At 42.6% G+C, this 144179-nt stretch overlaps 1 protein-coding gene across 1 annotated transcript; it reads right to left on the reverse strand.

Moving 5' to 3' along the window:
* Nucleotides 1-27233: 27233 nt before the first annotated feature.
* On the reverse strand, nt 27234-79818 carry SMPD3 (sphingomyelin phosphodiesterase 3). The gene is made up of 8 exons (XM_070953047.1): nt 79003-79818; nt 78475-78972; nt 56441-56516; nt 46156-46311; nt 42491-42580; nt 41290-41353; nt 29222-29384; nt 27234-27335 (listed from the first exon to the last, which is right to left on the reverse strand). The coding sequence occupies exons 1-8, from the start codon at nt 79816-79818 to the stop codon at nt 27234-27236; spliced, it is 1965 nt and encodes a 654-aa protein (XP_070809148.1).
* Nucleotides 79819-144179: the final 64361 nt, after the last annotated feature.

Raw genomic sequence — 144179 nt, forward strand, 5'->3', positions numbered from 1 at the left:
TGAAGAACAGTTTTTATCCGTGGGCTGTCAGACTCCAGAATGAGAAATAGCATCATAACTACCTAGTATGATGGACTTGCAGGGCCGGTGCAATGTGTAACATGTTCACACTGGTGCAATAGGATTGGGTGTTTTGTTAATACGATTTATTGGGTTAGGGATTTTCTGTTTCCACTGAGTTGTATTATGTTGAGGGTGTGCAAAGCTCCTCCAATCTCCTCGTACATACGTTGTGCAGTGACAATAAAGGTTATTATTATTAGTTGAAATGCAGGAAGGAGACCAAAGTATACAAAATTTCCTTGGAGCTGCCTGTTGCGGGAAGAGATCATATAGGATGGCAGGTTATTATTATTATTATTTTAATTTGATTTATATGCCGCCCTTCTCCGGAGACTCAGGGCAGCTTACAATGTGCTCAGCAATAGCCTTTATACTTTTGTATATTTTATACAAAGTCAGCTTATTGCCCCCACAAACTGGGTCCTCAATTTACCTACCTTAGAAAGGATGGAAGGCTGAGTCAACCTTGAGCCTTGGCGAGATTCGAACCTGCAGTAATTGCAGGCAGCTGGTCTTAATAACCAGCTTAATAACAGGGTGCCTTAGACCACTGTACTACCAAGGCCCCAAAACCGTTTTCCCCAAAACCGTTCCCTTCTTTCTGCTTCTAAGCCGGGACTGGAACCATACATGGACAGCTGCTAAGAGACGAGCGTTGAGCTCAAATATCCACAAGGGGGTACTGAAGTTTTTTTTCCCTTCTTCTTCTTCCTTGGCATTTGAGCAGTTTTGTAATCAGCTGGCTAAGAAATGGCCAAGAGCCAGTTTGGGGCAACATTCTGCATAGAAAAAGCACATCGACAGCACATCTGTCTGCTAAGAACGAATGCATCCCCAACGTGCATTGCAACGAGTCAGTGTAAAAAGTGCTGTGCTTAATAAAATCGACATTTGTTTTATAAAAGACTTTGTTTGTGATGCAATTTATTTGAAGACAGCCTGAAAACCTGACACCTGCTTTTAAAAGATTTTAAAAAAAGGCTCTGGCTGTCGTGTGCCACAGCTGTGATTGTCAGAGCCCTTTTTTAAAACCTTTTAAAAGCATTATTTACAACCTATTCGCCTGAATAGGTTGTAAAAAAAAATGCTTTAAAAAGTAAAAAAAAAAAAGTTGGCCACACCTACCCAGTCACATTACCACCCGCCCCCACCAACTCACGCGCACTCAACCCGTAATAACAAATTTTACATTTCACTACTGGAGAAGGCCAAATAGAAACCCTCAAAGAGGAGCCCTTGTACAGAACAAATTGGGGTCGTCTTTTCCATTTAAGAAGGCCATATACTCCTTAGTAACATCTTCCTGAACTAGTGATACGATAGCCATCTTCCAATGGTTGAGGGACTGTCACAAAGAAGACGGGATTGACCTATTCTCCAAAGCACCTGAGGGTATGTCTGTTCTGTCCCCGTCTCACACACATACACACAAACAGACAGCCGGGGGTTAAATAAACTGGCAGACAACCAATTCTTCCGATAAGACGCTTGGCAGCAACCCAGTAGCTGCTTGCCAAGAACTTTTACTCAATAAACAAAATACCCACAGTCAAGAATTGTCCAGTTGGTAAAATAAATCCAAGGCTGATAATGTTGTTTCCAAAGATGCAATGTGACTCGATAGTAGTTAGTTTTGTCCGTCACAGAGTCTGAATGGCCACCTCACCCCCTTTTATACCCTGTGGGGTGTGGTCCAGTGACTCAGCCTAATCTCTGGCACGCCTTTTCTTTTGTTGCGTGCGCTTATCTCTGCGACGCTGCCGGGGATCCAGCCAAGACTCATTACCCTCATCACTGTCTACCTGTGGCTGCATGGACGTGCTTGGCCCTGGCCCTATCTCTTGCCCTTCGGCGGACACCGAAGGCATTGCCAGAGAGGAGGGTCCTTCAGAGGGAGGCCTTGCCAACTCCTCTCCTTCATTCTCTGAGTCCTCTCCTGCCGATGACACAGGCTCAGGTAACGGAGCCACAACAATGTCTAGTTTAATGAAAAGAACCAGGGGAGACATGATAGCAGTCTTCCAATATCTCAGGGGCTGCTACAAAGAAGAGGGAGTCAAGCTATTCTCCAAAGCACTTGAGGGTAGGACAAGAAGCAACGGATAGAAACTAATCAAGGAGAGAAGCAACTTAGAACTAAGGAGAAATTTACTGACAGTGACAACAATTAATCTGTGGAACAGAAGTTGCCTTCAGAAGTTGTAGGTGCTCCATCCCTGGAGGTTTTTAAGAAGAGACTGGTCTACCATTTGCCTGAAATGGTATAGGGTCGTGATGGCGAACCTATGGCACGAGCGCTGTTGCCCAAGGTTAGATCTCTGTGGTGTTTCTTTCGTGAGCTTCTGTTTCCGTGCAAGGATCTTACCCCTTGCCACACTGCCGGTGTTGGGACGCTCCGCCTCCCGCCAGCCAGCTGGTCTGCACGCATCTGCATGTACATGCTTATTTACATGGCACCTTTCCTTTTGGGTGTGCACGAGTGCAGTTTGGGCACTCGGTGTCTAAAAAATTCGCCATCACTGGAATAGGGCAGAGGTGAGTTTCAGCAGGTTCTGACCAGTTCTGGAGAACCGGTAGCGGAAATTTTGAGTAGTTCGGAGAACCGGTAGTAAAAATTCTGACTGGCGCCGCCCCCATCTATTCTCTGCCTCCCGAGTCCCAGCTGATCGGGAGGAAATGGGGATTTTGCAGTATCCTTCCCCTGCCACGCCCACCAAGCCACGCCCACCAAGCCACACCCACAGAACCAATAGTAAAAAAATTTGAAGCCCACCACTGGTATAGGGTCTCCTGCTTGAGAAGGGGGTTGGACTAGAAGACCTCCAAGGCCCCTTCCAACTCTTGTTATTCTGTCATCCTGGCTTAGCCTACGTCGTAACTGTTTAAAACCGCTTTATTCCTGAATGACAAAAACAAACAGGATGAGACTTCAGAAGGCTGCAATCCAATCCTCACTTTAGAGAGGGCACCGTGTTGAACTCCGTAGTAGGACAGACAGAGCAAAGATAGCTAAGATTGCATGTCAGTCTCCATACATCAAAGCCAATACCTGGAAATAAAATGTGCTTCCAAGAAATTGGTAAGCTTCCTGTGCTGCTTTGCTAAACAGTTTCCAAGCCAATGTTCCCATGAGTCAGGAACGGTCGGTAAAATGGAACAGAAATGTTCCGAATGGTACCGTTGTCTTTTCCCATTATTTTGAAAGAGCGAGAGATGTAGCCCAGCCTAGGCACAAATGTGTGACCTTGTCCCTTGGCTAGTCACGCACTTAACTTCCAAACTCCTGCACCAAATGCTAGCTAAGGTTTAACGTGTATATCTGTGCCAGAAACTAAATACCATTTCAGGGGAATAGAAAAAGAGTGCTTAAGACGTCACCATTAGCTATGTTCATGAAACGGGGCTTCAGCAGATAGCAGGATATGGCTGATCTTTTCTGGGTTCAGAACAGTGGTGGTATTAAAAATTTTTTGCTACCAGTTCTGTGGGCGTGGCTTGGTGGGCGTGGCATGGCTGGGTGGGCGTGGTGCAGGGGTGAAATGCTCCGGTTCAGACCAGATCGCCTGATCCGGTAGCGATGGCGGAGGGTGGTTTGGAGAACCGGTAGCAAAAATCCCTGCCTCCTCCCTCCATGCCCAGCTGAGCCGCACGATCATCAGAGGCTTTTTTTTTACTTTTAAAAGCATTTTTTCTACAACCTTTTCAGCCGAAAAAATGCTTTTAAAAGGCTCTGATGATCGCACGGCTCAGCTGGGATCGTCAGAGGCTTTTAAAAGCATTTTTTTCTACAACCTCTAAGAGTTGTAGTCAAGTTGTTTAAAGCAGGGGTCTCCAACCTTGGCAACTTTAAGACTTGTGGACTTCAACTCCCAGAATTCCTCAGCCAGCTTTGTTCTTCGGCCGAAGAGGTTGTAGAAAAAATGCTTTTAAAAGGCTCTGCTGATCAGGCAACTCAGCTGGGAGCATCAGAGGCTTTTAAAAGCATTTTTTTTCTACAACCTCGAAAAGGATTGAGGAATTCTGGGAGTTGAAGTCCACAAGTCTTAAAGTTGCCAAGGTTGGAGACCCCTGCTTTAAACAACTTGAGCTCACCTTATTTTAAGGACCACCTAACATTAGTGAAGGGACGCGGTGGCTCAATGGCTAAGACGCTGAGATCTTTTGTAGATCGAAAGGTCGGCAGTTCAGCGATTTGAATCCCTAATGCCGCGTAACAGGATAAGCTCCCGTGACTTGTCCCAGCTTCTGCCAATCTAGCAGTTCGAAAGCACGTAAAAAATGCAAGTAGAAAAATAGGCAACCACCTTTGGTGGGAAGGTAAGAGCGTTCCGTGCGCCTTTGATGTTTAGTCATGCTGGCCACATGACCACAGAGACTTCTGACAGCGCTCACTCTTTGGCTTTGAAATGGAGATGAGCACTGCCCCCTAGAGTCGGGAACGACTAGCACATATGTGCAAGGGGAATCTTTACCTTTATCTTTAACATTAGGGAAACCACCTAAATATTATGGTCGTCTTGAGAAGCTACTGGCTGTAAAGATGGTAGACTTTAATGGCAGGATCTTCTCATCTTCTCCTGTTCGGCAGAGCCCTTTCTCAAACGATAAACAGATAGGTGTTACTTTTATAAAAAAAATGTGTTTTTTTTCCTTCCTTTGCTTTTCAGCTATATGATTCTTGGCAATTGTTCTCTCTTATTTCCTGCACAGCATTTATTCCAGTGGTGAAATCCAAATCTTTTTACTACCGGTTCTGTGGGCGTGGCTTGGTGGACTGGCAGGGGAAGGATACTGCAAAATCCCCATTCCCTCCCCACTCCTAGAGGAAGGATATTGCAAAATCTCCATTCCCACCCCGCTCTGGGGCCAGCCAGAGGTGGTATTTGCCGGTTCTCCGAACTACTTAAAATTTCGCTACCGGTTCTCCAAACTGCTCAATATTCCTGATACCGGTTCTCCAGAACCTGTCAGAACCTGCTAGATTTTGTTGTGGCTCCGACCCCCGAGCCCATCTTATCGGAGGAAGAAGGCTCCAAACATGAAGGAGAGGAGCCGGCCAGGCCTCCCTCTCCAGGCCCCTCCTCTCTGACAATACCTCAGGTGTCTGCTGAGGGAGAGGAGATTGACCAGGAGCCAGGTGTCTCCGATGACAGCGATGAGGGTGATAAGTCGTTCCTGGATCCACGCCAACAAAGGCGAGATAAACGTTTGCAGCAGTTGAGGAGGCGTGCCAGGGATTAAGCTGAGTCACTGGACCACACCCCACAGGTTATATAAGAGAGTGTGGTGGCCATTTAGACTCTGAAACGGACAAAGCTAACTTCTGGCTAGTCACTTTGTACAATGCCTGAATCTGCTGAAGGTTTCTGTTTGAGCTGGACTGTTTTTGAAAACTGTGCGTATTTGTTGGTGATTATCTGGTGGAGGAACACTCCCTCTTCTTGAAGTAAAGCAATTGGCAGACGGTTATCGTATTGCTGCCAAGTTCCTGATAACGAACCTTGTGTGTGCCAAGTAATTCTTTAACCCCCGGCTGGCTGTTTGTGTGTGTGTGGGGACGGGGACAGAACAGATTTCACCCTTGATTTATTCCCTTACCTTTTGAATTTGGCTTGTTTTTGTCAGATCTTGGATTCATTTCAGCAGATGCATTTGTTACAATGCAGGAATGCTAAATCTGTATGCAGTTTTTAGAAGAAAGCAATATGAAAATCTGGGTAAATAGTGTATCAACGTGTTCATCATCACGTTATTAAGGTTTACAGGATTTTGCAGGTCATTTGGCAATCCAGATTAGTGGCTTTCCCTGTTTTAGCAGCTCAGGGAACTCAAACGGGATATGGCCAATATACAAAATTCTTCTTCGTTGCGTCTGTTCGCCAGTTCCCTTGCTTCTCTTACAGTTTGTTTATTTTGGGAGGAATCGTTTGAAGTTCTTGGATGAATAATTTAGCTCACTCCATTTCAAGTTCTATTTTTTTTTTTCTAATTACAGCATACACCCCCTTCCTGCTCCCTTCTAACATTGCCCTGGGCACTCATTTGGAGCCAATCTATTGTGTATACTCAACAGTACCATATCTCTGTATGTGTATCACTGATGTGGCATCAAAGTGGAGCCTTGATCCTCGTAGCGCAGCCTTAATAAGCATCCCAAACTGTCGTCCGATTGGTTCCCTTACTTAAATTATGATTAAAATAGTCTTGGAAGTACCTGTTTACATTCTTTAACCATCTGTGGTCCCTGCAAAACAGACTCATGTAATCTCCATTTAAAAAACCGAGGATCAAATTTAAGATGTAAAGATAACTGGGTTGTGATCAGAAAAAAAAAAGTTTTTGGAAGAATAATAACTTTCCAGGCGCTAAAAAGAATAACAGATGGTTAACAGAGGGATTTGAAGATTAGTATAATGGAGGAGGGGAATGTATTGGTTTTTCTTTCTTTCTTTTTTTCCAGCACCAAGCCAGGGTGGATCCTACGTGTTAAATGTTAAATTTCTTTGATTCCATTTTCCTCTCTCTCTCTCTCTCTCTCTCTCTCTCTCTCTCTTTTTGTACGCTATTTTTTTCTTTTTTCTTGTTGTTGCTGGTGTTGAATGTATGCCTTTAATTCGTTTGGTTTGGTTTGGTTGTTTTTCTGTTTTTTTTACTTTTTATGATAAAACTAATATTTTTAAAAAATGTGGAGGCTTGACCCTTTGGTATAGCAGACAACTTCACCAGAATATACCAAAAATAAAATAAAATAAAAATAAAATCTACTTCTGGCCCCATTCCTGTTTTACGTGCAATTCCACCATTCATTACAAGACATGTTCATTAATCGCTCTGCTCTGTTTTTATTATTATTATTATTATTATTATTATTATTATTATTATTATTATTATTATTGTTGTTGTTGTTGTTGTTGTTGTTATTATTATTATTATTATTATTATTATTATTTTAATGTTTTCATTTTTATTCTGGTCTGTGACCAAAATAAAAAATTGAATTGAGTTTGAATCTTACATGCAACCCATTTTAAAAGGGCTTCCCATCCCACTGTTGGCCTCCTTTGTGACTTTTCATGAGTGTCTCACCCCCACAAATGTCCTTGTTTGCACCCCCATCAGGAATGCACAGTAATACAAGAAGCAATGGGTGGAAACTAATCAAGGAGAGAAGCAATTTAGAACTAAGGCGAAATTTCCTGACAGTTAGAACAATTAATCAGTGGAACAACTTGCATCCAGAAGTTGTGAATGCTCCAACACTGAAAGTTTTTAAGAAGATGTCGGATAACCATTTGTCTGAAGTGGTGTAGGGTTTCCTGCCTGGGCAGGGGGTTGGACTAGAAGACCTCCAAGGCCCCTTCCAACTCTGTTATTCTGTTCTGTTCTGTTCTGTTCTGTTCTGTTCTGTTCTGTTCCGTTCTATTCCGTTCCATTCCATTCCATTCCATTCCATTCCATTCCATTCCATTCTATTCTATTCTATTCTATTCTATTCTATTCTATTCTATTCTTTATTCTATTTTCTATTCTCTAATTCTATTCTATTTTATTCTATTCTTTATTCTACTATTTTCTATTCTCTAATTCTATTCTATTCAATTCTATTATTCTATTCTATTATTCTATTCTATTCCATTCCATTTTCCTCTCTATTATTCTATTCTATTCTATTCTATTCTATTCTATTCTATTCTATTCTATTCTATTCTATTCTATTCTATTCCATTTTCCTCTTTATTATTCTATTCTATTCTATTCTATTCTATTCTATTCTATTCTATTCTATTCTATTCTATTCTATTCTATTCCATTCCATTTTCCATTCCATTCCATTCCATTCCATTCCATTCCATTCCATTCCATTCCATTCTATTCTATTCTATTCTATTCTATTCTATTCTATTCTATTCCATTATTCCATTATTCCATTATTCCATTTTCCTCTTTATTATTCTATTCTATTCTATTCTATTCTATTCTATTCTATTCTATTCTATTCCATTCCATTCCATTCCATTCCATTCCATTCCATTATTCCATTATTCCATTTTCCTCTTTATTATTCTATTCTATTCTATTCTATTCTATTCTATTCTACTCTACTCTACTCTACTCTACTCTACTCTACTCTACTCTACTCTACTCTACTCTATTCTATTCTATTCTATTCTATTCTATTCTATTCTATTCGTTTCTTGCCCAGCATTTCCAATCACGCAAGAACAATAATTGTGAATATAAGCGAAAGAAACTTTTAAGAGACTGGTACCCTGTGTGAGCTCATTAAAAGTAAAGTAGATTTTCCCCCCCTTTTGGTTCAATTAGCCCGGGTTGTATTGATTTCTTCCTCATTTTAAAAAAATCGGGGCTGTTGAGAATGGGTCAACCTATTTCCAGTGGCCTGTGAAAAATAGAGGCATAAGGGCGAAAATCGTAAAAACAGGATCGTTGGTTTGGGTGGCTGTTTTCCCATTGATCAAAACGGTCTGCCTGCCAGCTTTTGGGAGATTCAATTAATCTCCACTGTCTCGGCTGCTTGTAGCTCTTCTGAATCTATGCTAACTGGTTCTCTAAACCACAGAGCGGCCAGACTTTCATCTCTAAAGAAAGAAATGTCAGCTTAATGAGATTTTGCTGCAACGATTAGCCTCGAAAAGAGGGGCGAAGAACCCGTCTTAGAAGGTCCCGGTGGACTTCAGATGCTGGCTGTGTGGTTGATCCTTATTTGTTCCAGCATAAGTTAGATAAAATCCGCGTCCATGGGACGCATCTCAAAAAGAGGGCCATTAAATCATTTTTCTGCCTTTTATTTCAATGACCTGAACCTTTGAATCGTCAGGGTTGGATTCAAGAGCAGGGGTGGACAACTCTAGCAATTTTACAACCTGTGGACCAGTTTCAAAATTTTTTACTACCGCTTCTGTGGGCGTGGCTTGGTGGGCGTAGCATGGCTGGGTGGGTGTGGCTTGGTGGGCATAGCAGGGGAAGGATACTGCAAAATCTCCATTCCCTCTCCACTGCTGGGGGAAGGATACTACAAAATCCCCATTTCTTCCCGACCATCTGGGACTCAGGAGGCAGAGAATAGATGGGGGCGGGGCCAGTCAGAATTTTTACTACCGGTTCTCCGAACTACTCAAAATTTCCGCTACCTGTTTTCCAGAACTGGACAGAACCTGCTGAAACCCACCTCTGCTGTGCACTTCAAGTCCCAGAATTCCTGAGCTGGCCATGTTGGACTATTAAGAGAATATAGGACATATTTGTAATATAGATTACAAGACAGAACTGTATTTGTTAGGCACAATACCAGGAGCCTGGATAGCTCTGCAGACAAGGCACTGTAATTTAGCACCAGCTGTCTGCAATTAAAGTAAGTTCGAATCTCCCCAGGCTCAAGGTTGACTCAGCCTTCCATCCTTTCTAAGATAGGTAAATTGAGGACCCAATTTGCGGGGGCAATAAGCTGACTTTGTATAAAATATACAAAAGTATGAAGGCTATTGCTTAACGCACTGTAAGCCGCCCTGAATCTCCGGAGAAGGGGGGCATATAAATCAAATTTAAAAAAAAAAAAAAAACAATACCAGAAAAATAAGATAAAGGAAATGTATATTCGATATTACATGTTTTGACAAGCAGCAAGAATTTTTATTTGCACAATACTGGAAAAAAAAATGAGGAAATACCTACAGAACAAGATATAATTAAAAAAAATATTAGACTGTGCAGAAATGGACAGATTAATACTGAGGATAAAAGAAAAAGAAGACACAGAGTATTTTCAAACTTGGGAGTTGTTTTATCAATGGTTGGATAAAAGATAGAAATAGGATGTTAAAAAGTATTATTAGGTAAGCAAATTGACTATTCACCAAGCACTTATTGTATCTAAAGGGAAAATATATAAATAAATTGAGGGGGGGGGAAGAGAGAGAGAATATAGAACAGTGATGGCAAATCTTTTGAGCACTGAGTGCCAAAAGAGAGAGCACGCTTGCACGCATGCATGGCACAAGTGCCGAAAAAGGAGCACTTCGCGTCCGCTCGTCTGGGCCGAAACCAGGAATAGGAGTTGCCCGTGCCAGAGAATGTACTTGCGGTTTCTTCAGATTACTGCCGGCAAGTCTTCAGGTTACTGCTGCGCATGCACATGTGCTGATCAGCTGGTGAGCGCGTGCTGGAAAATGTATTTCCAGTGTCCGATGCGTGCCAGCCGGCAAGTCTTCAGGTTACTGCCATACATGGATACACACCGATCAGCTGGCCAGCGCCCATGCTCACGCCGGAAAATGGAAGACCAGCTCTTCCGATTTCCAGCGCTGACACAAGCACAAAGGCTGATTGTTGCGCCAGAAACCCAGAAGAGGAATGGGTGACGCCGCGCGTGTCAGGCGACATGGCTCTGCATGCCACTTCGGGCATGCGTGCCATAAGTTCGCCATCACGGATATGGAACCTAGGATAATGGGGTTGGAAGGGATCTTGACGGTCTTCTAATCCACCCCCCTACTCAAGAAAGAGACCCTATACCCGTGATGGCGAACCTATGGCACGCGTGCCACAGGTGGCACGCAGAGCCATATCTGTGGGTACGCGAGCATTGCCCTAGCTTAGCTCCAGCGCACATGCATGTGCCAGCCAGCTAATTTTTTGGCCTTCCGGGCCCACCGGAAGTCAGGAAACGGGCCATTTCCAGCCTCTAGAGGGCCTCCGGGGGGGGGCTGGGGAAGGCTGTTTTCACCCTCCCCAGGCTCCAAGAAAGCCTCTGGAGCCTGGGGAGAGCAAAAAACAGGCCTACTGGGCCCACCGTGACATCGCGTGCCAAAAACGGGGGTCGCGCGGGGGGGTCGCGCATGCAGGCCTGCGCGGGGCTGGGGCGCATTGAATTATGGGTTATTGAATTATACCCCCCCGCACTCCCCCTGCTTTTGGCACGCGATGGCAAAAAGGTTAGCCATCTCTGCCCTATACCATTCCAGTCAAATGATTGTCCAATCTCTTCTCAAAAATCTCCAGCGAGGGAGCATCCCCAACCTCCAGAGGCAAGCCATTCCACTGATTAAATGTTCTCACTGTCGAAAAATTTCTCCTTGAAATACCTGCTTGTAAATCTAGGATGGCCTTCTCAAGCTGATGTATTATAAATTTGAGTTTTGTTTTGTTTTTTGTTTTTAAATAGCTACGGTAACTGTCTCACTTAGCAACAGAAAATTGGGGATTAATTGTGGTCATAAGTCAAGGACTACTGTACTGTTTGTCAAATGCCTTGTTCTTTTTTTGCAGGAAATGGGGGAAAGAAATCAAATTATGGATTTGGTGATTGTTAAATTTTTAAAATTTAATTTTTTTGAAAATTTCTTTTTTGGGGGGGGAAATGGACACTATATTATAGTGTTAAATTAAGAGTTGAATATCAGTATTTCTCACATCCTTGGAAGAAGAAATCAGAAGTCATGGTTTGTATATATTTTTGTTTTCCTTTTTCAAAAATATTTTTCTCCTCATCTCTATTTTTTTCTTCTTTATCTTTCTTTCTGATTATTAGTTCATGCTAGTTTTCATTTGTATGTTTTGTAAAAGTCATAAAACAATACGACCAAATTTCTTGTTTTTCCTGTCATTGCAAGAACTGCGAGTTACATTCCTTTCAATACCCACAAATGGACGAAACATTTTTTTTTTCATTTGGCTTTCTTTAATATAGATATAATAATAATATAATATAATATATTAATAATAACCAAAATGCCAGAAGGTTTGTATGTGCTTACCATATAAAAACATTAATTTTTCAGAAGGATACAATACAGAAAAAATCATTGAAATTAAAAAAAAAAGGTTTTTTTTTAGGCTTTCTAAACCTATCAATACAATAGTTTAAAAGACAAAGATTTATAGTTAAAATATGTGCAGGTTATGGATGGAGGAATATGAGTTCTTCAGTAATAACCAGTTTTTATTTTAGCTGTGTTATCAATGAGAACAATTCATGTGGGCATTTTATATTACATGCTTGAAGTCGACATAATCTCCCTCCCTCCAATGGAAACCAGTTGTATGTTCGAACTTTAAACTGGACTGAGATGTGTAATCTTTGTTGGACTGAATGCCAGGCATAACCCAGATCAACATGGCCTACTTGAAGAATAGGTTTCAAGCAGTAGTGGGTTTCTACCATTTCTACCCTGTTCGGGCGAATCGGTAGCGGTGGTGGCGGGAGGCTCCGCCCACTCGCCCAGACGTCATCATGGATGCTCTACCAGTAGCAAAGGTAAGTGAATCCCACTACTGGTTTCAAGCCACAATAGAGACGGAGTTAATTTGACCATGGATCATCTGTTTCCTAATATAAAGAGGATAGAAGGTTGCCTTGTCTAATAAAAATAAAAACGGCATATCTCTAAGGTAGCTGAGAAGAAAGAGAAGGAGGAGTTGATCTTGAGGAGAGCATCTTCTAAAAGTGGTGGAATTATCTAACAAAGATAAACTCTAAACTCTGCCTTCCTTTCTCAGAATAAAGTTTCATCTCATTAGACTCTTCCCCCCTACCTCCCCCAACAATGGATAATCAGATGATTTGGGTAACTTACATACAGGCATGAAATAGTCACCCTCTCCAAACTGGCTTGCGCTGGCATTTGGTCTACCTCAAAGTAGGATGAGATATGGAGGGATGGTGGCTGGTCACTGCTAATCTAGATAATCTCCTGAGGATTTCTTGAGATAATAATCGTTCAGGGTTTTTTTTTTTTTAATATATTGGATATACTTTTAGTTGGAGTCCTCTGGACTTAGAAAGATCAGTATCAAGGTAAAGGTCACATTTTTTTTGCAGATGGGTTGACTTTTAATTTTCAGAGAAATTTCCTCAGCACGACAGTTCAGAAGTTGGGATCACGTTGTAGTATTCATGCTTTGCATGCACTTTGAAATTTGAATTTGCCTTCGTTGGTGGAATCTGAAATCTTTGGGATTGGTTGATAATGGGGAAGGGGTTTGGGGGAAATCTTAGTTGAGTGTTGGCTGAGAAGAATGCTACCTCTATTTTCATTGGCCAGGCTCATCTAAATCCTGCAAAGTGATCTAAAACTTTGCACTGAAAAAAAGTCTTATTGGAACACAAAGCACCGGCCAACATCTGCAAAAAACATGATTTTTCACTTAGTATTGACCTCTCTAAACCCAGAATACCAATTAAAAGATTGTATAATTTCTGAGATTCCTTCTAAAACAGCTTTTTCAGACTTCGTAACCTTCAGATGAGCTGCAGAAATCACTTGCTATGAAGGATCTTCCGTTGAGAGAAAGATTTGGGTTAGACAATACCAGCGCAATTTGGCTATGATAATCTCAGTCTGATAAACCATAGTTTGCCTCTGTGCCAACGAGAGTAAGGTTGTGCCATAGCCTCTCTTTCTTATTCCCTCTCATATGCTTCAAAGCACCCCACTCTGACTTGGTGTCCCCCAGTTATGTTGGCCCATTGTAATCCTTCCTGGCATGGCTGGGTTGAGTTAGAAATTTGGAGAATTGACATACAGACAAAACCTGCCAATGAGGAATAAATTTATACTGAATACACCTTTTAAGCCTGCTGGATATATACAAACACAGATCTAGAATGTACAGTAGCTCTCCTGGGAAATTTGTCACCCTACAACAGTCTACAAAGTCTTCAAATTTTACTACTTGCCATTAACCGTTTTGTAAGATATGTACTAAAGGTCTTTTGGGGGGGAGATACCAGGAGAATTTTCTTTCTACAAATCAGCTAAAAATCGAGGGGAAAAATTGTAGAGACCTACCAAAGAAATCTAGTAGTTTTGCTATTGTGGAGCAATAGGAAAACTACTAGAAATTTATGGGTTTTTTTAAAAAAAAGTCCAATTAGGATTTTAATAAACGTGGCATGAAATAGGCAGCAAGAATTAAGTGCACTTTTCTGTAACCATATGGATGGCTTTTAGTTGGGAATGTTTACAGCTCCAAAACATAGATAAATTTAGCTTAAGGGGACGAGGAAAAATGCACCACCCTCCCCTTCAGTGAGTTGTTCCGTTAACAAATGTTCCGTTTTACATCTGAAAAACAAGCTGTGATTTAAGAACTGACTGCAAAGAGAATTGCAATGCATGACCGTGATCCAAATTTATAAATCAAGTTTTGAAATCACTGCCTCCCAGTGTAAATCAAATCCAAGACTGGCTCAAATGAACACTGCCAATGTACTGTTAAGGTATGTGCAAGGTGGAGGGATAACATTTTTGTTTTCGTTTTCATAAGGTTACACGGTCCGGACTGGAAAATCCAGATGACGCTTAATATCTAGGGCCTCCCCAGAGTTTGCAACCTAGATGTAATGTAGATGAAGCGGGATCTGATAGATGACCACCGGATAACTTTCTATTCACTCTATTCTAAAAACAGGAAATGCATCCGGTTGGAAAAAGTACAAAGTCAGCCAAAATCCTTTTGATACCTTTAGGAGGCCTCTAAGTTGTCAGAAGATAGGAACATTCTAATGACATACAGCTTAAAGGTTGGTAAGGTCAAGGGGATCCACATGAGCTAGAAGTCGTTTATCAACAGAAGATAATTTGAATCTACGCTCCAGTAATTTACAGAAGAATTATGATTGTTTGGCAAGGATAATGTAAAACTTTAGTAATTAGGAAATATCAATTAAATATAACAAATGTATAGGACCATATAAACTGCTGAGTTAACAGAATCCTTTGTTTGAAAATGTATAAAACTGTGGTCTCAGAATCATAAATTGTTCAGATTTTTAGGTACGCATACCTCTCTGAACCTATTGCACAATAAACTGGCTCTGGCTGACCCAAAGGGATGTCTCTTATATCCTTTCTTCCATAACAGATGTACATTTTCAGTCTGGTAAATCCTTGCTTAATCCTTGTTAACTCTGCTCGTTAACACGTGAACCAAATCAATTGTCCTTTGGTCCTTGGTCCTGTAATTTTGTTGTGGCCCCGCCCTCTGAGCCTGTCCCATCGGAGGAAGAAAGCTCCGAGCATGAGGAAGAGGAGTCAGCCAGGCCTCCCTCTCCAGGCCCCTCCCCTCTGGCATTGTCTCAAGTGCCGGCCGAGGGAGAGGAGACAGCTGATTCGAGTCAAAGTGATAATGACACATCATTCCTGGACGCACGCCTCCGAAGGCGTGATAAACGTTTGCAGCAGCTTGGGAGGCGTGCTAGGGATTAGAACTGAGTCACTGGACCACACCCCAGAGACCACACCCCAGAGACTATATAATAGAGAGTGGTGGTCAAGGATCTTTTGTGACGAACAAAGCAAAACCTTGGAGTCACTAAAGCCTCGTCCGGAACTGCTGGGAGGAATATTATTTCTGTTTGGACTTTCTTGAACGTTCGTATCTTATCTGTCTATTTGTGAAAATAAAGTAACTTGGCAGACGGTGTGTCTATCGCTGCCAAGTTGGAGATAAGAACTGGGTGCATTCCAAAGTGTTTCCTTAACCCTCAACTGGCTGTGTGTGTGTGTGTGGGGACGGGGACAGATCAAATTTAGGGTAGATTTTGGACATTGCCATAAACACAGTGATACTCTTCTGTCTCTCTCTTTCTCGTCACACTTTTTGAGCACGGCACTCTTACATAATCCTACCACAATGTCATTCTGCTGTGTGTTTTCCTACCATCCCATCCTGCAATTGTTGCCCTGTTTGCTGGACATGCAATGCAGTTTTATTCAGAGATATTTTTTTTTTGAGGGAAGAAGAGAAGAACAGATAAAATGACGGGATATTGTTTGACGTTTCTTCTTAGAATAAGGGACTTTGGAGGTCTTTTAGTCTAAGTCCCTGCTCAGGCAGAAAACCTTATACCAGGGATCAGCAACCTGTGGCTCTGGAGCCGCATGTGGCTCTATCACCCCTCTGCTGCGGCTCCCTGTTGCTCAAAATATGTGTCACAACAGCTAATGTGTGACACCTGCCGGCAGGCAATTTATTGAGCTTTTCAACCCCTGGTAGGCCAACCATGGATCAATCCAAGAAAAAAAAAGTTTCAGAAGAAAACAGAACGTTTAATTCAACTACATATGCTAGTTTTGTGGCCGCTCAAGAAATAGGCACAGGAAGGGTTTTGTGGCTCCTGGTGTTTTCTTTTCTGTGGGAAATGGGTCCAAATGGCTCTTTGAATGTTTAAGGTTGCAGACCCCTATACCATTTCAGACAAATGGTTATCCAATCTCTTCTTAAAAACCTCCAGTTTTAGAGAATAGAATAGAATGGAATTTTTTTATTGGCCAAGTGTGATTGGACACACAAGGAATTTGTCTTTTTGGAGCGCCCACAACCTGGCTTAATTTAAGGCCTGGCTGTTCCATGTGAAAGGAAATTGAGATGCACACCGACCTTCAAAAGAGGTCTCCATACGTGACATCTTTCCAACTTGTTACTCACTCTTTTAAGTCAACCACTTAAAACTGCCTTTCAAAAATCTCCCAAGGTAAGACCCAGCAGGAGTCCGGTGAAATCAAAAGGCATTGGAGTGTTCTCTCATTTGCCACAATTCCCACGTGTTTAAGCAAGGAGACATTTTGGGGCCAATGGCACTTTGTGAGAAAGGAGCTCAGATTCCTTCAACTTTGTTATGGTATTGTGACGGGCAGCCCTTCAGGTAACACAAGTCTATTTTTTTTTTAATTTGATTTATATGCCGTCCTTCTCCGGAGACTCAGGGCGGCTTACAATGAGTTAAGCAATAGCCTTCATACTTTTGTATATTTATACAAAGTCAGCTTATTGCCCCCACAAACTGGGTCCTCATTTTACCTACCTTAGAAAGGATGGAAGGCTGAGTCAACCTATTGAGAAGCAGATGATGAGCGAGGTCAGGACATTTTAGCCTGCTAGACCTTGCAGCATGGAATAGATTTAGGGATTATTCTAAAAAAAAAAAAGGTTTGAAAAAGAAAGCCAAATACAAGGAACATAGACTTGTTTCATTTAAAAAAAGAACAAAAAACAATTCCTCAATCCTGAATAGAAGAGAGAAATAATTAGAAAAAAACCCTTCACGGGAAGAAATACCAATAAGTTTTAAGTACCTTGAAATGAACTCATTGATTCATTTGTTAGTTTTCAAACATCCTGCCTTCCTGGGATCCTGTCCAACTGTCCGTTCTTCAGTGTCCACACTGAAGGGACGTCATCGCCACAACCTCTTCAGTTGACACAGAGTTTTGTCTTCGGTGTGCATCAATCAGGGCAAAATACAATTGGGAAAAGAACTGGATCTCCCTGGCATGGATGTTGTAGGGCCATGATGGCGAACCTATGGCACAGGTGCCACAGGTGGCACACAGAGCCATATCAGTGGGCACGCGAGCGTTGCCGTAGCTCAGCTCCAGCGCGCATGTGTGCGCCGGCCAGCTGATTTTTGGGCCTTCTGGTCCCACCGGAAGTTGGGAAATGGGCTGTTTCAGGCCTCTAGAGGGCCTCCGGAGGAGTGGGTGGGGAAGGCCATTTTTGCCCTCCCATGCTTCTAGAAAGCCCCTGGAGCCCGGGGAGGGTGAAAAACGGGCCTACCGGGCCCACTATGCCATCACGTGCTAAAAGTGGGGGGGGGCATGGGGGGCGTATTGAATTATGGGTGTGGGCACGCACATGGGCGACCTCCCCGCGCACATGACAGCAAAAAGGTTAGCCATCACTGTTGTAGGGTAAAGCTTGGCTTTAGGACATGGATATAATGGGAAGTGAATTTAGGGGTCCCAGAAAGTTAGTAACTTAAGGCAGAAAGTTGACTATGGGTTCCTTTGGGAGACATGCAGTAATGTGAAGGCTAATACGCTATACTGTACAGCCAGTGGTGGGTTACTACCAGTTCGCCCCAAATCATGCAAACTGGTAGCGGCAGCAGGAGGCTTCACCCACCTGCCTGGACGCTTCTGCACATGCCAGCGCGCGCACACCCACAAGCAAACCTGTAGTGACAGGTTTTGAAACCTGCCCCTGTGTACAGTCCATCCATTCAGCTACCCAACAGTGCAATCCTATACAAGTCTAGGAAATTCAGGAGTACGCCCTAGTGAATTACTTTAGAATTATTTCTACACAAATACCTAAGGATCGCAGCCTGAGGGTCACAGAGGATCTTGTTGAAAACTTGAACAGGTTATAAACATCTAGGGAGATTCTCAGTCGTCCGGGTCATAATTGTCTCAAAGGTGCTTCTTCAAAAGGCAACTGGCCATCATTATTCTTTGAGGGAGAAGAAGAAGTTATTTTACTTCTCATCCAAGAAGCTTCATCAGTTGTGACTGCAAATCAGTCACGACTGATGAAGCTTCTTGGTTGAGAAGCAAAACGTCGACTGATTCTTCCTCAAGGGGAAAAAACACAATCCAGTTGCCTTTCAAAGAAGCACCTCTGTTGTTGTTTTCGTTTAGTAGCCCATGAGGTGACAAAAAGAGAAAGAAAGTGTGTGTCAAACCCCGTGACTCCCTCAAACCTTTACGTTCTCTTGGAAATCCTGCCTTTTTTTATCATGGGAAAGACAGGATAATTTTCCTTTCCTACCTTTGACATTCTTCACCTCAAAAGGATCGTCGCACACCTTATATACACAAGTCTCACCTGGATCTCTGGACATCTTAATTTTGGGGAATGAGCCTTCACCAGTAGACTCCAATAATAATGAAATAGACAAGGGATGAAGATGTCAAACTTGAGTGATACAAACTCTACAGCTTACTTTGATGGGTAGCCTCTTTTCCAGTCATTCAAGTTGGGATACCTGCTCTACCCTTTCATAACCTGCTAATTCCTTAATTTCCCCCAGATATTTCTCCTGAGGACCACACACAAAACCGAGCTGGAAACTTTGCCTCTGTGACATTAGATGGCAACATTAACTAGCACTTTGCCTTAACAGAAATTGCTAGCAGGGCTACTTATAGAGTATATGTATATTTTTAAGAGAAGAGCATGGCTGTGCTTATAGGTTACACACTCCACCATCCTACACGATCTCCAATAGCTGTTGAGCTTCTCAACCTTGGTTACTTGAAGATGTCTGGATTTCAACAAGAGGAATTCTGGAAGTTGAAGTCCAGACCTCTTCAAGCCACTAAGGTTGAGAAACACTGCTGTAGAGCTTTCCCTGGCTTTGATTCACATATTACATGATGCAGGCCATGGCACACCGTTGCTCTCATTCATTCAGAATGGCTTTGAGTCGAAAATGATGGCTTTTAATTGCTTGGAATTTTAGTTGAGAAACATCTCATGGAGCTTGTTCAAAAATGCCATTTTCATTGGGAGCTGCAGGGCTGGAGCCAGATTTATTTCCAGCTTCCATGAGAAATAAATAGGGGGGGCTTATACCTGCAAGCATTGATTTAATGAAACTTTCAAATTTCAACATTTTCATTTTCCTGGGTTTCATGCCTTTCTTGTGAGAAAGATCACAAGCAACAATTGGGAGAGGAGGGCCGTGTACCAAACACCAATCTATTCTGTCCTTCATAACCAATTCCCAGTACAAAATACAGAAACAATAATAATAAAATTACAGCCTTCTTCAGTTGCTCAAAAATCTGCATACCAAGGTGAGATGGGTTTCTTTGCTGCTTACCCCCAGCCTCCCCATGGAATGAGGAAGTCAACCTTACAACCGCTTGTAACTAAAAGGCTTACAAAAGGGACTTTGCCTTCACCAGATACAGGTCAAGCCAAGTGCAACTGGGGAAGTATCAGGTCCTTCCTTCATGAATCTTGAAGACCGAAACTCCACTTCGTACAAATGGGTCTCCTTCAATAAAGAACACTTTGTGTATGAGTTGATTGCTTATACATGGAGCAAAACGTGTTGCGATTCCTCTAAGTTGGCCATGCCCAGCACAATGCAATGGGCTACAGATGATCCATTGTCCTCCAAGCAGCAGTTCTACTGTAGGGCAAAGCCAACCTATTGGCCCCCATCAGGACAATCGTCTCCATGTATTGGACCAATCAAACATTCAGGTTGAATTGTCCACATTCCGGAGATGAGTGGTTGATTTTTTTTTATTTTTTTTTATTAAAAAAGCATTCTTTGTTCACCATAGTCTCATCAGCTCCAGATAGTGACTGACCAACGAAGAGAAACACAAGTCTTTTTCAGGGATATTTTGAAACAGCTTCTTCTGCGTGTCTTTTCCCCATAGAATGGAGTTGGCTACTGCTGGATTTATGCAGGATAACGCTCCAAAATCAGGTGCCCACACTTCTTTCCAACTTGGCTCTCTTTCGCCTGGCAGAAATTAAAACTGGTCCCCACGGAGGGTACGCTGCGTGCATCATGCCACAGTTGTCTGAACAGAAGGCAGACTTGCCATTCAGGGAACAGATCTGATCCCCGGGGTTATTGTTAGTAATTATTTTGGTCCTCTTCCTTCATCAAACCCCGTTCTTCGAAGTGAAAAGTATATTATTCTTCCGTTTGCCTTCTAATAGGATTCGGACTCTTTTTTTCCCCATAGGATAACAAGGCATCAGAAGGCACGATGTCAGTACACTAAAAAGGCCAGAGGTCTGTATTTTTTCCAAAAGTCTGACCCACAAGACTATTCAGTGATAACAAACGACATTAGTTATGGCTAATCCAAAAGTAATCAACATCTTGTGGTTTTTGTTTCTTTTTTACAACTAGCTAGTTTTGTACAATTAAAAAGGGGAAATACAGAATCCATGACTTATAAACCTCAAAACCAATACCCCCTCCGAATGTAAAAAGAGTTTCAGTTCATCTAAACTTGAGGGTGGGGGAAGGAAAAAAAAATACTCTTGTAATTTTAAGATGCGCAAATGCAACCAAATGGAGATTTATAGATGATGGTAGGTTTTGTTTTCTTCCTGCTTAGCCTTTTAACTGTAACTAATGTAGCACTGTTTGGCAAGATACTGTCTACCATACAGTATATTCAGCTACTCAGAGAATGCATATAAAAGTCTTGTACACTGTTAAGGAAGCTATCAAAATACTGCATCTTCTGTTAGTATTAATACCAGTGGCAGAAATTCTACATAGAGGTGGTAGACGACACGCATTGTAATTTATACTTTAAAAAAAAGAAGGAGCAGTAAAATACCAGCAAGATAGAAAATAAAACAAGCAGCAATGATCAGGAAAGCCAAAATGTTAGCATCAACTTGGGCCTAAGAGCTAGTAAACTTTGCTTCGCCTATGTAGAAGCAACATTGACCTACATGGATGACTTCATAAATTTTGTCTCCTGTTCTCGGAGTTGCTTGTTTCCTGTTTCTGGGGGTCTGGCAGACCTCATTCTAGTTTATTTGGTTCCTGATCCGGGTGACAAGCAAACATCATATTAGTCTCTCATTTTCTGCAGGCTGGGTAGGGGGTAGGTTTGCTAATATTCAAGAGGAGAGCCAAATCAAACATGAATAAGAGTCTCAAATCAGGGGAACTGGGACACACACACAAATACAAAGTCACATATGAATAATGGGATAAGAGTTAGAGTAAGGAAACAACTGATAGGATGGCTGTGTTCTTGTATCTCCTTCTTCTTTGAATGACACCAGCAGCTTCATGAGCCCACATGTGATTGTCATATATAGTAGTAGTCAAAATTGTGGAACCTTTTGGGAAAAGTGTATTTTCTAAACTAGCTAATAGCACCACTTTTTTTGGGAGGGGGGAGTAGTACCATAAAATTATATATCAATGGAAAGATAATTTAATCAAGAATGTAATGCAATAACTTTTATGAAGGATTTGCTATTAGAATAGCAGTTACAGTATAAAGAAGAAAAGTGAAACACGTAGAAAAAACGAGATATACAAAAATTATCAACCTGTCAGTTAATACTTAGTTGGGTAAACTTTAGCATGAATGACGGCCTTACAACGTCTTCCCATGGAATGAACCAAGTCTTTGAGTTCTGCAGCTGTTCTAATGTGAAACCAAGATTGAATGATGGCTTCTATTAACTGGGTTTTATTGCTGGGTCGCTTCTGACTAACAAGTTTCTTTAGTCGGCTCCATAGATTTTCCATTGGGTTAAGAAGGTTCCAGCAGTAGAATAGGATTATCTTGAAACTCCCCCCAAAAAAGTGGTGTTATTAGCCATCAAACCTCAAAAATACACTTTTCCCAAAAGGTTTCCACAATTTTGGCCACTACTGTATGGCAGAAACAATAGGCAAGGAAGGTTTTTTAAAAAAAGGGGGGGGGAATATGTTGGGATCACCTCAAGCCATCCCTTCCCTTCTCTCAAATGTACGGTCTAACTTTTTTTTTTTCAAGTGCTACAGAGATTTAACTTTTCCTGACACTTCTTATTTTTCTCACAAGCAAGATTTTATGAAGACATCTGCGCAGATTCTTAGTCATCCAAGTCATGGTTATCCCTAAGGTGCTTTTTTTTTTTTTCTTTTCAAGAGGCAACTGGACTTCCATTTGTTTTCCCTTGAAGAGATTTCGCTTCTCATCCAAAGAGCTTTGTCAGTTCAGAACGCAAGGCGCTTCTTGGATGAGAAGCGAAATGTCTTCAAAGGGAAAACAAAGGAAGTTGTTGTGGCCCGCCAGCGGCCTGCGTGGATTGTGGCTGATCCCGACAACGAGGAGGATGGTGTGGTGTTGCACCAGCAGCCTGTGCAGCCGGCGCTCGAGTCGGACAGCGAGGAGGCTGAAGAGAATGTGGTGCCAGAGGCAGAGACTCAGCCTGGGCCTTCAGAACCTCCAGAGGCTCCTTCAAGTGGAGAGAGTGAAGTGGAGGAGCCTCTTCTCAATGCTCGAGCATGCAGGGCTGCCAAAAGGCAGGAGTGGCTACTCAGGAGGAGGTTTCCTTGAGAGTAAGGCTTGGGGTTAAGTGGCCACTCCCTTAGCCTATTTAAGTTTGCACACAGATAGCAAATGTTGCTGGAAACAACGTTTGGTCCTACGCAGAGCATTTTGAGAGTGAGTTTTTTGTTACAACTTGGTTTCTGGGCTGATTGCCAACCCTTGTCGGACTTTGTTTAATTTCTGTAATTCATAGCAGGCTGATAAGGACATTTGTGGTTAAAGCCTGCATTTTGAAAGGGGTCTGTTGGTATTAAACTGAGTTTTTGGAGCTGTGTGTGTGTGCTATACTTCTTGGGACCCATAGCTGGGGCAGAACAGAAGTCCAGTTGCCTCTTGAAAAAAAAAAAAAGCAGCACCTTTGGGATAAGATTTTATGAAGTTTATTAGGATGGGGCTGCGCCAATTTTAGCAACCTCTTGAAATGGTGGCAGAATCCTAAAGAGTTTTAGGAAAACTCTTGGCTGCCATTTTGACAGATTTTTGCAGCCCTCGTTTATGAGCCTCATTTATGCAGGCTGGAGTTTTCTTGTTTTGTTTTTTTATGCGCTTGGTGGCTTCTTAGTTGAAATCCTTCATCCAACAGAGTGGAAGAGTGCCACCTGCAGAAAAACTGTCACTTTTGATTCAGGTGATTTTCCAAGCACAGCCTGAGTGAGCTTCTAACCACTTTTCCTATATTCAATAAACAAAATGTGGGGGAATGTCTGAGTTGCATTTCCTCATGTGAGTCAGAATGTCTAGATAAAGAAAGAACCTGAGAAAGGTTCTCAGTGTTGGAAGAGCTCTTGAATTGCAAACATTTTTCCCCCTCTCCTTTGCATAGTCCCTAGAAATGAGGATCTTATATGTTCTCAGTTCTAGCTTGCTTGCTTGAAGTCTGCAAAGCAATCCTATGTTATATCCATTTAGAACAGGGATCTCCAAACTTGGCAACTTTTAAGACTTGTGGACTTCAATTCCCACGAATGGTGGTGGTACAAGTTAGCATTGCCCAGTGGAAAACAGACTCACAGGGGAGAGTGATTCCTGTAACATCAGAAATCTGTTGTGCTACTACTTTACTACTGTAGGCTGCTAATTGCTTAATTAGTAGTCAGGGATTTCTACTCTGTGCTCTGCTTTCTTACTCAAAGCTCTTCAGTTATGTGTCCTCCAGAGACGGGTTTCAAAATTTTTTACTACTGGTTCTGTGGGTGTGGCTTGGTGGGTGTGGCTTGGTGGGCATGGCATGGCTTGGTAGATATGGCAGGGAAGGATACTGTAAAATCACCATTCCCACCCCACTCCAGGGCAAGGTTACTGCAAAATCCCCATTTCCTCCCGATCAGCTGGGACTTGGGAGGCAGAGAATAGATGGGGGCGGGGCCACTCAGAAATTTTACTACCGGTTCTCCGAACTATTCCAAATTTCCACTACCGGTTCTCCAGAACTGGTCAGAACCTGCTGAAACCCACCTCTGGTCTCCTCCCAAAATAGATGTCAAATCTTTGACTCAACCCTATTTCCTTATTCTTGTCTTGCAGTATAGGTAGAACTTGGTGAAGTTCCAACAGGAAAAACCTACCTGCTTTGCTTTGAAGTTTGCCTTGACTTTTGATTCTCCTCATCGGAATCAAAACTATACTCCATTTTACAGCACTTGGTCACCTTTTCTCAAGTGGGATCTCCTATTGCTCTGATAATATTGATAAAATACCAGAGGAATCAATTACTGTATCACAGCAGTACCTTAAGAGTGGTGCGGTGGCCTAGAGGTTGGAGCTCTCGCCTCACAATCAGGAGGCTGGGAGTTTGATTCTAGCTATAGAGACAGATATTTCTCTCTCTGGGCACTCTGAAAATATATGTGCTGAACAAAACTCTGCATTGGTGACAGGAAAGGCATCCGGCCATTAAAACACTCCGCTAGCTCCATTCAGTTGCCCAGACTCCACCCCGCAAGGGATTATGGGGGTCATTAAATGAAAAGATGATGATGAATGTCTCAGTTTGATGGTGTTGGCCTTATAACCTCATTCTACCTCAGGGTTTCTCCACCTTGGTGACTTGAAGATGTCTGGACTTCAACTTCCAGAATTCCCCAGCCAGTAACGCTGGGGAATTCTGGAAGTTGAAGTCCAGACTTCCTCAAGTCACCAAGGTGGTGAAACCCTGTTCTATCTTATCCAGAGCTCCTTCCTCTTGACCTTATTAGGAGCTGGATAGGAGTCTATGCTATGGATGTAGTAATCCATATCAATCTGCTTTGCAGAATCTAACAGTGTAGTTTACCCTGGAAATATTGCTTCGTACAGAAGGTGGCCATTATAATTATTATTTTTTTAAATCTCAGTTCTTTCTCACCATTTATGCCAGGGGTCAGCAACCTGTGGCTCTGGAGCCGCATGTGGCTCTTTCATCTCTCTCCTGCAGCTCCCTGTCACCGGTTGGCTCCACAATTGATAGGGCTTTCGGTTAGGACAGGTAGAGGAAAAAGGATGCCTCACTAGGAGGAGACTCTATGGTGGGGAAACGGGACTTGCGGTCAGCTCCAGAATTGAACGGGTGGCTTCCAGTTAGGACCTTTGTGGCTGTTTGAGTGTTTAAGGTTGCCGACCCCTGTCCTATGTTTAAAAAATGAACATGTCCGGGAGAAAGGCTGAGCTAGCTTTCTCCTGACCCATTGGTTCTCTGTCTTGTGAGAGCGCTATTCAGTTTTTGAGGTGAGATGTAGGAACATTGGACAATGTCCATTATTAGTGGAGCTTTTTGGTCAAGGGATGACCCCTGGAATTCCATAGATGAAGTCTCAGATCTGCTCCCCTCAATTTAAAAGGGTCTCTGGGATGAGAGTGACCTCAGGTCAGAAGTTAAGTCTATCGGTTCAGAAAGACTTCTCTCTAATCCTCTCTCTTGCAATCTTTTGGGGACCCTCTTCAAAGAAACCAGGGCCACTTCCGTGAGTCTCATGAATCAATCGGTCCTTGTTGGTATAATCTTCTTAAAAGTAGGAATGGCATGAAGACATTTAATTGGCATTCTGCATTTTTCATTCATCCGAGGCCCATACTGAACTGACCTGGTTGCCTCTTAGTGTCCATCAATGAACCCCGAATGGGGCTTTGCTCTCTCTAAAAATGCTTTCACTTGGCCTCTTTTGATTTTGAGTCATCGTTGGGGTGGTAAATTTTCCCCCACCCATCCACCCTCCAACCTCACTGGTCACCTTTACAACCATTTCATTTCAAAGGGATGCCATGCAATGTAAAAATTCCAATCCAGGCATGCTGCTACAACTTTACAAGGCTAAAAAAAAAATTGAGAGAGAGAGAGGGGGAAAGAAAGAAAGAAAGAAAGAAAGAAAGAAAGAAAGAAAGAAAGAAAGAAAGAAAGAAAGAAAGAGAGAGAATAGGGAAGGAAAGAAGGAAAGAAAGAAAAAGAAAAAGGAAGGAAGGAAGGAAAAAAGAAAGAAAGAAAGAAAGAAAGAAAGAAAGAAAGAAAGAAAGAAAGAAAGAGTTAGCATTTTAAGGATATCTAAAGAAATAAAGCAAAAACTCACTTCTGAAGCAGTACAAACACAGGCTGATTATAAACTAAATTGTGCTATATAAAGAAAAGGGAAGGAAAGACGGAAAGAAAGAAAAAGAAAAAGAAAGGAAGGAAGGAAGGAAGGAAAAAAGAAAGAAAGAAAGAAAGAAAGAGAAAGAAAGAAAGAAAGAAAGAAAGAAAGAAAGAAAGAAAGAAAGAAAGAAAGAAAGAAAGAAAGAAAGAAAAAGAGTTAGCATTTTAAGGATATCTAAAGAAATAAAGCAACAATTCACTTCTGGAGCAGCACAAACACAGGCCGATTATAAACTAAATTGTGCTATATATCCGTATATACCTATATATATTTCTATCTCTATATATAGATATATATGTGGGCGGGCATATGTGCGGATGTGGGTGTACGTAGATTAAGTAAGAATGGCACTGATTCAAAGGAATGGGGACTTCTATCTTGGTTTCTTTTAAGTCCACAGTGAAAGTATAGAAATATAGGCCTGCCTGGTTGCTGGGGCAACTTGTGACACTTGTTCAATAGAGTTGACCTTCACCTCATCCAACTCCCCACATTAGGTTCACATCCGCCTCTGTGTTTCCTTTTTTTCCCGACAGCCTCCAAAGTGGGTTTTGAACGTAGAAAAAATCAATTGGAAACCAGCCTGATCCGTCCTGAGGGGTTTAGAGGCATGGTGGGGGGTGGGGGCACCAGAAAAGACCACTCTTGCGTCTTGGTCACAAAACGTGGAAGTTCCCTCTGCTACGTTCTTGAGGAAAAAGTGACAAAACTTTTCCTTCCTTGATTAAGAATCTTCTTCTCCAGTTGACACCACGAGACGCATGGCAACAGGCAGGTGATCCGTCAGTCCTGCCAATTGGGTAATAAAACTGAATTCTTCTACTTCCTGCAAAGGGAACGACAAAAGAAACGGGGGTTTTATATTTTAGAAAGAGTAAGCAAAGGTCTTAGTAATCTTCAGGGGCTCTGAGGCTCCCTCCTGTTGAGTCTAACAAGCCATTGAATGATGTCTGGCTGAATGGGAAGCCTCCTTCTACAAATCAGCTTGGTCATTATTTCATGCGCAAGGCAATTTTTTTTTTTTAAAAAAAATTGATGCTGCAAACTGTCAAGGGGTTTAATTATATTGGATTTAGAAGAGAATATTTATAGCTCAGGGTTGAACTGTAGGGGGGTCCTCAGTGCTCTCTGAATTAAGTTTTTTTCTTGCAGACGTTTCATTACCAAAGTAAGGAATATCATCAGTGGTAGAAGGGAGTGGGGTTTGTTGGGGGGGGGAGGGGGAGGAGGAGGAGGAGGAGGTCCTTATGTTCTCTGAAATAGGTTGTTTTCTTGCAGATGTTTTGTTACCCAACTAGGTAACATCATCAGTGGTAGAAGGAAGTACCGACTCAGACAAGCATTTATATATATGTATTTCTCTTTAGCCAAGTTCTTCCTACGTAAACCAAGATTTTTCTGCAGCCCTAGTTCAGTGAAATCCCAATCCACTAGTTTCTAGGCTTTTTTTCTTCAGGCAGCCAGAAGTACCCTGCTGCCCATTGGGAGACTAAGGAGACTAAGATAGATCTATTTCGGATTTATAAGTCCTCATCAGTTAGCCCTCATCCATTATATTTATTTATTTTCTTGTCTTTTTGTAGGCCTTTATGTGTATTTTTCTCTCAGCTGAGTTTTTTCCTATGTAAATCAAGATCTTTATATAGCCATAGCTCAGTGAAATCCCATTCATTAGTTTCTAGGCTTTTTCAGACATCTGAAAAATTTGCTGTCTATTGGGAGACTAAAGGGAGACTAAGATAGATCTATTTTGGACTAATTAGTCCTCATCAGTTAGCCACACCCTTATCTCATGTCTCCTCCCCGTAAAGGTCAAATATTTATTTTCTTGTCTTTTCGTAGGCCTTTTTGTGTATTTTTCTCTCAGTCGGGTTTTTTCCAACGTAAATCAAGATCTTTATACAGCCATAGCTATAAAGACAAGAATATATATTCACACACACGCACGCACACACGCACACACACACACACACACACACACACACACTCACTTTCAGGGCAAGCTACTGTATATAAAAAGAGAGTGAGCACTGATGATATTACCTAGTTGGGTAATGAAATGCATGCAAGAAAACTACCAAAGTTAGAAAACACCAAGGACCCTACATTGCATTTGCCTTCCAAACAAAAAGCTTCAAGGACCACAAAAATATGTCCCAGCTCATCTGCACAACAACTTAGTAAAGAAGTGGAAGGGAGGTGAGTCTGAAGAGAGGAAAAAGAGAATGAAACAACATCAATTAGCTTTCTTTGTACATAAGTACGTGGATCGGTGGATGCTTCCAAAACTATTCACATTCATGTTTGTCCCCAGATTCTGGAACTCAGAATATGCTATATATACCTGCTTTATAGCAATATACTCACACACATACACACGCCCATCCATACACATGCATTTAAATGTATCACTCTTTTCAAAATGTGCTTTTCTGCACAGATTTCAATAGGGCTAGTTGTTGTTAGCTAAAATCTGTAGCAGAAACATTGGGGATGAAATAAAGCCTAATGGATAATTAAATTGAGATCTTTCCTTGAATTCAGGGCACATCGTGCAATATCTATCCGTTTGGAAAGATCAGATCCTCCCTTCCATTAGAATGCAAATTTCTTACTTGGTATTCCTGATGGGAAGGGACTTGTATCCTGAAGCACTTTTCCTTACAGCAGACCTGAAATTTTTAGCTTTAAATGTCATTAAAAGCAGCTTACTGTTTTCCACTCCAGGTAGAGTCCTTCCTTGCTGTAGAGCAGGTAGTCAATCCTCCTCCCGTTGCCTTTCAGAGCTCCCTTCCTCCCTTTCTGGCTCGAGGCCTGGCTCTTACTGGTGGGAAACACAAGGAAGGCTTTCCGTCCGTCTTCGCTTTCCATCGTCCTGGTTTGCAAAGACAACAGAGGTTTTAGGTCAGCTCAGTCCTAGCTCAGTCTCATCCATCACAGTTTGGCTCATAGAGCAAGCAGCTTCCCAGCACACGGAAGGGCAAGAAGCTTTTAAGAAGGGGAATGAAATCACCCATTGGTTGGGAAGGATGAACATGCAGCAACCCTTGTTTGGGCAAAGTCACAATGGAATCATAGAATTAGTCGTAGACTCGATCATAGAATCATAGAATCACAGACTCATAGAATAAATTATATAATCAATCATAGAATCATATAAATCATAGAATCAGTCATAGAATCATTGAATCACAGACTCGTAGAATCAATCATAGAATCAATTATAGAATCAGTCATAGAATAGTCATAGAATCACAGATTCCGAATCAATTATATAATCAATCATAGAATCATAGAATCAGTCATAGAATCAATCATAGAATCATTGAATCCCACTCATAGAATCAATCATAGAATCAATCATAGAATCAATCATAGAATCAGTCATAGAATCAATCATAGAATCATTGAATCCCACTCATAGAATCAGTCATAGAATCAATCATAGAATCAATCATAGAATCGTTGAATCCCACTCATCGAATCAATCATCGAATCAATCATCGAATCAGTCATCGAATCAATCATAGAATCATTGAATCCCACTCATAGAATCAATCATAGAATCAATCATAGAATCAGTCATAGAATCAATTATAGAATCATTGAATCCCACTCATAGAATCAATCATAGAATCAATCATAGAATCAGTCATAGAATCAATCATAGAATCACTGAATCCCACTCATAGAATCAATCATAGAATCAATCGTAGAATCAATCATAGAATCAGTCATAGAATCAATCATAGAATCATTGAATCCCACTCATAGAATCAATCATAGAATCATAGAATCAGTCATAGAATCAATCATAGAATCATTGAATCCCACTCATAGAATCAGTCATAGAATCAATCATAGAATCAGTCATAGAATCAATTATAGAATCATTGAATCCCACTCATAGAATCAATCATAGAATCAATCATAGAATCAGTCATAGAATCAATCATAGAATCATTGAATCCCACTCATAGAATCAATCATAGAATCAATCGTAGAATCAATCATAGAATCAGTCATAGAATCAATCATAGAATCATTGAATCCCACTCATAGAATCAATCATAGAATCAATCATAGAATCAGTCATAGAATCAATCATAGAATCAATCGTAGAATCAATCATAGAATCAGTCATAGAATCAATCATAGAATCATTGAATCCCACTCATAGAATCAATCATAGAATCATAGAATCAGTCATAGAATCAATCATAGAATCAATCACAGAATCAGTCATAGACTCATAGAGCTGAAAGGGACTTTGGAGGTCTTCTAGTCCAAAGCTGTGCTTCAGGCAGGAGACTTTATTATACCATCCCAGTTAAATGGTTGTCCGGTCTATTTTTGAAAACTCCAGTAATGGAGCAACCACAGCTCCAGGAAGCAAGCAGTTCTACTGATTAATTGTTCTCGCTGTCAGGGAATTTCTCCTCACTTTTAGGTTGGATTTCTTTTTAAAATGTTCTCACTCCTTCTCCCGCTCTCTGGTGCTCTGGAGAATAAGTCAACTTGTCTGTGAGAGCCCCTCAAGTGCTGGAAAACAGTTATCATGTCCCCCCCCACCCCAATCTTTCTCTTTGTTAAGCTGAACCCACCTAGCTCCCTTAACCATCATACCATGTAGCCCCAGGCCCTTTGTTCCTTTTCTCTGCACTCTTTCTAGGGTACGACATCTTTTTTTGTGTGTCATAGCAAATAGCTGCACTCTCAACAGGAACAACTTTTCCAATATTACCATTATAGCAGCTACACTTTCGCCAATGCTCCCTGCTATTTTGGAGGGTCAGGGGCCGAGAAGGGAGCAGGCAACCTCTTTTCTGAGCTGAGGACACACTGGAATAAAGAAGATGCTACTTGCTGGCCCTTGACAGCAGCTCAGCTTCCCATTTATTTTCCGCTCAATTTAGACAAAACAAAATTGAAAAGAAGACTCTAGTGGTATGTAGGGGTCATATCGCCTGGTTGTAGTACGGATAGTTAACACTTGATTGGCTAGCTGCTCTATCTTCAAGGAAAATAGGGCTGTGAAATAGGCAGCTGTATGAATTGATTTATTTTTTTTAAGAAAAAAATAAAATAAGTAAATATTTTCCTGCTAGTTTACTTGACCCAATGTCCATTGTAACTAGCAAGACTGTTAGTTGACCAATCTCATTCTATGAGAACTTTATTAGGGAGCCCCAATTTGCAGAAAGCAGAAAGCAGAGACATCACCCTGGCAACAAAAGTGTGTATAGTCAAGGCTATGGTTTTCCCAATTGCAATGGATGGCTGTGAAAAGTTGGACCATAAGAAAGGCCAAGCGCCAAAGAATGGAGGCCTTTGAACTATGGTGCTGGAGTAGACTCCTGTGAGTCCCTTGGACTGCAAGGTGATCCAACCGGTCAGTTCTAGAGGAGATCAACCTGGACTGCTCTTTAGAAGGCCAGATCCTGAAGATGAAACTCAAATACTTTGGCCACCTAATGAGAAGGAAGGACTCACTGGAGAAGAGCCTAATGCTGGGAAAGATTGAGGGCAAAAGAAGGAGGGGACAACAGAGAATGAGGTGGCTGGATGGAGTCACTGAAGCAGTCGGTGTGAGCTTAAATGGACTCCAGAAGATGGTAGAGGACAGGAAGGCCTGGAGGAACGTTGTCCATGGGGTCGCGATGGGTCGGACACGACTTCGCAACTAAGAACAATTTGCAGTGTGGTGAATACACACACACACACACACAAACACACATAGGCACAGGCACAGACACAGCTAGACAAACAGACAGACAGACAGACACACAAAGTCTGATGCCTAGATAACCATTAATTCTAATAAATACGGTTCTGGCATCATTGGGTTATAGCTAATCATATATTTAGTGGTGTCCTTTTCGAGTGTCATTGCCATTTCATTCCTTCCTATAGACTCGTGTCCTACATAGTTCTAATCCACTTCAAATCCACTTAATCCTAAAGGATCTAATTGAATGTGCTTTGTTTCCACTTTGGTGATTTCAAATTACACTCCTCACCTTGCAAATTCCCATTGCAAGCGTCCTTGTAAAATAAGAAACTTTTCTTTCAACGCAGGCCCCATCAGGGATGGGATTTTCTTGTGGCTTTTGTTCGACCGCAGCTTTCCTTTCAAAGCTATCTGTGGAAGTTTGACATTTTTCTCCCATATTTAGAGGGCAGCCTAATGTTATCACCTGTTTAGAGTTATTACTCTATTCTATTCAAAGCTGGAATAGGCAGTATGGTATTTTTTAACACGATCTTAACATGCCTTGACCTTAAAAATTGCCAATATATCTACAAGGTATAACACACTTGCCATCCAAATGGGCCCAAATAGAAGAACAATCATAAAAACTCTCCTTCCCCCCAAATTATAGATATTAAAATAAAAGCCTAATGATATAGTTGAACATCATGTAGGTTAAACCACCATCATAGTAAGGTAACCTCAGTTTGACCAAAGAAATTAGAACATTAGAATACAGAGTAACAAGTTTGGAAGAGATCTTGGAGATCTTCTAATCCAAGCCCCTGGTTTAGGAGGAGCCCCCTATACCATTCCTGACAAATGATTGTTCAAGCTCTTCTTGGAAACCTCCAGTGATGGAGCATCCACAAATTTTGGAGGCAAGACATTCCACCGATTAATTGTTCTCACGATCAGGAAATTTCTTCTTAGTTCAAGGTTGGATCCAGGGGTGAAATCCAGCAGGTTCTGATAGGTTCTGGAGAACCCGTTGCGGAAATTTTGGGTAGTTCAGAGAACCGGCAAATATCACCGCTGGCTGGCTCCAGAGTAGAGTGGGAATGGAGATTTTGCAATATCCTTTCCCCAGGAGTGGGGAGGGAATGGGGATTTTGCAGTATCCTTGCCCTGGAGTGGGGTGGGAATGGGGATTTTGCAGTATCCTTTCCCAGGAGTGGGGAGGGAATGGGGATTTTGCAGTATCCTTCCCCAGGAGTGGGGTGGGAATGGAGATTTTGCAACGCTCATCAAGCCATGCCCACAGAACCGGTAGTAAAAAAAATTGAATTTCACTACTGGTTGGATCTTTCTTTGATAAGCTTCCGCCTGTTACTCCTTGTCAGGTGCTTATAAGGTGCTTGACCCCCTCCTCTCTGTGGCAGCCCCTCGGGTACCGGAAATCAGTTATCGTGTCACTCCTAAATCTTTAATGCCTAAGCTTTTATTGGATTCACTAAATAAGGGCTCAGAATTCTTAGGTTCTGTTTTTGCCAATTCTTCATGTCATCCTGTGATTCATATTCAACTATTGTTAGTTCTGCATATTGGCTTAATGATGTTTTGAGTTGTATACATTTGGAATTTAAGATTTGTGGTGATAAAATTGTAAGGTAAATATATAGATTAATAGAATAGGTTGTTTTTGTGTTTAATGTTGTTGCTAAAAGGAGCAAGGAATAAAAAAATTAGATAAAGCGGTATTGAATTTTGATTTATAATTGAATTTATAATTGAATATAAAAATGAGCTCTGCCTTAGTAGGAGATTAGGATGTATGATGAGATAATAGAAAGATTTATTAAGATGTTGGAATGTATGTTAAAATTGTTTGTTCTCATTTGTTAAATTAATGTACCCATTTGTGACTGGACCAAGACTTTGTTTTTGAAAAAATTTTCTTTTTTATGTTTATGTTGGAAAAAATAAAGAAAATTTACAAAAAAAAAAAAAGAGTGTAAAGACAGGATTGCAATAAAGGAGGGCTGAAATCAAAAGAGGTGACTGAAACAGTCACCGTCTGCAATGTGCAGATGATACCAACCTATTAGGTGAAGATAATTGAGAAGAAACATTTAAAGAAAGTAAGAGTGGAGAGTGGAAAAACTTGAAATATTAAAAACCAAAGTGAGGTCAAATTGGCAGGCATGCTAATGAACTGACAGTTGACAGAGAGGGAGAGGGTGATGGATCATTTTGTTTTCTCAGATTCAAGAATAGAAAAAGACGTACAATGTGCTGGGGAAGAAAAGCTACACTTGAGGGAGAAAAACTTTGGAAAAGTAGAGACGATGAAGAAGGAGAAGGATATTTCAGGGACAACAGAGATCAAAATAGTTAAAGCAGGGACTCTTTCCGGTCTTAAAGCACAGCTCTTAAAACATGGATATTGCATAAGAGAGAGAGAGAGAGGGGGGGGGGGGGGAGGGAAAAAAAGAGAGAGCCCTTTGAATTTAAGATTTGGAGATTGCCACTAAGAATTCAGGGCCCTGAAAGGAGAAACCAACCCATCAATTCTAAATTGAATCAAGACGGATGGCTCTCTTGAAGTCAGGGGCATCTGCAGGGTATGGGCAAAATGTCAAATTGGTAGCTGCAACAGTGAGGTTTTGTCAGCCTTGCAAGATGGTCCAGAGAAAAAGAACACTCAGAAGGGCTAACTCTCTTCTTTAGGTTACATTTGCAGAATCTTGCAAGGCTGCAAGTCTATCCTTCCTCATTCACCTTAACAGTTCAAGACACTAGGGAGGTTTCCTTCTGAGATGTTGTGTACACTCCTGTTCCTTCTGCAGACTCAGTCGCCACTGAGCTAACTGTTGCCTACAGAGCTGCTCTACCTCCTGTCTCCCAAGGCCATTCCCTCATACCATTCCATGACTGAAGTCTTGTTTATCTTTATCTTTATTACTATGTATATCTGTATCTGTATCTAAATCTATCTATCTGTATCATCTGTCTATCTATCTATCTATCTATCTATCTATCTATCTATCTATCTATCTATCATCTATCTATCTGTTCTGACCTAGGCTTCCCCAGCAGCATGAAGCCGAATCCTTGTCCCGATAAACCGCTTTTATTTAATTTACAGTGAATTCCTCTCCAGCAAGTCTTTCCTCTCCTACAGTCTTTCAAGATAGTTCACAATTATCGACCTTTATCAGGCTTGGAGATGCCACAATACTTGGCAAGAATGCAGTAATGAACTAATTGTCTCCTGCAAACTCCACTCCCCTTTCGCTCCTCTTTTATTCCCTCTGGGAGGGGCCATTCACCAGCTACCTGTGGCCTTACTCCCAAGTCGGCCCTTGTTCTTTAGCTGTTCCTTGCATCTGGCAACTCTGTGCATGCACACACTGGGAACAGGCTCCAGCTGTTTGTCTGCCTCACTGGTGTCTGACTCCAAAGGCAGCTGATAACTGGCATACGGCTCTGGCTCCCTCTCTGCCTCTGACACAAACCCCTCATCAGAGCCTTCCCCAAACTCCAGGACTGGCCCATGTTCCTCCCCAACCTCCTCACTGTCCGAATCTGCTGCTAGATCTGCTGGCTGCTGGCAGGCCACAACTCTATCTATCTATCTATCTATCTATCTATCTATCTATCTATCTATCTATCTATCATCTATCTATCTATCTCTAGTTGTTGTTCAGCTGTGTTTGAGTCTTCACAACCCCATGAACCACAGCACTCCAAGCTGTGCCTCCACTGTCTGCCAAATTCATGTTCATTGTATCAATGACACCATCTAACTGTCTCATCCTCTGCCATCCCCTTCTTCTTTTGCCTTCCACCTTTCCCAATATAAGGGTCTTCTCTCTCTCTCTCCCTCCCCCCTCTCCTTTAAATAGCAAGAGAAGGACAGAAAAAATAGTGCAATTTTCTTGGGAAAGTTATGGCCTTTACTGGAAGCAAGCGGTTGCTTTACTGGACGCAGAGCTGGTGGGCATTTCTCTATGTGGTCATCAAGCATCAGACCTAACTTGATGGCATCTGCCTTAAGTAGGCTATACGTAGTGCTACCAATTGGGTAAGTGCATTATAGTTTTCAAGGGCTGAGATGATTTACAGCCTGGTGAAGATGTAGAGTGGATGATAAGATTATTCCTGAAGAAATATGCTTGACATGAGAATTGTTGTTAGCCAAATGATCAATTAGGCTATACTCTGAAAAATGAAATCCACCTCTTAGAAGCAAACTTCCTCCATAACATTTGAAAGTCTGCAGTTCCTTTTCTAGAAAGTTAGAAACACATGAAAATAATTGCTGCCATTTATTCCCATTACTCATCCCTTATCAGGCTTTTAAACGTAAAATCTCTTCTTAACACATTCTGACGTTTATTTCTAGAGGCCTAATATATTAATGCCTGCTTGCCATTTCTGGTTAATTTAAGTTTCGTGGAATCAATAATTTGCAATGGTTCACAGATGGGTATTTTTAATTGCCCAGTAGGAAGTTTATTTTGATACCAAGATGGTTCAGGCTAAACCGTTGTCTAATTAATTGTCTTCAGTAGTAGTCTTGGCAGACCACTCTTCAATCTGCTCAGAGGGGGGCGTGAAAGAATGAAATTTTCATTGCTTGAGTCAATGAATAATTTTGGTTTTGATGGAATTGACCTCTCCGGAAAGACCAGCCAATTATAGACACTTCATAATGGGGAAATGAAATAAAAAGCTGAGAAATAGATGGGAGTTATGCTCATTGTAGGAATTTGTCCTACAGGATATCTTACATCAGAAGACATTTTCTAAACCCCAACTTTCTAAGCACTCTTACATGTTGCGATCATTTCTCTATCATCTCTCTTTCTCTTTCTGCCTTCAGTTTATACATGTAGGAGAAGGACAGGCAGAACCTAGGGCAGAGTTAAGACAGGAATCAGGAGTGGGAGGAAAGGAAAAATGTTACTGTATAAATGTACATTTATGATGATATGTGTGAAATCAGTAAAATAGAAAAGAACTTGAAAAGAAAGTGTATATAAATAAAAAAATTGGGATTGCTCAGATACCACTTTGGAAAATATTGAATTGAGAATGAATACAACAATGGAGAGAGAATGGAAAGAGGAGTAGAGGGATAGATAGGAAGGGAGAAGAGAGGAAGGAGAGAGAGGAACAGAAGAAAGGGAAAAGGAGAGGAAGAAAGGGAGGGGAAATAAGAGTAGGAGAGAAGGTTAGAAAGGGAGGAAAAAGGGAGGGGGAAAGGAAGGGGAAGGAGAGAAGGGGAAGGAGAGGAGGAAAGAAGAAAGTAGAAGAGGATAGAAGAAGGGAGGGAAGGGAAAGAGAGGAGAAGGAGAAGAAGGATTGTTGTAAAATAAGGGAGATGGAATGGTAGAAGAGCAACCCCGAGTATATTCAAATTTTTTAGGATGAAGAATGAACTAATATGAAAGTTAAAAGAGAATATGTATGATTAATAATGGATAAGAGACTGTACATTTAAGACATGATTATGAGAAATAAAAATAAAAAAATAAAAAAAGAAGAAGACAGGAATCAACCTGGAATCCGTACGTTCCCATAAACTGTTTAAGTCCTCTTGAATTCCGCTGACAGCACTACTAATGCTGTGGACAGTCACTACTACTGACCACAACTAATGGTCAGCACAAAATTGCTGACCATTAGTTGACTAGATTCTTGTGTAAAGGCATAAGCAATAAGTTATCTGAATTGTGGTGCTGATTGTGGTGCTGATTGTCCATGCCTGACAATACATGAATTGGACTGTGGTGCTCATCCGCTACTCTGTGCTGCTTAACTTTTATCTTGTTGCTCTCTAGATGTGTAGATCTTTATCAGGAATTCTCAGCAAGCCGCCCCCCCCCCCATTTGAGGACCTGGGAGAATTGGAGTCCATATTTTGAGGACCTCTAAATATTCATAGTAGGGAAGTATCATAACAATTGACAAACAGGTAGCTCACCACCTATAATGAAAAAATAATCAAATGACCTTTCATTTCATGAGATAATTGTAGGAAATTGATACCTAGTTTAATGGAGTCTTCTGTCTCCAGCGGCAAGATTAGCCACTGATCAGTTTCATTTCTTTGTTGACTTTTGTATTGTTTGACACAAAGGATAACATAGCTCCTCCTTCCATTCTCCATGCTTGAGAGCCCAAGCTCACATCAGCCAACATCTTAATCAGATCTAATCCTTCTACTTTTAATTCCCTTTTAAATTTTCATCCTTTATTCTCAAATTTGTTTGCTTTTAAAGATTGAATACGCACACTTTGGAAGCACCAGTTTTGGGACCGTGTTAATAAAATAGATAAAGATGACTGGAATAAGTCGGGCGGACCATTGTGTTTTTCAAAGAATAGAATCATAGACAAATAGGGCTGGGAGAAACCACAGCCACTCGGTCTTGGATGGGTTGAGCCTGAGCCTGTTCCTCCCCATCCAGATCTGCATGGCCTCCAGACACCGGGACATCACTTCAAGGGCATCGTTGCCCGGGGTGAGTTTCAGCAGGTTCTGACCAGTTCTGGAGAACCGGTAGCGGAAATCTTGAGTAGTTTGGAGAACCGGTAGTAAAAATTCTGATTGGCCCCGCGCCTATCTATTCTCTGCCTCCCAAGTCCCAGCTGATAGGGAGGGAATGGGTATTTTGCAGTAACCTTCCCCTGGAGTGGGGAGAGAATGGAGATTTTACAGTATCCTTCCCCTGCCACGCCCACCAAGCCACACCCACCAAGCCATGCCATGCCCACCAAGCCACACCCACAGAACCGATACTAAAAATGTTTGAAACCCACCACTAGTCCGGGCGGGTGGGCGGAGCCTCCCACCGCCACTGCTACCGATTTGCCCGAACCAGGATGAACCGGTAACAACCCACCACTGATCCTGGTGTCATCACATGGCTTTTGGCAGACTCTTATGGACCTAAAAAGCGTCAAAGACTTTCTTAATCATTAAAGCAACGATAGAGGCACATCCTCCAGAAAAATGATGTTTATTGATCCTTTTTTTCTAAAGAAGTAAATCTAGATTATCCTCAGTGATGTCTTTTTAAAACTGCGGCCTCCTTAACTTTATTAATAGGTTTTCGTTGGAGAGCTAACAGAAGTCTAATTTACTGCGCTGTTTCCAGATGTACCCGTGCCAGTATTAACTGGGTGATAAATTAGGTTTTTATGCCTTTGCCAAATTTTATTATTGAACAATTTCCGTATGGGTCTGTTTTAAGCCTAATCTAGTTGGCCCATGACATTAGCCATTTCAGAGATGTAATTATTCCTCTCTCTGTGTGTGCGTTTTAATGATGATATAATGTCAGGGTTGCAATATGTCAGTTACTAACGCTTTTCAAAATGAGGCTGAAGTAAGATTTTGAGTGACTAAGGGCAACATCTACACGCCCACTCTTTTGTGCTCCTTCAGGACCAGTTGTGCACCGAATTTTGTGCGTGCAATTCTATCTTTTCCAGAGTTGGGTTATTTCTGACTCCACTCTGGTTTATTTCAAAGTATTAGAAGATGGATGCAAAAATGCTCCAGCTCCGTAGACATAGTGGAAGGCCTGTTTTCTCATTAGTGGAAATTTTGCACTCCACCTTCCCTCCCTGGATCTGGTCTCAAGCCAGCTGTTAATGCTTCCACCAATTCCAAGAGAGACTCAACATCCTGTTTCCAGTATCCATTGGTTAAAAAGGGGGGCACGATGGTTCAGCGGTTAAAGGCACTGAGTTTGTCAGCTGGAAAACTGGCAGTCCAGGTTCGAGACCCAAGCGCCACATGAATTCATCAAATTTGCAGATGACACCAAGCTAGCAAGAGTAGCCAACACTCCAGAAGATAGGCTGAAGATACAGCAGGATCTTGACAGATTTGAACATTGGGCGCTATCTAACAAAATGAAATTCAATGGTGAAAAATGTAAGGTTTACATTTAGGCAAGAAAAACAAAATGCACAGGTACAGTATATGTGGTAGCTTGCTCAATAGTAATAACTGTGAGAGGGATCTTGGAGTCCTAGTGGACCACCATTTAAATATGAACCAGCAATGTGCAGCAGCTGCCAAAAAAGCCAACACAGTTCTAGGCTGCATAAACAGAGTGATAGAATCAAGATCATGTGAAGTGTTAATACCACTTTATAATGCCTTGGTAAAGCCACACTTGGAATATGGCATCCAGTTTTGGTCGCCACGATGTAAAAAAGATGTGGAGACTCTAGAAAGAGTGCAGAGAAGAGCAACCAAGATGATTAGGGGACTGGAGGCTAAAACATATGAAGAACGGTTGCAGGAACTGGGCATGGCTAGTCTGATGAAAAGAAGGATTACGGATAATATAATAGCAATGTTCCAACATCTCAGGGGCTGCCCCAAAGAAGAGGGAGTCAAGCTATTCTCCAAAGCCCCTGAGGGCAGGACAAGAAGCAACGGATGGAAACTAATAAAAGAGAGAAGCAACCTAGAACTAAGGACAAATTTCCTGACAGTTAGAACAATTAATTAGTGGAGCAACTTGCTTCCAGAAGTTGTGAATGCTCCAACAGTAGGTGGGTGGGGCTACATTCGGTGTATAAGATGCACCAAAATTTTCACCCCCTTTTAGGGGGGGGGGAAAGGTGCGTTTTATACTCCGAAAAACATAGTAATTACTTCAGCTATTTACAATTTGTATTGGTTCCTTGCCCCTGACAAATTGGGGATGCATGGACAGCCATTACAAAGGCTGGATCTTTTTTTACTCAACCCTACAATAGGCTTTTACTCAACCATATAACCCTACACCCTTCACCTTTTGTCCTTTGTTTGACTTATATTTTAAGATTTTTGAGTAAGAAGCACATATTGAGGATTTATTGCTTAAATCTCCTTTTTTTTTTTGTCATGTGAGACTTAAGTCCCACCATGCAAAGCAAATACATAACATTCAAGAAATAAGTCAATAAAAGTATCTGTGAGACACAAATAAAAATATCAACAAGCGAAGTGTTTTAAGTTAGAATAGCCCATTTATACTGGTGATAGAAATAAGATGGAAAACAAAATAATACATACTTCTGTAAATTATCTGGAGTGCACACTTCTTCGTCATATAGTCCTTTCGGATCTAACAAAGTTCCTGAGAGAAAAAGGAATATATGCAGTAATCTGCTGTTATTCCAAAGCAAAGGGATCATAAAAGTTTGAATTAGATTTTTGTCTGTATTTTAAAGGGAATTATTTGGAATTCTTGAGCTTTTCCAATCCTGTGTCCCCAGATACATCCCACAATTGTTGGCTCAAACCTCTGGGAAATTATAGTCCAAGAGAACACCCTGGTGAGGAATAATGCTCCATTTTGGATGGATGGATGGATGGATGGATGGATGGATGGATGGATGGATGGATGGATGGATCAATATCATCCTGGAAAATAATTCTCCATTCTGGATGGATGGATGGATGGATGGATGGATGGATGGATGGATGGATGGATCAATATCATCCTGGAAAATAATTCTCCATTCTGGATGGATGGATGGATGGATGAATGGATGGATGGATGGATGGATGGATGGATGGATGGATCAATATCATCCTGGAAAATAATTCTCCATTCTGGATGGATGAATGGATGGATGGATGGATGGATGGATGGATGGATCAATATCATCTTGAGCAATAATTCTCCATTCTGGATGGATGGATGGATGGATGGATGTCAATTTGGGCAATAATTCTCCATTCCACATGGATGGATGGATGGATGGATGGATGGATGGATGGATGGATGGACAGAGTAATTTACTGTGGGAATGTAGTCATTGACTTAATACGTTGTGTGATGCACACTATCGTGCAAAATCATCTTATGGTTTATTGAGGGGAGCACACTGTACCTCGCAATTATGATTTGTTAATCCAGCTTTCAGGCTAAACATGTGCAAATCCTAGCCAAAGTATTGACCATATCTTTAATTTGGTATCTGTTGGGAAGGCAGGCTGCAATATCTTTAAAGACAGAGCTTGGTTTTCATGCCACTTTCTACCACAGGCTTTATGGTGCCCGTAACTGGTAACTTTTTAACTTCCCCTTCAGATCGCCTGATGACCAGGATGTGGCTGGTATCAGATGTTTATAGTTGGCAACTTACTTACCTTGGCTAAAACAAAAGCACAAGCTAGCAAAAATGGGAGAACTAGGCTCTTTAAGCAGGTTCCTCCTCCTAGCTAAGGGACATCTGTCCCACTTCTGGGCCACAGCTTTCCATCTTACCAATTGCCCACGATTTGTCCTCCCCTGGACCTTGGCGGCATGGGTCCTTGTAGCGGGTGAACAAGCAGTGCTGCTGCTCCAGCTTGTCATCTGCAACCAGAAGAAAGGCAATGAAGGGGATCCATAGCATGTCAGAGAAAGTCATGGGAGAGAGGTAGTGGAGCCAATATTTATGACAAAATTCCAGAAAAATATGGACTTTTAAGCAGTGGTGGGCTGCAACAGGTTTAACAACCGGTTCTGTGAGTGTGCGGTTTGCTTCCATGCAACGTTCAAAATACAGCAATTTGAAAAATAATTTTAAAAAAGCCTCTGATGATTGCGTGGCTCAGCTGGGCATGGGGGGGCACAGGGATTTTTGCTACCGGTTCTCTGAACCACCTGCCGCCATCGCTACCGGATCAGGTGATTTGGTCCAAACCGGAAGCGTTTCACCCCTGACTTGAACTTTCCTTTGGGTGGGGAAACCCTGGAAGTTTTCAGATTTGGGTTTCCCCAGATGTGCCAATATCTCTAATAGAATGGAACTTTGAGGAAACTCAAGCCTTGGAGATTTCTTTCGTTGGGGGTCTTACTTGGAACCCTGACAATTTCTTTCTTGGATTGCTATGAGCCATCCAGAGTTGTTAAGAGTTTGGGCAGCCTACAAGTTTAATAAATTATTACAATTATTATTAGTCCCCAGGACTGAGTGTGTCTAATTATCTTGCCAAGACAGAATTTATCACAGAAGTGTGGGGTGAGAAAACCCTTTGAGCAATCGGTCAATATTTTAATGTATTGTTTTGCAGGCTATAGAAGGGGATTGATTCCCATTTAACTTTGCCAAGCATTGTTTAGCACCATAAAACATTTAAGTCTCATCTATCTAACCCTGTGCAAATGCAGGTATCTAACAGCACCTCTTGATAATTTTTCTTTTGCGCAGATTGGCAAAAAAGTTTGCTGTGTTTCCCTGGCTTCTCTCAAGGGAAGCCCAGAAGTAGCTCTTCCAGAAGCGCTAATGATGTCATTTATCATTGTCTACTCTCAAGGCAATACAATTCATAAATGGGAGGCTTTAGGAAGGGAGGAAGGGAAAGAGAGGGGGGGGGATAGCCAACTTCGTCTGAAGCTAAAAATATACCCGTGCATTGAAGGCAATGCCAACTGGATTGTCCATAAAGGACTTGCATTTTGGACATATTCTTTGATGGGGTGGAAATCTAATTGTCTGCAGGTTATCAATGAATAGGGCAGGAAAATGCAACCTCACAAAATGACATGTCCCCTGTGTTATAAATGACAGAGTTAGTGGTCTTGATCATAGGAAAGAGGGAAATCTCCTTTATCCTGGGATGGGGGTAAAACAAGAGTACCTTGAGGGCAGGAGAAGAAGTAATGGAGGACTTATTAGAAGGACTTCACAAGAAATGAACTACATACCAGAAGAACATTGCATTCAATGGAGTTCAATTGTTACATCTTACGGCATCTAGTTCTTCAAAGAACTAGATTTAGTTCTTAAAGAGGGCAGGCCGGAGTTATAGGTGGAAGATTATCAAGGAAAAATCCAAACTAGAACTAAGGAGGAATTGTATGATGGTGAGAACTGTTAACCAGTGGAAGGACTCACCTCTGGAAGTTGTGGGTGCTCCATCACTGGAGCACCCACAGAAGTGGTGGATAGGTGGATAAGAAGAGACTGGATAGTCATTTGTCCAGAGTAGCACAAGGTCTCCTGCCTTGGGCAGGGAATTGGACTAGAAGATCTGGAAGGTCCATTTCAGGCCTATTAATCTATGTTCTAAGAATGCCCCATGGTTGACAAGTAGGAAACCATATTTGGCTTTTTGAGTTTCCTGGAATGAATGGACCATTTTAGTTTCCATTTAACCAGGGGTGAAATCCAGCAGGTTCTGACAGGTTCTGGAGAATCAGTAGCGGAAATTTTGAGTAGTTCAGAGAACCGGCAAATACCACCACTGGCTGGCCCCAGAGTGGGGTGGGAATGACCGGTCGCAGTCTGTGTTGACAGGGGGGCAGAGGTCGACCCCGAGGCCCCTTGTATGTGGGGTGCCACAAGGGTCGGTCCTCTCGCCCCTTCTGTTCAACATTTATGTGAAGCCGCTGGGTGAGATCATCCATGGTTTCGGGGTGAAGTACCACCAGTACGCTGATGATACTCAGCTGTACATCTCCACCCCGGACCACCCCAATGATGCCCTTGAAGTGATGTCCCGGTGCCTGGAGGCCGTGCGGATCTGGATGGGGAGAAACAGACTCAGGCTCAACCCATCCAAGACCGAGTGGCTGTGGTTTCCGACATCCCGATATAGTCAGTTGGTGCCATCACTGACTATTGGGGGCGAGTCACTGGCCCCTGCGGAGAGGGTTCGCAACTTGGGTGTCCTCCTGGACTCACGGCTGTCTTTAGAAGAGCACATGATGGCCGTGGCCAGGGGGACTTTTTATCAGGTCCGCCTGATTTGCCAGTTGCGTCCCTTTCTGGATCGGGACTCGTTAAATACGGTCACTCATGCTCTCGTTACTTCCCGCTTGGACTACTGCAATGCTCTCTACATGGGGCTCCCCTTGAGGAGCACCCGGAGGCTCCAGCTGGTCCAGAATGTGGCCGCGCGGGTGGTTATGGGAGCGACGTGGCGCTCCCATGTGACCCCCCTCCTGCGCGAGCTGCACTGGCTCCCGGTGGTCTTCCGGGTGCGCTTCAAGGTTTTGGTTACCACCTTTAGAGCGCTCCATGGCATCGGACCGGGATATCTACGAGACCGCCTTCTGCTACCAATAGCCTCTCACCGACCAGTACGCTCCCATAGAGAGGGGCTCCTCAGGGTGCCGTCGGCCAAACAGTGTCGACTGGCGGCCCCCAGGGGGAGAGCCTTCTCTGTTGGGGCACCTACCATCTGGAACGAGCTCCCCCCAGAGATACGGAAGATCCCGGACCTGCGCACGTTTCGCCGTGCTCTCAAAACTTTTCTATTTCAGCAAGCTGGCCTGGCCTAACTCCCATCTTTTAAATTTTTTAATTTTTTAATTCGTGATTTTACAAATTGGGTGTTTTAATCTGTGTTTCGGCCGAAATATTTAATAATTTTAAGGGATTTTTTTTAATATTTGTATTATCTGTATTTTATCTTGGCTGTTCACCACCCTGAGTCCTTCGGGAGTAGGGCGGTATAGAAATTTGATTAATAAATAAATAAATAAATAATAAATAATTAATAAATGGAAATTTTGCAATGTCCTTCCCCCAGGAGTGGGGAGGGAATGGGGATTTTGCAGTATCCTTCCCCTGGGGTGGGGTGGGAATGGAGATTTTGCAATGTCCTTCCCCCAGGAATGGGGATTTTGCAGTATCCTTCCCCTGGAGTGGGGTGGGAATGGGGATTTTGCAGTATCCTTCCCCTGCCACGCCCACCAAGCCACACTATGCCCACCAAACCACGCCCACAGAACCGGTAGTAAAAAAAATTGGATTTCACCGCTGCATTTAACCCACCAAATGAGATTCTGAGGAAAATGCCAACATGTCTTTAAAACATTTTCCCATCTGTTATATTAAAAAGCACAACTTGATGGAAACTTCTAAAGGGGGTTACATCCAATGCTCCCTGGGGTTTTGGGTGCGTCCGCTGTTTTTGAGTCTCTAGATTTAAAAGCCTCACCTGACGAGCAATTGTCAAAATTCAGGTCACCGCAGACCACATCAAATGCCACCAGCTCCTCTGGATTGGCTGTACTGGAAGAGGAGGTAGATTTTCTGAAATCAGCCAGCCAATCCTGAAGCAGATCCAGTTGTTCACATCGAACAGTGGTGTCCTCTGTAGAAAAGGACAAAGCAGGCCATTCAGATTTAAAATCATTCCTTTTTAAGATTATCTATTTATTAAATGTCTGGGCTACCCATCCTGTACAAAATGGCGGCCCATCGGCTGGATGCGTCACACATGCAGGCCACACCCACCCCAGCTTCACAAACGCAAAAAACATCACGATACGTCCAGAGGTGGGCTTCACATACTGTAGCAACCGGTTCGGTCAGCACCGGAAATGTGAGAGTGCGCGTGCACACGCTCACTTTGATTGTCATGCACGCTATCGGCGCATGGGTGCGGCATCACAAAACACGACAATTCGCTTGTGCATGCCATCCATGCATGCATGCGGCGTCAAAAACACAGCAACATAACCCCACAAGATTAACATGAATAAATAAGGGAAAATCCTCGATATGCTAGAAGTGTGGAGAGACCATTGGGAATTACTATCACATGTGGTGGGAATGCCCAAAGGTGCAAAATTTTTGAAATTTACTAAAGAACTGGCTGGAAGAAATTTTGCTAACAGATATAGAGGTCAAACTGGAATTTTTCTTATTGGAAATTATAGAAAGAAAATATAAGAAAGATACAAATTATTTATTACTGCATATAGTCACAGTGGCACGAATAGCCTTCACTCAAAAATGGAAAGAGAAAATGAAGAGGAACTGAAGAGGAACTATTACTGAAGAGGAAATATTACTGAAAATCTTTAACTGCGCAGAAATGGACAGACTCAATTTGGAATTTAAGGATAAAAGCGAAACTAAGTACTACAAAATCTGGGAACAATTTTATGATTGGATAGATAACAAGAGGGTAGCCAAGACAAATGTATATTGTTAGAACAAAAATATAGATGTTATTATAGATAAATGTACATTTAAGAGATAAATAAATATACAGAAATAAGGGGAAAAGTATTAATATCATATCATATTATGCTTAAATAGTGAACAAAGCTTAAGAACTATATGAGTACTAATATTATTGTAAAGTGACGGAAGATGTTTGGAACCAGTGATGTCATAACTATGTCCAATGTTTTTTAAATTTTGTATTATTAATAAAAAACTTTTTATAAAAAAACCCCATAGCGATATAAGACGGGACCACCGGTTCGCTGAACCAATCCAAACCAGCTGAATACCACCTCTGGATAGTCACATGACACGATCAAGTTTGACACCCATGCTCTACAAGATGCGTTTGGTTACCATTTCAGCAGCAGGTTAAATGTTAAATGGTTAACCAAATTCCAGAATCTAAACACAAGGAGTCTTCGACTTACAACCAGTTCATTCAGTGACCGTTCAAAGTTACAACATCGCTGAAAAAAAGTGACTTACGACCGTTTCTCACACTTATGACCGTTTCAGCCTCCCCAGGGTCACACGATCAAAATTCCAATGCTTGGCAACTGACTCGTATTTATGATGGCTGCAATGTCCGGGGGGGGGGGGGGGTGTGTGTCACATGATCCCCTTTTGCGATCTTCTGACAAAGAAAGTCTCAATGGGGAAGCCAGATTCACTTAACAACCCTGTTACTGTAGTGATTCACAATTGCAGCCATTCACTTAACAACTGTGGCAAGAAAGGTTGTAAAATGGGGAAGAATTCACTTAACAAATGTTTCACTTAACAACAGAAATTTTGGGCTCAGTTGTGGTTGTAAGTCGAGGATTACCTGTATTGCATATGATAAGGTTTTAGTAATAGATAGATGATCAGCTTCCTGTAGATACCTGATCCAAACTAATGGATGATCTCAAGCATCCCAGGTTTTTCCTCCCTATGCACAACTTCGTTACCAATTGGTTAAGAATTATATAAATCAACTTCATTTAATGACCCCATAATCCCTTGCAGGGTGGAGTCTGGGCCACTGAATGGAGCTGAATGTTTACTGGCCGGATGCCTTTCCTGTTGCTAATCCAGAGTTATATTCAGCAGATACATTCTCATTGTGCCCAGAGAGAGAAATATCTGCCTCTACCTAGGATCGAACTCACAGCCTCCTGATTGCGAGGTGAGAGTTCCACTTCTAGACCACCGCACCACTCATTAAGAATGACGTAAATGATCCTCTTAAAAAACATGTTTCTTTTTTTTCCGGACAAAATATTAATACGTATAATTCACAACCATATTTGAATAATGGCTGTTTTAAAAGCAGGCCGAGGATAATGGATGACATTTTTACTATTCCGAAACGACCAGCCGCAGTTCTATACCGAAACAACTTTCCGATCCCAATTCCACCATTTAAACCAAGACACCGGAGAATATTCCCACACGCCCACCCTTCACCACCCCCTACCACAAATTAAATGGCTCGGATCGCAGCAGATATTAATTAGCTCTAGGTTTTGATTTTCCACTGCGGATAAGCGGTTGCCATTCAGTGCGATGAAACAAAGAGTTGCAAATGCGGCACTCGTTGTATGGGAGAAAATTCCTGCTGGAAATTGGAAAAGCTGGTTTTCCTTGCCTACGGGTATTTCAAGTGAATTCAGAGGCAGAAGCAGTAATTTTTAAAAAGTACCTCTTCCCCCCCAAAAAAATAAAAATAAACTGGCATCTACCAAAAGAGAGAGAGAGAGAGAGAGACTATCCCTAGCTGACCTTTGATCAGAAAGCAAATGAGTATAAATTTTAGATGGGCACCTGGAGAAATCTAAGTATGAATAAGTGGGACTGGAACAAGAACCAGAGAGCCAATTACGGAGAAAAATCAAAGACTAAAGGTGATTAAATATTCATCGGAGAGCTGTGCATTGCTTCAAAAGGAAGATTTGCATATAAGAGGCCCCAGCTGCAATTGCTAGTATCTCCAGGAAAAAAAGGTCTTCTAAAAAGCTTGTATCTGAAATAATGCTCAGCAGGGATTTCGCGGCACTTTGAGTTGTTTCCAAGCAGGGGAAAAAAAAAAAAAAAGGAGTAACCAATTTTAAGCAGAGAGACTGGGTGATAAGGAGATGCTGTGCTAATTCCCTCCCCCCTGTCCTCCAAATTCAGGAATGGGAGGTCACTACTCTAGGATAAGACCCAGTGGTGAAATCCCAATTTTTTTACTACCGGTTCTGTGGGCGTGGCTTGGTGGGTATGGTGTGGCTTCATGGGCGTGGCTTGATGGGTGTGGCAGGGGAAGGATGTTGCAAAATCTCCATTCCCTCCCCACTCTGGGGCCAGCCAGAGGTGGTATTTGCCGGTTCTCTGAACTACTTAAAATTTCCGCTACCGGTTCTCCAGAACCTGCTGGATTTCACCCCTGATAAGACCTTACATGCATTCTTGATGCAATTGGGACTGTTAGTCTTGATATTATAGAACTATGACAAGGGTGTCGAACTCAAGGCCTGCGGTACTTAGATCTGGCCCAAGGGGCAGCCCTGGAAACAGCGAAGGACCAGCCCATGGTGCCTCTGCCTGCAAAAATGCACCTCCCTAGCTCTGTTTTCGCTGGCAGATGGTTGTAGGAAGCCATCCCAGCCTGGAGCTCGCAAGGATTGTGCACGGCCCTCCCGCGCTCCATTTTCACTGGCAGAGAGTTGCAGGGGGCTGTCCCAGCCAAAAATGGAACTTGGGAGTCCGTTTTCATTGGTAGAGAGCTCAGGATACCATATACCATAGGCGCCCCCCCCCGACACGAGTGACATCAAGCTGGCCACACCCATCCTGGCCACTCCCACTTTGGCCCCCAGAAGTCAGACACAACCCTGATATGGTCCTCAATGAAATCGAATTTGACACCCCTGATCCAGGAGGACATATTCTACTCAACCTTTCTGACTTTATGGACCGGCAGGTTGATGGAAGAAGGGACGATTCCATACAAGCAGCAGGCACACACACTTGCACAGGCAGGTCCATTTATGTGTGTACCTGCCACTGGCACAAATGAAGCTTCCCACGCAAACATGAGTGCCCGCCACTCATGAAAATGGAGCTTCCCATGCTCGCCCATGCCTTGCACGGCCCTGTTCCAAAAGGGCCATGGCAGAGGTGGGTTTCAGCAGGTTCTGACCAGTTCTGGAGAACCAATAGCGGAAATTTTGAGTAGTTCAGAGAACTGGTAGTAAAAATTCTGAGTGGCCCCGCCCCCATCTATTCTCAGCCTCCCAAGTCCCAGTTGATCGGGAGGAAATGGGGATTTTGCAGTTACCTTCCCCTGCAGTGGGGAGGGAATGGAAATTTTAACAGTATCCTTCCCCTGCCACGCCCACCAAACCATGCCCACCAAGCCATGCCATGCCCACCAAACCACACCCACAGAACTGGTAGAAAATTTTGAAACCCACCACTGGGCCACGACCTGGTACTGGGCCATATCCCTGGAGCTGGGGACCCCTGTTTTATGGAGTCAACCTTCCCAGGACCAAGAGCAAAATCTCTGACCATATAGTTTTTTTCTCTAGTCCAGGGGTGTCAAACTCAAGGCCCGGATTCGGCCCACGGGGGTACTTAGATCTGGCCCACAGGGTCGCCCTGGAAAAAGCAAAGGACTGGTCTGCAGTGCCTCTGCCAGTGAAAACGGAGCTCACGAGAGCTGCAGGCAGCCTTCCTGAGCTCCGTTTTTGCTAGCAGAGTGTTGCAGGAGACTGTAACAGCTGAAAACGGAGCTCGGGAGCCCGTTTTTGCTGGCAGAGCTCTTGGTCCACCAGAGGCGCCCTGACACAAGTGACTTTGAGTTGGCGGTCAACCTGATGCGGCCCTCAGTGAAATCAAGTTTGACACCGTTGCTCTAGTGTATTCTCCAGATAGAACTTATATGCTGTTTTTATAATATGGTTGAAATATATTGAATAAACAATAGCTGCTGGCTTCAAGGAACACTTGATTCAATCCAAATCAAAATAACCTGGAAGCAAATTGGATTTGCCTCTCCTGTACTCTACTCTTAATGTTGGCTCTGGCACTTTTTAATACTATTGCCAAGAGCACATGGCTGATCTCCAGAAATTGCTTGTGCCTCTGTCTACACACAGTGACAAGTGGCCAGAAAAATATCTAAGAAGTGAGGCATATTGTAGTTTGGCTCAAAGCTGCTCCAATCCTCATCTTCAAAATTTCCCAGGTGTTCTTCCCCCTCAGACTAGGTAGAAGCTCCACAGAAATGTTGGGTGCTTATTTTACCCCATTCAGACATCTCCCGGAGTAGGGCAAGCTGTTCCACTGGTTAATCGTTCTCACTGTTAGGAAGTTTCTCCTTAATTCCACGTTGCTTCTCTCTTTGATTAGTTTCTATCCATTGCTTCTTGTCCTGCCTTCAGATGCTTTGGAAAATAGCTTCACCCCCCCTTCTTTGTGGCAGCCCCTCAAATACTGGAATACTGCTATTTCATTTCATTTCATTTCCATTTTATTAAATTTGTATACCGCCCTACTCCCGAAGGACTCAGGGCGGTGAACAGCCATAAAATAAAACATATAAATACAAAATTTAAAATAGAGATAAAACAAATTAAATAAATTTGGCTGACCCATTTTAAAACCTCAATAATTTAAAACCAAATTTAAAATTCCCATTTAAAAGAGGAGAAGTTTAGGTCAGGCCGGCTTGCTGGAATAGGAACATCTTAAGCGTCCGACGGAAGGTACGCAGATCCGGAATCCTCCGTATCTCAGGGGGGAGCTCGTTCCAGATAGTAGGTGCCCCCACAGAGAAGGCTCTCCCCCTGGGGGCCGCCAGTCAACATTGTTTGGCCGACAGCACCCGGAGGAGCCCCTCTCTATGGGAGCGTACTGGTCAGTGGGAGGCTATTGGTGGTAGCAGGCGGTCCCATAGATAACCATATCATGGTTATCATGTCACCCCTAGTCCTCCTTTTCTGCAATGGGAGTGGGGTGTCAATGGTGGGAAGCCAGATTGCCTTAAGGACCATATGAGTCAGTTAACTGCAGTGAATTACATAATAACTGTGGCCAAAAAGGTCAAAACCTGAGGTAAAATTTCCTTAACAATTGCTTTCTTTGCAATAGAAACGTTGGGCTCAACATTTCTAGGGCCGCCCGTATTAGAATCAACGCTATTATGTCTGCAAAAGAGATGATGAAGGAAAGGACTGGTGAGCTGCTTCAGGCAAAAGGCTCTTCTGTGCAATCTAACCAGGTGGTAGAGAAGAAGGGGAAAAAAAAACCCAAAACCTTTTGGTGCAGAATGCAAACTGAACATGGGCTCTTGACACCCGTGGCTTTCCAGGTGACAGATGCAGTGCAACTGTGTATTTGTCTAGTCAGGCAAAGTGTGACCGACTATTCAAGGTCTCCACGCACAAGCAGGTTTGCATCATTATGGCGCTCGTCCTTACTTTGTAGAGTTTGATTTATTGCCGGCCAACCAGTCAGAGGCACTTGCTGTAAATGTCCTTGCCTGACTCCTTTGACTCATCCATCATCCCAAGATAATGCGCTGTGGGTTGGAAGGCTTCCTTTGAAATTGCCAATAACAGCATACAAGCGCGCTACTCGCGCGGTGTATTTTCATTAGCTGATTGCTGAACTTTTTCTTGTGGAGTGCTGCTCAAAATCCATCAAACGTTTTGAGATGAGGAAAATTGAGATCGGGGTGTCCAACCTTGCCCACTTGAAGACCTGTGGATTTCAACACTTGAGCAAGGGAGTTGGACTAGAAGGCGAGCAAGGTCCCTTCCAAATCTTTTATTATTATGTTACTGCGGGAGTCTAGTATTTGCATGGTTTATCAATAAGCTATGACACAACACTGAATAGGAACCCACTGATTAAATTTTCACATTCATAACTTGAAGAGAAGAGAATGGCCAGCAGCAAGGTGAATGGACCAAATGATAAGTCCATCTTTGGAATTGCTGAAGGAATTGATGTCCAGAATGGTATAGGCTTGAGCAGAAGGTTGGACTAGGATCTCCAAGGCAGAGGTGGTATTCAGCAGGTTCTGACCAGTTCTGGAGAACTGGTAGCGGAAATTTTGAGTAGTTTAGAGAACTGGTAAATATCACCTCTGATTGGCCCTGCCCCCATGTATTATCTGCCTCCCGAGTCCCAGTTGATTGGGAGGAAATGGGGATTTTGCAGTATCCTTCCCCTAGAGGGGGTGGGAATGGAGATTTTAGAGCATCCTTCCCCTGCCACGCCCATCAAGCCATGCCCATCAAGAACCGGTAGTAAAAAAATTTGAATCCCACCAAGGTCCCTTCCAAGTCTGTTATTTTGTTATTCTGTTATTCTGAAGGACCAGGCTGGGGGCAAATCATCCAAGGGAATATACATATGGTTGCTAAGAGTTGAAAATAACTTGATGGCACATAATCAATTAAATCCATCACTCAGTCAATCAATCCAATGATTTTCCAATTTTATAGGTCAAATGGGATAGCCCTAATTTTCTTTATCACTACTTTATGCTAACTTTTCTTTCCTTCTTTAAAAACAATTCTTTTTTCGTTGTTATCTCCAGTCCTACATGTAGCAATTTATTCAGAACAGGACATACTCTTAAACCTTTGGCAACTGTTTATGTTGAATGTTGAAAAGCCAAGCATCTGGATGTATCTACTAAAAAGGCACTTGTTCTATCAAGTGATTTTCCCTCACATATCATTAATTTGGATGTTTTCATTTTTAAAAGAAACGTTGAATGTAGAACTTAATCCCAAAGCATTACCAGATGACACGCTGTTTATTTTGAGATAAGATTCATATAATATTTAGATTATCTTGCATTACTGTGGGTAAAAAAAGACAACTATTTATTGAACTAGGACTGGTTAAGCACGAAAGGCATCCGAAGCTCTTTCTGAGTAATTTTATGCAACCAAGAAATAATTATTTTTCACCCGATGAGACTCACAAATTGGTTTTCAACGGGTATCGTTTTCTGAAGATTCATGTGATAGTTAGAAAAGATTTATATGTGCCAGAAAGAGAAGCCGATAATGGTTTATTACATGATGTTTAGGAAATACAGCATGACTGAAAGATGGAACTTGCTTTAGATAAAGTTCCATTTGTTAGGATCAGCCATGCTAGACATGGAAGAGTAATTTGCAAAGCTACTGAAGAAATCCAAAGCAATATTATAAATTTATGAAGCTCCCTGGATTTCTTTATTCATATCTCATTCCATTTGTGCATATGCCCCATCCATCGGTTATTTCTCAAAAATACCAAAAGGCAAAATGAGAAACAATTGATGGAAACTAACCAAGGAGAGAAGCAATCTAGAACCAAAGAGAAATTTCCTAACAGTGAGAACAATAAAACGGTGGAACAGCTTGCCTTCAGAAATTGTGGGTGCTCCATCACTGGAGGCTTCCAAGAAGAGACTGGACAGCCATTTGTCTGAAATGGGATAGGGTTGTGATGGCGAACCTATGGCACGCATGCACACGGAGCCATATCTGTGGGCACGCAAGTGTTGCCCTAGCTCAGCTCCAGCACGCATGAGCACGCCGGCCAACTAATTTTCAGGCCTTCCGGGCCCACCGGAAGTCAGGAAACAGGCCGTTTCTGGCCTCCAGAGGGCCTCTGGGGGGTTGGGGAAGGCCGTTTTCGCCCTCCCCAGGCTCCAAGAAGGCTTCTGGAGCCTGGGAAGGGTGAAAAACAGGCCTCCTGGGCCCACCATGCCATTGCGTGCCAAAAGTGGGGGTCGCATTGGGGCTCGCGCGTGCATGTGTGTGTGGGGGGTGCTCATTGAATTATGGGTGTGGGCACCCACGCGCACGACCCCCCTGCGTTCCCCCTGCTTTTGGCACGCGACGGCAAAAAGGTTAGCCATCACTGGTATAAGGTCTTCTGCTTGAGCAAAGGGCTGGACTAGAAAACTTCCTCTTTTTTTTTTTTACAAAAAGTTTTTCATTTTTATTTCTTATACACATAATACAAAAGTACATTCTCTTATATATAATTGGTCATACATATACATATGTTTCTTAAAGAAAGTATAATATTAAGGCATTTTAATTACATTCGGGGTTGCTCTTCTACCCTTTCTTTTCCCTTGTTTCACAACAAACCTTCTCCTTCTTCTTTCCCTTCCCTCCTTCCTCTCCTCTCCTACTTTCTCCCTCCTCCTCTCCTTCCTCTTCCTACATCCCCTTCCTTTTCCCCACTCCTCCCCTCTTTCCCCCCTTTCTCACCTTCTCTCCTACTCCTGTCCCCTGCCTTTTCTTCCTCTCCTTTCCCCTGTCAAGTTTCGAGGTCGTCTCAAATAAATTGCATTTCAAACGAAGTCTTTGATGAAAAAAACTCCCATTTATTCAGCACGACATTCTAACCCGACTCCATCGTAGCCAACACTGACTTCCAAACCCAAAACCCTCCCTTTCCGTTCCCCACTCCCCTGCACTCATTGGCCATCTTCCAAGTCACTCTACCCCTAATCTACTGCTCCAGCTCAAAGGAATTTCCCCCCTCCCATCCCATCTCCTAGGGGATATTATCTCCGGGGAAAATAAGTAGGTGAAAAGTCAAACGTCCCTTTCCAGATGCCTCCGCTTCTCCTTCTTATGTCAGCACTAGAGTAAATGCAGCTTGAAGTGCTGACATCCCCTTTCTTCCATTCCTCCCTCTCCCTCTCCTCTTCTTACCCTCTACTCCTCTCTCCTTTCTTTCTCCTTTGTTGTGCAATATTTTCCTTGTTTGGTATCCGAGCAATTCCAGCATTCTAATAATATATACTTTCTTTTCTAGAAAACTAGAAAACTTCCAAGGTCCCTTCCAATTCTGGACTAGAACTGGACTCCAATTGATATTCTACGTTCTATGTTCTTTCATGTCATTTTTATATCGCTCTACATTGTTAAAGCACACTGAATATACTGTATATTAATGGCATGCAGAAAAATTATCCTGCAATACTTCTATCTGTCTTCCTCAGCTTCATGAAACAGAATTTGATTTTGAAAAGTGAGAGAGACTAGGCAAGGTTGACTGGCTGCTACTGCCTAGCTTGGTGTCTTTGTTCCACAGACTATTGAACCTTGGTCTAATCCTGCATGCAACATTTTTATTTTTAAAATGTGTGGCATTGGTAGGAGATCATCCAAGAAGAAACGATCCAACCTGTTTTCCGCAAATGAAGTCAAAACTATAGAAAGTTTCCCATACAGCATAAGGATGATTTGAAAGAACAGATCCATACTTACCTGCCAGAGCTTGCAAGTGGGTGCAGGAAATGTATCCTACAATTCTTTGGTCCTGAGGTGTACTTCCCACTTGCACCTGGAAGTGGGCGGGGGGAGAGAGAGAGAGAGAGAGAGAGAGAGAGAGAGAGAGAGAGAGAGAGAGAGAGGGCGGGAGAGATAAATAGAGAGAGGTGGGGAGAAAGAGAGAGAGAATAGTTAGTGGACATTTGGTCTCCATGTAACCTCAAAACCCAATGATAAAACACAAGAGATGTTTTCTTCGGAAAGGTTTTATATGAGCTGATCCATTCTCTCTCTTTTTTTATTTTAACTTAAACATTCCATCTTCCATTAAACAGTGTGTCTTCTGGGTACAAATATCTCTGTGCAATAACAATCAAAATTTACAACAGTATTCATTACACTGATATTGATTCCCTAATCTTACAATAATAACAATAATGAGCATAATACATGTATTCATTTCTCCCTCTTAACGTATCTTCTAATAAGAATATAATAATAATATTAAATATAATAATCTTAATAGTCATATTAGTAAGAATCATCATATTGTTTGCTTCTCTATCTTAACTTGTTTTCTATATTTCACTGATCTCCAACTTCTATTTTTATTTTCCAACCATTCATAAAATAACTCCCATGTCATATAATATTCAGTTTGTTCTTTCTCCTTTATAGCAAGCTTTAATCTATTCATTTCTGCACATTCTAATATTTTCCTAATCACATTCTCATCAGTAGGGAACTCTCTGCTTTCCCAGTCTTGTGCAAATATAATTCTAGCTGCGGTTAATACGTGTATAATTAAATACACAGTCCCTTTATTATAAGTTTTATGTAAAATCCCCAACAAAAATATTTCTGGTTTTAAGTCAATGTGTTGCTTTATCATCTTTTCCAGCCATATTTGTATTTTTATCCAATATTTTTTTTTTTGCTTCTACACATGTCCATCACATATGATAATATGACCCAGGTATCTGATGGCATTTTCAACATTTAGCTGACTTATCTTTAAACATCTTTGCCAACCGAACAGATCCATTCTCAAGGTAGAACCACACAGAGAAATAACATTATTCTGGATTGCTTTACATCACCAAATATATATCTCTATATCTCTCTATCTCTATCTCTATCTCTATCTCTATCTCTATCTCTATCTCTATCTCTATCTCTATCTCTATCTCTATCATCTCTATCTCTATCTCTATCTCTATCTCTATCTCTATCTCTATCTCTATCTCTATCTCTATACCTATACCTATACCTATACCTATACCTATACCTATACCTCCATCTATCTTTCTATCTATCTATCTATCTATCTATCTATCTATCTATCTATCTATCTATCTATCTATCTATCTATCTATCTATCTATCTATCTATCTATCTATCTCTATACCTATACCTCTAATCTATCTATCTATCTATCTATCTATCTATCTATCTATCTATCTATCTATCTATCCAGTGATGGGATTCAAGTAATTTAACAACCAGTTCTCTGCCCTAATAATTTCTCCCAACAACCAGTTTGCCAAACTGCTCAGAAAGTTAACGACTGGTTCTCCCAAAGTGGTGCGAACTGGCTGAATCCCACTACTGTATCTATCTCTATCTCTATCTCTATCTCTATCTCTATCTCTATCTCTATCTCTATCTCTATCTCTATCTCTATCTCTATCTCTATCTCTATCTCTATCCCTATCCCTATCCCTATCCCTATCCCTATCCCTATCCCTATCCCTATCCCTATCCCTATCCCTATACCTATACCTATACCTATACCTCTGTCTGTCTGTCTGTCTGTCTGTCTGTCTGTCTGTCTGTCTGTCTGTCTGTCTGTCTGTCTGTCTGTCTGTCTATCTATCTATCTATCTATCTATCTATCTATCTATCTATCTATCTATCTATAGAGAGAGCGAGGCTGGGTTATCTAAATGAGGAAAACATGAGTGAGGGAATAGATGTGTCTGAAGTTAATGGTATTAAAATACGTGTGAACATTTGTCTGCTTTAAAAACTAGCATCTTCTTTTCTCAATATTTTCCTACAACTTCACCTTGTGTGCAAAAAGGACTTGGTTTTGCTTTTAAAAGAAGGACCATGTTTACAAGTTAAGTAGAGAGTTAGCCACTTACAAACAACTGCCAATTTTTCCAGAAAAGGATCACAAAGCAGAACTTCAACATTGGATCACTTTCAACAGGGTGCCAAGAGGGAATAATCAGAAAAAGATTATGGTGAAAAGTGATCCTGTCAGAAGGCATATCTTGTTTCTAGATGTGCACATGAGAGACATTTGGCCTTTGCTTCAGTTTAATTTTACTTTGGGGGAGGATTGAGCCCATAAGTAATAAATGGTCTTGACATCAGATATGTTTTTTTTACAACTAGCTTCTGCATTTATGCCCTCTGGCGTCTGCAAAGACTTTAGTAAGGCCCTCTGGCTCTTGCTCTGAATTTTCCAGAACATATTTTTTTTAGAATTTCAAACTCAATCCATGCCATGATATCGCTTTCCAGAATGCTCTGGATTTTTCTCCACCAGGAGATGGTGGGAGATTTAAAATGGCAACTTGTAGCTGCCTACTTTGGTTACCATGATATGAAAAAAGATGTGGAGTCTCTAGAAAGAGGGCAGACAACAGCAACAAAGACAACAAATTAGTGACCTGGAAGCTAAATGGTTGTAGGAATTGGGTGTGTTAATGAAAAGAAGGACTAGGGGAGACATGATAGCAGTGTTCCAATATCTCAGGGGCTGCCACAAAGAAGAGGGGTCAACCTATTCTCCAAAGCACCTGAAGGCAGGACAAGAAGCAATTAACCAAGGAGAAAACCGATTTAGAACTAAGGAGAAATTTACTGACAGTGAGAACAATCTATCAGTGGAATGGCTCACCTCCACTGGAGGCTTTTAAGAAGAGATTGGACAATCATTGGACTGAAATGGTATAGCATTTCCTGCTTGAGCAGAGGGTTGGATTCCAAGACCTCTTCCAATTCTATTATTCTGATTAATCTCCCCTTTCAGCTCAAAGCTACTCCAGGAAGGCATGACAAAGGGCTGTTGAAGCTGGAATTAGTCTTATCTTGTCTTCATATAGCAACAAACGTGTTGGGACTTCAATTCCCTTCTGCCGTCAGGTGTAAAGAATCAGGACTATTCATGTTGATTGAAGCATAAATGATTTATTGAAGACTTGTGAATACACAAGAATCTGGGGACTAATGCTCAGCATTGAATTGGCACTAGATGAGGGACAACAGAATTCAAGGGGTGGTGGTGGACTTGGAGCAATGCAAGGACTCTAAACTGATGATGCCTTTAACTCCAACTCCCAGCTGTGCCTGCTCTTCTTCTACATCTACTCTCTTGGGTGAGAATGATAGGATATGTCAGTGATGGTGAACCTATGGCACGCATGCCAGAGGTGGCATGCAGTGCCTTCTCTGATGGCATGTGAGCCATCGCCCCAGTTCAGCTCCACATACCTCCCGCCGGCCAGCTGGTCTTTGGGTCTCTGCCACGTATGCACGGGAGGGCGGGGCATGTGTGGGGGTGCATGCATGCATGGGGGGAGAGTGCATGCAGGGGGTGCGTGCACATGTGTGGGGGGCAGGACACATGCATGGAGGGCAGGGGGCATGCGCAGGGGGCAGGGCGCATGTGCAGGGGGACTGCATACATGCAGGGAGTGCAGGGTACATGCACGGTGGTACACTCACATTGCATTTGGGGGGTTTAGGCACTCGGTCCAGAAAAGTTTAGCCATCACATCACTGGGATATGTAGTCTTAATATATCCAGGGGGCCAGTGATGAGGAGAATCTGACAGCATAGAAGCCAAGAATTGCCCATATTGAATTTTACCCCCGGGTACCCTGTTTCCTGAAAAAGAAAGCAGCTCCTGATAATAAGCCCAATTGGGCTTTTGAGCGCATGTGCTCCCCCCGAAAATAAGCCCTCCCCGAAACTATTTAAACGCAGAGCTGGAAATCAGGTAAGACAGCCAGAGGAGCCCCATCTTGCTCCACGCGCCCCAAAATCATAAGACCTCCCCAAAAATAAAGCCAAGCGCTTATTTCGGGGTTCAAAAAAATATAAGACAGGGTCTTATTTTCGGGGAAGCACTTAGCCTCAGAAAAACCAACTTAATGAGTTCAATCCAATAATATTTCTCCACTTGAGTTTTTTTTCTGTATGTAAATTTTCCCTGCATAGTCTGGATTTAATTCTGCAATCAGTTTCTCTGAGAATTGGCCACTATTGTTGTACATCTTTCATCTGGTTTCCCCTCCCTATCCCCACTTAAAAATCAACACAACACGACACAATAACAGATTGACTTTGGAACGATAATATGAGATGACAATTTTCTTTTTAGGCATAAGGGAAAAATGCTCTGGCATAGGAGAAAAATTGTGTTATGGTCTGTTCTGAATTTTTTTCACAATATTTGTAAAGTCTTTTGGCCTTGGTCAATAGGGACAACCTTGTACTGGGAAATTCATGCAAGTTTGAGGGGTCAATTCCTGATGAGATTTTTAGATTAATGCAATGTTTTGTATGATTCTTAGCAGTGGTGGGATTCAAGTAATTTAACAACCAGTTCTCTGCCCTAATGATTTCTTCCAACAACCAGTTTGCCAAACTGCTCCGAAAGTTAACAACCGGTTCTCCCGAAGTGGTGTGAGCTGGCTGAATCCCACCACTGATTCTTAGAGATCAGAATCATCCGAGACATGGTATTTCCTGTGATACTCCATGGAGATGAAAGTTGGACTTCAAATTAGCAGAACAGGAAGTGAATTGATGCTGTTGAAATTTGGTATTGGAGGAGATTCCTGAGAATACTGTGGATCTCCAGAAAACAAACTGATAGATCATTGAACAAATAAATCCAGAGTTTTCACTTGAGGTATCAATGACCATGCTCAACTTATCCTACTTCAGAGACATTACATGAAGATCGAGTTCTCTGGAGAAGGCCCTGAAGCTTGGAAAGGTGGTAGGGAAGAGAAGAAGAGGACAACCAGCAGTGAGGGAGATGAACTGAGTTAGGGAGATGATCAATACACTATTGGAAGACCTGAAGGACCAGGTGAGGAGATATTGTCATGGAGGAAATTTGTCTAGAGGTTACTGGAGTCAAAAATGACTTGATGGTACATAATCATCATCTTAGCCCTTCTTCAACCTTTTCTTCTAAAAAGAGGTATCTGCAAGTGTCACTCAAATTATGAATACAATTAAAACAACGTAGGGGCAGAGTTTTATGGAAAACTGGATTGGGACTTGATTGACTCATCCCTCCGGTGGTTCAGTGAAATTCTCTCATCTCCAACCAAGATTGTCTCCCTCTATGCTTGTTTAACAGATAACAGAGTTGGAAGGGACCTTGTAGGTCATCTAGTCCAACCCCTGCCCAAGCAAGAGATCCTACACCATTTCTGAAAGATGGCAGTCCAGTCTCTTCTCGAAAGCTTCCAGTGATGAATCTCCCACAACTTCTGAAGGCAACTTCTGTTCCACTGATTAATTGTTCTCACTGTCAGGAAATTTCTCCTTAGTTCTAAGTTGCTTCTCTCCTTGATTAGTTTCCACCCATTGCTTCTTGTCCTGTCCTCAGGTGCTTTGGAGAATAGTTTGACTCCCTCTTCTTTGGGGCAGCCCCTGAGATATTGGAAGACTGCTATCATGTGTCCCCTAGTTCTTCTTTTCATTAAACTAGACCTACCCAGTTCCTGCAACCGTTCTTCATATGTTTTAGCCTCCAGCCCCCTAATCATCTTGGTTGCTCTTCTCTGCACTCTTTCTAGAGTCTCTTATTTATCCACCACTAATGTACTGTAATTGGCCTCTTGATTCTATCCCTCTGTTTATGCAGCCCAGAACTGTGTTGGCTTTTTTGGCAGCTGCTGCACACTGCTGGCTCATATTTAAATGGTTGTCCACTAAGACTCCAAGATCCCTCTCACAGTTACTACTATTGAGCAAGGTAATTTAATGTATAGAAGCTTGGTTTTTGCGTACATTTTCTTCCTCGAGATTGTTCTCGTATTCCAGGGATTGTAACTTTTAAAAAGGAGACAGTTTCCAGGATGCGTATTTCTTGAGCAAAGCTGCACAGTGGGAGCTGAGTGAGGCAAGTATAGCCTTTCGGGAGAGTTGTGTGGCAAAGCCATTATGGCACCAACTAAAATACAAAAAGCCATTTCCAACCTAAAGCTTTTGAAAGGTTTTCTTTTGCCTTCGCTGCTTCTACGCTGAGTGCCCACCACATTATTGGCTTCAAACTGGGTCTAAACAAGATTTGCAGAAATCCTTTTTTTTTTTTTATGAATTTGGCACGCTTGCTTGCAGAGACCTCTGGTGCTTTATAAAGCCGCTGTGTTAGTTATGCTAAGTTGATGTATTATTTAAACATGTTAAAACAGAATGAAATGTAAGTATGAAATGTTAATGGGAAGAGCTGACATCGTTGGCCAGTTGCTTTCTTTCCCATCCGGTTGGAATACTTGGTAAAAAAAAAAACCCTTTGGTGGAATTTGGGGTCATGAGATGGGTGGAAAATGATTCTCTGTTGGGGGGGGGTGTCTAAAGAAACATAAGATGAAACGCGGCAAAGAGAAGGAAGAGGGAAAATGGAAGCTCTTCAAAACGCTGAAGCATGCAGTTTAGCTGTCAAATATAAGTTCAGAAGAGGACACTCAACAAAGGTTCTGAAGATGAGATTTCAGCAGATTTGGCACGACCAAATCTGATGTCCTACGTGTGGATGGACTGCAGCTTCCAAAATTCCCTGGCCAGCATGAACAGGGGCAAGAATTTCCAGCCCAAGACATGTCCAGGATCTTTTCTTTACAAGAACAATAAGTAAAACAATTGCCTTTCTCCTACGGTTTCTGCTTCTCTTGGTAAGGTTGCTGCACGGTTGGCATCCTTGGAGTTCCTTGGGTCAAATAATGCCATTGTTTTGACCTAGGTTTATTGAGTCATTACAAAACACAATTAGTCCCAAACAAACATATTTTATTGTAACAGCTGAGAATTACGTTAATACCCAGCTGAGTCCCACTTAGTTGCAAAATAAGTCCTTTGGAAGAAGTCCTTCGGGATAATCACCAACCTTTATCTTCTTTGACACGCTGCCAAAGGCCTTACTTGGCAAAGCCCCATGAAGTTCAGAAACAAACAAGAGATGGCGACTGGAAACAGTTAGCAACGTTGCTTTCCTGCAAAAAGGCCCAACTGCCTCTGTTTCTCTTTTAAGACTTATGGGAGGAGCCAATAATCTCCTGGCCTTACTCCTGAGTCGTCCCTTTTGCTTTAGCTGCTCTTGCCTTCTGGCAGCTCTGCGCATGCGTGCACTAGAAACAGGATCCTCCTGTTCCTCTGCCTCTCTGCTGTCTGACTCTGGAGGCTCCGGAGTCCACACATCACTCCCAGATGGCCCTGGCCCCCTCTCTGCCTCTGACGCAGAGCCCTTGTCTGAGCCTTCCCCAGACTCCAGGACTGGCCCATGTTCCTCCCCAGCCTCCTCACTGTCCAACTCCGCTGCCAACTCCACAGGCTGCTGGCGGACCACAACAGCCATCTAGCATAGTGTTTCTTAACTTTGGCAACATTAAGACGTACGGGTTTCGACTTTCAGAATTCCCCATAAAGCCATGCTGGCTAAGGAATTCTGGGAGTTGAAGTTCACACATTGTAAAGTTACCAAGGTTGAGAAACACTGAAAAGGACCCAAGAAGCGTGTCTTCCCTGTTGTAATGGCATGATATCCCCGCCGCAGAGATCTGTGTGTCTCCCACTTGGATTATGTTCTGTAAATATTTACAAAGTATGGCTGTTCTCCCAGGCTATCAGCATAGGATGCTTAAGGACCCCCATGATAATTGTATTTTGGAGCAAATGCATTCCTAAAATGGCTAATCATTTCAAGGGCAAACCGGCAAGAACAGAAATCTGGATCCAGAATCTAACCTTCTGCCCAGCAGGCCTGTCTCCCCAAGTGTGTTTATTAATTTTCTCCCTGCCACAATCAAAAGACTTTCAGAAGTTATAATCTCATCAGATTATGCTAAATATCCCCAGTGCAAAACCATCATCATATAAAATAATAGAACATAGAATAATAGGTGTGGAAGCAGTGGTGAAATCCACTTTTTTTAATCTACCGGTTCTGTGGGTGCGGCTTGCTGGACGTGATGAGACTTGTTGGGTGTGGCTTGTTGGGCATGGCAGGGGAAGGATAGTGCAAAATCTCCATTCCCATCCCACTCCAGGGGAAGAATATTGCAAAATCCCCATTCCCACCCCACTCTGGGGCCAGCCAGAGGTGGTATTTGCCTGTTCTCTGAACTGCTCAAAATTTCCGCTACCGGTTATCCAGAACCTGTCAGAACCTGCTGGATTTCAGCCCTGTGTGGAAGGGAGCTGGCAGGTTTTATAGTCCAATTCCCCTGCTCAGGTAGGAGACCTTATACCAGACAAATGGCTGTCCAATCTCCTCTTAAAAATCTCCAGTGAGTTTTTTGTGGTGTTGTGAAACACCCAGAACTTCTCGATGTCAGGAAACGTCTCCTTAGTTCTAGTTTGGATTTCTCTTTAATGATCTTCCACCCATTACTTCTTGTCCTACCCTCAGATGCTTTGGAGCATAGGTTGATCCCCTCTTCTCTGTGACAGCCCCTCTAGTCCTTTTCTTCATTAGAATAGACATATCAAGTTCCCTCAATCCTTCATCATATGGTTCAGCCCCCAGATCATCTTCGTTGCTCTTCTCTGCACTCCCTCTAGGGTCTCAACATTACTTTCATATTGTGGTGACCAGAATAATTAAAACTACCTGTACAAACAGGGCCCAAATAGGTAGTAATAAGGTGACCTCAGTTGCTCTGTTTTCAATTATTTCTAAAAAGCTAATAAGTTGGATGCTGATGAGATATTCCCGAGGAGACCTGCTGCAGCAGAGAAATAGTCACCGGAAGCTTCTATCTCCCTTGCCTCACTAAGTGAGGAAGTATTAGAAGGTTCTCCTGGGACTTCCAATTGGATAGCTTAATAATGGGTGGAAGAGACAATGTTAGAATTCCATTTTATTGCCACCAAGCCATAAGGCGTTTGTAATTGTGGCTGGCGAGTCTGTAGAATTGATTCTGAATAGGGTCTTCAGACTATTAGTGTCAGACCTGGAAGCCATCTTTTGAATTGGGCCTTCAGGCCTGCCACATTTACTGCTGTGGGAAATTGGGAGGGGGATTGTATGGAGTGTGGGTGATATATAGTCATAATAACATTCCTTTCTCAGAGAGTCAAGGACGTCTTGCCCTGCACCTGGACGGTTGGAACTGGGAGGCATCTCCAGTTGGGACGGTGCTTTGATTGGACCACGTGATGGACATGTAGGTGCTGGGCAAGGATTTGAACTTTCCTTCGGGTGGGGAAAACCTGGAAACTTTCAGATTCGGGTTTTCCGAGATGTGCCAATATGGTATCTCTAATAAAATGGAACTTTGAGGAAATGCAAGTCTCGGAGTTTTCTTTCATTGGGGGTGTTACTTGGAACCCTGACATTAACCCAAATCTGAAAGCTTCCAGGTTTTCCCCACCCAAAAAAAGTTCAAGTCCCTGCCCAACATCCACAAGTCCATCACATGGTCCAATCAAAGCACCATCCCAACTGGAGATACCTCCCAGGTCCAACCTCCCAGGTGCAGGGCAAGTTGGTCTTGACTCTCTGAGAAAGGAATGTTATTATGATTATATTTTTTATTGATTGATTGATTGATTGATTGATTGGTTCGATTTATATGCCGCCCTTTTCCGGAGACTCATGCTCCATACAATCCCCTCTCCCAATTTCCCACAGCAGTAAATGTGGCAGGCCTGAAGGCCCAATTCAAAAGATGGCTTCCAGGTCTGACAATTAGCTTGTGAGCTGGCCATGATGGCTGCCTGCAAAGGTATTTATTGCCATCACTTCTCAACAGCTAGGTTTGGAAGACAAGCTTGATCTACTTATGAACTCACCCTTTTCAGGGTGAACTAACCCCAAAGGCTGATTTCACACCATGCACTAAGCCACTCAGGAAAAACACACTAATCAAGATGAAAATAAACCAAGCTTAGCATACATATGGTGTAAATACAGCTTGTTGGTCTTTGGCTGACCAGATTAAGCATCTGTGGTGCATCCCAGACAGTATGGTCCTGCGGAGAACATCAGGGTGAATTGAAGCACTGAGGCCAAAGGTGAAGAGATATACTGGCATAAGCATCTTAGAAAGCCAAAGAGAGAAATGGACAATCCATCTTCCACCTCAGAAGGTGAATCCCTTGGAGGCTTCCTGCTCATAGCATTAGAAAAAAGCCACATGGCCACAGATTCAGGATATACACTCCACACAGCACTCTATTAAATGCTGGGATTCTACATGTTCAAATGATCCCCTGCACAGTATTAGAAGCGGATTAGCTGAATTCATGAAGAATAAGACTTTTAATAACATTAAACATCCCTCGCACATGTGTGCTAATCGTTTCTGGCTCTAGGGGGCGGTGCTCATCTCTGTTTCAAAGCCGAAGAGCCAGCACTGTCAGAAGACGTCTCCGTGGTCATGTGGCCAGCATGACTAAATGCCAAAAGCGCATGGAACGCTGTTACCTTCCCACTAAAGGTAGTTCCCATTTTTCTACTTGCATTTTTTACCTGCTTTCAAGCTGCTAGATTGGCAGAAGCTGAGACAAGTAATGGGAGCTCACTCCGTTACGTGGCGCTAGGGATTCGAACCGCTGAACTACTGATCTTCTGATCGACAAGCTCAGCGTCTTAGACACTGAGCCACCGCATCCCTTTAATAACATTAGGAGGGCTGTAACATTTTCTTCCATCCTAAATGAAAAATACCTTCTCATTTTACAATTACTGGAATTACTGGAAACATGACTAAATGTGCAGAACATGCTAGAACAACTCAAAATGAAGAGTTCGCAGTTGCTGGAATTTCAACTGTTAATTTGAGTGTGATGCAATCTATCTCTCCAAGGCATTATATGGATTATTTCTTTGGGCACTGAGTGATCTCTAATTGCAAGAATCATTCTTCCTAAGTCCAAACCTAAGATTTAGTATGTTTTATCAGTTCAACCCAGAAATGAGAAAAATGAGAAGTCTTGTCTTTTCACTACATTGGTTATTGAGAAGAACAGAGGAAAAGGAAAAGCAATGAAAAAGATGATGATTATTAAACGTAGAAATAAATTGGAAGGGACCTTGGAGAGCTTCTAGTCCAGGGGTGTCATATTCAATTTCATTGAGGGCTGCATCAGTGCGTCGCCATCGTGGGTGTGACCAGCTCGACATCACTCGTGTCGGGGGCACCTGTGGTGGCCCAAGCACTCTGCCAGTGAAAATGAGCTCACGAGCTCCGTTTTGGCTGCGATGGCCTCCTGCAACCCTCTGCCAGTGAAAACGGAGCTTGGGAGTGCCGCCCACAGCCCTCGCAAGCTCTGTTTTCTGCTGCAACAGCCTCCGGCAATCCTCTGCCAGTGAAAATGAAGCTTGGGAGGACAACACACAGCCCTCCCGAGCTCCGTTTTCTCTGGCAGAGACACTGCGGGCTGGTCCTTCGCTGTTTCCAGGGCGGCCCTACGGGCCGAATCCGGCCCCCGGGCCTTGAATTTGACACCCCTGTTCTAGTCCAACTCTCAAGTAGGAGACTCTATACCATTTCAGACAAATGGCTGTCCAATCTCTTTTTACAAACCTCTAGTGATGAAGCATCCACAACTTCTGGAGGCAAGTTGTTCCACTGATTAATTATTCTCACTGTTAGGAAATTTCTCCTTAGTTCTAAGTTGCTTCTCTCCTCGATTTGTTTCCACCCGTTGCTTCTTGTCCTGCCTTCAGGTGCTTTGGGGAATAGCTTGACTCCCTCTTCTTTGTGGCAGCCCCTCAAAAATTGGAACACTGCTATCATGTCACCCCCTAGTCCTTCTTTTCATCAGACTAGACATACCCAATTTACCCAACAAAGAGAATTATTATTAAAGCAATTTGTCTTGCTCTGCTTGCTTAATAACAGAAAGCCAGAAATGCTGCTTCCTAATTTTCCCTTTCCCTCCTAGTTGGAGATGATTGGAGATGTAGACAATTTGAAACCTGCTGAGCTGAAGAAGATCTTTGACTGCAGCCAGGAAGGGTGGATTCCAGCCAAGGCTTGCATTAGCAGAAGCAGCATGTGTATTATAAAATATTTAGATTACTGCCTAGGCCTAATGCAGAACGCTTGTTTTTAAAAGCTGACAAGTCCACCAAAGATGGGCCCAAGGTAGCTGCAAAGTTCTGAAACGTTGGTGGGTCAGTTTGTCGCTGTTTTTGTATAAGCAAGCCAACAGTTTGATCTCTAAATGAGATCGATCCCCTCACTTGTGGAGTTTCAGACTGTTTTCCTCTTTGAAAAGCTTGCCCTGTTGACACACGACATGTCAGAGTATATTCATCAACTGGAACAGGACATAGTAACAAAGTCAGCCAATTGGGAGCTGAGACAGACTGGAGCCAGGGCGTGTCTTAGTCTGCAGCTTTTGAGTCTGTGCAGAGAAAAAGTGAAACTCGTCTCTCCACTGTACCCTCTGCGTGTGAACATGTTGGCTGATCTGAGCTGAAGAATCAACTATTGGTATTGTAAATACTTTATGTGTTATTATGAATATAAAGAAGTTAATGAATCCAGCTGATTCAGTTTTTTTTTTAATTTGATTTATATGCCGCCCTTCTCCGAAGACTCAGGGCGGCTTACAATGTGCTCAGCAATAGCCTTCATCCTTTTGTATATTTATACAAAGTCAGTTTATTGCCCCCACAAACTGGGTCCTCATTTCACCTACCTTAGAAAGGATGGAAGGCTGAGTCAACCTTGAGCCTTGGCGAGATTCGAACCCTGCAGTAATTGCAGGCAGCTGGTCTTAATAACCAGCTTAATAACAGGGTGCCTTAAACCCCTGTACTACCAAGGCTCTGTTATCTGTGTGTGCTTCTGGATTTGATTTTTGCAAGAAAATCTGACACGACAGCCTGCTTTGATGTTACTTTTGATATTCACATTGCATTTTCTCAATTGAAACTCCAAGCTAGAGTCTCAGATTGGAGGAAAACATTTAGATCTTGATCAATAATACTACAGCAGTGGTCTGCATCAAGCCTCTACACTTGGAAAGTTTTAGAAATACAGGGGCTCCAACTCCTGGAATTCCTCAAGCGCATGCGGGGTGTGTGTGTGTGTGCATGAGGTGGGCAGGGCATTGCAGGGGTGCACATCAGTGGTGAAATCTAAAATTTATTAGTACCGGTTCTGTGGGCATGGCTTGGTGTGGAGGGTAATGTGACTGGGTGGGCGTGGCCAATTTTTTTTTTTTACTTTTAAAACCATTTTTTCTACAACCTCTTGGCGAAGAGGTTGTAAAAAAATGCTTTCAAAAGGCTCTGATGATCCCAGCTGAGTTGCCTTTTTTTCTTTTAAAAGCCTCTGCCGATCAGGCAACTCAGCTGGGATCGTCAGAGGCTTTTAAAAGCATTTTTTTTTACAACCTCTTCAGCCGAAGAGGTTGTAGAAAAAATGTTTTTAAAAGAAAAAAAGCCTTTGCCGATCAGGCAACTCAGCTGGGATCGTCAGAGGCTTTTAAAAGCATTTTTTCTAAAACCTCTGAAGCGGTTGTAGAAAAAATGCTTTTAAAAGCCTTTGACAATCCCAGCTGAGTGACACGATCATCAGAGCTTTTTTTTTTTACTTTTAAAAGCATTTTTTCGGCCGAAGAGGTTGTAGAAAAAAATGCTTTTAAAAATTAAAAAAAAAAAAGCCTCTGATGGTTGCGCAGCTCAGCTGGGCATGGGGGGAGGGGCAGGGATTTTTGCTACCGGTTCTCTGAACCACCCACCTCCATCGCTACCGGATCGGGCGATCCAATCCGAACCGGGAGCATTTCACCCCTGATACACATGCATGGGCTGGGGCACATGCAGGGGTGCGTGCATACGCGGGAGCAGGGTGCATGCTTGGGGGGCACACATGCATTGCATTTTGGAGGTTCGGGAGCACTTTGGGCACTCAGTCCGGAAAAGGTTAGCCATCACTGGTATAGGTAGAAGATTTAGTCTAGTCTTTTTTCAAATTTGGCAATGTTAAGATATGTGGACTTCAACTCCCTGAATATCCTTGCAGGAATTCCCAGCATTGAAGTCCAAACACCTTTAAAGTTGCCAAGTTTGAAAAACACTGGTTTAGAATCTGGAAATAGCCTTGAATAAAATACTTAAGTGCTATATGGCATTGTCTACATGCATCTACTGAAAGAGGGCCAGAGATCTGAGTACTAACCACAGTCTAGAGATGGCAGACCAGATTAAAATAAAAGCTTTCTACCAGCTTCTCTTGAAGCCTGATAAATCCCTGTTTTAGTTATTAGCTAGGCCAATAATGAATTCTCCTTGGTGCCCACCTTCCCAACTGATTCTATCATTGATATTTTTTGTTACTATCTGAAATTCTTTCTACTGGGATTAGGATGAAATCTATCCGATTGATGAGTTCCTATCTTTTTTTTAAAATCACCCACTTGAATTAAAAATAAAATAACATCTTTACATTCTTGCTAAGGGAGTGAGATGGTCTTGTTTAAGGGGGTAAAAATTGTACCTTCTGTTCAGGGGTGAAATCCAGCAGGTTCTGACAGATTCTGAAGAACCGGTAGCGGAAATTTTGAGCAGTTCGGAGAACCGGTAGCGGAAATTTTGAGTAGTTTGGAGAACCAGCAAATACCACCTCTGGTTGTTCCAGAGTGGGGAGGGAATGGAGATTTTGCAATATCCTTCCCCCAGGAGTGGGGTGGGAATGGAGATTTTGCAGTATCCTTCCCCTGCCACGCCCACCACATCACACCACACCCACAGAACTGATAGTAAAAAAATTTGGATTTCACCACTGCTTCTGTTAATGTCTGTCTTTTTGAAACTTTTCTCAGATTCTTCCATTTGGACAGTTTCACTGGCTGAGTCATAACGTCACAAGGGACCAACCCCCAATCATTCAGTAAACTGAAGCAGATGCTTCAAACAGCAGCTCTGAGATTGTCAGGCAAGGATGACAGAATTAATTCACTTTATTTTTTTACAGCCAGGGACAGAAGGTTTTAATATTACATATCTGCCCCAAGATAAACCTGTTGGCTAATTCCTCAAGTTATTTACCTGAGGAATTGACCAATAGGTGAATTCCTCAAGTAAATTTCCTCAGGGAGTTTGTGGGAACTCATCTAGTAAAATAACTTGTAATGAATCACCCGTTGGTATCTCACAATTAACCAGTTGAAGGGGAATATATCTAATAATCCTTAAGATGACGTAGGATGCTGTGTCTCTAAATACTACTTAGTCATGAGTCGGGGTACCTGCTGGTGTTTCTATGCTTCTCATTGTCTCCTCAATGTTGGCTGTCCTTTCAGTCCTTTGCTTTGATCTCCACCTCCCCAAAGAGTTTGCATATGGACAGAAAAAGGTAAAGGTTCCCCTTGCACATATGTGCTAGTCATTTCTAACTCTAGGGGGTGGTGCTCCTCTCCATTTCAAAGCCGAAGAGCCAGCGCTGTCCGAAGATGTCTCTGTGGTCATGTGGCCGGCATGACTCAACGCCAAAGGCGCACGGAACACTGTTACCTTCCCACCAAAGGTGGTCCCTATTTTTCTACTTGCATTTTTTTTTACGTGCTTTTGAACTGCTAGGTTGGCAGAAGCTGGGACAAGTCACGGGAGCTCACCCCGTTATGCGGCACTAGGGATTCGAACCGCTGAACTGCCGACCTTTCAATCAACAAGCTCAGAGTCTTAGCCACTGAGCCACCACGTCCCCTGCATATGGACATAGAGAACTTCAAAGCTATAAAATCTCAGAGGTTTCCAGGTGAGCAGGTGGGCGGCAAGGTAAGAAGTGGTTGGGAGGGGTGGGGCAAGGCGGGGCAAGGCGGGGTGAGGTACGCTATTCAGCCGGCTCACTGAACTGCACAAAAAGTTAGCTACCGGTTCTACCGAACTTGTGTGAACTGGCTGAATCCCACCACTGGTCATGTTTTGTATGTTTTTGGCACACAACCCAACAGCTCTTGGCAACACGGGCAATGTCACAGCTTGTTATTTGATGTGATGTCACCCAAAAGATCTGGGGAGTTTTCAGGTTCCTCCTGCTATTCTAAGACATTTCCACAGAATCCCATCATCGCCTTTTCTCTGTCCTTCCTTCTTTCCCACACTCTGTTCAACATTTTAACGGTTATCTTCTTTTCTCCCCCCTCCCTTCCTCCCTCCCTCCCCTGCCTTCCTTTGTTGCTCGAAACTGTGAGCCAGCAATTCATGCTAAGGCTGCATCCTTCCTATCCTCCTGAAATACATCACTCCAGAAGACTGATGCATTTAAAAAGGAATTAATTATCCTCCTTGTTTGCTTTCTGCCCAGGATGTCTCCTCCTTCTCCTCCTCCCCAACATTTCAATTGCTAGCTTGGTCCCTTGCTGAGTGTTTATTTCTCTCAAATATCATCTGCCACTCACAGGTTTTTTTTCTCCCTCAAAGCATACTTGCAAAAGTTTGATGGTGAAGAACTAAAAGAGAGAGTCAACCTATTCTCCAAAGCACCCGAAGGCAAGACAAGAAACAACGGATGGACATTAACTCAAGGAAAGATCCAACCTAGAAGTAAGGACAAATATCCTGACAGTGACAGCTAATGGAATGGCTTGCCTTCAGAAGTTGTGAGTGCTCCATCACTGGAGATGTCAACTCGCAAAGCATTTCTAGTCTGCTCTCGAGTTGCCATGGACAGAAAGGGGGGAGACGTGATGGAGCAGTTCGAGAGCCACATACAAAAGCACATTCCATGCATACCTTCCTCCAAGGTTGGATCTCAGATTACCAGAGCCATCTTTTGAGGCATGTTTTCTACAGCCCGTGAAAGTGCCTCGTTGGAGAATGTGATTTATGACACAGCCTGAGAGGAGGGGAGGGGAAACAGGGCCAGAGTTGAGCTGTGAATTACGTGTGGCAGAGTTGACTACACTCGGGAAGTTGCTGACATGTTGCTGCTAATAAATAACTGGATTTCTTTTGAAACTTGGCTCGAGGCTCATAGGCATCTGACGGGAGGCTTTTAAGGAAGAGACTGGACAGCCATTTATGTGAAATGTTATAGGGTTTCTTGCTTGAGCAAGGGGTTGGACTAGAAGGAAGAGCCTCCAAGGAAGAGCCTGGATAGCTCAACAGACAGAAGCACTGTAATTTAACACCAGCTGTCTGCAATTAAAGTAAGATTGAATCTCGCCAGGCTCAAGGTTGACTCAGCCTTCCATCCTTTCTAAGGTAGGTAAATTGAGGACCCAGTGTGTGAGGGCAATAAGCTGACTTTGTATAAATATACAAAAGTATGAAGGCTATTGCTTAACACACTGTAAGCCGCCCTGAGTCTCCGGAGAAGGGCGGCATATAAATCAAATTTTAAAAAAATAAATAAAATAAAAATAAAGGTCCCTTCTAACTCTGATATGCTATGATCTAAACAGAACCAGTGCCTTGTTTAAAGTACCTTTCTTCATTCTATTTTAAGGCTTTCTTAAAAGAGAAATTTGATGTTCTGCTTCTTGGCTGAAGTGTTCTGGCATATCAGATCCTCTTTGATGTAGCCTTGAAATGAAAGCAAGATGGAAAATTTTCATTCTTCTTACTTTCTTTGCACCAGAAGGTAAAAAAAAAAATTAGTTTTGCCGAGAATTTTCCCTGCTGCCTCTTCCTAACTGATTCTATCATGTTAGGTTCGAGGTTTTCCCAGTGTCAGGAAGAATCAGGGAAGGGAAAACAGCGATCTGGAATATTCTCCCTTCAGAGTTCAAAATAGCGATGTTGAGGAAAGAGTACACAGAATAGCAACAAGGGTGATTACAGGGTGGAGGCTAAAACATGAAGAACAGTTGCAGGAATTGCAGGGATGGGCTGCTGGGGGTTCGCAGGGGTTCGGAAGAATCTCTAGCTAAGATTCTGTGCAGTTCGGAGAACCCCCAAATCTCATTCCTGGCTGGCCCCGCCTACCCAGCCCTGCCCCGCCCCTCCCAGGAGTCCCCACACGGCCCATTTTGGATGCAGGTAAGTGCAGGGTGCACACGGAGGCTCAGGGAGGGTGAAAAATAGGCCTACCGGAAGTTTGGGAAGGCTGGAAACGGGTCTGTTTCTGGCCTCCAGAGGGCCTTTGGAGCCTGGGGAGGCCATTTTCGCCCTCCTGGAGGCTTTCCTCGAGCCTCTGGGGCCCAGGGAGGGCAAAAAGCCCCTGTCACCATGGTGCAGGAGACTGACTAGGCCACGCCCACCATGGCCACACCCACCCAGCAACCGGGCAGAGAACCTCTTGTTAAAACTTTTGAAGCCCACCCCTGAGAAATTGGTTATACCCAGCCTAGTGAAAAGAAGGACTAGGGATGATGTGATCGCATGTTCCAATGAGGGGATGCCACAAAGAAGAAGGAGTCAACCTATTTTCCAAAGCACCAGAAGGCAGGACAAGAAGCAACAGATGGAAACTAATCAAGGAGAGAAGCAATCTGAAATTAAGGAGAAACTTCCTAACAGTGTGAACAATCAGCCAGTGTAATCGCTTGCTTCAGAAGTTGTGAATGCTCCATCATTGGAGGCTTTTAAAAAGAGAATGGGCAGCCATTTGTCTGAAATGGTACAGGGTCTTCTGCTCAAGCAAGGGGTTGGACTAGATGACCTCCAAGGTCCCTTCCTACTCTGTTATTCTATTAAATTGCTGTTAGCTTTTCTAAAGCTGTAAAATCATTTCTAAAGATCTAAGTTCCAGAGCCCACTGTAACAACATTGCCAAAAAGCCATTAAGAGTTGTTAACCTAATCTTGCATAGCTTCTTCTAATAAGAGCATACAAAACATTTGCTAGACCAATTCTCGAATACAGCTCATCTGTCTGAAACCCGCACTGCATATCGGACATAAATACAATCGAGAGAGTCCAGAGATATTTTACGAGAAGAGTCCTCCATTCCTCTAACCGCAATAAAATACCTTATGCCACCAGACTCCAAATTTTGGGCTTAGACAACTTAGAACTATGCCGACTTCAGTCTGACCTAAGCATAGTACATCAAATTATCTGCCACAATGTCCTTCCTGTCAATGACTACTTCAGCTTCAACCACAACAATACACAAGCAAATAATAGATACAAACTCAAGGTAAACCGTTCCAAACTCGATTGCGGAAAATACGACTTCAGCAACAGAGTAGTCAACGCCTGGAATGCACCACCAGACTCTGTGGTTTCATCCCCAAACCCCCAAAACTTTAACTTTAAACTGTCTACTGTTGACCTCACCCCATTCCTAAGAGGTCTGTAAGGGGCGTGCATAAGTGCACCAGCGTGCCTACCGTCCCTGTCCTAATATTCCTTTTTATTTACTCTTTTCATGTATTCAAATTATGTTTATACTTTTACCTGTTATCTTATATATGCTTGACAAATAAACTTATGATTATGATTATGAAAAACATTCCATGGCCCCGGGGCACGGAATGTGTGAAAGGCCCCATAACTTGGCTTCACTATTAACAGATTCATCATCACGGTTGCTGTTTATATGTATTTATTTTGTGGATGTTTTTATTTTTTTTAATGTCTTTTTAATTGTTTAAAAAGTTTGGACTTGTAAGCTGCCCAGAGTCACTTGGCTGATTTTGGGCTGATTCGCAGAAAATGAATAAATAAATAATTCTAAACATCCCCATATCTCTGTAGGATTATACTCTAAATGAATCAGCTTGTGGCAATTAAAACAAAGAGACGCATGGGCATGCTCAAACCCACACAGAGCACAGGGCCGGGGATCAATTCTTAATCATCCACAAACTGTTTTTGGATGACAAGTCCCTATTTCAATGTCCTATTTTCCATTTGTAGCATAGGGGAAACCATGAGCGAAGGGAAACTGAATGAGCCAGGATCTATTCTGTAGACTTAAATGACCAACTGCACAACTAAGCAGAAGCAGAAAGTCAAACTAAAACCATTATTGTAGGTCATTAACTTGGTCACACATTGAAGAAGTTAAGATTAATTGTCCAAGTGGGTATGAGCTCTGGGAGGACAAAGGACGATAAGCCTGTTGGAGTGCACCATGAAAGAAGCTAAATATTGCATTAACTCTTCATATAAGACAGGGGTCTGCAACCTTAAACACTCAAAGAGCCATTTGGACCCATTTCCCACAGAAAAGAAAACACCGGGAGCCACAAAACCCTTCCTGTGCCTGACTATTTCTTGAGCGGCCACAAAACTAGCCTATGTAGTTGAATTAAACCTTCTGTTTTCTTCTGAAACTTTACTTTTCTTGGATTTATCCATGGTTCGCCTACTGGGGGTTGAAAAGCTCAATAAATCGCATGCTGACAGGTGTCGCACACTGGCGGTTGTGACACATATTTTGAATGACAGGGAGCTGCAGCAGAGGGGTGAAAGAGCTACATGCAGCTCCAGAGCCGCAGGTTGCTGACCCCTAATATAAGAGCTTTTGTACATGGAGTGGTGCAGTGGCCTAGAGGTGGAGCTCTCGCCTCACAATCAGGAGGCTGTGAGTTCAGTCCTAGGTAGAGCCAGATATTTCTCTCTCTGGGCACAATGAGAATATATCTGCTGAACAAATTTCCACATTGGTGACAGGAAAGGAATCTGGCCAGTAAACACTCTGCTAGCTCCATTCAGTTGCCCAGACTCCACCCCGCAAGGAATTATGGGGTCTTTAAATGATGATAATGATGATAAGAGCTTTTGTCCATCTTGGGTTTATGCTCTGTGCTTAAGAAGGCTAAAGATATAGTTGATTCCTAGCTACATCCAGGATTCCTATTGTGTTCCTGAAAATTAGAAACTCACGCATAGCTGAGAAATCATAGAAATTATGGAAGAATCTAAATATGAGTTCTCAAGTAAAAGGAGAGATATATCAAAAAGGTAGAAAAGCAGGGTAATCTGTCAGATTCTGTTGGAGTCACACAACTTGCTGTTAATCCTAAAACTGGATTAACATAGCACAGTCCCTGTGTTCATATAACATGCCATGTCCACCCAATAAATCATACTGTGTCTTAATTTGAGGACCTGGATCATATAACATGCTAAGACAAATAGCTGGATTTCCACAACATGCTGTTCTTCAATAAGCAACATCTGCATTTTAACCTCCTCTAACACGTTGCGTGAATCCAGTCTCTCAAGGTTCTGAATTCCAGAGAGCTTCCATGCTTGAGGGCAAGCAGGGGTGAAATCCAGCAGGTTCTGACAGGTTCTGGAGAACCGGTAGTGGACATTTTGAGCAGTTTGGAAAACCGGCAAATACCACCTATGGTTGGCCCCAGGAGTGGGGAGGGAATGGGGATTTTGCAGTATCCTTCCCACAGGAGTGGGGAGGGAATGGAGATTTTGCAGTATCCTTCCCCTGGAATGGGGTGGGAATGGGGATTTTGCAATATCCTTCCCTCAGGAGTGGGGAGGGAATGGGGATTTTACAGTATCCTTCCCCTGGAGTTAGGAGGGAATGGAGATTTTACAGTATCCTTCCCCTGGAGTGGGAAGGGAATGGAGATTTTGCAGTATCCTTCCCCTGGAGTGGGGTGGGAATGGGGATTTTGCAGTATCCTTCCCCTGGAGTGGGGTAGGAATGGAGATTTTACAGTATCCTTCCCCTGGAGTGGGGACGGAATTGGGATTTTGCAATATCCTTCCCCTGCCATGCCCACCAAGCCACATCCACCAAGCCACACCCACAGAACTGGCAGTAAAAAAAATTGAATTTCACCACTGAGGGCAAAATATTCCCTTCCAAATTTCCACCCTGAAAATTCTGCATTTGCAAACTCTGTTCATCCCTTGCTGACATACACAGGGTAGTATTCTCTATAAGGAGGCTCTTACCTTGAGAAACAGGGCACCCTTTGAAGACAAGGCATCTGTTCCTTTCCCGTTGGGGTAACAGTGATAGGCAGCATCCATAACTGGGTAGCGACTGGCAAAAAGCAGGCCACTGTTCACAAATTTGAAGGTACAGCAGCCATGGCAGCTGTAGACTCCAACGTCATACAGAATGTACTCAAAATAGCGGTGCAGCTGATTTTTCAACTTCTCCGCCGCCCTTTTGTCAAACACTTCCTGCAAGCACAGGAAGTCCAAGTTGGCAGGAAAGAAAGCAGAGATCTCGTGGTCGAAGGGCTCATCCATATTCTTCTTTTTCTTCACCGAAGTCTTCTTCATAAGCGAGGCTTTGTAGAGGAGTTTACTGTTCACGGTGCTTTGGTCAACTGGACCATCTCCAGAGCGCATCTTCACCAGGGACTCCCGCGAGGCAGTACAGCTATCCAAGCTTCCGGAATCCCCTTCCTTTTGCTTATGGTTGGGTGTTTGACCTTTCGGGATCTCAGCTTCTGATTCAGGAGAACAGTTGACTGCTCCCTTGCTGTTATTCATGTGGCTTCCCATCCCATCGGCTTCTAGGTCTGAAATGTGGCCATTATCCTCACCGCCTATGCGCACGATGCAAGTGTTGCCATCTTCTCCATCACCAGCATCTCCTCCACCTTTGGGATCCCTGCCATCTTCATGGTTAGAACCGGCATTGTCCCCTTTATACTCCATGGACGTGGTCCTCTTAATGCCCGTGTTGACTGCCCGGTTATTGCCATCTCCACCTTGGGGCGAAACGAGGCTGCTGAAGCTTGCGGCGCTGATCGATGTGTTGGTGGGAGAATCTATGTAGATTTTGATTTGGGGCCTGCTGGCTCCATTCCGGATCCTTCGCCCAATTTCCTTTGCTCGGGCTTGTGTGTTGAAAACATTGTTTAATCTCGCCAAGGAATCTGGCAGCAAGCAGACGTTGGCACTGCTAAAACAAAAGCTTTTCCCATTGCTGGCCGCCTTCCACTCCGTGAGTAAGGTGGATCCGTTGATCTGGCTTTTGTCCTGTAGTCTGGAATAAATGTATGGACGTCTCACGGACTGGAGAGGGGACCATAACAGGAAGCCAATCAGGGCAAAAGGAAGGGAGACCACCAGCAATGCTAAGTAGATGGGAGTGGTGATGATGATGCAGAGAGCATGGAAGTAGCACGGGTCATCTCCCCTTTGCCGTTTCTCGTAGGTGGTAGGCACAAAAGAGGCCAGGAGCCGGTCCCCGAGCCAATAGCATGGGAAGATTAAGCCCCAGGAGAAGGAATGCAGTGCATAAAGAAAGCCGTTAGGAAATGGGGAAGTGTATAAAACCATTGCAACTCAGTTAGGACACCCCTTCAGCACCTTCTACATGGTGTCACCACCGTCCACCGTCCATCAGAATCTGGGTTTGCAGGCCAAGAGGGGGAACGGACATGCTCCTGGCAGTTGACGTCCTCTGGATTGCAATGAGCATTTATCCTCTGAAGGACACTCACTCAACTTCATTTAGGAGGAGAAGAAGGTGGGCCAAGGATTCCTGTGAGCTTCAAAGGTCTAGAGGCCTCAGGTTGTATCATTTCTCACTGCAGGCAGCATGTAGGTTATCGGGACATGAGAAATGGAAGTGCCTGAAAAGGTACAAGAGAAAAGGAGAGAGAAAGAGAAGGAGGTTGAGAATAGCTGTCCATTATCAGATACATGCTGGAGGACAAGGAAATTACAATCACAAGGGGCCTTCACACATTACACAAAGCTTATAATGTGCTTAACCATGCTTGGAATAAACCAATAGAAGAGTTCACCAATATTCTAAGCCATAGTTTGTGAGTTGGGTTCACTCAATGGGTTAGCAGCGGAAAAAGGACACTGCGCTTGGAGGAGACTCTATAGTGAGGGAATCGGACTTCCAGTTGGCTGCAGAATTGAATGGGTTAGGACCTTTGTGGCTCTTTGTGTTTAAGGTTGCTGACCCCTGGTCAAAAGGAAGGGGGAAACAATGAATTTGCATGGAAGAGGAGTGGCTGAATAAACCAGGAAGAACTTCTCAGGATCATTCTGGTTGTAGCTGTACTGTAGAGCATGATAGAGGGTCTCCAATGTGATAATTATGAACTTTTAAAAGAGGACCAGGTGTCATATTTTTAATCATCCAAGCTCAATTTTTTTTGCATCCAAGAAAGAAATTTGTTTCGCTTAGTTTGCATTTTAATGTGTCCTTATCTATTTTTGCATGTTCAACGTGAGATGTAGATCTGTTCTCTAGAAGTCATCATTTTCTACATTTTGCAGTGTTATCTCGCCAATTAAAATATAAAATGATCCCCGAGACCAACATGATACATTTTTTGAAAGCACTGTAGAAATGCTGTTCCATCAGGGATGCTAATTTGCCTGCCAAAACCACCAACGTGGGTACACATCGGTAGAACTGCAAATAGAAAAGTGTACATTTGGAAAAGCAAGCACACACACATACACACACACAAAAAAGGCATATACATTTTAAGGCAGATCTAAAAGAAGATTCTTGTGCAAAAAGCCACAAAAACGAAAAACGGAGACTAAACAAAACCAACACATACACAAATTGTATTATTATTCTACACCAGTGTTTCTCGCTGGCTGGGGAATTCTGGGAGTTGAAATCCATACATCTTAAAGTTGCCAAGGTTGAGAAACACTAACTTCCACCCATTACTTCTTGTCCTGCCCTCAGATGCTACGGAGAATAAATTTACCCACCCACCCATTTCTCTGGGACAGTCTTCAAGTATTGGAGAACTGCCATCATCATGTCTCTCCTCAGTCTTCTGTTTGCTTGGTAAACATGCAGGTTTTCAAAGTGGAAGCGGTAATCTTAAAAGGTTAAATCATGGCAACGGATGCAAAGTTTATTAAAACTGAGATGTTTCGTTACTCATCCAAGTCACATCTTCAGTCAAAATGAAGATTTTGATGAGCCATGGTGGCTCAATGGTTAGAGTGCAGTACTGCAGGCCATTTCTGTTGCCTGCCGGCTGCCTCCAATTCGGCAGTTCGAATCTCATCAGGCTCAAGGTTGACTCAGCCTTCCATCCTTCCGAGGTGGGTAAAATGAAGACCCAGATTGTTTGGGGCAAGAGGCTGACTCTGTAAACCGCTTAGAGAGGGCTGTAAAGCACTGTGAAGCGGTATGTAAGTTTAAGTGCTATTGCTATTTCCCTCCCTCCCTCCCATCCATCCATCCATCCAGTATTGCAAGCTGACTCTGCCCACTGCCAGGAGTTTGATCCTGACCGGCTCAAGGTTGACTCAGCCTTTCATCCGAGGTGGGTAAAATGAGGACCCAGATTGTTGGAGGCAAGAGGCTGACTCTGTAAACCGCTTAGAGAGAGCTGTGTAAAGCACTGTAAAGCAGTATATAAATCTAAGTGCTGTTGCTATTGCTATTTTTTTGTTGGCAGAGAGTCAAATAGTCATTGGAAAGAACCAACTTTTGCCATACAGACTGCAGGGTTTTTTTCCTCAAAATAAAATTTACATGGGAGAGGTAATCACGATGGTTATAATGAGACTATTCCATATTCAGCAGGCTTCCTAGATATGATGTGTGCATTTGCACAATATAAAAGCAGGAAGGTTATAGTTCACCCTCCCGGAAGGCTCAGATTAAAACCTTCATTCATTCCTGATGCTTGCTGTTTCCTCAGCCCTGCCCTGCAGGGTCAACATGAAGTTAAAATTGTGATGATGATTGTTACTGATGTTAAAAGTTCATAGGTGATCTAGTAGGAGAAAACGCTTACAAAGCATGGCTTACATAGTTACACAAATGGAACAAAGCCTTACAAAACAACAACAACACTGAAATCTAAGTACTAAATTAAATAAGTGGGGTCTTTGGTGCTCTCTGCCCTTGGTGGTTTTCTTGCAGACATTTCAATACCAAACTAGATGACTGCAAGAAAACTACCAAGCTCAGAGAGGATCAAGGACCCCATATATTTCAACCAGGGGTGAAATCCAGCAGGTTCTGACGAACTGGTAGCGGAAATTTTGAGCAGTTCGAAGAACCAGGAAATACCACCTCTGCCTGGCCCCAGAGTGGGGAGGGAATGGGGATTTTGCAATATCCTTCCCCCAGGAGTGGGGAGGGAATGGAGATTTTGCAGTATCCTTCCCTTGCCACGCCCACCAGGCCACACCCACCAAGCCACGCCCACAGAACCGGTAGTAAAAAAATATTGGATTTCACCACTGATTTCAACCCCGGAGCTAGAAATATTCCCTTCTATCAGTAAATTTAAATATTGCAGTATGCCCTACTGGGAAGTCCCTAAAGGAAGTGTAGGATAAAGTGATTAAAGTTAACACAATCAATTTGAGGGGCTGCCACAGAGAGGAGGGGGTCAAGCTACTTTTCAAGGCACCTGAAGGGCAGACAAGGAATAATGGATGGAAACTGAACAAGGAGAGATTCAACCTGGAAATAAGGAGAAATTTTCTGACAATGAGAGCAATCAACCCACGGAACAAAAGTTGCCTTCAGAAGTTGTGAGAGCTTCATCATTGGAGGCTTTCAAGAAGAGATTGGACTACCATTTGTCAGAAATGGTGTAGGGTCTCCTGCTTGGGTGGGGGGTTAGACTAGATGACCTAGAAGGTCCCTTCCAACTCTGTTAATCTGTTAAACCACGAGACTGGCCAAAGAAATTTTGCCAGTACAAAAGGACCAGCACAAACTTCCCTTAATTTTCCAAAACAAGCAGCGGGATTAAAGAAGATTATTTGGTGCAGCATTAACTGCTCAAAAGTAACCCACATCTTTCATCCTACAATTAACTTCTCCACCTGAAACAGGGCTCCCAAATCCGTTGGGTATTTATAATATACTGCTAAACTCCTAGCTAATTGTGCAATTGCTCAACGGAGCACAATTCTCTAATCTGCAGCTATTATCTAGGGAAAATAACAAGACATTCTTTAGGGTATAAAAATGCCATGTGGCCAAAAGACTTAGTCTAATTCCTTTTCTTTTCTTTTAAAGATGCATATCCAATAGAAATGAATGGTTGTTGTACAAGGAGGTGTTCATTTTATAATTGGGTTCCTCTTTCCGATTCTTCAAGGAATAAATCTCAATGCTACTTAAATTAAGCATATTTAAGACGCAACGCAAAATCCAATAAAGCAATATAGAATTCTCTCCCTATTCACGCCGTGTATTTTTCTCTCTTTCTCTCCCTCCTTTACTGGTGAGATGTGTGTGCCCACGATCGCACTATGTTGTTAGGACAGATATCAAGTTATGTAGTGCGGCGGCAGCCAAAAAAGCCAATGCAATCCTAAACTGCATTAACAGAGGGATACAATCAGTGGTGGGATTCAAGTAATTTAACAACCGGTTCTCTGCCCTAATAATTTCTTCCAACAACCAGTTTGCCAAACTGCTCAGAAAGTTTAACAACCGGTTTTCCCGAAGTGGTGCGAACTGGCTGAATCCCACCACTGGATACAATCAAGATCAAGGGAGGTACTAATACCACAGAACTGGGAGCAACCTACCACTAGTCTATGTAACCTAGTAGTTCTTAGCTCATTGGTGTACAAGACCAGTGACTCACTGTAACTTGGTAGCTTTGAAATTTCATGAAATAATTATTTGGCGATTGTGGGTGCTTTGTGGGTGAAATTTCCACCACAGCTCTCTCATCTATTCTTTCATCAAACTGCTTAGGGGGAAAGAAAAAAGTTGAAAAAGTTCAGAAGAAATGTTCTTGCTGACCCCATTAATGAATGTGCAGTGATTCAGCCTTTTAAAAGCTACGTGCATCTGCTTAGATGAGCACATGGGTGGTTCTCCACATTAAGGAGAAGAGGCGGAGAAGGTTAGAAGGAGGGAAAAAGAGAGGAGCGGGGGGAAGGGAAGGGGAAGTAGGAAAGAGAAGGAGAGGAAGAATGAAGAAAGTAGGAGGAGATAGAAGAAGGAAGAGAAGGGGAGGAGAAGAAGAAAAAAAGGTAGTGGCCAAATAAAGAAGGGTAAATGGTAAAAGAGCAGCCCCGGACAAGTAAAAATCAAAAATGAAAGTTAAAAGATAAGATGAATGAAAAATGGTGGATAAATGACTGTACGTGTAAATATGTTTATGGGAAATAAAAATAAAAACTTTTTTGGAAAAAAAAAAGGAAAAGAGGCGAACAGCTATGCAAGGGTCTGTTGCGAAGGTTATCTACTGCAAGAGCTATTTGACCTGCCCAGTTTTTCATTCCTGTTTTTTTTTTTTTTTTTTAATTTGATTTATATGCCGCCCTTCTCCGGAGACTCAGGGCGGCTTACAGTGCGTTAAGCAATAGCCTTCATACTTTTGTATATTTATACAAAGTCAGCTTATTGCCCCCACAAACTGGGTCCTCATTTAACCTACCTTAGAAAGGATGGAAGGCTGAGTCAACCTTGAGCCTTGGAGAGACTCGAACCAGCAGTAAATTGCAGGCAGCTGTGTTAATAACAGGGTGCTTTAAACCACTGTAGTACCAAGGCTCTTGTGCATTCCTGTGGTTGGACAAAGGCCAGAGTTCAGTTAATGGCTGGAAAAGTCTTGCTTAGCTGGATGGATGACCTGAAGAGAGAGAGAGCACGGATGCAGAGAATATAAATGTACATCAGTCATCCCTGGGGCACGGGGGAGGATTTCAGAGACATAGGTCTCCTCTTCTGCAGGGAGACAGGAATGGAGAATGAACGGAGTAAAAAAATTCTGTGCTGCCATTCCTACGCACTCAATAACTCTACGCATTCAAGTCTGACTGCTGTTTCTGGGGTACAATAAAGTCTGAATTTCTAATAATTTGTTCTTGTCTCGCTGTGAGTCAGACAGCAAGGATGGGAATGCTGTGGCCTTCGAGTTGCATACAGCCGTCAGCCTCTTTGTTATAACCTCAGAGATACTCCATGGAGCCAGCCTGTTGAAATGGAGCAGCAAACAGCCAAATAACAGCAGAACGGTTTTCGGTGGGATTGGCATCCTTCTGGTAGCTCTACTGCTCAAATTTTACAGGAGGGGCCAAAATTGGTGGAAACCTTTTGGGAAAAGTGTCTTTTTGAGGTTTAATGGCTAATAACACCACTTTTTTTTTTGGAGTTTCAAGATAATCCTATTCCACTGCTGGGATGGCCTGGGAAGAGCCCAGACCTTAACCCAATTGAAAATCTATGGAGCCGACTAAAGAAACTTGTTAGTCAGAAGTGACCCAGCAATAAAACCCAGTTAATAGAAGCCGTCATTCAATCTTGCTTTCACATTAGAACAGCTGCAGAACTCAAAGACTTGGTTCACTCCATGGGAAGACGTTGTAAGGCCGTCATTCATGCTAAAGGTTACCCAGCTAAATATTCACTGACCGGGTGATCATTTTTGTATATCTCGTTTTTTCTATGGTGATAATTTTTGTGTATCTCATTTTTTCTATGGTGATCATTTTTGTATATTTTGTTTTTTCTACGGTGATCATGTTTGCATATCTCGTTTTTTTTCTACCTGTTTCACTTTTCTTCTTTATACTGTAACTGCTATTCTAATAGCCAACCGTTCATAAAAGTTATTGCGTTACATTCTTGATTAAATTATCTTTCCATTGATATATAATTTTATGGTACTACTCCCTCCCCCCAAAAAAGTGGTGCTATTAGCTAGTTTTAGAAAATATACTTTTCCCAAAAGGTTTCCACAATTTTGGCCACTACTGTACTTCTCTTTCCCAAAACCTTCCAATGGAAGGAAGAGTTGAGAAAGTGTCCCCAAGGTGTTACACGGCACCAGTGAGCCTATACTTGGAATATCATGTCTAGTTCTGGTTACCATGATACAAAAAAGAGACCAAGAGCCTAGAAAGCTGAGAGCAGAGAAGAACAATGAAGTTGATAAAGATTCTGGAGGCTAAACTGTAAAGTGAATGACTGAGGGAGTGAAATATTTATTTATTTATTTTATTTATTATTGCATTTCTATACCGCCCTTCTCCCTGAGGACTCAGGGCGGTGTACAGCCAAAATTAAAAAACATGCAGGACAAATATTAAAAAAACAATTAAAAGATATATAAATTTGGCCCAATTAAAACTCATTACCAATTAAAATGTTTAAAACATTTAAAAACAGTTAAAAATTTCATCTTATGTTAGCCTATCAAAGAAAAGGACTGTCAAAGCAAAACAGCCGCCAGCTTGGTCTGTAGTGTGGATGTTTGGGTGGTTTAGGGGTGGGGAATTGTGGTGGGTGGGTGTTTGGGGGATTGTTATGTGTGTTGGACCTGGTCTTTGGGTGTTAAGTGAATTTCGTTGTATGGGTATACTGTGTACAATGACAATAAAGTTATTTATAAAAAAAAAATTGGGCAAAGATACACAGGTGACTAGAAAAGATGATAGGGAAACATGTAAATTTTAAACCTGAACTGTTTTTATTAGGTATACCCTGTTTCCCCTGAAAATAAGACATCCCCTGATAATAAGTCCAATCGGGCTTTTGAGCGAATGAGCTAAAATAAGCCTCCCCCTGAAAATAAGCCCTCCCTGAAAATATTTAAAAACAGAGCTGGAAATCAGGTAAGATGGCAAGAGGAGCTCTATCTTCCTCCACATGCCCCAAAATAATAAGTCCTCCCCCAAAATAAGGCCAAGCACTTATTTTGGGGTTCAGAAAAATATAAGAGAGGGTCTTATTTTTGGGGAAACACAGTAATATCAGAAAAAAGTTGATAAGAGAAATATGTATTTAATACCCTGTTTTCCCAAAAATAAGACATCTCCTGATAATAAGTCCAATCAGGCTTGTGAGCGCATGCGCGAAAATAAGCCATCTCTGAAAATAAGCCCTCTCTGAAAATATTTAAACACATGTGCAGCCTGTCCCCGCCATTTCCTCTGGTTAGGGTTAGGGAGACAGAGCTGGAAATCAGGTAAGATGGCAAGAGGAGCCCCGTCTTGCTCCACGTGCCCCAAAATAATAAGACCTCCCCGAAAATAAGGCCAAGCGCTTATTTCGGGGTTCAAAAAAAATATAAGACAGGGTCTTATTTTCGGGGAAACACGGTATTAAATGTATTGTAATACAGCAGTATTACACAATACTGGAAAAATGAAGATATATCGCGAGGTGACGAGATAGTCAGGAAGATGCTAGATTGTGCAGAAATGGATAGATTGATGATTTTAAAATTAAACAGAAAGAAAAAATATTATCAAACGTGGAATTTCTTTTACCAATGGTTGGAAAAAAGGGGTGGGGATTAAGAATGCAAATTTGTACTGTTAAGCAAATTAAATACCTAGGCAACACAATGTTCATTAAGCACTAAGAAATGTATTTAATAGAAAATCAATTTTAATTTTTTCTAAAAGAAAAAAAGAGAGAGAAGGATTAGGACCAGCGGTGGGTTCCACATATTCTTACTACTGGTTCTAGTAGTAAGAATATGTGTTGAGACTCTTTCTAGAGTCTCAACACCTTTTTTACATCGTGGCGACCAAAACTGGATGCAGGATTCCAAGTGTGGCCTTACCAAGGCATTATAAAGTGGTCTTAACACTTCACGTGTTAAGAGGGATTCTATCCCTCTGTTGATGCAGCCTAGAACTGTGTTGGCTTTTTTGGCAGTTGCTGCCCACTGCTGGCTCATATTTAAATTCTTGTCCACTAGGACTCTAAGACAACTCTCACAGTTACTACTGTTGTCTCTTGACAGAAGACTATTATCCTCCACTCAATTATTCAAAGGGTTGACAATTATCCCACTTGATCCAAGGTAAAAATTAACCATAGTAAGCCTGCCTTGATTGTACCTGTAAACATGACAATGTCCACTGATAAACATAGCAGCGTAGAAGGACAGGAGATCTCAAGTCTTAGATCGCTTGTAAATTTTGTCCTTTTCCTTCACTCCTTAAAAGTTAAATCCAACAGTTTGCAGCTCTCTCCCAGATATGCCACTGGGACAGTCCATAAAGTACCGGAGGCTGCTCTAAACAAGCTGTCAACTTAATTGTGTTTCACTATAAAATTTTATTTCTAACTTGTGCTTGTAAATGACTTGAGTTGCTGAGTCCCCAACCGGAGCCATCAAGTTCAACTCAGTAGGAAAATCCCCAAATAGCCAAATCCTTCTTTATTTAGCCAAGCAGAGCCAGGAAGGCTGTGACACATGTTCAATATTAAATGAAACTCAGAGCACCTTACACCCCCCGCCCCAATCTATTTATATGCGCAGAAGGCACTCGGAGATGTTTCAAGAGCAAACATCGGGCGCTTAAGCAGCATGAAGATGAACAGAGAGATACACAAAGGTCCCTGATTGAGTTCATTAGATATTCTTTTTTAGCTGCTAAAATCAAAGCCCGTTTTGGCTTCAGGTGGGCTTGAGATGCCTTCAAGAAATGAGTCTTTCTTTCTCTCTCTTTTTCATAGTTCATTCAAGTCCATAGATTTTCTACAGTGATGTTCCAATCAAATCCATGGTGGGACCTGAAGTTGAGACATGGTTGAGAGATTTCTCACCAAGCCTGTGCCCAAAGGATGAATGGAATGGAATGGAATGGAATGGAATGGAATGGAATAGAATAGAATAGAATAGAATAGAATAGAATAGAATAGAATAGAATAGAATAGAATAGAATAGAATAGAATAGAATAGAATAGGGTAGGCTAGGGTAGGGTAGGCTAGGGTAGATGATAGATAGATGATAGATAGATGATAAATAGTTAGAAAGATAGATAAATGATAGATAGATGGATGGATGATATAGATGATAGATAGGTGGATGGTAGAAAGATAGATAAAAGATAGATAGATAGATAGATAGATAGATAGATAGATAGATAGATAGATAGATAGATAAATAAATGATAGATAGAGATAGATAGATAGATAGATAGATAGATAGATAGATAGATAGATAGAAAGATAGATAGGTAAATGATAGATAGATATAGATAGATAGATGATAGAAAGATAGATAAATGATAGATAAATGATAGATGATAGGTAGGTAGGTAGGTAGGTAAGTAGGTAGGGTAGTAAGTAGATATAGAGTTGAAGTAATGCAGATTAAATCTAATGGGTGTAAATGACATAAGTTTACATTTGGGAGCAATTGAAACTTGTATGACTGCCAGGAAGAAAAATTCTTCCAAATTGTCTACCACAGTTTTCTTAACATCTTAGCAGCTTGAAGATGTGTGGACTTCAACTCCCAGAATTCCCCCGCCACCCTTCCGGGAGCTGAAATCCACACATCTTCAAGTTGCCAAGGTTGAGAACTCCTGGTCTATCAGTCCCCATTCAACCTGATGAAAGAGAATTTGCTTTTGAATAGGAATTGTCCTACCTTTTGGGACCAAAACCTCTCTGGAATGATTGACAGTTTCTCCAGCTTCCATGTTTCCATTCAACCCCAAGGGAAGACATCAGGAGGGACCTCTTGACTACAGGATGTCCACATGAGAAGTGTTGGAGAACTTGTTCTTCCCATTAAATAAAATAGACCGGGGTAGTATAAAAGTCTCCTGCTTTGAGTAAGGTGTTGGTCTACTCTAGAAGAGCTTCCGAGTTCCCTTCCAGACCTATGATTCTATGGAGACAGATGAACAAATTGTCCACCCAATTTCACCTCCAAAAATTGGGTGGAGAATTTCAAAAAGCCTCATGGAGAAGGCTTCTTCTTAGATAGAGCAGTTTGACCACAGGCTCACATATCTAACCAGGGGTAGGATCCTTTGTTCTCTCTCCTTGAAGAACTTTCATCAGAAGCTCAACAATCAACTGTCTGGGAGAGTTCTAGTTCTGGATATTGAGGATGGAATGCGAAGGCAGAAATGTTCTAAAGTCTCTTTTACAAGAGTCAGATTCTGACTTGGTGGAATATTTGCTCGGACAAAAAGGAACGTTTATTTAGTGTAAAGGAGAGCTGTTTACATTCCTTCTTCCTTGCGTGCTCCAACTGTCCAACTGGAAAGGGAATAATTTCATCTTTTAAAAACACACGGAGGAGACCAAGTGGTTCCTGAGGCTGAGAAGGATGTAAAAAAAAAAACAAAAGACCCCACCCCAATTTCCATTGGGACATCTCATGTCTGGAGACTCCATCGTTCCCAAGAAAAACCACAGTTCAGAAAAAACAGACTTCTTCTTTCACACAATTCCCCATCCTTTTTGCAACTTGGAGTAAGGGGTGATTCAAGGTATCTGTGTTAAATGAAACACCTCTGTGTTTATGAAGAGGGAAAGATAAGTTTCTAGTGGAGTTTTCTCAGTGGTGAAATCCAAACTTTCTTACTACTGGAGATTTTGCGGTATCCTTCTCCTGTTACACCCACCAAGCCACGCCCATCAAGCCATGCCACGCCCACCAACTGGAATAGTACATGGTAACAAGGTCAGTCAATGTATAGGCATAGCAACTAAGTAAGCCAATGAGGGCTGTTTGGGAGCTGAGACTTCCACTCCAGGGGAAGGATATTGCAAAATCTCCAATCCCTCCCTACTCCTGGGAAGGATATTGCAAAATCTCCATTCTCACCCCACTCTGGGGCCAGCCAGAGGTGGTATTTGCCGGTTCTCCGAACTACTCAAAATTTCTGCTACCAGTTCTCCGAACTACTCAAAATTTCTGCTACCGGTTCTCCAGAACCTGTCAGAACCTGCTGGATTTCACCCCTCAGTTTTCTACTTGATGGAGAGGACTTTCCTGGGATTTAGGAGAAGGAAGGTTTGGAACAAGAGATTGGATGTGCATAACATCCTTGTTCACCTGTGTCAGACTATATTCATCAACTGGAATAGGACATGGTAACAAGGTCAGCGAATGTATAGGCATAGCAACTAAGTCAGCCAGTGAGGGCTGTTTGGAAGCTGGGACAAACTGGAGCCAGGGCGTGTCTTAGTCTGCAGCTTCTGAGTCTGTGCAGAGAAAATGAAACTAACTGCTCTCTCCTGCCTTATGTTTTGCTTGTAACTGCTACGTTGGAAGAAATCTGCTGTTGGTATTGTAAATTTACTTCATGTCTTACTGTATATGTATATAAAGAGGTTAATGAATCCTGCTGAATCAGTCTGCCTGTGTGTGCTTTCTGGATTTAATTTCTGCAACAACCTGATCGGCTGAAGGCCCAACATTGAGTCTATACAACATCTGATATACATAAAAAAGGAAGGAAGGGGAAGGAAGCACTTAGTGCCCAAAGAGACCCCTCTAGCAACCTCTGCAGAAGAGGAAGATGCCACGAAGATGCTACTAGACCCATCATGCGAAACCTTCAGGCATTGCCAAAGCATTCCTCTTTCTTTTGTTTCCTTTTACCCTCAGTGCCAGGTAGTCCTCGACTTCTGGTCCCATAGTTGGGACCAGAATTTCCACTGCTAAGCAAGACGGTGGTTACATGAGTTGCACCCGATTTTATGATCTTTATTACCATGGTTGTTAAATGAATCACTGCAGTTGTTCAGTAAATCGTGGCTGTAAAGCAAATCCAACTTCCCCGTTGACTTTGTCTGTCGGATGATTGCAAAGGGCAATCACATGACTTTGGGACCTTGCAACCATCATCGTACATGCATGCCAGTTGCTTGAGCACCCAAATTGTGCTCACGTGACCCTGGGGATGCTGGGATGCTTTTTTTTTATACATCGAATGTAGCCCCGCCAACCCACCGGCCCCCATCCTTTGGCCTCTGCCTCCCAGCAATTTACCTCCTTGCAGCAAGCAGCTCCTTTCAGCTTCAGCACAGCCTGATTAGCACAAGCAGCTGATTGTCAGTTGGATAGGCCTCCCGACCCTCAGCTGTTTCAGGCTGCAGGGATTGTCATTGCCTATTGCTGCTTTGGGCCTCCACTGTTTGCTGCAAGGAGGCAAATTGCTGGGAGGCAGATTTCTTTTTCTTGTGCTAATCAGGCTGTGCTGAAAATGAAACTAAAGCAGGCTGCTTGCTGTTTGCTGCAAGGAGGCAAATTGCTGGGAGGCAGAGGCAGATTTTTTTTTCTTGTTTTCCTCCCCCCCAAAAATAGGTGTGCTTTATAATCTGGAGGGTCATATACTCTGAAAAATACGGTAATCGTCGGTGACTCAAATGCTGTAGAAGTGGGATCAATGTCCCAGATTAGCCTCAAAGTGAGCAAGATCAAGGAATGATTATATGGCTGGTAGAGTTTGGCATGAAGAGTTGGCTCATTTATCAGATGTACTAGCAAGTGTGATGTAGGAGAAAAACACTCAGAGACTGGGGTAGGAGTCAAGAGAGTAATCAGCCTAGAGTCATTACGTTCCCACAAACAGTCTGACTCTAAACCTTCTTGAATTAGGTTAACTCTTATCTAGCATCAATGTAGTGCTGTTGACTAGATTACTCTGTATAGGCATGAGCAATAAAACAATTTAGCTGGAGTTTAACCTGTGGTCCTGATTCTTCACACCTGACATGTATCCCATTATCACAGATCCTGACAATGTTAACCTTTGTTTCATTTGAAACTGCCCCAGAAACACCCACAACTAGGAGATAGCACACGGGGGGGAGGGGGGGATATGTACCCAACAAGTGACCTCACACAATATTTTAAAAATAGAGAAGTCAATTCTTCAGATCCTTATTTGGTGTGGAGGAATAGCAGCAGATCTGAGATCTGGAGCTCTGTTTATACAGGAGACACGAACAAGCGAAGCCGTATTTGCGAAATACCTTGACCTCCCCTTTCACTCTGGCTGCTGTAATTCAGACGATCACTAAATAAATCTCATCTTTTGGGACAGCTTGTTTAACAGATCCCTGGGAAGGTAGCAAGTTGGTCCTTGCATTCTCAGACAGCGGAAAGCAAAAGGAACAGAGGAAGGGACATTTTCATGCACCATAGTTTTGTCTGCTCTAGGAAAATTGCAACCCGCAAGATTCTCAGGTGTAAAGAATCGTTAGGTTGCCGTTCAGAAGATTTATTGCTCAAGTGAGCCTCTACATCTAGTCAACGAAAGTTCAGTCGTGAATTGGTGATTCAAGAGGGATTGGGCTTAGACCATTTGTGGGAATATAACAACTCGGTGGCTCAGTGGCTAAGATGCTGAGCTTGTCGATCGAAAGGTCAGCAGTTCGGCGGTTCGAATCCCTAGTGTCACATAACGGGGTGAGCTCCCATTACTTGTCCCAGCTTCTGCCAACCTAGCAGTTCGAAAGCACGTAAAAAAGGCAAGTAGAAAAATAGGGACCACCTTTGGTGGGAAGGTAACAGCATTCCATGCACCTTTGGTGTTTAGTCGTGCTGGCCACATGACCACAGAGACATCTTCGGACAGCGCTGGTTCTTCAGCTTTGAAACGGAGATGAACACCGCCCCCTAGAGTTAGGAATGACTAGCACATATGTGCAAAGGGAATAACTCTAGACTGATGATTCATTTAACTCTAATGGGGCTATCTCTTTAAAAAGTGACATTATTGCAATCTATCTTGCATACCAGTATGGTATGGTGGGGAAAGTATTGTATTAGAATAGAGATGGGCAATTAACAGAGACCCACCCAATCCAAGTCCATCCTCAGAGATGGAAGCACAATGGCTCACTGTGAGCTATGCCCACTATCTCAGCCCAACCTATTTTATGGGGCTGTTCAGAGGTGATATTCAGTCGGTTCAGACCGGTTCACCCAAACCAGTAGTGGAAATTGTGGGGGGGGGGCCGCCCCGGCTCTATGCCATCCTATTTAGGCACGTTTTTGAGGCCAGGCGTATGCACGGATGGTGAATGCGTGAGAAAAATGCATGTGAAGAATGCCAGACGTATGTGTGGAAGGCAGGCGTGTGCGCGAACCGGATGCGTGCGCAGCAAACCAGTAGCAACATAATGTAAAACCCACCGCTGGGGCTGTTGCTAGGCAGATAAAAGCAAGGAGGAATCCAATGTTAATTTCTTTGACCTCCCAGGGGGAGAAGAAAAAAAAATAGAGCCATAAATCAAAATGGCCGTGTTTATGCCTGGAAATTCTGAGAGATGTAATCATGGTTCGACTGGAAGCCAACTTGATTTCAAACAAAAGTAAAATATCAAGGAACGGTTGGTCAGAACTGCACGACGATTTCGGTTGACATATTCCAATGTTATTTTGCCTGAGCAACATACAGGACCCAGTCTATTATATACACTGCTCTTTCTCCAAGGACTTCAAGATGGCATAAACAACTTTGTGAGGCGGGTGAGGGAGAAAGACACAAATAGCCCAATGTGCTTTCTGAGTTTGAACCTCTCCATTTCTAGTCCAACGTACCAGGCGTGGTATTCACTTACCATCGCTACCGGTTCGCAAATGTGAGCGCATCTCCGCGCATAAGCAGAGCATCAAAAACGGGATGTGATGATGTCCGGGTGGGTGGGCGGAGCCTACCACAGCCACCGCTACTGATTCGCCCAAACCAGATAGAACCGGCTAAATACCACCACTGCAATGTACTAGCCATACCTCAGTGATCCTATATGGGGATTATGGGGGCGACACGGCGCACTCATGTAACACCTCTCCTGTGCGAGCTCCACTGGCTCCCGGTGGTCTTCCGGGTGCGATTCAAGGTGTTGGTTACCACCTTTAAAGCGCTCCATAGCTTAAGACTGGGGTATATACGAGATCGCCTTCTGCCACCGATAGCCTCCCACCGGCCAATACGCTCCCACCGAGAGGGGCTCCTCAGGGTGCCATCGGCCAAACAATGTCGACTGGCGACCCCCAGGGGGAAAGCCTTCTTTGTGGGGGCACCTGCCCTCTGGAATGAGCTGTCCCTAGAGGTTGGTATGATCCCCGACCTGCGTACCTTTCGCCGCGCCCTGAAGACTCTTTTATTCCAACAAGCCGGGCTGGCCTAATAGGAATTTTAAATTGGGTGTCTGTTAGCTTTTAATTTTGTGGGCCAAATTTTTCTATATTTGTTTTTAAATTGTTTTTAAATTTTGTAAGTGTATATGTGTTTTAAGATGGCTGTACACCCCCCTGAGTCCTTTGAGAGAAGGGCGGTATAGAAGTGTAATAAAATCTAAATCTAAATCTAAATATGGAAACAGTAATTTGATACGGTAGCACTAGCAATAAATAGGAAAAAAACACTAATATGGCTCTATTTCTTTATACTGCACTGGTAAGACTGTGCGTGGAATACTGCGTTCACGGGTGGTATCATGATAGAAAAAGGTGCTGAAACTCTAGAAAGAATGTAGAGAAAATGGTTAGGGGACTGGACCCATATGATGAATGACTGGAACAGAAGCCAAGTTCCATTTCATTTTGTTGATGCTTAAATTGAATTAAAATTAAATACAGTTAATATGATTACCTCCAGGCATAGATTTAATCATGTCCCTCCCCCCTTCTTTGACATTCAAAATTAAAATGTGGTGTTGATTACGGATGTGTCTGGGAGTTGTTTGCAAGGTTTTGTGAGACTGCAAGAAGCTCTTATCCATTGAGGCTTCTTAGACGTTATTTCCTCAGAATAATGGGTTCCATTGATTTTCGCTTTTCTTACTCTCTCCCGTGAACCTGTTGGAACTTGGGAGTAGAGAGCTAAATGTTGGCACAAGACCTATTGTAAGCCATTCAAAACGATTTCACAGAAGAGGGGTTATGTTTTGAGAGATAGCGTTTCGCTTTTTCACAAGGATCATGAAACTGATTCTGATTTAGGCTCAGGTGCGTGATTAATCAGTGAATTAGATAGAATTAGGAAAAAAAAAGTTATTTAATTCCTTCTTCAATTTTGACACCGCCCAATTCCAACCAACTCTGGACAGCTCACAAAATAAAGGCTAGGATAAATAAGGATGCAATAAAATGAATCGAAACAGAATGTAAAATTCGCAACCCAGCGTTGTAACATTTCCTTTTCAGCATCCCCACTGCTGTGAACTTTGTTGAATCCAGATTCAAAAACAGTCTCTCATGAATTTCAAAGGCCGAACGGAGGGGTTAGGCATGCTTGAACAAGATAAAAGATAATAAAGCGCATCGCAACGCAAATATAAAGTTATTGCAACCCAATACTGCAACCCTCATTTTCTGTATTGTCCTCTTCCCAAAATGACAAGAGATCTGATTCAGTGGTGGGTTTCAAAAATTTTTACTACCTGTTCTGTGGGTGTGGCTTAGTGGGCGTGGCATGGCTTGGTGGGCGTGGCTTGGTGGGCGTGGCAGGATACTGTATTAAAATCTCCATTCCCACCCCACTCCAGGGGAAAGTTACTGCAAAATCTCCATTTCCTCCTGATCAACTGGGACTCGGGAGGCAGAGAATAGATGGGGGCGAGGTCAGTCAGAATTTTTACTACTGGTTCTCCGAACTACTCAAAATTTCCGCTACCGGTTCTCCAGAATTGGTCAGAACCTGCTGAAACCCACCTCTGGGTTGCTTGCACTCAACACGCTAAACCTGGTTTGTGTCAATTAGATTTTTGTGGCATCATGGCTAAAGCCAGCTCATATATGAGTTTCTGGTTTGGTTGCAATGTGCAAGCCGAGAAAATGAGTTTCTTCAAATAATCAGGTTGGGTTTAAAATGGAGTGTGAATGAAATGGGCGAGGGCTTCAGTTGTGCATCATTTTCCCTGGTGATTTTTTTTTTAATGTTTAAATAAAAAGCAGCGAAGCCGGGGTGATGCTGAAGGGAAGATGAGCAAGAGCCTGATTTGATCTGAGCAGACAAATGGAAGAGGAAGGGCAGAGGTCAAGCAATCACTCCGTCCCCTCCCCCAAGTGTTTTTCTGCTCACACTGTGGCCTGAAGCTACTTTTCATTTCTTTTAAAAACAAGCTGTCTGGAGAAAGAGACACAGAACAAGAATGTCATGTCCAGCTTCGCTCATCACTTCGGAGCTGGAGGACAAGGTCTCAATTGATTTGATTTATCCACAGACCCCTACTAGCACAAATACTCCAGTAATAAATCTTTTCGTCATCGCAATCCTACAGAATCAATCCGGCTAAAACTCTGGCCTCTCCGCCACCTATGGCCACTCTCAAAGGGGGATGTCGTATGACAGGGGTCTCTAACTTTGGCAACTTGTGGACTTCAACTCCCACCTTTTCCCAGCCATCTTAGCATATGTTGGAATTTGAAGTCCACAAGTCTTAAAGTTGCCAAGTTTGGAGACCCCTGGTCAGGGGTAGGCTTCAAAAATTTTAATAAGAGGTTCTCTGCCCGGTTGCTGGATGGGTGTGGCCATGGTGGGCGTGGCCTAGTCAGCCTCCTGCACCATGGTGGGAGGGGAGATGTTTTCGCCGTCCGGGGCTCTGGAGGTTTTCCTCAGGCCTCCGGGAGGGCGAAAATGGCCTCCCCAGGCTCCAGAGGCCCTCTGGAGGCCGGAAACGGGCAGTAGGCTTTTTTTTTTGCCCTCCCAGAGCCTCTGTGCATGCACTGCACTTACCTGCATCCAAAACGGGCCATGTGGGGACTCCTGGGAGGGGCGGGGCAGGGTGGGAGGGGCCAGCTAAGATTTGGGGGTTCTCCAAACTGCACAGAAACGTAGCTAGAGGTTCTTCCGAACCCCTGCGAACCCCCAGCAGCCCACCCCTGCCCCTTGTTATAGGAAATGGAAATTGTCTGTTGAATCTTCAGAGGCTGCAGAGTTAAATAATAGCTAAGGAAGAATTTCCCCAACAGTGAGAACAATGAATCAATGGAACAGTTCGCCTCCTGGACCTATGGGTTCTCCATCACTGGAGGCTTTTAAGAAGAGTCTGGACAACCATTTGTCCAGGATGATATAGGACAGGGGTCGGCAACCTTATGTCAGCATTCTGATGCTGCCATAAAAAGGAGGAGACGAGGCTTGACTTTTCACCTACTTATTTTCTCTGTAGATAATATCCCCTAGGAGATGGGAGGGGAGGGGGGAACATTCCTGTGGGGTGAGGTCAGAAGCTGGGGAGACTGACTTGGAAGATGGCCAATGAGAAGATGAGAATTGGGGAACGGAAAGGGAATGGTTTGGGGGTCAGAGGGTTAGTATCGGCTATGACGAGGTCGGGGCCAGATCTGTCATACTCAATAAATGGAATGTTTCAGCAAAGATTAATTGTTTGGGAGTGCAATTTATTTGAGATGACATCGAAACCTGACACCTTAAACACTCAAACCCTCCCCCACCCCCCACCCCCCGTTCAATTCTGGATCCGACCGGAAGTCCGGGTCCCTCACCATAGAGTCTCCTCCTAGCACGGCGTCCTTTTTCCTCTACCTATCCTAACTGAAAGCCCTATCAATTGTGGAGCCGACTGGTGACAGGGAGCCGCAGCAGAGGGATGAAAGAGCCACAGGCGGCTCCAGAGCCACGGGTTGCTGACTCCTGATATCGGATCTCCTGCTCAAGCAGGGGATTGGATCAAAAGACCTCCCAGATCTCTTCCAGCCCTATGATTCTCTGATTCATCCCTTTGCTGGTGAGTTTTTTTCTGAGGCATTTTCCATGATCAGTGTTTGAGCTCTCCAACAAGATTACATTCTCTCTTGACATCCCAGGGCAGGCCTCCAAGCCTCCAGAAGCATCATTTATCTATGAACGTTCCTTACCAAATGACAGAAGTGGGCATTCACTGATCTGAGAAAACAGCTGCGTCTTGACTCAGAGCAGCTGGATCTCGAGAAAGCCTCCTCCTTGCTGGTCTGCTGCATTCAAAGGCCTGGTTTATTATTATTTTTTTTTTATTGCTCCTTCACAATATTCCACCCACTCTTGTTCTCAGCCCGCTGAGGTTTCATTCACCGACTTCCACCTTTGCAATTATGCTTGGCTGCATCCACTTCAGCTATTAAAAAAAATAATATATTGCAGAACCGAAGCATGAAGCATAACTTTTTTTCCCCCATTCAGGTTATTTTGCATCTGTATGACCTTCGTAATGGACTTGGGTCTTGAGAAAGAGTCACTCATTGTCCAGAGGGGTATCGAGATTCCCCTTCAGAGCAACTTCTGATGATGATAAAGGATGATGGGGGGGGGGGCTTTCAGGAGAGGAGACAGAGATCAACCCTTCTTGCAAAGACACAATGGCATCAAAGAAGCCCGTGAAAAATCCAGCCAACCTTCGTTTTGAATTTTATCTTAAATGCTCACACAGAGGCTTTGTGTTCACTAAGGGCTGTAGAATCGAAGGCCACAAAAGGAATTGGAATGAGAAAATGTGCACCATATTTAAGATTCGGCAGCAAAAACTGACACTCTCTCGCTCTCCCTCTCTCGCTCTCGCTCTCGCTCTCCCTCTCTTCTGTCTCTCTCCCGCTCCCTCTCCCTCTCTCTCCCCTCTCCTGTCTCCCTCTCCCCTTTCCCCCTTTCCCCCTTTCCCCCTCCCTCTTTCCCTCTCTCTCCCTCTCCCTCCCTCCCTCTCTCCCTCTCTCCCTCTCTTTCTCTCTCTCCCTCCCTCCCTCTCTCTCTTCAGTCTCCCTCTCTCTCTCTCCCCATCCCCTTTTCCCCCTCCCTCTTTCCCTCTCTCCCTCTCCCTCCCTCCCTCTCCCCTCTGTCTCCCTCTCTCCCTCTTTCCCTCTCTCCCTCTCCCTCCCTCCCTCTCCCCTCTCTCTGTCTCCCTCTCTCCCTCTTTCTCTCTCTCTCCCTCCCTCCCTCTCTTTTCTCTCTCTCCTCTCTCTCCCTCTCTGTCTCTTTCTCTCTCATTCCCTTTCTCCCTCCCTCCCCCTCTTTCTTTCTCTCTCTCCCTTTCCCTCTCTCTCTCTTCTCTCTCTCTAGTAGGAAGTCGGGACTCCTCCTTCTTCTCCAGGATATTTCAGCCTATCTAGACAACGTTTGACTGCATCTTTCTACGTAAAGGCCAAAGATAACCCTGATCAGAAAGGATGAGTAGGAGTATTTACTACTTTTCTCTTCCTCACTCAAAGAGCAATCAAGGAAGAAACAAACCAACCCCCAATCAAAGTGGGTGGGACTTCCCCGTTCACTGATGATGTTGCTAAGCTTGGTGATGAAACTTCTGCGAGAAGAAAGGCAATTTCAGAGAACACGATGGTTTTTCTCTATTTTAAGATATGGCTGAGATGGGTTTTCTACCTATTTCACATTTGGAGGATGTTCTGCTAATTTGCTCCTGACCAACTTCACAGAATGGATGTGCGTTTATCTTATATGCCACCAAGTTTGTTTGTTTGTTCAGTTTCTACAGCCACCCAACTCAAGCAAGTGACTCTGGGCAGTTTACAGTTCTAAAATTCTAAAACAATTTAAAAGACATTAAAACCATAAAAACATTCCCTAAATAAGTATAAACAGTTTAAATGAATTTGACAGTCTACTGTAGTGGCCACAATTGTGGAAATCTTTTGGGGAAAGTGTATTTTTGAGGTTTGATGGCTAATAACACCACTTTTTTTTTTTTTTGGTGTTTCAAGATAATCCTATTCCACTGCTGGAATGGCCTGGGAATAGCCCAGACCTTCACCCAATTGAAAATCTATGGAGCCGACTAAAGAAACTGGTTAGTCAGAAGCGACCCAGCAATAAAACCCAGTTAATAGAAGCCATCATTCAATCTTGGTTTCACATGATAACAGCTGCAGAACTAAAAGACTTGGTTCACTCCATGGGAAGACGTTGTAAGGCCGTCATTCATGCTAAAGGTTACCCAACTAAGGATTAACTGACATGGTGCTCATTTTTGTATATCTCGTTTCACTTTTCTTCTTTATACTGTAACTGCTATTCTAATAGCAAATCCTTCATAAAAGTTATTGCATTACATTCTTGATTAAATTATCTTTCCACTGATGTATAATTTTAGGGTACTACTCCCAAAAAAAAAAAAAACCCAGTGATGTCATTAGCTAGTTTTAGAAAATATATTTTTCCCAAAAGGTTTCCACAAATTTGGCCACTACTGTATATATTTGATTGACAGAGGAAGTAAGGAAGAAAGCTCTGAACGAGTGGTGAACATCAAGAGATGAAGGGGTGGGTTACCGTCTCATTTCATATTGTTGCTTGATTCAATATGATGCATGATGATCATTATCCTGAAGGTCCAGAGTGCATTTTTTAAAATTTGCCTGTAGATTTGAGGTCCAGTTCTTATTGGTCAATAAAAAATGTGCTGAAGCAGTGAGCATCAGATGGTTTCCTTGGCCTGCCTTTAAAAGTTAGCTGGTAAGGAAAGAGACAAAGCTACTAAGATTGTTGGACGAGCGGGTACAAAAACAGGCTGGGAAGTGATTGAAACCTGAGAAACAAGGCTCCTTGTCAGTCAACAGGAGTGCTGATTTACCCCCATCTTATCAAATACTTAGAAGGCAAGGGCTTGGCACGGAGGTGGGTTTCAGCAGGTTCTGACCAGTTCTGGAGAACCGGTAACAGAAATTTTGAGTAGTTCGGAGAATCGGTAGTAAAAATTCTGACTGGCCTCGCCCCCATCTATTCTCTGCCTCCTGAGTCCTAGCTGATTGGGAGGAAATGGGGATTTTGCAGTAACCTTCTCCTGGATTGGGGAGGGAATGGAGATTTTACAGTATCCTTCCCCTGCCACGCCCACCAAGTAACTCCCACCAAGCCATGTCACGCCCACTAATCCACACCCACAGAACCCATAGTAAAAGAAATTGAAACTCGCCACTGGCTTGGCAGCACAAAGAGACAACAGCCAATGACTTAATAGCTAGTCTTCAACACCCCAATCAACAATTAAAAAACTATATATAAAACAGCCACCATATAAATACCACACACAGAATAGCCCCAAGCACACACTCTGCTAGAGAGAAGTTCCCTGAGGATGGGTTCCAGCATGAATCCAAAAGATCAGAAGACTAAACCTCTGGTCCAGTGGTGAAATCCAAATTTTTTTTACTACCAGTTCTGCGCTACTAGTTCTCCGAACTGCTCAAAATTTCCAGTACCGGTTTTACAGAACCTGTTAGAACCTGCTGGATTTCACCCCTGCTCTGGTCCCGGTGACTGACCGAGACTGGATCCTGCAATATTATCCTGGGACATGTATATTCTCATTCATTCATTCATTCATTCATGAGACAAAGCTTAGAGCCAGCCTGGAAATCTCCAAGTGAAGGAAGTAAGCATGCCTTCGGTTACAAATTCATCTGCAAAATCACCATCTTCTCCCACCTTGACCCATATCTTCCTTTCTATGTTGGTGTGTTGGTGTGTGCATGCACATTGCCGGTTGGTGGAAATCCACCATAGGGATTTAATCATCCCTCTTCATCTGCCTGCAAAATAGCCTCAAGAGAAAGTTCAGCCACAGATTGGAAATTGCAGAGTTCTCCACCCCGCTGGAAAAACCAACAAGTTGTCCTATGTGTACAAATAGAACAGATTTATTGTGACACCCACTTTTCATGGACACAATAAATTTAACAGTATTTAATCTGCCATGGCAGTTTTACTTGGTTGGACGGTAGGAAAATAACACAGCTACCCTTCTGGAGATCATTATGAACTGTCATAAGATTTTATTATTCCTCCTGGCTCCCCACCTCTGCTTGGGCAATATCCTTATGACCTTAAATTGTAAGTCTATACCAGGGGTGAAATCCAGCAGGTTCTGACAGGTTCTGGCAAACCGGTAGCGGAAATTTTGAGCAGTTCGGAGAACCGGCAAATACCACCTCTGGCTGGCCCCAGAGTGGGGTGGGAATGTAGATTTTGCAATATCCTTCCTCCAGGAGTGGGGTGGGAATGGAGCTTTTGCAGCATCCTTCCCCTGGAGTGGGGTGAGAATGGATATTTTGCAGTATCCTTCCTCTGCCACGCCCACCAAGCCATACCACACCCACCACGCCACACCCACAGAACCGGTAGTAAAAAAAAATTGGATTTCACCACTGGTCTATACTGCAGTGGTGGGCAACAGGCAGCCACAGAGACCCCTGAACCCACCCCTCTCACCAGAGTTGGCAAAACTGGCAGGCTTTACATCAGAGGTGTCAAACTCAATTTCATTGAGGGCTGCATCAGGGTTGCATTTGCCCTTGGGTGTGTGTGTGTGTGTGTGTCACTCATGTCAGGGGCGCCTGTGGTAGCCTGAGTGCTCTCCAAGCAAAAACGGGTTCCTGGGCTCTGTTTTCGGCTGCGACGGCCACCACTGGCATAGGCATCACAGGCCAGTCCTTTGCTGTTTCCAGGACGGCCCTGTGGGCCAAATCTAACTACCTCATGGGCCGTATGCAGCCCCCGGGGTCTTCAGTTTGACATCCCTGCTTTACACTATATTTAGGGTGGAAGACACAAAACCTAAAAGTATCTTAAAATAGGTTTTAAAACAATGTTTTAAAAGGAAAGGACGGGATCTCCGAACAACGGACCTATATCTTTCAAACGTCCTGGAAACCAGGGAACTACCAGAGAACTGGAAAAGAGTTGAAGCGGTCTTCATCTTTTAAAAAAAATGGGGAAGTCTATTCTAATGAAGAGAAGGACTAGGAGCAGTGGCGGGTTGCTCCCGGTTCGCACCGGTTCGCAAGAACTGGTAGTAAAAATTTGTAGTAGTTCAGATAACCAATAATAACATTGACTGGCCATGCCCCTGAACTGGTCCCCGGCCCGGTCGTCACTCGCTTACCCCGCCCACCACATCAGAGTTTTTTTAAAAAAAAACTTTTAAAAGCATTTTTTCTATAACCTCTTCGGCCGAAAAAATGCTTTTAAAAGTTTTTTTAAAAAGCCTCTGATGATTGCGCAGCTCATCTGGGATCGTCAGAGGCTTTTAAAGGCATTTTTTCTACAACCTCTTCAGCCAAAGAGGTTGTAGAAAAAAAATGCCTTTAAAAGCCTCTGACGATCCCAGATGAGTTGCCTGATCGTCAGAGGCTTTTAAAAGCATTTTTTTCTGCAACCTCTTAAGGTTGTAGGAAAAATGCTTTCAAAAGTAAAAAAAAAAAAAATTGGCCACGCCCACCCAGTCACATTACCCCCTACCAAGCGACACCCACAAAATAAGCCACACCCACAGAACTGGTAATAAAAATTTTAGAACCCACCCCTGACTAGGAGTGACATAATAGAGGTGTTCCAATATTTGAGGGGTTGTCAGAAGGATTGTGCTAATCCTTCCCTCTCAGTCCTAAAAATAAAAATAGAATAATAGAATTGGAAGGGACCTTGGAGGTCATCTAGTCTAACTCCCCTTCTGTTCTGCCCCAACTCCAGATTCCTGAGGATATTGACACACACCAACAGTCCTTATTAAATTTATTAAGTAGCAAGAATAAACCAAAGTCCGGCAAAGGTTGGCAACCAGCCCAGAAAACAAGATATGATAAGACTTTTCCAAAAATGCTCTGATGATAATTACAAGTTGTTTCCAGCAAGAAACTTACTAACCGTGTGTGACTTAAATAGGCTAAAGGAGTGGCCAATTATCCTCAAGCCTTACTCTCGAGGAGATCTCCTCCTCCTGAGTAGCCACTCCTGCCTTTTGGCAGCCCTGCGTGCTCGAGCATTGAGGAGAGGCTCCTCCACTTCGCTCTCTCCACTGGAAGGAGCCTCTGGAGGTTCTGAAGGCCCTGGCTAAGTCTCTGCCTCTGGCACCACATCCTCTTCAGCCTCCTCGCTGTCCGACGTGAGCGCCGGCTGCGCAGGCTGCTGGCGCGACACCACACCAGCCTCCTCGTCGTTGGGATCAGCCATGATCCGCGCAGGCCGCTGGCGGGCCACAACACCTTCCTTCCTTCCTTCCTTCCTTCCTTCCTTCCTTCCTTCCTTCCTTCCTTCCTTCCATCCATCCATCCATCCATCCATCCATCCATCCAGTATTGCAGGCTGACTCTGCCCACTGCCAGCAGTTCGATCCTGACCGGCTCAAAGTTGACTCAGCCTTCCATCCTTCCAAGGTGGCTAATATGATGACCCAGATGGTTGGGGGCAATAGGCTGACTCTGTAAACCACTTAGAGAGGGCTGGAAAGCAATGTGAAGCAATATATAAGTCTAAGTGCTATTGCTATAATGCAGGCAGTTTCTCTGTAGGCTTGCCAGCATGTCCATGGTCACACGCTCCTCCAAGCAAAGGTGACAAAATGGCAGGAAGAGTATTGAAACAAAAGACTCTGTGGAATAACCGCCGTGCACAGATCATTTCTTTAAAAAGCCTACTCTGAACCATGAAAACAACATTCTCTGGGGAATTCTACTCTGGGAAAACAGCTGGAGAATTCATCCCTCCTGTGGAGACATTTGGTGGAATTGTCCCCGGAGGTTTTCTGCTCACAACATTCTGCACTCTGAAAATGTCAATGATGTGCAGCTTTTATTTATATTTCATTTTATTTTATTTTGTCAAAGGAAGTCATCTTCATGGGCCAAAAAAGAACTGGAGATGGATTCCAATAGGACCAGGGGTGTAATCCAGAAGGTTCTGACAGGTTCTTGAGAACCGGTAGCGGAAATTTTGAGTAGTTCGGAGAACCGGCAAATACCACCTCTGGCTGGCCCCAGAGTGAGGTGGGAATGGAGATTTTGCAATATCCTTCCCCCAGGAATGGGGAGGAAATGGAGATTTTGCAATATCCTTCCTCCAGGACTGGGGAGGGAATGGAGATTTTGCAGTATCCTTTCCCTGCCATGCCCACCAAGCCACACCACACCCATAGAACCGGTAGTAAAAAAAATTGGATTTCACCAATGAATAGGACAGTCGGACATTTTTATCTGTCTTGAACATTCTTCCTTCCATGAACAAACATCGTAACTGTGTAAATGAAAATAAAGAACTGATGAATCAGACCCCAGCAGGCAAAAGGACTTGAGTTTCCTAAATAATTGTGGGTTTGCCTAGATTAAGAAAGCTTTTCTCTCTCTCTCTCTCCCCGTCTTGATTTACTCATAATCAATTGTAATATCTTTGATGTCTTTATAATCCTCTTGTTTTTCAGGGGTTGAACAAGAGAGCAAAAATCCTCTTCTACTTTTTTTAACCCTCAACCTCCCCTTCACCCAAGCTTCGTTGATTTGTAACTGGTGGGGAGGAAGGGCAGGATATGAGCTTTTAAATCACAAAATTCACAATTAAATAAGATCACCCTACTGGCCTATTGGGACACACCAGGGAAAAAGATTGATAGGGGACTTCATGAGTAATGCTACGAGTTTGTCATGGTGGTGCCACCATGTCCTGGTTCTTGGCAAACGTGCCTCTTCTCTGTCAGGATGTGCAAATGACATTGTCCTGTTTTGATCTCTATCAATTTGAAGCCAATCGAGCAAAGAAGACAAGAGGGACCCATCAGGAATCCCAGAGAAGAAGTCTGGAAACTGAGGGCAAGAAGAACCTTGATCTGAATTGAGCAAAGCAGAGAGCAGGGTGGTTTCAAAACCACCTCAGATGTTGGGAAGATGAAGAAGATGGCCACCTGAGTGAAGCCCCACCTGCAGGGGTTAACCATTCTGAGCCTGAGGGAGAGGCCAAGCATGTCATCAGTCTCTTTATGCCCTCAAGAGATCTGAGTCCATCCCTCCTTGATTTCCGTTGACTCTTATCTACCACCAATTTGCCTTGACTATCAGTAGCTCGGATTCTTGAATGAGAGAATAACAGAATTGGAAAGGACCTTGGAGGTCTTCTAATCCAACAGCTTGCTCTGGCAGGAAATACCTATACCTATATATATACCATTTCAGACAAATGATTGTCCAATATCTTCTTAAAAACTTCTGGTGTTGGAGCATTCACAACTTCTGAAGGCAAGTTGTTCCACTGATTAATTGTTCTAACTGTCAGGAAATTTTTCCTTAGTTCTAGGTTGCTTCTCTCCTTGATTCGTTTCCACCCATTGCTTCTCGTTTTACCCTCAGGTGCTTTGGAGAATAGCTTGACTCCCTCTTCTTTGTGGCAGCCCCTGAGATATTGGAAGACTCTGCTATCATGTCACTGTCAGCATTCTGATGCTGCCATAAAAAGGAGGAGATGAGGCTTGACTTTTCACCTACTTATTTTCTCTGTAGATAATATCCCTTAGGAGATGGGATGGGAGGGGGACATTCCTGTGGGTTGAGGTCAGAAGCTGGGGAGACTGACTTGGAAGATGGCCAATGAGAAGATGAGAATTGGGGAATGGAAAGGGAAGTATTTGGGGGTCAGAGGGTTAGTATCAGTTACGACGAAGTCGGGGCCAGATCTGTCGTACTCAATAAATGGAATATTTCAGCAAAGATTAATTGTTTGGGAGTGCAATTTATTTATTATTATTATTTTTTTAATTTGATTTATATGCCGCCCTTCTCCGGAGATTCAGGGCGGCTTACAATGTGCTCAGCAATAGCCTTCATCCTTTTGTACATTTATACAAAGTCAGCTTATTGCCCCCACAACTGGGTCCTCAATTTTCGAAACCTGACAGTCACCCCTAGTCCTTCTTTTCATTAAACCAGACATACTCAATTCCAGCAGCCCTTCTTCATATGTTTTAGCCTTCAGTCCCCTAATCATCTTCGTTGCTCTTGTCTGCACATTTTCTAAAGTCTCAACATCTACAGGAAAGCTGCCTGGGTGACTAATCACCAGGAGATGGTGAATTCTAGTCCCAGCTTAGGCATTAAAACCATCCAGGTGACTTTGGACCCATCAACAGGAGACCTGAATAAGCTTGTACTCATTTGAATAGCCTTGGTTCCTGATTTCTTGCACCTGACATCAATAGTCGGTTTCACTTACCTTCGCTACCGGTTCGGAACTGTGAGCACGCATGGCCCTTCTGCATATGTGCAAAACCTTCTGCACATGCGCAGAGCATCTGTGATGATGTCCTGGTGGGTGGGCGGAGCCACCCACTGCCGCCGCTACCAGTTTGCCTGAACCAGGGCGAACCGGTGGAAACCCACCACTCCCTGACACCACTTCTTTTTATCTGAGTCCCATCACAGGCATGAAAAAGGGGATGGGGTTTATTCATTTTGGCACAATCATATATAAATAAACTCATCCTAGAATTAAAAGAAAAAGATGATTCGGAATACTATGAGGTTTGGGAAAAATGGTATAGGTGGATAGACAATAGAAATAAAAATAGGTAATATACACAAGGAAGTTGAGGATTTGACATTAAATATATAAATATGTATAGAATGTATATATTACATGAAGGGTTAATCCAATGGATACAAAAATGACACTGTCTGTTTGACTATATACTAGAGCAGTGATGGCTAACCTTTTTGCCATCGTGTGCCAAAAGCGGGGAGAGTGCGGTGGGGTCACACGCACACGTGCCCACATTCATAATTCTATGCACCCCACCCCCCCGTGCTCCTCCCGCTTTTGGCACGTGACAGTCCGGTGGGCCCGGTAGACCCATTTTTTGCTCTCCCCAGGCTCCAGAGCCTTTCTAGGAGCCTGGCCAGGACAAAAACGGCCTTCCTCACCCTCCCAGAGGCCCTCTAGAGGCCAGAAACAGTGTGTTTCCTGGCTTCTGGTGGGCCCAAAAGGCCTGAAAATCAGCTGGGTGGTGCACGCATGCGTGCCAGAGCTGACCTCGCGTGCCCACCGATATGGCTCCATGTGCCACCTGTGGCACCCGTGCCATAGGTTCGCCATCATGGTACTAGAGTGTGATGGCGAACCTATGGCACGTAGTCATATCAGTGGGCACGTGAGCTCAGCTCCGGCGTGCATGTGTGTGCTGGCCAGCTGATTTTCAGGCCAGAAGTAGGGAAACAGGCTGTTTCCAGCCTCCGGAGGATCTCCGGGGGGTGTGGGGAAGGCCGTTTTCATCCTCCCCAGACTCCTAGAAAGGCTCTGGAGGCTGGGGGGAGCAAAAAATGGGCCTTCTGTACCATCTCATTCCAGGAGTGGAGGGGGTGTGTGGGCGTGCATAGAATTATGGGTGTGGGCACACGCGCACGTGACCCCCCCACCTCCTGGCACACGATGGCAAAAAGGTTAGCCATCACTGTATTGGAGTTATGGAAAAGAAAAACTACAATAAAAATTAATTTCAAAAAAAGAAAAGAAAATGGGGATGGGATTCCACACAGTCAAAAGTGCCATCTTGACTTTTGATCCTCCCCTTTGGATGTTCCTGTAGAGGTGGCTTTGGAACACAGCTCCACCTATCAAAGATTGACCAAGAGCGCAACTAATAGCCCCCTTGGCCATGTCAGGGGTGGGGTGGGGAAGAGAGGGTTGTTGACAGGCCTGCACAACTCTCACTCTTTTATCTCACTGATTTCACAACCGCTTGGCGAATCACCAAAACTCTTATTCTATTAGATTGCAAAAACTGACAATAAAACCTCCCTGGGGGTCACTTTGCACATTCAATCTGTACAAAAAAAAGTCTCCTCTTGGCCAAGTGACTTGGAATGAAAATAGAAAGTGGCAGAATGCCAGTGGATTTTTTCTTTATTAAAAAATCGTGTGTGTGTGTGTGTGTGTGTGTATGTGTGTGTGTGTGTGTAAGGAACTAAAAGTTCCATAATCCAAGATATACAGTAAGAGAGATTTCTTGGAATATAGGTAGATCAGTTTCTACAGCCAGTTTGACGTAGTGCAGGGATGCGATTCAGCCGGTTCGGATGTAATGTTGCCAGGTGTCCACTATTTGAGCGGACAGTCCGCTTTTTTCACATTATGTTCACTACTTTTTTTCATAAAATAGTGGACATTTTTTTTATTCAAAAGTTTTATGATGAAATGGTACGTAATCTAAAGCTGTACCGTCTAAGAGAATAAGGATAGGAGAATCGCGTTTTGTCTTTTTTTTCATAAGTTAGAATGAGACAAAGATCGAATATCCATTGAACTCAATTCTCCGAAAAAGTTAATGATGAGATTAAAATAAAAATATATTATAAAATTATGTATAGTTCACATTTTTAAAATGTATTGTAGCTTGTGTCGCCTGACCTAAAATGGCGTCGAGTGATGAGAGTGACAGCAGCGAGATTTCAAATTCTTTAAAATGAAAGAGAGGAGTGTGCAAATACACCAAAGACTGGGAAGCTACTTTTGCATGGATTACCAACAACGAAACCAACAGAACAAATACGATGGCCTACTGTAAATTGTGTCAGAAATCGTTCACAATTGAATATAATGGTATAAAAGCTGTCACACAGCATGCAAGCACAAAAAATCATTTAGATAAGGAGAAAGTAGCTTCCAGCAACAAGCGAATCAATTCGTTTTTCATTGTTAAAGATTCCTCTTTCAGTGAGAAAGTGACTAACTGAAATGGCTGAAACGTACCATGGGATCAAACACCATATTTCTTTCCTGGCTCAAGATTAAGGTATTAAGTTAATGAAGCAAATTTTTGATGATTCAGAAATTGTAAAAAAGATGTCTTGTGGAAGAACCAAATCATCAGCTATTGTCAATGAGGTTTTGTATCCTTTTTCTATTGAGTTAGTTCTCAATGATCTTAAAAGTGGAATTCCATTTTCTCTCTCAACTGATGCATCAAACAAGGGAAATTGCAAAATGTATCCCGTTGTTGCACAATATTTTACTTGTGAAGAAGGACTGTGTGTGAAAATTTTTGACTTTTATGAGGATTCTTTCGAATCCTCATAATCCTTTCAATAAAAAATCAGCTGTGTCGAGTTCTTAGTGATAACAAATTGGAAATAAATAATGTTTCAGCTTACTCAGCAGATAATGCATCAGTCAATTATGGAGTGAACAAATCCGTTTACCAAAAATTATTGCTGGAAAATGACAATATTGTAGCTGCTCATTGCAATAATCACATTTTACACAACAGCGCAAAAAATGCATTAAAGCAGTTATCTTTTGATATCGAAAATGTAGTGCTGAAGGTTTTTGCTGAATTTTCGAATTCTGCAAAGAAATAAGAAGAGTTGAAATCATTTTTTGAGTTTTGCGAGTCAGAATTCCATGAAGTTTTGCGCCATGTTCCAACACGTTGGTTAAGTTTGTTTAAAACGGTCAAAACACTTCTTTTAAACTGGATACCTCTAAAATCGTATTTTATTTCTCTTGGGTCTGATGAGTGCCATAAGGTTATCTGGAACCTTATTTCGGATCAGGAAAATGAACTCGCAAAGGACGATGAACCAACAATTTCAGAATTGTATTTATATTTCACGCACTTCTTCATGTCAATAATGCAAGACACCCTACTGAAGCTGGAAAGCAAGAAAATTCTTGCATGTGATCTTCACATTATCATGTGTAAGCTGCGTGATTCTTTGCAAAAAAAATACGATGAGCAGTTTTTTGGAATGAAAGTTTTATTTGCCTTACGTAAAAAACATTTGCCTGAGAATGCCGTGCAAAAGTTCAAGAAAGAAGCCATCAACGTGTATCAAAGAGCCATTGCGTACCTAGAAAAGTGGTATAATTTCACCGATTCAGTATATGAGACACTAAGTTGTTTCAATCTAATTGATCGCAATAATCCTCCAACTTTAGAAGAAATGACGAACATCTGGTTATTATCACCATGGAGAGAAGAACTTCCACCCAACACTCTCTTCGATGAAATTTCTGCCTTAGAAGAAGTTTATGTTCATCTGCAGGGCGATTCATCCCTTGATAAGTGGACGTACTTTTTCAAGAGAGAGCCAGCTCCGAGTTTACTGAAACTTCCAGTATTGTGCATCAATTCCAGTATCAAATGCAAATGTTGAACGAATTTTCAGCGTCATGGGAAATTTGTGGACTGACGAATGTAACCGACTGCTTGTAACATCAGTTCAAAGTGAACTTTGTATATTTTTTAATATTTCTCAACGTTGTACTGAAATTAAAGAATTATTCCTTAAACACAAAGAATTGATCAAAGCTGCGCAGTCAAATAAAAAATACACACGACAGCAAAGTAAAATGTAATTTAATATTTTACATATTATTATAATATATTTGATGTTTTGAATTTTAAGTAAAGTTTTGAAGTGATTATTTTAATACCTGTTAAAATGTTTGTAAGAAAATATATAATTTAATTGTAATTTTTTTTTATTTTTTTACTACTTAACCCCCCCCCACCCCCCGCTTGTCCACTATTTTTTGAAAGCAGACCTGGCAACCCTACGGACCAGTTCGGATAGCTCTGATGATCAGCTGAGAGCAAACTGGTTCGCTCCAACAATCAGCTGGGCCCGCCCGCCTGCCCCTGTGCTATACTGAACTATATTTCCTTTGTTTGAATCCCAGTATTGTGACCCAGGCCCAAGTAGGCAGTATTAGACACAACAGTTCCAAAACAAACAGACTTTATTAGAACAGCTGAGAATTAACTCATTCTCAGCGTAGTCCAAACTAAATTAAAACGAATTCTTCATAACACAGATTCTTCAGTCTAATCACCAACCTTGGTGTAATTAGGCAAACTGCCAAAGGCTTCTCTTGGCAAAAGTTCAGAAACAGAAGACGCCGACCAGAGATAAGTGCAGCAAGACAAGAACAAGTCTATCAACGTTGTTTTCCGGCAAAGAGGCCAAGAGCCGTTGCTGGTCTTTTAAGCCTCATGGGAGGGGCCAATCACCTCTTGGCCTTACTCCCGAGTCGTCCTCTTTGCTTTAGCTGCTCTTGCCTTGTAAAAAGCTGAGAGAGATATGAGTGAACAAAGGAAAGAATCAACTTCTCATTTTTTTCCCTTCAAGATTTTAACATTCTGCTCCACAAAATGTACTCTTTATTTGTCCATCATAACAGATTTGGAACCAACAGGGAACTGGTAATTTTAAATTCTTGCAAAGACAAAACAAAGCAAAACAAAACAAAACAAAACAAAACAAAACAAAACAAAAACAAAACAAAACAAAACAAAACAAAACAAAACAAAACAAAACAAAACAAAACAAAACAAAACAAAACAAAACGTTCAATCCGGCTCAGGAGAACCGGTAGCGGCGGCTGCGGGAGGCTCCGCCCACCCGTGCGGACATCATGATGTTGCTTTTTTGCGACAATTTTAAGCCTCTGCGCATGTGCAGAAGGCTTTGTGCATGTGTAAATGATGGCGCGCACGCGTGAAGTGAGCTCGAGCGCGCTGCGCGCAAATTTGCAAAACCAATAGGGAAGGTAAGTGAATTTCACCCCTGATTCAATGTTAAGTTTTCCTTTTGTACTTAAGCAAAGTGGATCTATAATACAGTGATTAGTCTTAAGGGTTTAATTTTTTTTAGCACACTACCAGGTGTTTCTTACTGCTTTTTTTTTCTGGTTTTGTTCGTATTTTGATTTCTTTCTTTATCTTATCTTATTTTCCTGTCTGATTTAATTAGAAACGTTTATGCAATTTTACTCAATTGCTGTAGAGTCCGCTATCTTAACTGTATATTTCTACTGGTTGCTTACTATAAATACATATTGATCTGTTTTAAGTTGTTGCTTGTTTTTTGCAGTTTTTATAAACGCTCGCATTGTTTGTTTGAGTTAAATTACAGTCTGTTACCTGATCAGAAACATATTTTAATTGTCACTCTGTGTATCTGTGTGTTTACGCACAGTATTAGCATTGCTTAATTTAACTGATTTTGTGATTATGGTTTTTTTTCCCTCCCCCCAATTCCTATCAACAGATGCATCCATATTTCTGACCAGGCTTATTATTTTCACACAATATTAACAGATAAAAACATCAATGCTGCATTTGAACAGCAGGTGAGGTTTGGTGAATTCTAACGCAGTTTATTTTTCAGTGGTTGAATTCTTTTGAGCAAACCCAGTCTGGTTCCTTAAATATTAAATCTATTCCTTAAATTAAATTCCTTAAATCATATTCCTTCAAATTAAATATATGGTGAGCATTTGAGTTGCCAGAGCTGGCAAACCAAAAATAATAAATAAAGTGAGACAAACTAAATTTTATGATCATTTTTGCCACAGTTGTTAAGCAAATCATGTAGTCATTAAGTGAATCCGCCCCCCCTTGACTTTGCTCGTCAGAAACTGGATGGGAAGGCTACAAACATGATCATGAATACATGCCAGTTGCCAAGTGCCCAAATTTTGGGCAGGTAATCATGGGGATGCTGTAACCATCATAAGTGCAACCTCGGATCTCTTTTCAATGCCATTCTCACGGTAGCTAAATTAATGGTTGCATGTTAAGGACCATTTGTAGTCTGATTCAAGCACTGATGAGGGGACGATAGTATAATCTTCCTTTACCATAAAGTGATATGTTAATGCCACTTTGTAATGCCTTGGCAAGACCATACTTGAAATGTTGCATTCAGTTTTGGTTGCCATGATGTAAAAAAGATGTGGAGACTCTAGAAAGAGTGCAGAGAAGAGCAACAAAGATGATGAGGGGACTGGGGGCTAAAACATATGAAGAACGGCTGCAGGATCTGGATTTGTCTAGTTTGGTGAAAAGAAGGACTGGGGTGACATGATATGTGCCAATATTTGAGGTGTTGCAACAAAGAAGAGGGAGTCAAGGAATTTCCAAAGCCCCTGAGGGCAGGACAAGAAGCAACAGGTAGAAACGAATCAAAGAGAGAACCAACCTAGACATAAAGAGAAATTTCTTGACAGTTAGAACAATTAATCAGTGGAACAACTTGCCTCCAGAAGTTGTGAATGTTCCACCACTGGAGATTTTAAAGAAGAGATTGGACGTCCATTTGTCTGAAATAGTATAGGGTTTCCTGCCTGAGCAGGAGGTTGGACTAGAAGGCTTCCAAGTTCCCTTCCAATTGTTATTCTATTCTATATTTTGATCTGCTCAGACACTGAAACCGAGTCAATAACTTGCATGCCATTAAATTGCCCTTTACATCATGCCCATCATCTTCAGCTCACTCGACCTTTTGTTAGTAAATTCCTAGACCAACAAAATAAACAATTATAGCTCGCCTGCTGGGAGATCAAAATATGAGGTCATTGCGATTTCTAGGAGAAGCTGTTGGGTAGTCCAACCACGAATGTAGTAGAGACACTTGACCTTATCTTTTATAAAATCTGATCATTTCTACTTTTGAGCTTTTAAAATTATTTTTATTTGATTTTATTGAACGCTGTTCAGGTTGTTTGTCTCCAGAAGCCTTTGGACTGAACCTACTTCTTGGTTGAATTCACAGTGCCTTACTGTTATACATCATTTATGGCACGTGCTATATGTTATCTTGGTGCTGGAGAAGACTCTTAAAAGTCCCTTGGACTTCAAAGAGATCCAAACAGTCAATTCTAAAGGAAATCAACCCTGACTGACCTTTGGAAGGACAGATCCTGAAGTTGAAGCTCAAATACTTTGGCCACCAAATGAGAAGAGAGGACTTCTTGGAAAAGACCCTGATGTTGGGAAAGATGGAAGGCGAAAGGAGAAGGAGATGGCAGAAGATGAGATGGTTAGATGATGTCATCGATGCATGAATTTTGACAAAATTCTGGAAGACAGTGAAGGTGGGGGTGGGGGGGGTGGCGGTTATTGTAAAGGAAGGTCTTGATCCTAGGGAGGCCACTGTACCTCAGATAGCCGGTTGTGAGTCTCTCCTTGTGAAGTGGGGCCATGGGAGGCAGATGGGCCTGCTGGTTACGTACCTGGCTCCTTGCTGCGTGGCAGCGACCCTGCCCGAGCTCCTCAATGTTATAGCCGGGGTGGTGGTTGATACCCCCAGGCTTTTAGTCATGGGGGATTTCAACCTGCCGTCCATCGGTGAAGCATCTGAGGTGGCTCGGGAGTTCATGGCTTCCATGACGGCCATGGACCTGACCCAGTTAATTCAGGGCCCCACTCACATAGGAGGAAACACGCTGGACTTGGTTTTCGTCTCTGGTCAGTGGTTGAATGGCTTAGATACAGGGGATATAGTTATTGAACCCTTGTCATGGTCAGACCATTCTCTCCTTAGACTTGACTTCCTGACCGCTATGCCCCACCGCAGGGAGGCGGAACCAATTAGGTGGTTCCGCCCCAGGCGCCTGATGGATCCTGATAGGTTCCGAATGGAGCTTGGGCCATTTCCTGAGACTTGGGCACGCGACTCGACTGAGGACCTGGTGGCCGCCTGGGATAGGGCGGCCGCTGGTGCTTTAGATCGGGTCGTGCTTTGCGGCCTCTGACCCGGCGCCGAATCTGCCCAGCTCCTTGGTTCTCCGAGGAGCTGAGGGGGATGAAACGCCAGAAAAGACGCCTAGAGAGTAGTTGGAGGGCCAGTCGCTCTGAATCTGACCGTACACTAGTGAGGTCTTATATCAAGACCTACTTAGTGGCGATAAAGGCGGCGAAGTGTAATTACTTTTCCGCTCTTATCGCGTCGGCAGAAAATCGCCCAGCTGCCTTGTTTAGGGTGACTCGCTCCCTTCTCCATCTGGGAGCGCGGGAAGACCTCTTGCAAGGTCGTGCTGAGGATTTTGCGCATTATCTGCACGATAAAGTCGCTCAAATTCGGGAAGGCTTGGACTCCGACTGGGTAGGTACAGGCGGGTTGTCCGAGGTCTGTCTTGAGACGGTTATCTGGGATGAGTTTGACCCTGTGACTCCCGAGGACGTGGACAGGATGCTGGGGAGGTTGAACGCAACCACATGTTTATTGGACCCGTGTCCCTCCTGGTTGGTGCTGGCTACCCGGGAGGTTACACGAGGCTGGCTCCAGAGGATTATAAATGCTTCCTTGAGTGAGGGGTTCTTGCCTCCCGCCTTGAAAGAGGCGGTGGTGAGGCCCCTCCTCAAGAAGCCCTCTCTGGACCCAGCTGTTTTAGCAAACTATCGTCCAGTTTCCAACCTTCGCTTCCTGGCGAAGGTTGTTGAGAGTGTGGTTGCGCGACAGCTCCCGCAGTACCTGGAGGAAACCGTCTATCTAGATCCGTTCCAGTCCGGCTTCAGGCCCGGGTACAGCACGGAAACGGCATTGGTCGCGTTGGTTGATGATCTCTGGAGGGCTCGGGACAGAGGTTGCTCCTCTGTTCTGGTCCTATTAGACCTCTCAGCGGCTTTTGATACCATCGACCATGGTATCATGCTGCGCCGGTTGGAGGGGTTGGGAGTGGGAGGCACTGTTTTACGGTGGTTCTCCTCCTATCTCTCCGACAGGTCGCAGTCTGTGTTGGCTGGAGGGCAGAGGTCGACCTCAAGGCACTTGGTTTGTGGGGTGCCACAAGGGTCGGTCCTCTCGCCTCTCCTGTTCAACATTTATGTGAAGCCGCTGGGCGAGATCATCCGTGGTTTCGGGGTGCAGTGCCATCTGTACGCTGATGACACTCAGCTGTACATCTCCACCCCAGACCACCCCAACGATGCCCTTGAAGTGATGTCCCGGTGCCTGGAGGCGGTGCGGGTCTGGATGGGGAGGAACAGGCTCTGACTCAATCCCTCCAAGACTGAGTGGCTGTGGCTGCCGGCGTCCCGATATAGTCAGCTGGTGCCATCGCTGACTATTGGGGGCGAGACATTGGCCCCCACGGAGAGGGCGCGTAACTTGGGTGTCCTCCTGGATGCACGGCTGTCCTTAGAAGAGCATTTGACGGCCGTGGCCAGGGGGGCTTTCTATCAGGTTCGCCTGATACGCCAGTTGCGCCCCTTTCTGGATCGGGACTCCCTATGCACGGTCACTCATGCCCTCGTTACTTCCCGCCTTGACTACTGTAATGCTCTCTACATGGGGCTCCCCTTGAGGAGCACTCGGAGGCTCCAACTGGTGCAGAATGCGGCCGCGCGGGTACTTATGGGGGCGGCATGGCGCTCCCACGTGACACCTCTCCTGCGCGAGCTGCATTGGCTTCCAGTGGTCTTCCGAGTGCGCTTCAAGGTGTTGGTTCTCATCTTCAAAGTGCTCCATGGCTTAGGACCCAGTTATTTACGAGACCACCTTCTGCCTCCGATAACCTCCCACCGGCCAACACGCTCCCACAGAGAGGGTCTCCTCGGGGTGCCGTCTGTCAGGCAATGTCGGCTGGCGACCCCCCGGGGAAGAGCCTTCTCTGTGGGGGCACCCGCCCTCTGGAATGAGCTGCCCCCAGGGATACGACTAATCCCGGACCTCCGGACCTTCCGCCGGGCCCTGAAGACTTTTTTATTTCAGCAAGCCGGGCTGGGTTAAAAAAAAATTTTTAATTGGTGAATTTTATGGGTAACGGGGTTTTAAATTGGAGAAGCCTAAGATAATTTAATTTTGTTTTAATGTATTTTAATATTTGTATTGTGTGTTTTTAATTTTGGCTGTTCACCGCCCCGAGTCCTTCGGGAGAGGGGGCGGTATAAAAATTTAATAAATAAAAATAAATAAAAAAAATAAAAAAGGTCAGGGGGTCCTGGTGTACTGTAGTCAAGGGTGGGCTTCAGATCCTTTAGCAACGAGTTCGCTGCCCCATTGCTGGGTGGGCGTAGCCATGGTGGGCATGGCCTAGTCGGCCGCCTACACCATAACAGGAGGAGGGCATTTTTCATCCTCCCCAGGTGCTGGAGGTTCTCCTAGGGCCACCGGGAGGGTGAAAACAACTTCCCCCAGGCTCTGGAGGCCCTCTGAAGGCCGGAAACAGGCCCATTTCTGAACTTCCAGAACCTTCAGTAGGCCTATTTTTTGCCCTCCCAGACCCTCTACGCAGCCCCTGCACTTACCTGGAATGATGAATGGGCCATGTGGAGACTCCTGGGAAAGGCGGGGTGAGGTGAGCGTGGTTAGACAAGGGTGGCATTTGGGGGTTAAAGGATCGCCTGAACCCTGCCGAACCCCCAGGAGCCCACCCCTGGCTGTAGTCTGTGGGATTGTGAAGAATTCGACACAACCTAATGACTGAATAACAAGAAATATGCTATCTCTCTAGTCTTTGATAGTTGAGCAATCATGAAATAAAAATACTGTATTGATGTAGAAAACATATATGTAGTTCACTGTCCTTTTTGGAGCCGGTACCCTCCAAAACACAGAGTCGGACTAGAAGACCTCCAAGGTCCCTTCTAACTCTGTTATTCCAGGCTCAGTCCTCAAGAGCTTAAAGTTGTAACTTAGCTTCAAAATCCGTATTTTCCTTTTCCTTTTTCTTTTTTTTTTTTTATAGCTCTAAATCTTTGGATTGAAATGGGCAAGCTTTGAAAGAAAGGAGGCTTTGCAATGGATAAGCATCTCCAATAAAATAGGATACAAGGCCATCACTGCGGAGAGGAACAGTTCCAATTTTTATCTCTAATTACAGTCAGGTCCAGAAATATTGGGACATCGACACAATTCTAACATCTTTGGCTCTATACACCACCACAATGGAGTTGGAATGAAACAAACACAATGTGCGTTAACTGCAGATTGTCAGCTTTAATTTGAGGGTATGTACATCCAACTCAGGTGAACGGCGTAGGACTTACAGCAGTTTGCATATGTGCCTCCCACTTGTTAAGGGACCAAAAGTAATGGGACAGAATAATAATCATAAATCAAACTTTCCCTTCTTAATACTTGGTTGCAAATCCTTTGCTGTCAATCACAGCCTGAAGTCTGGAACACATAGACATCACCAGACGCTGGGTTTCATCCCTGGTGATGCTCTGTCAGGCCTCTACTGCAACTGTCTTCAGTTCCTGCTTGTTCTTGGGGCATTTTCCCTTCAGTTTTATCTTCAGCAAGTGAAATGCATGCTCAATGGGATTCAGGTCAGGTGATTGACTTGGCCATTGCATAACATTCCACTTCTGTCCCTTCAAAAACTCTTTGGTTGCTTTTGCAGTATGCTTTGGGTCATTGTCCATCTGCACTGTGAAGCGCCGTCCAATGAGTTCTGCAGCATTTGGCTGAATGTGAGCAGATAATATTGCCCGAAACACTTCAGAATTCATCCTGCTGCTTTTGTCAGCAGTCACATCATTAATAAATACAAGAGAACCAGTTCCATTGGCAGCCATACATGCCCACACCATGACATTACCACCACCATGCTTCACTGATGAGGTGGTATGCTTAGGATCATGAGCAATTCCTTTCCTTCTCCATACTCTTCTCTTCCCATCACTCTGGTACAAGTTGATCTTGGTCTCATCTGTCCATAGGATCTTGTTCCAGAACTGTGAAGGCTTTGTTAGATGTTGTTTGGCAAACTCTAATCTGGCCTTCCTGTTTTTGAGGCTCACCAATGGTTTACATCTTGTGGTGAACCCTCTGTATTCACTCTGGTGAAGTCTTCTCTTGATTGTTGACTTTGACACACATACACCTACCTCCTGGAGAGTGTTCTTGATCCGGCCAACTGTTGTGAAGGGTGTTTTCTTCACCAGGGAAAGAATTCATCCACCACACTTGTTTTCCGTGGTCTCCCAGGTCTTTTGGTGTTGCTGAGCTCACCGGTGCATTCCTTCTTTTTGAGAATGTTTCAAACAGTTGTTTTGGCTATGCCTAATGTTCTTGCTATCTCTCTGATGGGTTTGTTTTGTTTCTTCAGCCTAATGATGGCTTGCTTCACTGATAGTGACAGCTCTTTTGGATCTCATCTTGAGAGTTGACAGCAACAGATTCCAAATGCAAATAGCACACTTGAAATGAACTCTGGGCCTTTTATCTGCACATTGTAATTGGGGTAATGAGGGAATATCACACACCTGGCCATGGAACAGCCAAGAAGCCAATTGTCCCATTACTTTTGGTCCCTTAACAAGTGGGAGGCACAGATACAAACTGCTGTAAATCCTACACCGTTCACCTGAGTTGGATGTACATACCCTCAAATTAAAGCTGACAGTCTGCAGTTAACGCACATTGTGTTTGTTTCATTCCAACTCCATTGTGGTGGTGTATGGAGCCAAAGATGTTAGAATTGTGTCGATGTCCCAATATTTCTGGACCTGACTGTACAACTGCTCCATTAAGCGCCTCCCAGAAGGAGCACAGTTTTGGAAAAGAGTTGGTTGAAAGTAGGGGTGGGCTTCAAAAATTTTTAGCAATGGGTTCTTTGCCTGGTTGCTGGGTGGGTGTGGTCATAGTGGGTGTGGCCTAGTTGGCGTCCTGCATCACAGCAGGGGGGGGCATTTTTACCGTCCCCAGATTCTGGAGGCTTTCCTTGAGCCTCCTGGAGGGCGAAAATGGCCTCCTCAGGTTCTGGAGGCCTTTTGAAGGCTGGAAATGAGCCCGTTTCCAGCCTTCCTGAACTTCCGGCAGGCCCGTGTTTTGCCCTCCCCGAGCCTCCGCGTGCGCCCTGCACTTACCTGCATCCAAAATGGGCCGCTTGGGGACTCCTGAGAGGGGCGGGATGGGTGGGGCCAGCCAGGAGTGGGATTTGGGGGTTCTCTGAATGGCACAGAATCTTAGCTAGAGGTTCTCCTGAACTCCTGTGAACCCCCAGCAGCCCAACCCTTGGTTGAACGTCCTGACAGAGGACAGAGATGGAAGGAGAAAAGATGCATGAAAAGGGCCATGTGACACAAACAGCCACATCTTTTGTGATGTCGACTTTGTGGTGTAGGAGGTTAGCACCCACCCCTTTCCTGGAAGAGTGAAATATTTTAGGAAAAATGAAAAAGGCAGAATATTATATTTCCCTGGATGAGAAATGGATAAGCATGTTTTGAAGCAGCTCCCATCTTCCTGCCCCCACCCTTTGTCAATGGGCCATTAAGGCTTGGGCCAGTCTATTCTACATAACAAAGATCTGCCTCCTTCAGGCAGAGCCATAGTAGGAATTGCCAAAGATCCAACAAAGATAGGATTAGCCCTCTACACAATAGCAGCAGAAACTCACCACATGTGACCTGGGAAGCACATGTGATCATCAGCCAGCAAGGCTAGCTAAGACCTCCACCCCCTGGGAGTCTGACAACCAATCAGGATACTCTTTTGGGGCCCCAAGAAATGCAAAGCCAGAGAGAGCATAAAAACCCATGGACTCGCTGTATTCCACCCTTTTCTGTTCAGGAACTCAAGCCATGTGATCCTGTCCACCATTAAACCATCTTTCCAAGCAGTCTCCATGTCTCCAGTGTCTTTTTCCCCACTTGGAGCAGAACCTAGAAGGAGATTTCTTCCAACAGTGGCTTCTCTGCTGCCTTCCTTTTTCAGAAGTAAAGTGGAGAAGAAAAGTGAGGAACTTCACCCTCGTAAGTCATCATCCACCCTTAGCTTTCAAGTCAAGCTGTGCTCTAATTCTCCTGCTGAGTTTTAATTTATCATCCTTTTCTGGCCCGTTTCCCATCAAGATGAACTGAACATTACCCATATTTTCTCTCCCGCTTCAAAATTAAACAATCCTCATTTGCAAAAGACTTTGGAACCTAGTTGACAATGACATGGCTTATTATTTATCTCCCATCTTTCCTTTTAAAAGCTCAAGGCAGAAGGAGTGGGAAATCTCCCCTAACTGGTCTTTACAATAAAGACTTTGTGAGGTTGGCTGAACTAAAGGGACTGGAGTACACAACAGTACTATAATGCTGCATTGGAACAGCAGGTGAGGTTTGGTATATAGCTGGTCCTTGACTTACAACGATGTGCTTAGTGACCATTCAAATTAAGGTAAAGGTAAAGGTTCCCCTCACATATATGTGCTAGTCGTTCCTGACTCTAGGGGGCGGTGCTCATCTCCCTTTCAAAGCCGAAGAGCCAGCGCTGTCTGAAGATGTCTCCATGGTCATGTGGCCGGCATGACTCAACGCCAAAGGCGCATGGAACGCTGTTACCTTCACACCAAAGGTGGTCCCTCTTTTTTCTACTTGCATTTGTTACGTGCTTTCGAACTGCCTGATTGGGCAGAAGCTGGGACAAATAACGGGAGCTCACCCCGTTACGCGGCACTAGGGATTCGAACCGCTGAATTGCTGACCTTTTGATTGACAAGCTTGGCCACTGAGCCACTGCGTCGCTCCATTCAAATTACCACAGCACTAAAATAAATTGGCTTATGCCCAATTTTCACAGTTATGGCCGTTGCAGCAATCCGATGGTCATTGATCAAAATTCAGGTGCTTGACAACTGGCTGTCAGCATTCTGATGCTGCCATAAAAAGGAGGAGACGAGGCTTGACTTTTCACCTACTTATTTTCTCTGTAGATAATATCCCCTAGGAGATGGGATGGGAGGGGGAACATTCCTGTGGGTTGAGGTCAGAAGCTGGGGAGACTGACTTGGAAGATGGCCAATGAGAAGATGAGAATTGGGGAACGGAAAGGGAATGGTTTGGGGGCCAGAGGATTAGTATCGGCTATGACGAAGTCGGGGCCAGATCTGTCGTACTCAATAAATGGAATATTTCAGCAAAGATTAATTGTTTGGGAGTGCAGTTTATTTGAGATGACATCGAAACCTGACACTGGCATATATTCATGACAATTGAACTGTCCTGGGGTCATGTGGTCACCATTTGCAACTTTCCTAGCCAGATTCCAAAAAGCAAAGTCTATGGGGGAAGCCAAATTTGTTTAATAACCTCATGGGTTTTTTTAAACAACTGCATTGATTCACTTAACAACTGTGGAAAACGAGCACAAAAATGGGACAAAGCTCACTTAACAACTGCTTAACGATGGACATTTTGGACTCAGTTGCAGTTGTAGGTGGAGGATGACCTATGCTACAGTGTTTCAAAGCAAATTTAAGCTTTAAGGAAAGCAGGCAGGAAAATTCTGGGTATTTTAGGAAAACGCACCTTTCAACTTAGAGATTTATCGGTTGAGTTATACCAGAGTTGCTCAACTTTAACCTCAAACATTAAACCTGGGTGGACTTTGAAGTCTACCCCGAGCAGATATGTGGTATGAACTAGATATTGAAATTGTTCTAGACAATTGAAAACAAAGAACTAGAAAATCGTTCGAAGGATTTGAGGAAGCTCATCTTGGTTTGGTTTGTCTATGGAGATTCTCAGTCCTCCAGGTCATGGTTGTCCCAAAGGTGCTTTTTTCAAGAGGCAATTGGACTTTCTGGTTTTTCTTTGAAGATGTTTCACTTCTCATCCAAGAAGCTTCTTCATTCCCTACTCTTCTGACTGGATGGTGGGAAATGGAAGGATTTATACAGCTGGTGATTTGCATTCTTTTAGAGAGTTGTTGAGGCTACTTAGAGGTTTATCTGTGTCCTCAATGTCACCTGAGTAGTTCAAATGGGTTTGGAGCAGTGGTGAAATCTAAAATTTGTTAGTACCGGTTCTGTGGGCGTGGTTTGGTGTGTGTGGGGTAATGTGACTGGGTGGGCGTGGCCATTTTTTTTTAACTTTTAAAACCATTTCTTCTACAATCTTTACGGTGAAGAGGTTGTAAAAAAATGCTTTCAAAAGGCTCTGAGGATCCCAACTGAGTTGCCTGATCGGCAGAGTTTTTTTCTTTTAAATGCCTCTGACGATTAGGCAACTCAGCTTGGATCGTCAGAGGCATTTAAAAGAAAAAAAGGGTTGTTGTTTTTTTAAAAGCCTTTGAGGATCCCAGCTGAGCCATGCGATCATCACAGGCTTCTTCTTTTTTTTTTGTTACTTTTAAAAGCATTTTTCCAGCCGAAGAGGTTGTAGAAAAAATGCTTTTAAAAGTAAAAAAAAAGCTTCTGATGATTGTGCGGCTCAGCTGGGCATGGGGGGGGCAGGGATTTTTGCTACCGGTTCTCCGAATCACCCACCTCTATCGCTACCGGATCGAGTGATCCGGTCCGAATCGGGAGCATTTCACCCCTGGTTTGGAGCCTTCTTGGAACTGTAGAAAGGACTGTGTTGTAGTCTGAAGATAGATGATTTATTTATTTTTTATTATTATTTTTTATCATATTTATATGCCGCCCTTCTCCCGTAGGACTCGGGGCGGCTCACAAGATAAAAACAACACGACAATAAAATGATATTAAAATAATCCAATTTAAAATCCCCAGGTAATTAAAAATGATGTCGTATCCCTCCCCCTTTGTTGAGAGAGGGCTGTTCAGTTTTGACATAGATGGCCTCTTTGATCCCTCTTTCAAACTAGTGGGTCCTCTCCATCCAAAATGCTCTTCAAAAGTTTGGTTTAGTTTGGTTTTTTTGGACGTGACTTTGTGATCTTTGGAAACTAACAGGGTCACTTCTTGAAGTAGATAATTCATTTCCTATGGAGAAGGTTATGAACAATGAAGAATCTACACAGTTGGATATAAACTGAAATGCCACTTTATGCCAACTACTTTTGCAACTTATTTTCTATACAAAAGGCCCGTTCACACAACACACTTAAGCTGATCAGTTAATCAGCTCTCTTCTGGGTTTGCACAATGCACTCAATCTTAACTTAACTAAGCAGGGAAGGTTCTACACGCTAAGCCGCAAATGAACTGATAAAAAAAAAAAAGTTAAGGAAGGTTATGAATTCATCCACGAGGTCTTTAGCCAAACTGCATAAGCATGCTATTTGATTCCCAAATGATTTATCCGTCTTCCTCTCTTGTCCTTTTAGAAAGAATTTTAAACTACGAAGTCAGCTCGCTTCCTTCAAAACCTAGGAAAGAAATGGATGGATGGATAGATGGATGGATAGAAGGAAGGAAGGAAGGAAAGAAGGAAGGAAGGAAGAAAGGAAGGAAGGAAGGAAGGAAGGAAGGAAGGAAGGAAGGAAGGAAGGAAGGAAAGCAAACAAGCAACTGTCACTTTGGCATCTATCAGAAATGTTTGATTTCTTTTCAAGACATTTTTACATACCTATGTCTAAGTATAGGGATGTGGTGGCTCAGTGGCTAAGATGCTGAGCTTGTCGATCGAAAGGTCGGCAGTTCAGCGGTTCGAATCCCTAGTGCGGTGTAATGGGGTGAGCTCCTGTTACTTGTGTGGTCTGTTGTGTGGATGTTTGGGGGGTTTAGGGGTGGGGAATTGTGATGGGTGGGAATGTGTTTGGGGATTGTTATGTGTGTTGGACCTGGTTTTTGGATGTTAAGTGAATTTCGTTGTATGGGTATACTGTGTCTACATGTACAATGACAATAAAGTTATTCTTATTATTGTTCCAGCTTATGCTAACCTAGCAGTTCGAAAGCATGTAAGAAATGCAAGTAGAAAAATAGGGACCACATTTGGTGGGAAGGTAAGAGTGTTTTGTGCGCCTTTGGTGTTGAGTCATGCCAGCCACATGACCACGGAGACGTCTTCGGACAGCGCTGGCTCTTCGGCTTAGAAACGGAGATGAGCACCACCCCCTAGAGTTGGGAACAACTAGCACATTTGTGCAAGAGAAACCTTCACATTTACCTATGTCTAAGTATACTGAATGGATTCCTTCCTTCCTTCCTTCCTTCCTTCCTTCCTTCCTTCCTTCCTTCCTTCCTCCCTTCCTCCCTTCCTCCCTCCCTCCCTCCCTTCTTCACTTTATAAAAGTATATTTATTTTACATTTATGTCACATGATGCATGTCAAGTCAATCTTTACTTTAGTCTGCCCAACAAAGAAGCAACGGCCCCAAAGAGCTCCCATAGTAGGCTCTAACCACTACACCACCATTTTTGGTGAACTGATTCCAGTTCAATGGGACAAACGGAATATAAGCATTTTAATCAGCTTACTTGACCACTGATCTGAGAGGTTCACACAAAGACGTAATGTAAAATAGGTCAAGGTAGGCAGAAAGAGAAAGACAAACTGATTGTTGACCACTGGCTGTTTTTCTGAAACCCACTTTTGTTCTAATTGGCTAAAAGCCGGTTTCTTATTTTTGCAATGAAACAGGACTCAGTTTATTCCCAATCCTAGACATTTAGAGAAATCCCCTGCTGTTCAGCACATATTAATACCTCTTTGTCATCAAGCAGAGAAACACTTCCCAGCTGGAATGCCATTAAAAAATACACAGAATGCACGCAGAGAGGTTGGCTTGCTGTTCAGAACATGATCTACATGGCCAAAATTGTCTAGGGCAGGACAAAGTCAGCGAATGCAAGCAAGGAAGAAGGCATGTTTGTCATCCCCTTGTCAAATAAGCGACTGCTTATTTATTTATAATTTATTTCATAAATTCATGTGGCTACCCATCTCATACAGAGGACTCTAGGCAGGTAACAATTAAAAACAGAATAGAATAGAATAATAGAATAGAATAGAATAGAATAGAATAGAATAGAATAGAATAGAATAGAATAGAATAGAATTAGAAATCAAAATAGAATAGAATAAGAAATCAGAATAGAATAAGAAATCAGATCAGAATAGAATAGAATAGCAGAATAGCATATAATAGAATAGAATAGCATAGAATAGAATAGAATAGAATAGCATAGAATAGAATAGCATAGCATAGCATAGCATAGCATAGAATAGAATAGCATAGAATAACATAGAATAGAATAGCATAGAATAACATAGAATAGAATAAGAAATCAGAATAGAATAGAATAAGAAATCAGAATAGAATAAGAAATCAGAATAGAATAGAATAGAATAGCATAGCATAGCATAGCATAGCATAGAATAAGAAATCAGAATAGAATAGAATAGAATAGAATAGAATAGAATAGAATAGAACAGAACAGAACAGAACAGAACAGAACAGAACAGAACAGAATAGAATAGAATATTTGCTCGCTCAAGAAAGGCAATGCTGCTCCCAGCTTGAAAGAGCGCCTTAAGTGACTTGCACTGTTAAAATTATTATGGGATACCAGGGAGTGTGCGGTCTTATTCTTGGGCTGCTGAAGTTTCATATCAATTTTGCGTGCTGATTTATTGTAGAGCCGAGCACTTAGGATTCAAGCACCATAATTATGACAAGAGGGTTTGATTTGAAGTTTTGTCCAAGGCATGCAAGAATAAGGAGGAGAAAAATGTGGCTTTAAAAAAGCCAAGGTTTGGCAAATAGCCATGTTGTTAAGTAGAAGCACATCTAGTGATACTTCAAAAACCAAGAAACGGAGGCAGTTCTTCCAATCCAGGGGAAACCTCCCTCAGATCTGTCATGATTGGCTTTTAATTAACCCATTTCACGTTCAGCACTTGAGTTTTCAATTAGTTTTTTATAAATTCATATGAATAGAATAGAATAACAAAGTTGGAAGGGACCTTGGAGGTCTTCTAGTCCAACCCCCTGCTTAGACAGGAAACCCTACACCACTTCAGACAAATGGTTATCCAACATCTTAAAAACTTCCAGTGTTGGAGCATTCAGAACTTCTGGAGGCAAGTTGTTCCACTGATTAATTGTTGTAACTGTCAGGCAATTTCTCCTTAGTTCTAAGTTGCTTTTCTCCCTGATTAGTTTCCACCCATTGCTTCCTGCCCTGCCCTCAGGTGCTTTGGAGAAGAGCTTGATTCCCTCTTCTTTGGGGCAGCCCCTGAGATATTGGAAGACTGCTATCATGTCTTCCCTAGTCCTTCTTTTCATCAAACTAGACATACCCAGTTCCTGCAACCATTCTTCATATGTTTTAGCCTCCTGTCCCCTAATCATCTTTGTTGCTCTTCTCTGCATTCTTTCTAGAGTCTCCACATCTTTTTTACATTGTGGTGACCAAAACTGAACGCAACATTCCAAATGTGGCCTTACCAAGGCATTATAAAGTGGTATTAACACTTCCCGTGATCTTTTTTTTTTTTTAAATTTGATTTATATGCCGCCCTTCTCCGGAGACTCAGGGCGGCTTACAGTGCGTTAAGCAATAGCCTTCATTCTTTTGTATATTTATACAAAGTCAGCTTATTGCCCCCACAAACTGGGTCCTCAATTTACCTACCTTAGAAAGGATCGAAGGCTGAGTCAACCTTGAGCCTTGGCGAGATTCAAACCTGCAGTAATTGCAGGCAGCTGGTCTTAATAACCAGCTTAATAACAGGGTGCCTTAGACCACTGTACTACCAAGGCTCTTGATTCTATTCCCCTGTTGATGCAGCCTAGGGCTGTGTAAAATAGCAGGAGGTAAAAGCTGAGAAGACTCCAAACATCCCAAACTTAAATTAACCATGAAACAGGCTCATCCATAACTGTCAGGACCAGACAGTTGGGTGGCAAAGCCAGGTTTTTTAATGTCTTATGAAAGGTTAAGAGGATTGGAGCAAAGACTGATTTTAAGGGGGTTCCAAAAGGATCTTAAGGGCTCCAGAAGATAGTGGCGATGGCAGAAAGGTCCTACCATGTGTCAATTTCTCACTGATGGGACCTGGAGTATGCTTTTCCTGCTGAATCTAACAGAATGGCTAGGCACCATCGGGGAGATACCATCCCATAAGTAACCTGGTCCTAAGCCATGAAGGATGTTAAAGCACACCTCAAAATAGACTGGGAGCCAATGCATCCCTTAAATATTTTAATATTTTCAGCAAAAAGGAAAAGAAGATTGAAATAATATAGGACTATGAATTACAAATAAGAATTACTTAAACTGGTTTTTATATAAATGATATGGTTAAAGAGATAGAATTGTAGGAAATAATTGCAAATTGTATTGTAGTTTTATCTGAATTAAGAACTATGTTTCAATGTTAAATTGCTATAGTTTTGGGACCTAAATTTGGTGAAGTAATAAGGAAATAAAGATTTAATGAGCATTATACGAAGTAATAATAAATGTGGGGAAGTTTTAGGAAGGGAAATAAGATTTTTAAATATAAACATGTGTGACCTGTATTATTAATTGTGAGGATTTAGGGTAAGAATTGTGAAATGTACTATGAAGTATTAATTGAATTAAGATTTAAAGGGGGTAAATAGAAGGGTAACTGTTTTGATTAAGTAAATTTGAGTAAATTTTTTAAAGATGGTATTAGTTGAGATAGGTGATTTAAGATTAAGGAATAAGTGTTATGGCAAAAATAGAATATATAAAATCTTGTTAAAGATGATAAAAAATTGTATAAATTGATGACCAGATCAGGGCTCTGTTCCAAAAAGATGTAATTTGTGTGTTGAGAAAAATAAAAATAAATAAACTTTTTTGCAATATATATATATATATATATATATATATATTCTTACTTCTTCGTAGGGTTTATGTGTGTTTTTCTTCTAGCCAGGTTTTCCCTACGTAACCAAGGTTTTTTTTGTAGCTCCAGCTCAGTAGAATCTCATCTACTCGGTTCTGGGCTTTTTTCTTTTCTAAAAGAAAAGTGAGAGTTTGCTAGGTGTTAGAAAAGAAAAAAGCCCAGAACCGAGTAGATGAGATTCTACTGAGCTGGAGCTACAAAAAAACCTTGGCTACGTAGGGAAAACCTGGCTAGAAGAAAAACATATATATATATATATATATATATATATATATATATATATATATATATATATATATATAGAGAGAGAGAGAGAGAGAGAGAGAGAGAGAGAGAGAGAGAGAGAGAGAGGGAGGGAGGGAGGGAGGGAGGGAGGGAGGGAGGGAGGGAGAGAGAGAGAGAGAGAGAGAGAGAGAGAGAGGGAGATACTGGGAGCCGATGCATCCCTTAAAGCGAAGATGTCACATGTACTGAATGACCAACACACAAAATTGCCTGCATCACTATATTTATATAGTAGGTATAATTTCAGAACCTCCTATTACTACAGACAGGAACATCCTCAGACAATCAGACTTTGACTTTCTTCTTATTTTGTGTTTCCATTGAAAGTGAACTTGGATCCTGGCGATAGTCACCAATTTCTGGCTGAGAATGTATTTCAGGGTTATGAATTCCTCAATTCATAGGATAGATCTATCTATTTGAGACACTATTTTGCATTCGCTGAATGCTTGGTAGGCCTCCAAAACGCTTTATCTCCATCTGAATCATCTCCCAGAAACTTGGAACACATTTTCACAAAAGCTTCCAAGATAAGATTCTTATCATATGACGCTACCCAATAATAAATGCATTAATGTAATTTAATGAACCAGAATTTCCAACCTTGGCATCCTTCATGCTTATAAACTTTGGCTCCTAATTCTCATCAATAGCCATGATGGGCCATCCTAATCACACTTCTCCAGTATTGCTGGCACATATCCCAACCATGAGAGCTTTGTAGTGCAAGAACTAGAAAGGAGACAAGGCAAATGAGAATATCTCTGCTTTTCCATTATCATGTTTCCTCCTCTTGTTATTATTTATGAAATGACCGAAGTACCAAAAATAAAGGTTTCCCCTTGTCCAATCGTGTCCGATTCTAGGGGTCATTGTTCCCCTCTGTTTCCTAGCCGAGAAAGCCAACATTGTCCAAAGACCTTTCCATAGTCATGTGATCAGCATGATTAGACGCTGATGGGCATGGAACACTGGTACCTTCCCAATGAAGTGATACTTATTTCTCTACTTGCATTTGCATGCTTTTGAACTGCTAGATTAGCAGGAGTTGGGATGGGGGCAAGAACCCAGGAGTGAAATCCAGCAGGTTCTGGAGAACCGGTAGCGGAAATTTGGAGTAGTTCAGAGAACCGGCAAATACCACCTCTGGCTGGCCCCAGAGTGGGGTGGGAATGGAGATTTTGCAATATCCTTCTCCCAGGAGTGGAGAGGGAATGGGGATTTTGCAATATCCTTCCCCCTAGAGAGGGGTGGGAATGGGCATTTTGCAATATCCTTCCCGCTGGAGTGGGGAGGGAATGGAGATTTTGCAATATCCTTCCCCCTGGAGAGGGGTGAGAATGGAGATTTTGCAATATCCTTCCCCCTAGAGAGGGGTGGGAATGGGCATTTTGCAATATCCTTCCCGCTGGAGTGGGGAGGGAATGGGCATTTTGCAGTATCCTTCCCCTGGAGTGGGATGGGAATGGAGATTTTGCAGTATCCTTGGGGCGCTTGGGACTCGAACTGCCAACCTTCTGGTCAACATGTCTTAACCTCTAGGCCACCATGGCCCCACATTTATCAAACGAATAAAATATTTGCTTAAAGTGTTTACATTTTCAAGAAGGGAATCCTGGTTTAACTCCAATCTCATTCTCCTTCTGTCCAACCTATCATTAGTGTTGTTGTAAATATTGGAGAAAAGTTACAGCAGTTTCTTCACAAGGGTGAATAGTGTTAATAAAATACAAAAGCATGGAGGACTTATTCCAGTCCTCCATTTCGTTTCTTTCTTAACTGGGAAGATAAATCCCCCCCACTTTTCCTTCATCATTGTTTTTATCTTCCTCCTCCGCTACTGTACTTTTTTGTTCTATTAAAGAGCAGAAAAAGAAAAATACTAAAATCTCTGCTAAGCTCTTACTTTCAAGAGCATTCTGGGGAGGTAGTGAATAGCTATCAGATTTATGCATAGTTAGAATCCTTCTCAGCTTCTGTTTTTCCCAGTTAAGAATGGAAAAACAAAGCCTAAAACATTTTTATTTTTTATTTTGCTGTTATAAAAGGCTTCTTAAGGCCAGGCTGGACGTTTTCACAGTTTTAATTTGAAATATATTGAAGGGGAAGGGGAAGGGAAGGGAAACCCACCGATTAAGATGTATGATCAAAATCTGTGCTTCAATATTATACATTTCCTTTGGGCATTATTTAATTTACTAAAATGAAAGGGATAAAGGGATGTCAAAAAGAAAAAAAAATAGGAGAAGAGAAAGGAAACAAAAAAAAAAGCAAGCAAACAAATTGTAATATTTTAAACCAATTTTAAATTGGTTTTAAAAGTTTGGGGTTTTAAATTTGTCGGGGCCAAAATTATTTAATTTGATTTTATTCTACTTTTAAATTTTGTATGTATATGTTTTATTGTTTGGCTGTGCACCACCCTGAGTCCTTCGGGAGTAGGGCGGTATAGAAATAAAATAAAATAAAATAAAATAAAATAAAATAAAATAAAATAAAATAAAATAAAATAAAATAAAATAAAATAAAATAAAATAAAATAAAATAAAATAAAATAAAATAAAATAAAATAAAATAAAATAAATAAATAATACTGGTATATATGGAAGACAACTCTCTCTATTTTAAATACAGCAAAAGAATACATTTTCTCTCTTGTTGGGTTTGCTTCATTAAGGAAGGGAGGAAGGGAGGAAAATAAGAAAAAAGCTGACTGGTGGGTGGATCACTGTCCCGGAATACCCCCAATCAGCTGTTTTCAGAGGTGAATTTTAGCAACAGGTTCCTTGGTTGTGAGCTCTGTGCCTTGCTTTTTTTTTTTTTCTGCCTCTGAAACTTGTACTTTTTTTTCTGCCTCTGAAAGCCTCTGAAACACAGCTTTTTTTCTGAAGCTCTGTTTGGAGGCTTTTTTTTCTGAAGCTTCTTTCAGAGGCTTTTTTCCTGAAGCTTCTTTAGGAGGCTTTTATTCAGAAGGACTACCTGTACTCTGTTCAATCTCCTTTCTTTGGTATTGCTATGTAGATTAACCTCTTCTGATCTGTTGGTTATTGTGTCATTCTCCAGATTTGTTAGCATCCTTTGCTTAGAACCTTTACTGATTCTTCTTTTGTTGCTTGCCATATTATTTTAGATAAAAGCCTTTCAGAGGCTTTTTTTCTGAAGCTTCTTTCAGAAGCCCTGAAATCTCCGTTTGCGAGGCTGGGTGGGGCTACATTCGGAGTATAAGACGCACCCAGATTTTCACCCTCTTTTTGGGGGGAAAAAGGTGCGTCTTAGACTCTGAAAAATACGGTAACTTTTTATTTCATCTCTTCCTCTTGACTGTTCCTTTCCTATTCAATTTTTTTTTTTTTTTTTTGCTAGAAACCAAAGTACTGTAAGAGCAGCATCACTTGGCTAAAGTATTTCATATTAGCAACACAAGCTGTTTTTCCCTCTTCAACCTCCTGATTAGCACAATGAATTACAGGGTAGCCCAATGCCAAGTATTAATATTTTAAAAGAACAATGCTGACTTGTTGTTTAGGGGAGTAGCGTAGAATCCTGCTCTTATTTGGTGCTGTGAGCACCATAGAACTTGTGCTTCTGAGGCAGACACTGGCCTCAAAAAAATCCTCTGATTGATCCTTTGGTTCAATCCTGTTAGAACCAAAAGTGCTTTTTCAAGAGGCAACTGTAATTTCTGGGTTTTCTTTGAAGGAGTTTCACTTCTCATCCAAGAAGCTTCTTCAGCTCTGACTGGATGGTGGGGAAATGGACGGATTTATACTCCTTGCAGACAGCTGGTCATTTGCATTCTTTTTGGAGAGTCCTTGAGGCTGCCTGGAGGTTTGCCTGTGTCATCAGGATCAAACACAGCCCTTTAAATAGTTTCAAGAATGCTCCACACCCACTTGTACCACTCATCTGACCCTGACGACAGAGATAAACACCCAGGTGTCCTCAATGACTCGCTAAAAGAATGCAAATGACCAGCTATCTGCAAGGAGTATAAATCCTTCCATTCCCCACCATCCAATAAGAGCTGAAGAAGCTTCTTGGATGAGAAGTGAAACGTCTTCAAAGAAAAAACAGAAACTCCAGTTGCCTCTTGAAAAAGCACCTTTGGGACAACCATGACCTGGACGACTGAGAATCTCCATAGACATCTCCCCGTTTAAACATTTGCACTTAATTGGAGTCAAATGTCTTCTCAGCCATCTCCTTATTCTGAGGTAACATAAAACGTAGCAAGCAAGGAAGAATCTCCCATGGTTAAGGTACCACAAACCTAGATCTCCTTTGATCATGTTTAATTATTCAAGGGCCTTCAGATACATTTTTTAAAGCCCGGTGTAATTACAGAGAACCTGTTGCTCAGAAGAAGCCAACTTTGAAACTTAATGCTTTCAAAAGGAGCATTGATGCCTCAGCGGGAACTCAGTCTCTGGTTCTCAAAATACTAATGAGAATAACCTCAGTGGGACTTCTTCGAACAGGTCTGCTTTATCTTTTGAAGGATCCTCATGAACATCTCCCAGCTGGAGTCCATCAAGGGGTGTGTTGCCTTTCTCTTGCTGAGAACATGTTCCACAAAACAGCAGGGGAGGCCATGCTAAGGAGGTGGGCAAAACCAGACTCAGAAAAACATTTTGGCTTCATTTTTATGTATAGAATATGAATGCAATTCTAATGGCAGAAAGTGAAGAGGAACTAAAGAGCCTCTTGATACTGGTGAAGAAGGAGAGTGCAAAAGTTGGCTTGAAACTCAACATTAAGAAAACTAAGATCAAGCCATCCGGCCCTCTCAATTCCTGACAAATAGATGGGGAAGAAATGGAGGGAGTGACAGATTTTATTTTCCTGGGCTCCAAGATCTCCGAAGATGGGGACTGCAGCCAAGAAATTAAAAGACCCTTGCTCCTGGGGAGGAAAGCTATGGCAAATCTAGACAGCATTCTAAAAAGCAGAGACATCACCCTGCCAACAAAAGTGTGTACAGTCAAGGCGATGGTTTTCCCAGTTGCAATGGATGGCTATGAAAGCTGGACCAAAAGAAAGGCTGAGCGCCAAAGAATGGAGGCCTTTGAACTCTGGTGCTGGAGAAGACTCCTGCGAGTCCCTTGGACTGCAAGGCGATCAAACCGGTCAGTCCTAGAGGAGATCAACCCGGACTGCTCTTTAGAAGGCCAGATCCTGAAGATGAAACTCAAATGCTTTGGCCACCTAATGAGAAGGAAGGACTCATTGGAGAAGAGCCTAATGCTGGGAAAGATTGAGGGCAAAAGAAGAACGGGACGACAGAGAATAAGGTGACTGGATGGAGTCACTGAAGCAGTTGGCGTGAGCTTAAATGGACTCTGGAGGATGCTAGAGGACAGGAAGGCCTGGAGGAACGTTGTCCATGGGGTCACGATGGGTCGGACACGACTTTGCAACTAACAACAATGAATGCAATTAAAACAGATTGCTTTATGGATTCCTTAATAGAGTTATAAAACAATACCCCACATAAGGAACTACATACTCTGAAAAATAATCAAATAGTAAACAATAGCCTAATCAAGAAACTACTCCCAACAACTTTCCACTTGCATATAAATGGAGAGCCATCTTCACTCCCTTCTAGCACTGATGATGTTACCAACTTGGGTAATAAAATGTCTACAAGAAAACAGCCAAGCTCAGGGAGCACCAAGGACCGCAGAGTTTTAAAGAATTATAGAATTATAAAAGTTATAAAGAATTACAACTTGTCAGCTTCTTGGGAATAACAACAAAGAACAGAGTTGGAAGGGATCTTAGAGGTCTTCTTGTTTAACCCCCTGCTCAAACAGGAAACTCTATACCATTACTTTACTTTACTTTACTTTACTTTACTTTACTTTACTTTACTTTATTATTATTATTATTATTATTATTATTATTATTATTATTATTATTTTATTCGGCGGAAGAAAACATGCTTGTAAAAGTAAAAAAAAAGCCTTTGATGATCGCGCGGCTCACCTGGGCATGGCGGGGGGCAGGGATTTTTGCTACTGGTTCAAAAAACCATTCGCCGCCATTGTTACCGGATCGGCCGATCTGGTCCGAACCGGGAGTATTTCACCCCTGCTCAATACCCTTGTTCATAAACAATGTGTAAGTGCAGATAAAAAAATCTTTTAGTTATTTGCTTGTGATATAAACCAAACTAACTGCTTTAATTAAAGAGAAGAATACATTTAACTTTGTTTCATCTGGAAACCGCTTCTGGATTTTGTGCTTGAGGTAGGAAAAAAAAAACCCGAAACTTTAATTTTGGAATGTACCAATTAGACAAGGTTTCTTTGTTATATAAATGATTAATATATACTGAGTATGCAAAGAGTTGAGGTTGTAATGCTATTATGTTCATTCTACTGCATCAACTCAGGAAGTTCAGATTGCTCCAGGAGCTGTTGATACAGTTCTACAGAGAAATTATTGAGCTTGTCATTTGTATTCCTACTGTATAACTGCCTTTTTTTGGCACAGCAAGCAAACAGGACACGTACAGATTTCAAGGGATAGTTAGAACTGCAGAAAAAAGAATTGCGACCAGCCTGCCTTCCATTGAGGACCTGTATACTGCACGGGTCCGAAAGAGGGCTGAGAAAATATCTACAGGCCCCTCACATCCTGGACATAAACTGCTTCAACTTCTCCCCTCAAAACATTGCTAATAGGGCACTGCATGCCAAAGAACTAGAAACAAAGGTAGTTTTCCCCCCCATGCCATTACTCTGCTGAACATTGAATTCCCCCAGCAATGTCTTATGTCTAAGGATATTTACCCATGTAGTAGGGCCGTACTACTATTATCCTTCACATCTTTTCTATTACGTTCTCCTATTGGTATTTTAAGATTATATTACTTTGTTGTTTGCAGGTACACTGAGAGTTTATGCACCGGAGACAAATTCCTTGTGTGTCCAATCACACTATCAGATTCTATTCTATTCTATTCTATTCTATTCTATTCTATTCTATTCTATTCTATTCTATTCTATTCTATTCTATTATTCTATTCTATTCTATTCTACTCTACTCTACTCTACTCTACTCTATTCTATTCTATTCTATTCTATTCTATTCTACTCTACTCTACTCTACTCTACTCTACTCTACTCTACTCTACTCTACTCTGTTCTTTATTATTACTCTACTCTACTCTAATTCTATTCTACTCTACTCTACTCTACTCTACTCTACTCTACTCTACTCTGTTCTTTATTATTACTCTACTCTACTCTACTCTACTCTACTCTACTCTACTCTAATTCTATTCTATTCTATTCTATTCTATTCTATTCTATTCTATTCTATTCTATTCTATTCTACTCTACTCTACTCTACTCTACTCTACTCTACTCTACTGTACCCTACTCTATTCTTTATTATTACTCTACTCTACTCTATTCTTTATTATTACTCTACTCTACTCTACTCTACTCTACTCTACTCTACTCTACTCTACTCTACTCTACTCTATTCTACTATTCTATTCTATTCTATAGCACTGAAAAGCACTGGAGATTAATGCTTTTTTCCCTTTCTTTCCTCTTTAGCTTATATTTTTCTCTCCCTGTTTCCCTCTCCTCCTTTCCCACTATTTTTCGTTTCATTTGTATTTTATACCAAGTAAGTTCAATAAAATTGTATTATAAAATTAAAAAAAAACTTTTTGTGATAATAAACAACACATTTCTTCCGTGTGATGTCTTAATATAAAATATCAGGTACAGATTCTCTCCTGTCTGCGATGAAAAATTATGCAATATTCCAGACATGGACAAAGCTTCTGCAAACAAGGAACACTTCTATTCTTAGAAATGGGATGAAATTCATTCATTTGCAACGATTCTTCTAATTTCTAACTTTTGAACCAGTCCATGAATAAATTACCTACATTCATGTATCATGAATTTCAAATTTATATCTCTTCATTTTGTAAAATAGTTTGCCAGTATTTTTTAAAAAAAATTATGTATTGGGGAAAGGGTTACATCAAAATTTATATATTCATGAAAATAATGTGCAAAATGCACTATACGGAAGAAATAGCTTGTTAAAATTGAGCACAGGTAGTCCTCAACTTACAATAGTACATTTAGTGACCATTTGAAGTTACAACGGCACTGAAAAAAAGTGACTTATGACCATTTTTCACACTTACAACCGTTACAGCATCATGTGAATACGATTCAGATACTTGGCAACTGACTCCCATTTATGACAGTTGCAGTATCCCGGGGTCATGTGATTGCCTTTTACAATGTTCTGACAAGCGAAGTCAATGGGGATAGGATTAGCCCTCACTCAAGATGTGAAGTTTCCGAAAAATGCCCTAATTAATTCATGAGCCATGAGCCGAACTTCAAAAGAAATACAGTCATTTATTAGGAGCACCATTTCGGCAAGCAATATTCGGATGCAGTTAGAACTAATCCCACGTAGATTTACGTTCCCCTATGACCCTGTCTCTCCCCTCCTCTCTGGCCATGTCATAAATCACATTCTCCGATTAACCACTTTGGCTGGCTGTGAAATCCAACACCCTCCTTCTGATTGCGGTCAGGAAGAATGTATGGAATGCACTTCAGTTAGGGAAATCAATCAGCTCTATCAGTTCTCCCTCCCTCCTGCTCATGGCAACTTGAAAGCTTGGCAAGTTGACACAAGATCCTTCAGGGCAAAGCCATTCAGCCACAATAGGAAATTGCCCTTCATTGCATCACTCAGCAAGGTTCAACCAAGCCTGGGACACAGACAACCTCAGCTATGAGAGTCTGACTGCAACCAATGCTCAAATTCAAAGCCCAAGAGAGGGAGTAAATCTCTTTCTCTCGCTCTCTCTCTTCCAAGTGCTCAAATGCCCAGGACCTCAAACCACGTGGTCCTAGTCACCATTAAAACCATCCTTCCAAGCAATCTCCATGTTTCCAGTGTCTTTCTCCCCACTTGGAACTGAACCAGCGGTGGGTTCTACTTACCTTTACTACCAGTTTGCATCGCGCCTGTGTGCGCATGTGAGCAAAGCTCACGTGCGCACTCTTCTGCGCATGTGCAGAAGAGTGCAGATCTCCTATGATGACGTCCGGGTCAGTGAGCCGAACCTCCCATCGGTTTTACTACCGGTTCTTGCGAACCGGTCTGAACCAGGAACAACCCACCACTGAATTGAACCCAGATGGACATTTCTTCCAACAGTAGACATTAGTCTTTTGTGAAACTGAACATTTATCCTAAATATGACTATTTATAGTGGGGGGAAAGGAGCTTGAAAAATCAATAAAAGCAGCATAAAGTTTCTGTTTTGGCTGTTTAACACCCTTTTCTATTAAATCATTTAAGACAAACACTTGGTCTATTGTGGAATAACCAGGATGGAAGTTTGCTTGTTCTTCTCCTATGAGGTTCTTTGCGTTACTCCAATTCGCTAATTTAATCAGAAGATCTTTCATAAATAGTTTTCCACTAACTCTCTCAAACTGATAGGCTTAAAGCTGGAAGGTATATTTCCACCACCACCACCTCCCATCCCGAAGAAGGAAATAAAAATATTGACCTTCTGACCTTCTAAAATACTATGGAATTGGAATGCAAATCTTGGATCTTTTCAATTCCACCTGAATAAAAACCTTGAAACTCATCATATGTGGCTCTAGAACATATATAGGACATAGCATCATAGGATTGGAAGCAGTGGTGGGTTTCAAATTTTTTTACTACCGGTTCTGTGGGTGTGGCTTGGTGGGTGGGGCATGGCTTGGTGGGCGTGGCTTGGTGGGCGTGGCAGGGGAAGGATACTGTAAAATCTCCATTCCCTCCCCACTCCAGGGGAAGAATACTGCAAAATACCCATTTCCTCCTGATCAGCTGGGACCTAAGAGGCAGAGAATAGATGGGAGCGGGGCCAGTCAGAATTTTTACTACCGGTTCTCCGAACTACTCAAAATTTCCGCTACCGGTTCTCCAGAACTGGTCAGAACCCGCCGAAACTCACCTCTGATTGGAAGGGATCTGTGAGATCTTCTAGTCCAATCCCCTATTCAAGCAGGAGTCCCTATTCCAAGTGGCTATCCAATCTCCTTAAAAGCCTCCAGCGATGGAGCATTCACAACTCCTGGAGGCAAAGCTGTTCCATTGATTAATTGTTCTCACTCTCAGAAAATTTCTCCTTATTTCTAGATTTTTGGATCTCTCCTTGATAAGTTTCCATCCATTGCTTCTTGTCCTGCCTTCAGGTGCTTCGGAAATTAGGTTGTCTCCATGACAGCCTCTCATATATTGCAATTAATAGTTGCCTCATTGTTTTATTGTCGTAGAATCTGGGGGTGGGGAGAAATGCCAGCACCTCATTTGAAGAATAAAATGGTTTGTTCTTTACAAAAATCACTTTCCTGTTGACCTCAGCCAAAAAACAAACCAAGACCAGCTTTAAGTCATTGTGTCTGATCTGCAGCCAAATGCCAAAGGAGAAATTTTTCCATGCTGAAATTAAGATCATAAAAAAGTATGCACGATGCTTGTCATTATTTTAATCTCTCTCTCTCTCCCTCTCTCTCTCTCTCTCTCTCTCTCTCTCTCTTTTTTAAAAAAAAACCTTTTGGTATACTTGCTGTCGTCTGCTTTATTGTCTTCATCATTGAATGTTTTTAACTTTCGTACTTTATCATTTTAATGCCTAATGCCATAAATGCTCTGGAGATAAAAATCATACTTTCATTAATTTGTTCAACGGAATGAATTACTTGAATGTGACTTTCGGGGGCAAAGGCCCATAAACTTTGGATAATGGAATGGATTTAGAGCTCTGAGCTGGAATTCAAGTGGATGTGAATTTTAGTATAATATAATGTTATGGAACAGAGGGGGAGAATGAGCACTCGTTCCCAGCATCTGAGGGCAGGACAAGAAGCAATGGATGGAAACTAATGAAGGAGAGATCCAACCTAGAGCTAAGCAGAAACAGTGAGAACAATTAATCAGTTGTGGGTGCTCAACACTGTTAGAACGTAGAGAAAAATAATTGTTTTAATAATGTTCCAGAAACCTGAAGAGACACAGAGTTTTCTTAAAATTTGAACTTGGTGATCGAATTAAGAAATCCTCGTAGAGGTTTCAATCAAATGACTGTCCTTGGCCTCCTTTTTATTCTTTGACAATAGGTTCTAGATTCTATCATATCGCAAGACCTAAAATGGACAACTAACATCAAAAACATCACCAAAAAAACACAACAAAGAATGTTCTTTCTGCCCAGACTCAGGAAGCTCAAACTGCCGAAGGAGCTGCTGATCCAGTTCTACAGAGGAATTATTGAGTCTGTCATCTGCACCTCCGTAACTGTCTGGTTTGGTTCTGCAACCCAATAAGACAGACACAGACTTCAACGGATAATTAGAACTGCAGAAAAAACAGTTGCTACCAACCTGCCTTACATGGAGGACCTGTATACTACACGAGTCAAAAAGAGGGCTGTGAAAATATTTACAGACCCCTCACATCCTGGACATAAACTATTTCAACTCCTACCCTCAAAACGACACTATAGAGCACTGCACACCAAGACAATTAGACATGAACAGTTTTTTCCCGAATGCCATCCCTCTGCTAAACAAATAATCCCCTCAACACTGTCAAACTATTTACTAAGTCTGCACTACTATTAATCTTCTCATCATTCCCATTGCCCATCTCTTCCACTTATGACTGCATGACTGTAACTTTGTTGCTTGTATCCTTACGATTTATATTGATATTGTTTCCTAGTATGATTTGATTGCTTATTTGTACTCTATGACTATCATTAAGTGTTGTACCATATGATTCTTAATGAATGTATCTTTTATTTTTATGTACACTGAGAGCATATGCACCAAAGACAAATTCCTTGTGTGTCCACTCACACTTTTTTTTTATTTTTATTTTTATTTTTAATTTGATTTATATGCCGCCCTTCTCCGGAGACTCAGGGCGGCTTACAATGCGTTAAGCAATAGCCTTCATACTTTTGTATATTTATACAAAGTCAGCTTATTGCCCCCACAAACTGGGTCCTCAATTTACCTACCTTAGAAAGGATGGAAGGCTGAGTCAACCTTGAGCCTGGTGAGATTCGAGCTTACAGTAATTGCAGGCAGCTGGTGTTAATCACAATGCTATCAGTCTGCTGAGCCACCAGGTCCTTGGCCAATAAAGAATTCTATTCTATTCTATTCTATTCTATTCTATTCTATTCTATTCTATTCTATTCTATTCTATTCTATTCTATTCTATCCTATCCTATCCTATCCTATCCTATCCTATCCTATCCTATCCTATCCTATTCTTTCTTTGCCTTTGAACACTAAATTCAAAGGAGTAAATTTCCACTGGGCACGAGGCACAGTTCCATTCCCATGACAGTACGAAGCTGGGTTATCAACCCTTTGCAATCTTTAATTCACCAACCCCAAAACATCTTGGCAAGTTTGGGTGTTCTTGCCACAGTGGGAGGCACTTGCTCCATTCAAAAACATTCCTTGCCTTCTTCTCATCTCAAGGACGCATCCAAATGAGGAAAGAGAGTGTAAAGGGATAAACCCCGTTCCGAAAACCGCAAGGCAAGGCTGGAGGGAATAAAGAAAGCGGAGTTGCAAAGAGAAAGCCATTTTCCTTCCTAGTTGGAAGCATGAATGCGCGTTCTAATTTTAGAAGGCAGCCAGGTTTAATATTTATAACACATACTTTCAATCAGCTGCTTCATTTCCGTTTTCAGGCAACAGGTTGTTTTCATAATGAAGCTTTGTGCAGGCAGAATGTAAAGTTAGCAAAGAAAGAGGAATCAGATTCAACGGGGTGATATTTATTTATTTAGTTATTTAAGGAATTGTACGGCTGCCCATCGTAAGTAGCTCACAACACGTGACTTGGGCCACAGTGCGTCAACTGAACAATATGTTTTGTAAGGTTGGACTGTTCTCTTTGGTATTGTTCATTTTACTTTCAGATTAAATGGGGCTTCAACAGCCTGATTAATGACATTGTGGAAATAATTTGATTATTAAAAGATTAGAAGAAAAGGAGGTCAACCTATTCTCCAAAGCACCTGAAGGCAGGACAAGAAACAATGGATGGAAACTAAGCCAGGAGCAAAGCAACCTAGAACTAAGGAGGAATTTCCTGACAGTGAGAGCAGTTGATCATTGGAACAGCTTGCCTCCAGAAGTTGAGGTTACTCCAACACTGGAGGCTTTTAATTTTAATTTAATTTAATTTAATTTCCAATTTATATACCGCCCTTCTCCCTGAGGACTCAGGGCGGTGTACAGCCAAGATAAAAAAAACAAACATAGAATACAAATATTAAAAAACATTTAAAAATATATATAAGAAGAGATTGGATAGCCATTTGTCCGGAGTAGAGTTTCCTGCTTGAATGGGGAGGGTTGGACTAACAGATAGAAAATATTTCACTTAGCAACAGAAATTTGGGGCTCAATTGTGGTCATAAGTCGAGGACTACCTGTGCAGCTGAATATCTTTTAACCCTAAACAGTTTAATTGGGAATTGATTTGGATGGAATCAAAGAGATGGAAAGGATGAAAACTAATCAAGGAGAGAAGTAACCTGGAATTGATGGGAAACTTCCTAACAGTGAGGATAATTAACCAGTGGAACAG

The sequence above is a fragment of the Pituophis catenifer genome, unplaced genomic scaffold, assembly GCF_029215685.1.
Source record: "Pituophis catenifer annectens isolate HBS135680 unplaced genomic scaffold, rPitCat1.0.hap2 SCAF_13, whole genome shotgun sequence".
Taxonomy (NCBI): Eukaryota; Metazoa; Chordata; class Lepidosauria; order Squamata; family Colubridae; genus Pituophis; species Pituophis catenifer.

Bases quoted from the DNA above. Each gene is read 5' to 3' on its own strand.
- SMPD3 (XM_070953047.1), bottom strand. From the start codon at position 79,818: ATGGTTTTATACACTTCCCCATTTCCTAACGGCTTTCTTTATGCACTG. The intron at 78,973-79,002 runs GTCAACTGTTCT...TCAGAAGCTGAG, and splicing joins TGAATAACAGCAAGGGAGCA to ATCCCGAAAGGTCAAACACC. The intron at 56,517-78,474 runs GTAAGAGCCTCC...GCCCACTTCCAG, and splicing joins AGGGTGCCCTGTTTCTCAAG to GTGCAAGTGGGAAGTACACC.